General features: G+C 43.0%; 3 protein-coding genes across 7 annotated transcripts; 1 reads left to right on the plus strand and 2 right to left on the minus strand.

Moving 5' to 3' along the window:
* The first annotated feature begins 8,407 nt into the window (after positions 1-8,407).
* On the plus strand, positions 8,408-38,849 carry TXLNB (taxilin beta). Its single transcript, XM_042796185.1, has 9 exons — positions 8,408-8,810; positions 10,776-10,867; positions 14,740-14,910; positions 20,954-21,148; positions 22,826-22,945; positions 28,156-28,230; positions 33,398-33,490; positions 34,569-34,664; positions 35,744-38,849. Exons 1-9 carry the CDS (start codon positions 8,408-8,410, stop codon positions 36,554-36,556), a joined length of 2,058 nt encoding a protein of 685 aa, XP_042652119.1. The 3' UTR covers positions 36,557-38,849.
* A 15,446-nt stretch (positions 38,850-54,295) lies between these two features.
* On the minus strand, positions 54,296-81,193 carry HECA (hdc homolog, cell cycle regulator). 2 transcript variants are annotated; one of them, XM_042795884.1, is made up of 4 exons: positions 80,858-81,193; positions 64,729-65,766; positions 61,430-61,584; positions 54,296-58,718 (listed from the first exon to the last, which is right to left on the minus strand). In XM_042795884.1, the coding sequence occupies exons 1-4, from the start codon at positions 81,093-81,095 to the stop codon at positions 58,554-58,556; spliced, it is 1,596 nt and encodes a 531-aa protein (XP_042651818.1). In that variant the 5' UTR covers positions 81,096-81,193; the 3' UTR covers positions 54,296-58,553. The 2 variants fall into 2 exon arrangements, with proteins under 2 accessions (XP_042651818.1, XP_032839091.1); XM_032983200.2 differs by lacking the exon at positions 80,858-81,193 and adding an exon at positions 69,434-69,593.
* A 24,093-nt stretch (positions 81,194-105,286) lies between these two features.
* On the minus strand, positions 105,287-109,852 carry ABRACL (ABRA C-terminal like). Of its 4 annotated transcripts, XM_042796197.1 has the most exons (4): positions 109,419-109,434; positions 107,540-107,642; positions 106,984-107,050; positions 105,287-105,846 (listed from the first exon to the last, which is right to left on the minus strand). In XM_042796197.1, exons 3-4 carry the CDS (start codon positions 107,042-107,044, stop codon positions 105,662-105,664), a joined length of 246 nt encoding a protein of 81 aa, XP_042652131.1. In that variant the 5' UTR covers positions 107,045-107,050; positions 107,540-107,642; positions 109,419-109,434; the 3' UTR covers positions 105,287-105,661. The 4 variants fall into 4 exon arrangements, with proteins under 4 accessions (XP_042652131.1, XP_032839142.1, XP_032839141.1 ...); XM_032983251.2 differs by lacking the exon at positions 107,540-107,642 and having other exon boundaries at positions 109,419-109,852; XM_032983250.2 differs by lacking the exon at positions 109,419-109,434 and adding an exon at positions 109,125-109,405 and having other exon boundaries at positions 106,984-107,642.
* Between the last annotated feature and the right edge of the window lie 12,421 nt (positions 109,853-122,273).

Below are 122,273 nucleotides of genomic sequence, written 5' to 3' on the forward strand. Positions count from 1 at the left end.
CAGTTGGTTGGTCAGTCATCCTCAGCATGTAAATTGCCTGCATGGCAGCTTCAACACACTCCTCTAGATTTCTCAGTCTGAGTTTCCCTTTCCATTCTTAAGGTGGTTGTTTCAATTCACAGGCCAAAATGCAGCAGATCCCTTTTAATCTTCTGGAGCTACACACACATAGTCGCCACGTACTCAGAAACACTGATTTTATCTCCCCTTTTCCATTCCCTGACTGCATCAGAGACTGTTTTCTTTACTTGCATATTTGGGAACAACTCAGAACATGTAGCTTTGGATTTCTTGTAGCTAATCTTTATAATGATGACCCCAACTAATTTCCTGTTATCAGTATGCTCTGATGTCTCAAGGGTATGACCAAGTTCCCACCACCCAGTGAATTCTTGCGTGTCATTTGAGCTATGATAAGGGTCTGTGTGTATGCTGTCAGGCTGTTGCAAAGATGAGCCAACACATAATAGCTTTAACTCCAGTGCAAGAGAGCAAAGCTGAACGTGTCTGTCTTGGTTTCATCTCAGATTGAGTTCATTTTCCTTCTTAGTAGCTGGAACAGTGCTGTGCTTTGGATTCAGTATAGCATTTGATATGAGAAGATTATTGATAGCACACTGATGTTTTCAGTTGTTGCTGAGATATCAAGGACTCTCCAACTCCCCATGTCCTGCCCCTGCACAGGTGCACAAGAAGCCGGGAGGGATATGGAGAGCACCAGACTCAAATTTGCCAATGAAATATTCCATATCATGTAATGTCATGCTCAGTGTATAAAGGAGGGTCGGCCGGGAAGGAGGGGGCTCTCTTGCTTCCAGGATTGCTTCTTGGTATTTCAGAATCGCTGGCTGGAAACAGGCTGGGCAGCAGTTGGCAGGTGGTGAGCAATTGCACTGTGCATTACCCACTTGTACTTTCTATTATTTTTATTGGTTTAATTTATTTCAATTATTAAACTGGTTTTATCTCAACCTACGAGTCACCCTTCACTCCTCCAATTCTCTCCCCCATCCCCCGGGCTGGGGAGGATGAGCGGGCGACTGTGCTGTGTTTGGCTGCGGGCTGGGTTTAAACTACAACAGTGTCTTGCCATGTGTTTGCCAAGGAGTGAGGATATGCCGGAGTAACTTTCTGCAACTCAGCTGTTGCTTAGCTCCTTGGTAGCTCAGTTGTGCATTTTGATCTCAGAAACCCTGAAGCTAATTTTATTTCAAAAGGAAAATGAACAGGGGACTGGAACAAGAGAATTCTCCAGTCAAAACAGGAGGAGCACAAGGAGCCTGCACAAATACTCTTATCTTCACTGGTATTCTGCTCGCCCATGCTGCCCTGTCACAAACAACCCCAGAGCTTTATCTCCTCTCAAAACACATACAGACAGTCTCCAACCCCCTCCAAAATATTTACAGCAGAAGCCCCTGACCTTGCAAGCTCCCTTTCATTATCCTTAGATCTATGACTTCCTTAGGAACACTACTGAGCCACCACCAATGTCTGAAGAAGATTTGAAGAACTTATTTTTCCTTAAGCCAGGATACCCACGCATCCCCAGATAATATGAGCTGCCTTTTCCTAGTAGATAAATAAGACTAATGTATGTAACCACCCCAAGTATGTTCTTTCAGCCCCACAGACACTGTCTCCACAAATATAACAGGATATTTCGTCCTCTCCAATGAAAGTCTGAGATGCTGATAACATATGGACTATTTTTGAGCCAGTACTTGATACTGAGCTGCCGAGTACTGTTTTCTCTTATATCCCTCATAAATCAGGTGCAAAACATTTCTGGTTCCTCTGCTGCCATTCAACAACTGTTCGGTTTGAACGCTTGCTCCAAATCATTGTAGCATACATGTGGTTTTCCTCCTATTGCTTTTCTGAGCCTTATTATTTTTCACTGGAGCCAAAGTCCCATTTCTCTTCTCGTAGCCCTGGCTGCCAGTTCCAGTACCAGCCTATCACTTCTCACTTGTTTGCATATTTGTGCATTAAACTGACCTATATCTCTCTCTAGGGAGTGGGCAGCAGATGGTCCTTTGGCCATCTGGCATCTCAAGATGCTGCCTGAGTAGCTTGTGGGTCACAGAAGTGGGTGATGATGCTGATTTCTGGCTAAACAGCATGCAGCTGAGCTCCCCAGGGAGTGCTCTGCTTGTTTGTATAAACAACTTTGGGCCAATGTGAGCCAGCACGCTAACATGGAGGAAGTAGGTCAGACAGGTTGCCTTAGCAGCAACAAGAACATTTGTTTGGGAGCTACTGGGATCAGGGGGACAGTTACGCTAGCCATCTCCATCAGCATTGCTGCCCCAGTGGGAGAAGCTGGTTGACTCACTGGGGGGGCACCACGGTGACTGGGGCTTGAGCACTTGTCCCATGAGGAGAGGTTTGAAGGGAGTGGGATGTTCAGCTTGGAGAAGAGACAGCTTTGGGGGCCCCTAACTGCAGCCCCATAGTACCTGTGAGGAGATTATCAAGAAGACAGAGCTCTTCATGTGGCTGTAAGGTGGGAGGAAAAGAGGCAATAGGCACAAGCTGAAACAAAGGAAGTTCAGGCTAGGTATAAGGATAAACTTTTTCATCACAAGAACAGTCAAGCAGGAGAACAGGCTTCCCAGGGAGGTCATGCAGTCTCCATCCTCGGAGGTTTTTAAGACTAATAAAAAGCCCTAAGAGAACTGGTCAAAGTTCACAGCTGAGGTTTCTTTGAGCAAGAGGTTGAACTAAAGACCTCCTGTGGTCCCTTCCACCCAGTGAGCCTATGATTTAGATTCAGTTTGGTTTTTAACAAGTCCTGCCCAAATCCCAGGTTGCAAAGGGCAGTGACAGCTTGCGAGCTCACATTATGGAAAGCCATCCTGGTCTGTCTGGTGCAGACAGAAAAATCAGACCAAGTTTGACCAATCCGTAGCCAATACAGAGAAATTTCACGCAGCACAACATGTCAAGCCATTAAAGGATTAAGACCTAATTTTCAAGGGTAGCAGCTGTGTATGAATCCTTCCTTTATGTTCTCCTTTTGAGGGCCCAAGTCTCTAATCTCTAGTGCTGTCTCTGTCAGAGCAGGGAATAGCCAACATAGTTGGGTTACACTGCCAGCTATCAGGCAGCCTCCCTGCTCGCCTATCAGAGCCGGTCCCCTGCAAAGCGCACATTCAGTCTCCTGCTGTGTCATTCTGTCCTTCCCCCCTCTCTTGGTCTTCCCGTCCCTCTTCCCTTAGTGGCAAGATTACAGTACCAGTGTCCTGTTGCTGACGTGCCCTTCCCTGAGCTTTCTGCGTGACTTTTTTTCCCCTGCTCAGCTCTTCTCTTTTCTCTGGTAAGTCTGATGAACAACTTCCTTGCCTTCACTGTTCGGGGGCATGGTGCAAGGGCTTTAATTTACTGTCAGCCCACGTTTTCTACGAATAGCCTTAAAAACTTGGATACTGTGTGATGTGTGAGGAAAACAGGAGAGTATCTAAGACAGCTGGTGAAAGTAAGAAATGCTTCTCTAAAGAGTGATCAAAAAAATTTAAGCTGACTTTGGTAGAGCTTGCCTTTAAGTGACACTAGGGACCATGACTGGTTTGCTACAATAATATGTAATCAAGACTCAGGTGCCACATGAGACTTCAGAAAGACTCTGAGTCTGGTTCTTTCTATGCATGTATGGAAACCTGCTATGAAGCCGCCAAACTTTTGTTCAGTTCTGTGCTAGAAAATTGTGCATAAATCATAAAGCTATTCAAATGTAACATGTAGTCGATAAAGTTGATTTTATCACCACTCTCAGAAGTAATACATAGGACAGTGTCTAGGCTATAACAAGACACTTGTATTTTTCTGGAGGGTAATTGGAGCTACAGTAGTGTGGGCCATTCCAGAATTTAAGATGTTCTGTTTTGAGGTGTTAGTGTAGTTCAATCTGGTGTTATGTTGAGGTAAAAATTCAGATTTTATCAGCATATGTTGGCTGGTATAAGAGTATGGAACACTTTGTTTCACAGAATTGTGTGTGTGTATGTGAATTTTGAACATAAAGTGCTAAATACCATTACCCATTTTAGAAGTGCTTAAAATAACTCCTGGCTGCAGAGCAGGTGCCATGTGTCCTTCTGTGGGATACATGGGGAGGCAAGAGCTAAATATAGACCAGTTTGTAAACCCTCCAGAAGTTCAAGTTGCAAGAAGGGAAGGAGGAAGCGATTCCCGTGAGAAGGGAAGGGAAGCGCTCTGTTTAAAAAAGATTAAACAAAACTCTGAGACAGTATGCAAGACAGTCTGCCAGAGGAGCTAAGAAGATGACATTCGTTTTGGGCTTTGTTCGTGCCAGGACAGGGCCTCAGCAGCAGCGGCCGCTCGGGCGGTGCGAGAGGCGGGCAGACGCAGCCCAGCACAGGGGGACCGATTCCCCGGCAGCAGAGGGGTGCCCGTGGCAGCTCTGCTAAATCAGGCGCTGGCTCTTGCCAACTGACCTTTTGCTTTGGAGGTGCTGGCTGATTTCAAAGCACAACAGAGGCAAATCTGGCTGTAAATGTGAAATGTTAAGGGATATGGTCGGAGACAAACAAATGCAGCACGTTAGCAGACTGAGCTGAGCAGCACACCTTTCCCGCCTCGGAGTGCAGCTGCAGCTATGCTGTGTGCTCAGTTAGGTTTTGTGCCTTTGGGGCCAACCACAGACTGCTGCTGCCCCAAGGACCAGCCTCATTGTGGGACGGCAGGTATGGCCACGAGCCCTCCTACAGAAAGGCATCACCCTGGGACTGGTGTCTGTCACCTCCCACCTGACACTGGAGGTCACCCGTGCCTCAGGGCGCTCCATTGCTGTCCTGAGTTATCCCAAGTTTTTAGCAGAGGAAGGAGGAGAATGGAGAAGAAGACTCTCCCACAGTGGGCAGGCAGCAGCACCCTCTGGCTCTCAGGAAAGAAGGACAAGGGTGACTACCTGTAGGCAGCCACAAGTGTCTGGGATCAAGCTTCCATCCGAAACACCAGGGCCACGAAAAATACTGATCTCAGGGTTGTGGAACAGGTTCAGGATTTGGGAGCACAGGAGGAAGAGTGAACAAGATGCAACGCTCAGACTCAGCCAGGTAATTGGTCAGTTCTCCCCCTCGCCATAAAACAGGATAAACCCATGTTGGACATTCAGGTGCCTGAAGGCAACAGTAATGGTAGTAGGAGTCACAAAACTTAAGAGGTGGATAGTCTAAAATTGGGCAAGTCTAAAATTCCTTGAGGAACCAAGGAATTCCTCTTCTCAGCTCAGCTACCTAATTTTTAGGCATTACTGTGTCTAAGACAGCATATAACATAAACATTTTGGGTCTTACTGAGATTGGCACCGAAAGTCTTTTATGGCCTGATAAGGAAGAATTCCTAATGTACATCAAGTTTAAACATGCTGGAGCACAAGGAGGACCAGAGCCAACTGCAGTAAAATCTCCCAGCATCAAAGGCTGCAAGTGGGCTGCCCTCAGCAAATGAGAACAGCCCCATCTCTCTAAATATAAACTCCACGACACTGTGGAAGCTGTTACACAAAACAAGGTACAGAAGTCTTAACAGGCTTTGTGCTTGTGCTTGGAAGTAGTTATCAGACTTCTGGTTTAGCCTGAAGAAGAATGGAATAAAACATGAAAATTTTTATTTGTGTGTGTAAATACAGTCCCTGGTATGACCTGGCAGATGGGCACCCTTGGGCTAAAGGCTCATGGCTGGGTATTTCTGTGGTTCCTGCCTGCTCACCATTCCAGGCCAGTGGGCTGATCCTCAGCAGATGTGAACTGCCATGGTTTCAGAGGCTGATTATGACTAATCGCTTTCTAACCAGGAATGTATGTTAGGGAAGATTTCCTGTGAGGCCAACTTTTAAACATCTTGTGTCCTTGATTCGAAACATCCAGTTTCCCTTCATTCACCCATGTTTTTCCCTTATTACTGAGAAACACCATGCATAAATCGCTCGCTGCTGTTGATTTAAAGCCTCCTGTGCTTGCAGGCATACTTTGTGATTCGTGTAGGAGGAAACCGTTAGCTGGACAGTGCTGCTCCATGAGTGATGGGGCTGGGGGCTGGGAGGCAGCCAGGGGAGAGAGTCGGGGTGCAGTGAGAACCACGTTGGCTTGTGCCTTATTACAAAGAGGGGGAGATAGTTGGAAGAGAAATTCATCTTTGGAAATGGAGCATTTAGCGATCCTGGTCTCTTTCTGTGATGAACATATTACAAAATTAGCTAGTTTAAATTGGGGATATACTTTGTGAGACTTTTGTTCTGTCTAGCCAAGAGCTGGTGATCCTATGTTTTCTAGCTGATTGATTGCCAATTGCCAATTAGCTCAAATTAATGAATACAGTTGTAAACACTAATCTGAACATGTCAGGGAGAAACACATATTTTGCGGAGCTTCTAGCTTACCGTTTACAATAATCTTACTGACCTTGAATTAATCAGCAGTTAATTAACTCAGACTGTAGTCTAATGTTCATGCTACCTGGAATTTTTTACTTAAAATGCACATGTAGGGTTTACTCTTTCAATGTAAATTAAACTGAATATGACAACAAATCAGATGGATATAATTTTACAGTCACATTGCAGTGATATAATGACGATGCCACAATCAGGAAGGAAAGAATGGGATGCATCTGCCTGACAGGATCTGTGAGACCACGTCCAGTTACCTTCCCAAGCCATTCCTGCTGGCGAGTTGTGCATGTGGAGGACTTCAGGGGCACGGATTTATAGCTAGCAGTTTTCAAGCACATCCTGAGCCCCACTCAAAGCTTTCAATTATTTGCCTGAAAGATGATAAACCATAATATTTGACTATCTTATCTGTAAGTCCAGTCAAATAGCTAGACAATCACAGCTTGAAAAACATTGCCTTAGCGATGGCCATCACTGCACTTCCAAACATCAGTTTGACTGGGGAGATTTTAATAGCAAACACTGAGTCAGGTATTACAGTAAATTACATCTCTCTTATCATATACTGCCTTTGTCCAAGTTAGTTTATAATTTTGAAAGCTGTAAAAATTTAGACACCATAGAAGATATATGTTACGGCCAACTGAACAGTGAACAAAATGCTTCCTAGTTAGCTCCATGTTTTCAAAGCAAGTTGTCATTTAAAAAATAGGAAAACAACCACCTCAGATGCTGGAACAGAACCAAGAAAGCAATCTTCTTCCTCTTGTCATTCCCTACTGGCACCATCGTAAATCATATCATTAAAGAGAGGAACAAAAATCAGCCTGAAAAAGAGAGAGAAAAGACTCATGACTATAAAGAGTAGAGAGTACTGTAGTCAAGCAGAAGCGGGGGCTAGCTTCAGTGCGAGACCTGGCTGTGCACCCCACACCTCGTGCGGGCAATGCAGCGGTGACAGCAGCTCTGCAAGCACTCTGAGAAGGATGGAGCCTTCTCTACACTGAGTTTTCCAGCCGCACACAGTCAAAGATGCTAGCCCACTCCTTGCAGGAGCTGGGAGCAGGCTCCCGGGCCGCTCTCGCTGACACCCTCATCGCCGGGGCCCAGGTAAGCTGGACCAGCCTCCGGAAGAACACAGGCACGTCTGGAGCTCTGGATTCACCTGGCTGAGTGTAGCTGCTCAAAGACATGAGAAAACAAAAGCTTCCCTTTGCAAATTGGGAACAACTTATGTGAAATTTGCCCCAGAAAACACCACAGACTATCAACCCATGTTACGCCTGGTCCGGTTTACTTCACTAATTTATTCTGTATTTGTACTTTGTCAAACAAGCTGTTAGCAGCACGCAGCAAGTACAAGAGAAGAGCAGTTTAAAGATGTTTATCTTATTCTTTGCCACTACTGTGACAGTCCCAAGCCAGGCCACTCATAGATCAAACACCACACTGGGCTGTCCAAGAGCACAGTGCAATTTTTGGTGCACTAGTTTCATTTAAAATATTCCTTTTTCGTGATTATTGACTTAAAATGTGCCAGTGGGGGAGAAATAGGAAATGAAACTGATTCAGCTCTGAAGTGAAGCTGCCCATATCAGGGACCAGTGTTGCAGGTAAACAGATCAAGAAAAGTAAACATGTGGAAAATAGTATGTTCAGGGATGGAAATGGTGTAAATGATCCAGGTGTCATTTCATGTCTTATTGCTGGCAACAGGAATAAAAGGTTTTGATTTCTAAGTATTAGGGTTGGGCAGGCTTTTCCTCTTGGAAAGTTTATAATTTGCTTTTCTCCCTGCAGGCAAATCACCTTGGTTGTTCATTTAAGTGCGACATATTTATCAAGCCAGAGCCGACTGATGGGCTGCCATCCCAAATTCCACACAAAATCACTCACATGCTGGCCGAGCTTTGGGAACAGTTAGAAGACTAATTTCATGTGCTTATAAATTAACCCTCCGTTTGTTTGCTGCCAGGTACTGCACCAAGCATGGAGAACGACCAGTCTCCCACCTCGCCCGGGCAGGATGTCCAGGGGCAGAGCGGGGACAAACCTGCCCTCAGCTCGCAGCCCCCCGCTCCAGCACCCATGGAGCAGCCGAGCACCCAGCCTGAATCTGCCGTGTGCGACATCTCAGAGGAGCTGAGCAGGCAGCTGGAGGACATTATTAACACCTACGGGTCTGCCGCAAGCCTGATGGAGAAGGAAAGTGCCGCTACGGGAACTGACAGGCCTGAAAAAGTAGAGCCAAGCAGCACGGAGGATGCGGAGTATGAAGATGCAAATGAGGAGAGTGAGAAAGAGAAGGTGGCTCCTGGAGATGCTTCCAGAGTGAAGGAGCCCAGCAGCAGCAAAGAGCAAAAGCTGGAGAAGAAAATCCTGAAAGGACTAGGCAAGTATTTATGTACTTATGCAGTCCTCCTGCGAACAGATGTAAGACCTCCCTGGCCCTTGCTCTTTCCCATGTTAAGCTTCTGCCGTGGATGATAGGGACTTTGAGTTATCACTGAAAATTACAGTATAACTTTTCTCTAATTGATAATTATTTTCAGCAATTACCTGACAGATACATGTAGGCTGTATCAGATATTAGTCCTTCTAAAACCAGAAAAGATTAGGATTATATCACACAATTCTGATGTACTATTGGGCCACCTAAACTAGTTAGTCAAAGCTGTGAGTCTGACAACACACTGCAGAAAGTTTCTTCTTAAATGAAGGAAAACCTGGCCTCTCATTTGTGCCTCAGTAAATTTTTCCTTCCCCTGCTTCCTCAGGTACGACTTCTCACCTGTCATAGTGGTGCTAATGGTGCCACTATGTGGCATGGGAATCTGCAGAACAAATTCACTGTCTTGCCCAGGTTATTTTTCACCTAGCAGACCTCCAAACTTATCAAGCACTATATAAAATAAGCCAATACACGTTTTCTCTCTAAACACAGTGCTTAGAGAGCGGCACCTGGGCCGTGGCAGGGCTCTGTTAGCTGAGCTAGAAAAGTCTTCAGCGAGTTTTTGTAAAGTATGTCCTTTCTGCTGGGCAGCCACTAGAGAGCAATGTAGTTACATCCCAATCTAGCAAACATGTAATTTATTTACCTTCTTACATTTAACTCCAGCCAATCTTCAAGCCTCTCCTTTGTGTGAGAACCCAAACCCAACCACAGACTAAGCCTATAGAAAAACCACTGCAGGACGTTCATACAGACAAAGGACTAAGCATAGGATGGAGCACGGATTTTTTCCCCCAATTCCTTGAATGTTCAGGAGAAAGGAAGTTCCTCAGTTTCTATTGTCTTGGCTTTGGTGCGGTTATTGGTACCTCTCCAAGATCAGTGAACACACTACCAAAGCACAGTTATCCAGCTGCACTTGCAACTGTTTTCACTGCAGGATTTGGGTTTAGCTCTCTACAATTTATTTATACTGGTGCTGTAGAGAGATCTTAGTGTGAAATTGTGGATTTTCTCTATAGACTGCACTAGACTTGAAGCAGAAAAAGTCCAGCCTAAAGCAGAAAGCAGATTTGCTCTCACAGCTTCAGGAAAGAGGAGCATCTGGAAAAGCACGGCCAAGCCCCTGGCACCACAGCCAGTCTTATCTCCAGGGACACCAGGAACATGTTGTATTTGATGTACAAGTGGTGTTCAAGCTCCAGCACGTACTCAGGGCTGAAATGAATACCAAGAGGTATCAGAAGAGCAGCAATACATAAATGCCTACGCCATGATTTAGCTATGCCTGCTGAGATAGTTATTAGATTGTCTCTGGTATCTGTATTCTCTCCATCAATTCAGGGAACTGATTTACACCACTGTCATGTACCCCAGACCACCTGGCAGTACCTGCCTCTCTCTGTTTCCATCCACACCGTAGTCTCTGTACCTAACTTAAGCTTTCTTATGTCTTGTATGGCTTGAGCAGCATGGGAGCTGAGTACATCAGCTTTGATCAGTTTTCGCCTGTAAAGAAGTCTGGTTTCCGAGCCTTTAGGGTCCAGGCCCCTTCCATCCTATTTGAGTCAAATATGCCATATATGTGACCCAGTCAGGTTGAAAAAAACATTACATAAAAATAAGATTATACAGGACAGAAGCATTTCACAGCCAGTGCTTTTGCTAGAAGACAGCACATTACTGAGGTCTGAAATGGAGGAAAATTCAAGCGTATTTGTTCTTATGGGGAGAAATAAAACCCAGGAATTCATAGCAAAAAATATTCCCTTTCTGCCAAAATGCCTCATTTCTCCCTGACTTTTTACAGATTCATTCATCAAACAACCAATTTCATAACAGTACATCAGCTACAAACTACATCTACCATCAAATCTCTGCTTTTTTTTTTTTTTTTTTTTTAAGGGAAGGAAGCCACTCTACTGATGCAAAGCTTGAACAAGCTGAATACTCCAGAGGAGAAGCTGGATCTGTTATTTAAGAAGTATGCTGAGCTGGTTAGTACAGCATTGGTTCTTTTCTGTTCAAAGTGTCTATACATGAAGGTATAAAGAATGTATGCCATGCAGCATGGTCAAACCTCATGTGGTAGTAGTATCTGTCCTGTTAAGTGAATCCCAAAATGAGTGTTAGGGTCAAATAAACAATTATAGGTAAGAAGGAGAAAAAAAGTAAAAAATGAGAAAAGCAAGCTGGACTTTGGGTTAAAAAGTTGATGAGGCAGAATATTTGTACTTAAAGGCAAATCTACCAAACCAACTCACACTGGAGACTAGGGTCTAGACTCCTGCCTCTACCTTCTGCAGGGAGTTTTGCATACCTCTGTATGCAGGTATTGCTTTAAATTACATATTGGTGATTTAATCAAAACGAAAATAATACAGGGCTTAGAATAAAATGTTAGGAAGCAGAAAAACAGGAAGTAGAGAACTGTGGCTAATCATGAGAGAAACCACAACACAGTGAAATGAAGAGTCAAAGCCCCTGCCACCCTTAATGTCACCCCTGTAACAATACCACCTGCCTGAATCTATTCTTTCCACACTTAAGATGGGTTATTTTCAGATCAAGTATCTTCTTCTAAGTAAAGGACTCTTTGGCCATAAGCTGTGGAAGTCTTACAAATGAAAAGGCTGCAGCATTTTACAGTTTGTGGAGTATTGAAAAATGTGCCAAGCAGAACATTGACTTTATAATTGGTTTTATGCACAGATATGTCCATGTCTCATTATAATGTGAAGTTCGGCTTTTCCTTTTTTTCATGTAAAATTCTCCAGTTTCATAAACTGGGCTCAGGCTGTTTATGGTTTAGCTTGTGCTTAAAGGGACTTCATGCTCATGGATTAACTGAAATAGATCTTCTCCCTCTATAACATACTCTCTGCTGCATTCGAACATCATTGGAGCACTGTATAAAACAGGAACCATACTGCCAGTAGCACATGCAGGAGAAAGGTGCTAAAACACAAATTCAGAGCATTCAGTTTTGACATGAAATGTCAGTAAAATAAATAATTTAATAAATACTATGAAAAGCTTGTTGGAGAAAGCCTTACATTGCTCACTCAGCATGGCTGAGGGCTGTAAGCATGATTAATAACTTGTCATCGGTCGGCTGTAGTAGTTGCCACTCCCTCTGCTCCCTCTTGTCCATCCCCATCACACCCTTCAGGTCACTTTTTTGCTTTTGCTGAGTTGCTTTCCAGCCAGATCAGCTCCCTGGTCTGGTGAACGATGTGGTGACACGGGCACTTGTTGCAGCAGGGCTCAGGGGAAGGTGCAGCCAGGTGCCGGGCAGAGCTGGGTGCTGGCAGTGGCTTCGGATGCGTTAGGGAGTGCTGCTGCTGGCGGTGGCTTTAGAGGCTGCATCTACTCGGGGACCCTGTACAGCACCAGCGCTTCCCCACAGCCACCCATCTATGTGCTATTTAACTGTTAGCCATCTATATGCTATGTAACTGTTAGCACTTGCCCTGGCACAGTCCATAGAGACGGGTACACTGGTAAATGGAAGACATCAGGGAAGAGCACAGGCTGGTGTGAAGGAATCCGTGCCTGCAGAGTGGGGAACAAGACAGTGTAGCCGTCTGGGCACAAGCTGTGCCACACTGCTCACTGTCAGAGGACGTTTTATTCATCAATACTGGTGTAGGCAGAGTGGCTGGGGTTAGTAAAGCAGACTGTGCTTTACTTCAGCTTTTACCTACAAAGAGCTGTTGCAGAATTGTTTGCGACCAGTTTATTTTCAGAGGTCCTGATGGTCTTGCAAGTGCAGGGTGCAAGAACGATACATTGATAAATAAATACGAGTGTTGTCATTGTCTGAAGTCGGGTCAAGGTAGAACTTTTTTTTCCTGAATTGGTAGTTTATCTTTCTAGGTCAGCCTTCCAAAATCAGAGTTCCTTCTATTTGTAGCTAATTTTAGCTAATATTTCACTAATTATCCCTAAAATATTGTAATTGACAGTCCTTTTGTCATTCCTATTTACCTGTGAATTCCCTTCTTCAGTGCAAAAGTAACACCATGTCTTAGACATTCCTAAGAACTTTGAAATATAAGTTTCTAGCACAAGCAATTTGTATGGAAAAAAAAAAAAAAAAAAGAGAAAAAAATGCTTGGAAGACTTCTCATATCATGATTAAGACCTATTTTATTCTAAGTCTCCTATCTCAAGCACAGCTTGAGTGAATCATCTAAAATTTGGATAAATCATTATCCGCTCGGCACAGACTGTGCATGCAAAATGTGAAGCAAAAAGAACATTTTTTGTGTTTTTAAAATGGAAGGGGAAGGGGCCAAAATCAAGCTTATAAAGGAAAACACATCTCAGCCTTAATTACAGAAAGGCTATTTTTTGCCTACAATACTGGAAAAATTATTTCAGCTCATGCAGCTTGATTAGGTGCAAAAGCCCCTATTCTGATCTATGGGGGTAAAACCTCTCAATACACGTGCTGGAAGTTGGACATAAACTGCAAATATACTCCAGGCTGGTGATTGCATTGTTTTGTGGTATGCTTAGCTGTGATTTGATTGATAATACACAGAGCCCTGTACTGTAAGCATAAATTACAGAACATCTGCAGAAAGCAGATCCTTAGGCAGAGAAAGTGTAAAATATGATGCCTGTTGACTGCCTTGTTTGAGCTGCACATCATTCCCCTGTATTCACAGACTTTTCCAGTCATATTGGGGTTAATTATTAATACTAGTGGTACTATATTATTTAGATAATGTAATCTTAATAGCAACTGTTGTTATTAAGGTTTGCAATTTGCAGCTCATGTGCTGCTGGTTTTCAACCAGAAAACATCTGGACTTCAGAAACACCTTGCAATGTATGCATGCCTGTAATACAGTGAGGAAGGCTGCTGTGTGTTGGAATGGGAGATAAAATCTTTAAAAGCTTCAGGGGTAAAATACTTCTTTGACATGACTGGTATGGTGTTAATTTGCAGTGCAGGACATTTTTTCAAAACAGCCAATAATAGGCACATGTCAGAAGAAAAGACCACCAGTCTGTGCAGGGACGGCTGCTAGCAATTCTGTTGCTGCCCCTCATCACTGCTCCAAATTCAGCCTCCTCCCTGTCAGCCCCCTAGGGAAGGCAGGAGCCACGCACCCACAGAAGCAGCGGGTTCCCAAGTGAACATCAGGGACTGTCCATGGTTTCTTCCGTAATTACATGGAGCCGAAGAGCCCCAGAGAGGTTTGATTCACTGTAACCCACCCCATTAGCGATGGGACATTCAGAAATACAACTGACAGACACTCCCACGTGCTCCCATGAGCAAGAGGAGGTGCCCATGCATCATTTTGGGGAACTCTTCCCTGAAGAGCATTCTCCTCCATCAACAACAAAGCCCCCACACAGACAGCATCCTTGGTCTCCAGCACCTCTTTTGCTGTTGTTTTTTTCAGCAGTTTCCTGGGTATCTAGGAAGTCACTTCTTTTTCAGAAAGCTGCAAAACAGAATGAGCAACTATTATGTTACCTCATGTTCTGGTGAAATCTCACCGTCTAAAGCACTTCCAGCTGCTCCAGTTCCTAACGCTGAAACAAAAATAAAAACCTCACAGCTGTCCTTCAGAGAAATTCAAACCAAAGAAGGAAGGGCTGCAACGGTGTGACAAGAGTTTAAAAAATTATATTCGCCCACCCACAGTGCAGCACACTTGGGACTGTTGCAGTGAGCAGGCTTGGGACTCTCTCTAGGTCACTCATTCCTCTCCCATTAGCACTGATAAATACAAAATATTTCCTAAGGGTTTAAGAAAGTGGGAAGAATTTCCCCAAACCAAAAGAATTAATTTTCTTTTCTTTCCTGTCCCTCTTTGTTCCATTTGAATCCCTGTTCCCTGCTCAGCTTGAAGAGCATCGTGCGGAGCAGAAAAAGCTCAAGTACCTGCAGAAGAGGCAGGCCCAGATCACCAAGGAGAAGGACCAGCTGCAGAGTGAGCACAGCCGAGCCATCCTCGCCCGCAGCAAGCTCGAGAGCCTGTGCCGGGAGCTCCAGAGGCACAACAAAAACCTCAAGGTGAATCGCGGCCCTAGCAGTGGGGAGGAGGAAGATGCTCATGCCTTGCTATCTTGCTCTAGTACCAAATCAAAGAGATGTTTGCACCTGCAAGTGCAATGTGTAGATACGCTCTTGTCTTGAGGCCCCTTTGCACCAAGACCCCTTTAATCTTCATTTGGAAACACCCAAGCACTTTTGGACATTGAGTCTGCCCACATTAGCTGTAATCCCTCCTTGCGTTATCAGGCAGCTCAGCGCAGAGAAAATGGGAGATGCGAGCGGCCAGGTCCCTGAGACCGTAGGTGGGAATGCATGGGCGTGGACAGAAAAATAGGAACACCAGCTTTGCTCCAGGGGCCTCACAGAAGGCTGGCGGGTGTTTTCATGCAATTTGAGCACTGTGACGTTTTCAAGTGGTCTGTGAGGGTTAGTCAGTCAGGACATTTGCCTCAACAAGAAGGATGGCAACACTGTTTGTGGAAGTTGTTTGGATTACAAGAGTTGGTTCAAAAGGAAATTTTCAGGAGTGTCAAAAAGCTGGGCTCTGTATGCCATGTCTGCTTATTGCTTGGTGCATCACACCATTTAAATGTGAAATTTATAATATGATTATGCTTCTTGAAAAATTTTAGGTTCAAGAATATATTTCTGTTGTGATCTTTTTTTTCCGAGTACATGTTAGTGATGGTGGTATTATTATACAAAAAGCTTCTGCTTTGATCTATTCAAAATCCTTCTTTATGGGGATATAGTTATGTATAGAATTACACATACGAATTGTCAGCATCAAGAATTTCACCTGATATAACCTCTATTAACTGTAACGGATTTTCATTTATTTCTACCAGCTCAGGAGCAGGCCTTCAGGGTCTAGCTTTGACTTTCATTGTACATTGGTAAGGATATAGCTGGGAGGGGAAATGGCCACATATACACTCAAACTATGCACTAGCAGAAGGACAAAAGCAGATTAACAGATAATTAAGAAAACTAGAAGCAAATGTCTGTGTGCTCAGTTATAGTAGTGCAAAACTGGCAGTGCCAATTAAATTTATGCCTGTCATTTGTACCAGTCCTGAGCTATACTTTGATATTGATCCACACTGATTTACCAGACTGTCTTTGGGCAAAATCTTTCAACAGAAATACAAGCCAGTTTTAAAGTGATTTAAGAGTACTGTGTATGGTGCTTTGCATAGACTTAGCTGAGATTTTTAAGACAAACAAATCAGTGGAACAAACCAGTGGAAACAGGGTATAGAGAAAAACTCATTATATTTGGAAAGCATACTTGGAACAAGTTTTGTTGAATTCCTCACCACAGTTTCCCAGCTACCATATGCTTATTAATCTCACTACTAGAGAGTATGATTTTTCCTTTCTCTTTGCATATAAATACTTCATTACACATTTCATCATTACATTTAGGAAAGTCTTATTCCAACATCTTTCCAATTATTGGACTGTTTTACTTTGAGATTAGGTCTCCTAAATAAACCTATCCATTTCAGTCTCAGTTCTAATTTTTATTCTGTACTTAGGCCAAGTGAACCAGAAAAGGTACCTGAGATGGTCTTGTAGTAGGAAACAGTGTTCAGATTTTGGCCACTTTTTCTAAAAATTTGGAGACCTTTTAAGAAGCCCAGAATACTAGCTTTCCTCTGGTTCCTGTGCTTTCAGTGTAAAAAACCCCAAAGTTAAGTAAGACTGTAAGACAAAATAAACTTGGAGAATGAATGAGGATTATATTAATAAGAAAAAGCATTCGATACCTTTATCCATCTTTATCCCTCTAAGAATTTTAACATAGTTCTTGGAATATTTGCTTTTAAGCTTTAGCTCCTGGATATCTGTGAATCTCCAAAATCTCATCTTCTGTTTATTTAAATGAGTACAATTCTCTTTCGCTCTTTCGCTTATGACTGTACTGACAGGGCCCAAAACAGGAGAATCCATCAAATGCTATTTTTAAAATCTCATGCTTAAGTAATTTTTATTTTGGTTTTGGCAGGACAGAGAAGCTGATTCATAATTTTTTAGCACTTGGGATTAGCACTTCTGATTATGTTCCAAATCATGGAGAATAAAAACTGTAGGAGATTGTGTTATTTCAATAGCAAAGGAGAAACCTGGCCTGTCCAGATCACAAACCTCCTCTGACTTGCCATGTGGTACATTATATGCACATCACGTCATGTAAATGTTGTCTTCACTCATCTGGTGTGTGGAATTCCCATTAACTGGAGATCGGTGCAGCCAAGTAGTGATGAATATGCAATGTGGAGCTGTGCTGAAAATCCACAGGGCAGATCAGAGAAGAAAAATTTCTGGTTAGTATTGGATACTGGCCTCAAAATACTGACTTACTTACAGTCCAGCTATTCAGATTATTTCCTTGCAGTTACACTTCACAGAAGAAAACAGATGTTTAATTCTTTCTCCAAGAAAGGCGGAATAAATGTTCGTGAAATAGCAGAATGCATTCCCACTGCAATAGAGAGCAGCTCTGCTAATACCAGCACAACTAATTTCTCTGCATGGTGTTTGAGTTCTGACAATTATCTGACAGTTTGGTGGCTACTTAGCATCTTGTAGTGACATGAACATCTCAGGTACCTTGTCCTTCCTGCTACCAGGCATTAAGCAATGACTTTCATACAAATATCACAAAAGTCAACTGATTCGATTATGGGCTCAGCTCCAAACTGTAGCAGAACGTGTGTCCAGAAATTAAGAGAACGATTCATCGAAAATAAGGAGTCTGTGCTCATGTTGTCTCAGGTGATATGACTTCAGCAGACCAACAGTCTTCCTGAGTTCCCCCAGAGAGGTATGAGGACTGCTCTGCTCCCTCTAACTGAGCAAGCCATGAGCTCTGGACTCCATACAGCCACTTCAGCTGAAACAGCAGTAACACAAACCAGAAGTCAGTCTTCAAGCCTCCAATTTGGGGGAAAGCTTAAGGAACTTTATACTATGGGATCTTGAAATGGAAAGGACTAAGGAACCTATTGGAAAAAAAGTGCATTTTCTCAGGTTACAGCAACAGGTATAGCAAAGGGTTGGGGCTGTAGTCTTGTGATAACAAAACCCGGGTGACAACGATGATTTGAGGTTTGCCAGACTGTGCCTGCCCAGGTGAGGTGGATGAAGGGGACCTGGCCCCACAGCCCCGGAGCAGAGCTGGCAGGGACACAGGGCTCTGCTGGTGGCACTGTGGGCATCCAGCCCCCTCCCTGGCTCCAGTGCAGGTGAAGAATCAGCAGTAAGCTTTTACATCCAGTAAAGGCTCATGTTTAAAGCAGACACCTCAAAAGACCCATCGCTATTCCCATGGTATTATCAGTAGCACTTAGAAGCCTCTGAGATTGAAACTGCATTGAAACTGGTCCTTAGGGACCGGGCACCAGCCCACCACCAGCATCGCAGGCAGCTCCAGGGCACAGAGGGGTTGGTTCCTTGGCGCAGGGAAGAGGCAATGCCTGCAGGTCTCCGCACAGTGCTGTGGCCACACAGTCGCCTTTCTGCTCAGCCGGCTCCTCTCACCCACCCCCAGCCCCAATCTGTACCTGGGGTCTCAAGGATTTAACAAATCCCTGTCGTTTTATGAGGGACTCTGAGGAGCTTTCTGGGACACACCCCAGCTCCCCCCCGCAATCCTCCTTAGATATCTTCTTCTCCAAAGCAGAAGAGGTCAAGAGAAATACCATGCCCTACAACTAAATGCTTCCTGGCTCAGTGTCTTTAATCATGAATCTTTGTGTTGTCTCTGTGCTCTGTGTAATTATTCTAGCTCAGAAGAGAGGATGAGCAGGAAATAAGATCCTCTGAGTAACACATACACGGGTTGGGGTTTTTTTACATTTGAATGATTGCTACTCTCAGGATGTCTCATTTCACCTTGTAACAGAACTGTTCAGTGTGACATAAGCACAACCCACCAATTTTTTGTTTTATATTCAGCTGGATTTATTACTCCAGAGAGCTTTAAATCACAGCAGTGGCATGTTATAACACCATTTGGTCCACTGAAACAATAAAGTATTTTGGAGGAAGGATGTTTTGAAGCCACAGAAATAGGAATCCAGACATGCAAGTTCAATTTCTCACTCTGATTTCTTGAAGTGAAAGCACCTGGTGACTCTTCTACCTGCTCAGGGCTGCACCTATACAATGGACAACTAGGAGGCATGAGCAGTTTTAAAAACAGTGCATTAGAGATAAAATAGAGTTCTGACTTGGCCAAAACTACCTAGGAATTCAAGTTAAATTTATCAATGTTTCAAACAAAAATTAAAAGGGTGACATTGTTTGTAAACATTCCCTTTCAAAAGAAAATTAAATGTTTTGTTTTAAGAATACTATAGCAGTTGATTTAAAACACCTGAGTAGAATTTTTAACTCTACTTTGGAACAGCATTTCTTTTTCGATATTGTACTAAAAGAGTTAAACAAAAAGTAACGACGAAAAGAAGACAGCTCAATTTCTGGTCAAGCAAAATGTTTCAGGCTCACTCAAAATAAATCTCACTATTTAAAATAAATAAATAGATATATAAATAAGAGAGCTTCTCTTTCATCTTGCTGCAGATTTTTCATGTGTCTAATTTCTAACCCAGGTGCTGAACCAAGACACCCCCCCCCCACACACACACACCCCCTGCTGATTTGCCCAGCTCCATCTGAAATTCTTTCTTCTTCCTAAGAGTGAGAGTCCTTCTGGGACACACAGATATGTTCTCGTGTAAACTGCAGAGCACATCAGGGCTTCATGGTGATTTCTGTGCACTACAGTATTATTAGCACTGATGGCTCCAATACTTTCCTCCCATTATCCAAGGCATTGTTATCTCTATTACTCCCTGGTTAGCAAAAGGACAAACGTCCCCTACCTTGAACAGCAGCTGTCCAAGATCAGATTTGTGTTGTGCATGCTAAGTAGAAATTGGGTCATTTGGTATTTGTCTTACTTTAAGAGTAGGGCCTTGAATCAACACCTTTTATGTCACATTTGTGATCTAAATTATACCTCATTAGAGTCAGCTAAGGCTTTATTCAAGTATATTTATAGAAAATATCCATATGCACTGTTATCAGAGATTTTTATGTAAATGACTATGCTAGTTGAAACCTTATTAGAGTATGCTATTTGCGTGCTGTGGAGTGGGTTCTTAATGTGGTTCTGGCATGATTTATAACTAGAGCAGATATGGTCCTAGCTGCTGTATGTTAGGATTACTTTCCTCAGGAGGGCAGACTGCCCTGGAAGCAAACCAGTAGGGAATAAAAAGAGTCCATATATCTGGATTTGAAGCAATGAATCCAGACTCTTTCTGCATTGTCTCTTATATAAACAAATCCAAACCAGAATTTCAATAATTGGTCAAAAAAAAAAAAAATTAAAAATCTATCAGTCTTTCTCCCAGCAAAATTCTGATTCTCTGCTTTGATTCTGTAAGAAACAGCTCAGAATCTTTCCCTGTCCACCACCTAATAAATTAGTGCAAATGTTGGTGTCAGTTAAAAAGTTAGGGAAGGAAAACTGAGGAATTAGGAGGGATTCTACAGGAAGTGGTGGATTTCTGTTAAAAATAAAAATCCCAAAGACCATAAATTTGATATGAGGATTCTTAGTTAAAAGGAGGCATATTAAAGGGTGATTTTTTAATTCGGTCAAAGAGAATTTTGATAAAAGAGCTTTTGTCTACTTCCACCAAGTATCTTCTTCCAAAGCAAAAGCTGTGCTGCAGTATCATGAATCAAGACATGCACGCATGTCCCCTTTTCCAGGCTTGCTTTGATCTGAAACTCTGCTCTATGTCCATCTTTATAAATGCAAATTCTTAGTTCCCTAATTTTTTCAAGGCCACTATGTAATTTGCTCTGTAAATTTAGAATCATGCCTAATGTTGGAGCAGATGAAAGCAAGAAAATCTCCAGAGAGCAATGCAAACATGTATAATCCTTCAAAGGGAAGCCTCATGCTACTCTGAAACAATATCTTTCTGGAACCGCTTATTATGCGTCTTACATGACTGCGTTCTCTCCCATTTAACAACAGGAGGAAACAATTCAGCGGGCACGGGAGGAAGATGAGAAGAGGAAAGAAATAACTAATCATTTCCAGGGCACGCTGAGTGAAATACAGGCTCAGATCGAGCAGCAAAGCGAGAGGAACATGAAGCTCTGCCAGGAGAACACGGAGCTGGCAGAGAAGCTGAAAAGCATCATTGACCAGTACGAGCTGCGGGAAGAGGTGAGAGCAATGCCCTGGCTGCCCGCAGGGACAGGCAGCAAACCCGGCTTCCCCGGGGCAGAGCAGAAAGCACTGCTGGGCTGCCCTCCCCGCCGGCTACCATTCGGGTAGTCTCGTGGAGGTAACGAGGGCAGCCCCCACCACGCCATGCCATCCATGCAGCAAACCCGCCAGGCTCCGCGCGGCAAACTCTGCGGGCAAGGGGTGGTGTGGGCCAGCACCCACGGCAGCCTTGCCGCTGTGGGGAGAGGGGCCGAGGCACCCAAGCAGCAAGGCGTGCCAGCTGCCTGCTAGGCTGCCCCCCGACCCCCTCACAGCTCCCCCAAATCCCCGGGGACCTCCCATAGCACCCCTTTCTTGCTTCCCACCAAGTCCCCACCAGGCACTTCCCATCTTTTTGAACAGCCTGCTCTGCTGGTGATGCCAATTATATTTCTGTTCCCTCCAGACACAGGTTGCTGAAAAGGGCTCTGATGTTAATGCTTTGACCCTTCCCCAGAAGCAGAAAATCAAGAAGACAGAAAAAGGAGTCCCTTTGCATTGCAATAGATTCTTCTTTGCAGGCACAATGCTCGCCATAAGATCTAGCAGATAATAGACAGATGGGAAATTATTCTTTCTGTAAACATTAGAGATGGTCAGAAAGCTTTGACATAAAAAACCCCTCCAGTAAAATCCCGAACTACCATTTCTATTTTATTTTATGACAAACACTAACAAATATCACAGTGGGTCTTTACATTGTTTCTAAATACATTTACTGTGAGCCTCAGTGCAACCAGACAACATTATCATACTGAATAAAACATAAGTAATCTGTCCTTACAATCTGGAATGCCCAATGCAGTACATGCATTTCCAAATCTGTTGCATCATGTATGAAGTCTTATGCTGAATGAAGGAAATGTATGTTCCTGTCTTGTGGTTTCTATGAGAAGAATATTTAAAGCAGAGGGATGCACTCAGAATATTTGCTCCTGCAAATTTGATCTAAATGAAGCAAGAGTGAAGAGGGCTGTCAGCACCATTTACCTCCTGAAGGTCACCGTGGAGCCAGATGTTTTACAGGCCAGAGGAGGCCTCTGGTTCATCTGGTCTGATCTCCTCCACATCCCCATTCATGTGATTTCGCTCAGGCCCTCGAAGCCCACCTTGGGCATCTGCGGCCAGAGCAAAGGGGGTGTACGGGGCTTCTATTTACAGAAAGGACAGCATGAGCCGTGCACATGCTCCCAAGCACCGCAGGTGCAATGTGTCTCCAGACATTTATCCATACAGTGGCTTAGGTCCGTTGGCCACTTAACAGCTCAAAAAAAGTGTGGCCCCTACATATTTATTATTGATAAGCAGTTATGTGATCTTCAGTTATATTGGATTATACCAATGATTTATACCAGACCATAGAGCTGGCAAAGATGATAAGGCTTTTTTTTTTTTTTCCCCTTACAATAAATCAAAATAGACAATATAAACAAGGTTCCCTTCCCATGCAAATTATGGTACAGTTTGTTCTTATCAGTGCTGTAGTTTTTCAGTAATTGCAATAGATTGGGAGTCTTCCTGTTTTGCAATATTTTTGTCTCATGTGTGTTCCAGTAGATAGCTGTACATGTGTGAACATGAAGGTCTGTGTACATAATTAAACCTGCACATTCAGCAGAATTTATTTTCTTACAGCACCTTGATAAAATATTTAAGCATAGAGAACTTCAGCAGAAACTGGTGGATGCCAAGTTGGAGCAGTCTCAGGAAATGATGAAGGAAGCCGAGGAGCGACATCAGAAAGAAAAGGAATACGTACCTATCCTTCTAATCTGTCTGTCTTTTATCTAACTTTAGGCCAAAATGAGCCTGCATGCTATTTCACTAATTTACTGGTTCTTCAGGTCCGAGCTGGGATATGTCAGCAGAGATGCTTTTATTGCTACTGTCAATGCTTGACGTAAAGGAACAGTCTCTGAAAGGCTGCCTTCATTGGCATTTACAGTTTTTGAAGCAAACTGCAGAGCGGTAGGTTAGAGCACAGACTGCTCTAGCTAACTCATCGTCACTACACAGTTGATTCATCATGACATTGGGTCAGGCGATGTCATTAGTTTTCAAACTGCTCTGATATTTGATACTCTACCTCCCCACATGCTAAATGAGCACATTTAAACCACCAGAGAGGAGAGCAAGAACATGGCTGAAGGCTGGTATCCCCCCAGGCTCTGAGGCTCCCCAGGTGACCTCCTGTGGGTCTGGTTTTGCCAGTGGGGGAGCCTGTGACGGAGCCTCCCCTTCTCTTTTGCAGAGGTTCCCCTCCCCACAGTGGTCTGTCAGTGCCTCTTTCAGGCAGAAATGGTCTGGGTTTTTTTTACCAGCCCAGTCTGCCCGTTCCTCCCTACCTGGCAGAGAGGACACCCCTAGGAGGGGGACAGGGAAGAGCAGCTCCAGGCAGGATATCCCCTGCAGGCACAGCTGGGATGGGAGGAGGACACTCCTCCATGGTCTCACACGTTTTGCGACTCAATCAGAACAAAATTAATTTTCTCAGGCTGCCTGGTAGTTCCTTAGCAGTCCTCACACCTGCAAAGGATCAGAGTTCAACACTGACACCTAGTCCTTCTTCTCAGTGGTGGCAGCAGCTGAGACTACTCAGGGGGAGCAATGGGCTCTCATCAGCTGGAAGAAAGCTTTAGTTTTCACCAGTCCTCCAGCTAACTCAGGAGCAGCATGAAAGAGCTCGAAAAGGTATCATAAAATATGGATGAAAATGCAGGGCTCTAAGCCCTGTGGCTAGAGCACAAGGGAAACACAGCAAAGACCCCTTACCAAAAATTGCCCATAAGAGCATTTATTCTCTTTCTCTGCACTGATCTTGTAGCTTGGACACCCACTCCTGCTCAGCTTTACTCCCAGCTAAAGACTGAGGAGGAAGAGGAGCTGGAGCTTCTCCATGTGCACATCTGCATGTCACTGCATGACAATTTGTGGCTCAGCTGAGTTATTCCCTGTCACCATGAGGCCTATGTAAAGCCAAACCCCAAAATTTCATTATGATCATTGATTCCTTACAGATTCAAACCCCAGGAAACATTTCCAATAAATCCCTTACAACAACAAAGCAAATTTGGGCTTCCTTTACTGCTGTCACTGGGAGTTTGTCTACTGTGTACCACATTCCAGATACTGGGAAAAAAAAATAAAAGATATAAAAGACAGGGCATTGGCTCTGTGGAAAACTGACATATACAGCCTTGTATCAATGACCTTTCTTTCTGTGTCTCACACAATGTGAGTTTTGAAACTGCCTGTTGTCTATGACTGGCCCTGTTTCTAACCAAACCTTCATTGTGTATTTTATCCAGAACTGATACACACAGTTTTGGTATTTTCATTTCTTTTAAAGCAGTGAAAAGTCATTACCATCTACATTTGGGGTGGGAGATTTTCTTTGTGGCTTTGCTGTATGTATGACTAGCACCTATGAAATAACAGGTTCAGAAAAAAAGCTACAAAGCCTTTAAGCAGTGGGTGTATAATATGCACCATGTACAAAGAATATTTTTCACACTGTCCAAACTAATGTTTAAAACCCCTGCCTCTGAGGTAGGCTGGTGATGTATGGCTGTATCACCTCAGAGCAAGGTAGATTTAGCTCAAGAACTTAGGTGACTGGCCAAAAGCCATGCAATGAGTCAAGGTATGATTAACATGCTGTGATTCATCACAGGTAGCCCAGCACCCAGGGAGCTGTCCTACACTTGTCTCCCACCTCAGTCCTATTGCTGAGCTCTTAGTCTCACCCACCCAGCTATTGTGCTAGTGTCTGTGGGAGTCGTGTATATATACGTATGTATGAAATCAAGGTGGTTTTGATGGAGTCATCTAATTTAGCTGTATCTCTCTCCAGCTCAGCAATGTGCAAATTCAGAGCCTTACTGCATTTCAGCATCCCATCATTTGAAGGAACAACTTTCAGAACCTTTCCATACCATTTTTTACATCCCTGTGCATGACTTTTGCTGCAGGATTTTGCAAGTGTCTTTAAATGAAACTTTTTGTACTATTTTATCTGTTTGATTACTCCTTGAAGGCTCACTTTGATGTCTTCCTAGGCAGTTCTTCCATGTAGAAATCCTTGCCCCTGTACAGAACTTCTTTACCTCAGACAAGGAGCGATGTCCCCTCCTGCAGCCTCTGTACATTACATCTCAATAGGGAGGTCATCTCATTGCTCGCACAATTCACTTACCCACGCAACTAAGAATGTGATTCCCTGTACAAGGAGCACTGGTTCATATCGTGTGGCCTTCCCAAAGGGTCAGCATTACCTAAGAATGAAATTTTGATGTCATTCTGTCAGCACTATGTGGACTTCTTCCCTATACCATACATTTTTAGCACTTGCAATACAAACTTTGATGTGCAATTAATTGCAGTTTAAAGCCTCTGTGGCTTTCAAGTATATGACTGGAAGGTATTGATCAGATTTCTACATAATTGGAATTTGCAGAGTCTGGCAGCAAAAAGGGAAGCAAAAAGGAATTTTCATCAAGCCAGTCCCTAGATCCATGTCATTAAATGGGAATGTATGTTCTTGAGGACTGGCTTTTTTAGTCCTGAGCATGATGTGACTGTCTGGACCTCCAGCAGCTATCACAGCTCTAATAGTATAGTATAACATCACCACACTTCACTGAGGTGATGGTTTGTAAACACCACATGAAATATTTATTCACTTCTTTATACTTCAGCCTCCTTGTTACCACTTCATAGCCTATTAATAAATGTATTGGTTCTCTTGGTTCGTTTTCTCCCAGCTTGGTGTTTGCAGGTGACCTCAGGCTGCATAAGAGTGCGTGCTAATTTGAGCAAACCTCTCTGTGGCTTGCTTCCATTAAAGAAGAATTTATTAACTCTTGAATTTTTACTGGCTGCAGAAGCTATGTGGGTCAATAGGAGAGAAGAAGGATTTCATTAACAGCCAAAAGAAGCAACTTTTCTTTGCCTTCTCTGTCCACCTCTTGTGCTGTGGCAGAAGACATGGCACAGGAGGTGGGACCTTTTCATTATCCCAGGCACGCTGGGTACGAAGGCAACCCTAGCTGGGATTTAAGAAATATAGATAAAAGCCCAGTTCTTGGAAATAATGTCTGGCCTAGAGACCGGATAGCTCTGAAGGTTTTCAAAGCACTTTTCATTAAATTATTCAAACCAGACACCCTGTAATTCCTAACAAAATAATAAAAAACCCAAACAAGTAGATATCAAAGAAACATGAAACTTAAAAATCCAGATTTCATTCAAACCTTAAAAAAAACTAATTACTTTTGTGTGTGTAAAACATACCCTCTCCCAAGAAAATAAATGCACAAACTGAGGCTCATTTAACCTAGGCTTACTCATACCATTTCTTTTTACTTACTATGACACAACCTATTTGAAATTTTAGCCAACAAGATCTAGACTCAATAATTTGACTTATCTCCATTGAATCAAACATCAAATTAACTTCTCAAAATAAATATTAAGAGGCAGGTATAAAACAAACAGAACGTGGTATTTCTTCATACAATGTATACTTGAGCTGTAAAACATTCTTGTCTAGGAAATTGTAGATGGTAAAAATTCAGTGGGTCCAAATCAAAAAGCCAAATTCTTGGAAGAAATATTTTTCTATAGCTTATATATGTGTATATATATAGAGAGAGGCCACAAGTTTAATTCATATAGTCTTTGTACCACAGGTAGCTAGAAACAGGGAGGGAATTCATCATGTTTTTCAGCCAGCATTTGTAAAGTACATCCTCAGCTCTTTTGCCAGGTGGTATTCAAGTAGTTTATATGTGTTGCTTTCAACAAAATGGTTAGAATAAAAGTTTTTTTCAGGGGGCAAATATATTTTCTGCATGTGGTTTTACTCACCTTTCACTACCAGTATGAGAGTACGATCTACTGACTTACGTAGTACTTTTATTTTCAATATATTTTCAGAGCCCAACTGTGCTATTTTAAACAGTACAATTTAATCCAACAGAAGAAAGTCCTGTGGTAAACTAACTTGTTTATATGTCATTTCTCAAGCTAACATTATCATTCTTTTTCTAAAATACATTTGGCCTAACCAGTAATATGCTTTATAAATATTTCATAGGTGATAGCACATTTCTTTAACACTTCAGTAAATGTTTCCTGCTTCTAGATTAAACCAACTGCTAGAATATTACTACACACTTTAGAAGTGCTGACTCAGAACTGCAGCCTGGAAAAGTCCCTGTACATCTCATTCCTACAATTCACTCAGCCTCGACCAGCCTTCCCACCTGCAGCCTGTGCGTCAGAAGGTCATTTTGCCAAAAACCTTCAAGTAGAGAATTACACCTTCCCAGGAGCAGCCAAGGATGAAACAGCAGTCAGGCTCTTCCTGGGCTGCCTCCTTGATCTAAGTGAGGCATTTATCACCCTGAGCTGGGATTTTCCGCTGATGGTGTGTCAGTGCAAATGGAGCCCAAAGATGACAAGCACCAGTAAATGTATGATGTGTACTATGCATTCACTTTCTGAAAGCTTGCAGATTTTTTGAGGCACATCTAACCGTGACCATACCTGTATGCTAAGTCCTGATCATTAATGCAAAAGGGAGTTTGCCATTCAATGGAGAGCAGGAATTTGGCCAGAGTTGTGCTGAAATGAAAGTGCCATTAAGTATCATACCTGCTCTCTAAAACTCTGGTGAAGATATGGCTAAATAACACACTTTTTAGAGCCCACTGCACTGTACACTTCATTCCAAGTAGGTTTTGAACTCCTATTCAAATATGCCTTTGGAAACCAAATGCCCTGTCCCATGTCTCAGGATAGCACTAAATACTCTGCCTTGCCTAACTCCTCTAACTACATTAATGTGAAAGTTAGATCTCTCCTTATCAATGTAGCAGTGGCAGAAGCATAACTGGAGGATGAAGATTTCCAACTGATAAACTAGGGACCTAACAATTTTCTTTCTGTTGCCCAAAACACAGCTCCTGAACCAAGCTGCAGAATGGAAGCTCCAGGCCAAAATGTTAAAGGAGCAAGAGACTGTCCTGCAGGCACAGGTGAAGTAGGAGAGGTGATTGCATGGTGTGCCTTTGTTTCCCAGTTTTTAACCCATGAGGCACATTCCAGGTAAAGTATCCAGACTACTTCATATGTATTCCTTCTAGCTTCATTCTACATCCCATAAGCAAAGGCAAAGGAAACAGGTTATTTTCAAGACAAATGCAAGGTAATGTCCATACTCCAAATCATACTGTGGCATGTGGGTTGTTTAGTCTGGAGAAGAGAAGGATCTGGTGAGACCTTATTGCAGTCTTTCGATATTTAAAGGGTGCTTCTAATAAAGATGGAGAGAGATTTTTTTACCAGGGCCTGTATTGATAGGACAAGAGGTAATGGTTTTAAATTAAAAGAGGGTAGATTTAGATCAGATATAACAAAGAAATTCTTTGCTATGAGGGTGGTGAGACAATGGAACAGGTTGCCCAGGGAAGTTGTGGATGCCTCATCTCTTGAAGCGTTCAAGGCCAGATTGGATGGAGCTTTGAGGGACTTAATGTAGTGAAAGATGTTCCTGCCCAAGGCAGGGGGTTGGACTAAAAGAACTTTAAAGCTCCCAACCCAAACCATTCTATGGTGCTGTGGTTTATGAGCATTTACAGTACTCAACCACACAACAATGTGTGTGCCTTGGCTTGATTATTCACCATAACTACCCTTCAGGCAGCAAAGCACTGCAGTACATACATATCATGAAACATGATAGTGGAGCTGATGTGCTCACGTGCTTTTTTGGACTGGGGTGTGAAGGCATTTTCATTAACTTTAGTAGGAATGCTGCCTGCTGAGGGCTTATACAAAGGGGCCTCAAGGATTTCAGTGTTTAGTTGGAATTTGAAACATTCAATAAAATAAAATTACTTGACAAAATTACACTAAGAATCAGGCTGGAGTGAAAGGCAGAAAAAAACAAGAAACAGGCAGTATATGCTACACTTTGAGAGCAATGCAATAATTGACCTTGAATACAAGTGAGAACACAAGATGACATGCTGGACTTTCACATCAAAAAGAGGCAGCAAGGGTAGATTTTCCTAGACTTACATAAACAGCCATGTAGATTTATCTTCTTTGACCTGCCTGTAAGAAAGGTCCCTGCCAGCAGAGCTGGGGGTGGGGGGGAGGCAGGGGGTGGTGTCCATCCTTCAGCCCCTCTGCAGCCGCCCATCTCCTCGCCCATCAGGAAGCCACCTCCAAGCCCTTGATCACAGTTAATCATACTGCTATGTTGTTCCAGTGCTGCCCTTGTAGATGGTCTAATTCCTACCTGTTGAGCACTCAAGAAAGGCGAGTGTTAAACTGATAACCTGGAAGCATGCTAAGAGGGGTTTGGTCCTTTACGTGTTTTTTCAAAGGTTAAAATAAGCTGATAGCACACCGAAGAATATAACATAAACTGCTGCTGACACCAGTTTGGCAGGTTCTACAACCAAACCTCAAAGGCCTCCAGCTGAGTCCATCCCAACTGCAAACCTGCTCCCAATTTTCTCAGAGTGTTTTTAATTAAACTTTTATGTTCAGCCAGAAAGTTTTGTATGCAGGCAGACCTCTGTAGCCAGTTTAATGAAACTGACGGTTTTGATAAAACCTAGAATATATTAAGCATACATTTGAAACAGTAAAATTGTTTTTAGAAAAATCCAGTCAAACAAGTCTGCAAAGGCATTGATAATACATGTGCCCCTTGCTGACTTGCGTAGACAAAAGTTAAGTTGCTTAACAGTTATATCAGACTCTAACTGTTGATTGAATTTCTATGTTTCAAACTGATTCACTTGCTGAAATGAAACATGTGGTTAGGTGTTCTGCTGAAGCGTGAGAGCTCTGTCACTTACACAGCAGCCTCCATTTGGAATTATTTGGAATAATAACATCATTATTACTATTACTATTAGTATTATTATTTCTGGTATAGTAGTACTGAAGGGCCTTCCCCATGGACCAGATGCCATCGTGCAAGGCATTGTGCTAGTGCAGAACAGAAAGAGCAGAAAGAGCTCCTTGATGCAAACAGCACAAAACAACAAATGGATATTAAGAGAGGAACAGCTGCATGGAAAAGACATGGGTCAATGAGAGAAGAAGAAGCCATAATACAGCCCTCACTGCCTGCTATAGTGAGTGAGATACCACTACAGTTTAGAGGAGGTGACGAACACCCACTGCTTCCTTGAGCTGCAAGGAATCAGGGACAGCAACTCCATGCCAGCCTGTCTCTGGTCAGCACAGCGTGCCTGAGATGGCCAAATGTGGCCCTCCAAATGGTCACAGGAATCTGGCACCAGCTGAGAGAATACACCCAAACCGCAGTGGTGCTTCCCAGGACGCTGCACCCCGTCCCCAGGTGTGTTGCTTAGGCAGACTTTTTTAGCTTCATGCTTTGAAAGTAAGCGAGAAGATAAAAGTCAGCTGAGGCCTTTATTAGTGTAACCACTGGGCTATGGCAACCAAGAAGAACATAACGGGGCCAAAGGGGCATCCTTGCTGTAGCACCCTCACAGCCTGGTGATGCTGAGGTGCCCCTGCTTCCCAAATCCTTGCACTTACAAGTTCTCACCTGGCAGCAGCGCTGCCTCCACTCTCCCTGCCCACGCTGCCAGGGGTGCTGGGTGGATGGTGAGCAGTAGTGGGGGGTCCTTGTCTCCCTAGGAGTGCATGCTCCTAGTGAGAGACAGCTGTCATAGCCTGTTCCCAGCCACTATGAAAACAGTCATTTATTATTCAAATTTAAATTGCAAAGGGTATTCTTGATGCTATGGTACTGCCTAGGGTCCCAGCTGAGACCAGAGCTTGCCCTGTTCAAACCTGAAAGGTTTTTAATCTAATTAAACAATAGGCAAAGGTTGGAAGGAAAAAGGAGAGACAGAGAATTGAGGTAAGTTTTTTTAAGAAAACAGCTCTGGGTTAGGAGCCCTGGTTTGCTGGCTCCCACCCCTGCTCCCTCAGCTAGCTTTGGGATGCTCAGACACTTCTCCTTAGAGCCATGGCGTCTGTCCCAGATGTCTCACTTGGTATCAGTGTCCCACTTACACTGTGGCACTAGGGCTGCTAAAACAAATCTCTCTGACTTTCTGTTTGTGCATAGGTCACAGCTCTGGCTACAGCCTAGTATAAATACACACATGAAAGCTTCATGTCAGCTAGCTCCAATATTGGCACCATAGAGCTCTGCACAGATTAACCTCCTGCACCCTCACCCAGCTCGGTGGGGAAGGGCTGCAGCCAGTGCCATATTCGCAGCCACCGAGACCCTAACTACCTGGTTTAAACTTAGCTTGGGCATATCCACAATACATTGCAGTTATGGTCATGACAAGAGGCATCATAACAACTAAGCCAGAATGAACATGAAACATCATATAACCATATGTGATTTAAAAATCAGAATTAAACCCACCCCACTATTAGCAACATTTTCTAAATCTTCTGTTCCTTGGTAACTGAAGAGTTGTATCAGGGGAGGGTGTGTGTTGGCTGGCACCACACAAAATAAAAGCTCCCAGCTAATCATTTAGTCAGCTCCCCACCAGTGCGGAGGGGGCAGCTAGCCTCCAGCCAGATGCCTGAATACTGCAGGCTGCTCTTGAACCTCCCACTGATCTGTGTCCACCCCACCTCGGCTACTAGGTGTTACACCAATCACTCTTTTTCTAACGACAGCTGTCAGGCTGGACAGGTGAAATGTCTGATCATGTAAACACTGCTGGGGGTGCTCTGGCACCAGAACAAAGGGGGTGAGTCGAAGCTGGTCTTCTTTTCCAAAGAGCAGATAACTGTGCTTTATCTACATAACATCCTGCATGATTTTGGAGCTTTGAAACTGATTTTCCCACCATGGAAAACAAACAAACAGGCAAACAAACAAACAAACAAAAAAAAACCACAAAAAAAACAAAACAGAAAAAGCAAAAACCAAGAAAATCTTACAAAAAAAACTAACCTCAGATCTTTAGAACATTTTTTTTTCCCAAACCATCCACAGATTTTAGATATAAAAATATGGATTACTGAAAAAATACAGACACAGATGAACTTTCAAGTGGCTATCAGGTGTAAACTGATAGCAAAATATGGAGCCCTAATAGTCTTAAATGTTGGCAGATTGCAACAGACCTTTCTTCTGCTCTGCTTCATGAAGCGAAGTGAAACGGGCAGCAGAGGCTGGCAGGGGACTATTTTCTCTGCCTTTGCTGGCCTGGCCCACAGCTGCAGTCCACACACAGGCTACAAACCAGAGCTGACAAGGTGCCTTCTCAGATCGCCCAAGCCACGGTGCAGAGACGCAGCTTGAAGGAACCCAGCACAGGGTCCCGGCGGTGTGGAGCGAAGGGTGGGCTTTGCTCAGTGGTGGGGCTACCGCACGTGCCAGAGAACGTCGGAGGGGAGCAGTGACGGTCCTCTGCAGCGGTGGAGTCCAGCAAAGCACAAGTGCTGGCTGGTGCAGCTCCTGGCCATGGCCTGAGCCACCGAGTGGGGACTGGAAAGATGGAAGAGGGCAAACTGTGGCTGCAGGGTGATGTGGAGGTGCCTCTCCCCACAGCTCACTGGGACGTTCAGAAGCAGTGTAGCCGGGGTTGCACCCAGCTCCCAGCTCGGCTTATTAGGTAATCAGGAAAGAAGGTAAATAGCTGGGCAGCCAGGCTGTACTGTGCTCCTCCGCTAAAGCCTGCCAGAGCTTATGCCCTCAGGTTAAAGTTGGAGGGCCTGTGAGGAAAGGCAGGGACTGGAAAACTTTGCAGACTTTCATGCTGTCCTCCCGAAGTCTCCAAAGTTACCAAGGGAATTGTTTTCAGAAGTCTCCTCTTCTAAGGAATTCTTTTGCTTCTGGGCACCCTGTGTACAGACACCATAACTGCAACATTCAGGAGAATAGGGCAACCATAATTCCCAGATCTTTTTAAAATGACTGGCCTGTGTCTTTCTATTCTTTCTCAGTTTACCTTTCTGCAACAGAAGAATCATAATAGTTTGCAACCTTAAAAAGATGCAGAGTTTCAGTTCCCTGATGTTTGTGCTTCATGGTCTCCAAACAGAAGCTAATTTTCAAGTCCAAACACAACACTTACTTTATTATCTTCTACCAAAGTAGAAGTTCACTGTCCTGGAGACTCTCAAATTACTGTGTTTTGTTTTTGTTGTTTTTTTTTTTTTCCTCTGTTAATACAGATCACTCTCTACTCTGAAAGGTTTGAAGAATTTCAGAAAACATTGGCCAAAAGCAATGAAGTGTTTGCCACATTCAAACAGGAGATGGAGAAAGTGAGTAGCAGCTCATACCTGAACTCTGTGCCTGAGACTTTCCTTTCAGATTTTAGTATTTCTCACTGCAATAATTTTATGTGGGATGGGACCATTTCTGCACATTTTGAAGAGCAATCTCATCAATATCCACATAAGATATGAGGCACAGTCAGCCACAACTGACAGCAGCTTAGACTTCAGCAGTGCAAGCTGAATATTTCACTCCTTTCAGCTAAAACCAAAATTGCCTGGAAGAATAAACTTTTTACATAAAACCTAATGTGATGGTTGGGCACAGACCCCTCAGAGATACCAGAGAGGGAGTACTGGTCAGCCCACATCTCCAGGAGTGCCCAGAGCCTCCTGGGTGACTGACACTGATACTGAAAGGTTGACACTGGCTACACGTCTTCCCACTGGAGTGAGTAGGCAGAGCTGAAGCCCACCAACACCTTCCCACCATTAAGCCCAAGTGACTGTTTCCTCACAGCTGGTGTACTTACTTCCTGTAATGAATGGGAGTCAAAAAAACAAACACACCCACTTTCATAATAGGCAGTGTTTTGCTGTGCCACCAGGGCCCAAAATCCTGATGCCCCGATCCAGGCAACCTCTAATGATCCTCACAGAGAGTTCAGTCTGAAAAAAAAACAAAAGGAAAGATGTTGCTATTTACCTAGTGGTGTATTTTGGCAGTAGTATAGAGATGACTAATCCAGAGGGAACTTCCTTGGCAGTGCTGGCTCAGGAGATAACTTCTCAGCGATCTAACACTGTGGTCTAGTAAAGAGGCAAACTGAATAATGCCATTTTTTCTTTGCCTTTTGTTTTTGTGATAGTTTGTACCCTGGGAGTTGGCTATACTTTTAACCACATAATCAACTAGTCCCACTTTAGGACTGGAGTTTGAAAGTTATATGGCAGATACTTAAATATAAATCCATCCCTTAGCATAAATTATTACTCAGCACAGCCACTACAGCTGCTGGTAGTAGAGTTATGAGTACAGCCAAAGACCTGAATAAAAGGGCTGCCTTAATTTTATCTGCAGCATGGAATTCCTGTTGTGATTCAGCTTTTTCTCCTGCTTCTATAGATGACAAAGAAAATGAAGAAGTTGGAAAAGGATACTGCTACATGGAAATCCAGGTTTGAGAACTGTAACAGAGCATTACTGGACATGATTGAAGAGGTGAGCAATCTTTTTCTTCTCAGGATGCACCTCTTTCTCCACATAAAGCTTTAACTACGAGATGAGATGACCTGAAGCTGCCAGAAGTCAGTGAAAAATTTGTTCTTGAATCTAAGCATTTTTTTTCAAGCTACCTTGATAATTATATGCCTTTAAAGAAAAAGACAATCAACTGCTGGGGGTTTTAGATTGTGCAGAGACATTCGTTGTGTCCATGAGAAACTGAATTACGTAACTGTGAATTTTAAGTGCTCTAAAAATGTGTGATTGTTAATGTTCTCATACAGAAGTGAATTGGCATTAGTTCACTTCACGCTACTTTCTTTCTGCATAAGAGCATCCACCCAGGGAATTAATGTGCTCTAGCTAATGAACTTCAAATTCATGCTTTTTGTTAACTTCCTGTGTAGGCAAACTCTAAGAGCCAAAAGCAAGTACTGTGTCTCACCAGTTTTAAACACACTGTCATAGGGGCATTGCAGAGGAAATTCATAAGCACATGGGAACTTGTTCAAATAAGATAAGAGGCTGCCTGAAGTTTCACCCCAAAGTTACACTGAACCAGGTCTTTCTGGTTAGCTTTGTAGCTCCGTCCTACTGCTATTTCTATGGGTTTCTGTAACTCCTGTTTCCTCACTGAGTGTAGAAGCAAAACAATGTTCCAATTAAGGCTGCTTTCACAGAATCTAGAAGCAAAATAAACAAAAAATATAATACAGCTTGTTTTCCCCAAAATTCACACCCTGTCCCACCAGAAGTCCAGGTAGGCTTTTGGATGCTTATCTGTATGAACATCCACTATGTTTTTCCACCTCTACAGATCATCAACAGGTATTCCTGCAAATATTTTTGAGTGAAATTAATCTGAATCTGTATGGAGAAGACTAATACACTGCGGTAACAGGGGTGAATTTCCTCTTGAAACTTCAGTACAAAAGACCATAGTTAGTGTAGAGCAGTTGGGCAGAGTCCTGCAAGGGCTGCCTAGATCTCAAATTTTTTCCTAATTGCCAGCTCCACTAATGAGTTATATGCACCCAAACTCAGTCCGCACTTTTGTCTGATGTCTTTGACCACAGAAAGCCATGAGGACCAAGGAATATGAGTGCTTCGTGCTGAAAATCCAGAGGCTAGAGAACCTTTGTCGGGCTCTGCAGGAAGAGAGGAATGAATTGTACAAAAAAATAAAGCAAGCACAGCTCCCTGAAGAGGTGAATGGAAATGGCATCTTAGAAGAAGAAGACGACACTGATACGAGCCCTTCCTCCTCTGAGCAGGTGAGCATTGAGCTGCGCACTGCTGACGAGAGCATGCTGAAGGAGCTGGCTGAAGCTTTCAGGGTGTCCCACAAGGCAGAGGAGTACCTCCCAAGCAACAGCAGCAATCCAGAGACCTGTGATGCTCAAACATGTAATGTCGTCCCGGTGCCAGAGGTCCCCTCCCCTCTTACCTCAGGGTCAGAGGCCAGGAATTGCTATGAGCAGCCCAGCATGAGCACACCAACACCCACCAAACACACACCAGTACCCACTGGGAGCATGCCAGTGCCCACTGAAAATACGACAGCGCCCACCGAGAACATGCCAAAGCCCACCAAAAGCATGCCCACACTCCCAGAAAGGGTGCCAACACCCACAGAAAGTGCGCCAATACTTCTCGAGAGTGTGCCAGTACCCATTGGGAATGTGCCAAAACCCACTGAAAGCATGCCAGAAACCCCCGAAAACGTGCCAACACCCACACAAAACAAGTCCGCTCCCCTTGGATATATGCCAGTACCCACAAAAAGTCCACCAAAAGCCACAGAATGTGTGGATGACCCAGTGGAGCAGTCTGCCCAAGGCCAGTCTGCAGAGCAAACAGGGGACACAGACATGGAAGCAGTGGATTGAAGACACTGATGTGTCCAGGCTTGTCTTCTACAAACCACAGCTCTACTTTGTCCTCTAAATTGATGCCTTTTTTTTTTTTTTTTAAAGAAACAAAAAGTGAGTGCTGAAACAATCTCACATATCTGTAGGCAAATGTAATGCACTTGTCTTTGCTACCACTGTCCAGTAATAATGGGTCTGCAAATTTTGCTGTCCTTCAACTGCTTGAAGAATAATATTTTCTTAATGACAGGAATATACAATGAAATTACAGGATCTTTTTTCCCAGTCATAATGAGTCATCTCATTCAGCAAAATAATTTTAAATTGTTGAAGTTTCATCTTTGAAAAATCATTGCAATTCATATACATATATTTAAAGACTCTTATTGTATCTATTTGTTATGACGTTGCATAAAAGATGGCTTACTTGAACACATAGTGGTTTTAATAACTGAGGTGAAAGGAATATGTAGTTACAAAGTAAAATAGTGAAACCATCAATGTGGTCAGCCATATCCAAGGAGAAGTGCAATAACAAAAGGTGAATTTTTGTACAAGTAAGCTACTGTGGCCTGAATGCCCACAACCTATCAGCCTTACCTTGAATTGGTCTTTTCTGCTTAGTGTTCTAAAAGAGGTTTTGCTTTCAACAGAACTATAGGGGAGAGGAGAAAAACTTTTCTATATTCCTCATAAAATGACTGAAAACAACAGCAACTTCCAAATTGATGGCAATACTCAAAGTAAGGGTCACAACTCTCTTTCTGCATCCAATAGAAACCCGCTATTTTGTCATACTATTTTGGATCATGAGCCCAAGAGAGGGTCTCATGGCTGTTTCCAGCTCACAAATGAGGTCAGAAGTTCAGAATTTGATTGCAGATCCCAGCTTCTAGGCCAGGAGCAGAAAGTAGAGTGGAGCTACACTAGAAGGTACCAGGATGTATTCCAGAAGATACCTCTGAGATCATGCTTCTGGACGGTGACATTTCTCCCTGTCACAGCCACATGAACCTCTTCACCACATTTTCCTCCTGGCGCTGCTGCGTGTGCTGATGCTCACAAGAGAAAGGTGACCACGCTCGCCTGCCACCCCGTTCATTGGAGTGGAGCACAAGTAAACAGCCCAGAAGCAAACAGGTACCAGGAAAGCAGGAATCCCTGTCAAAGACACCTTCAGGGACTGGCTACATTCCCGTCCCCTCTCTTGTCTAAATGGCTCTTCCCATCTGCCTGCCAACACACCATTGCTTAATAATGTAGCCATCTTATCAGAAACTGGTTGATGCTGACACCAAGTACGAAGATGAAGGAGGAAGGGGGCAAGAGACAGTACCCACCCAGACAGCTCTATGGTCTCAAGCAAGGAGAGCAAGAAAGCTTTTTGGAAGAAGGTTAAAAAAATCCTCTTGGCACATTTCTTGTTTCTTATACCCTTCCTCCAAATTCAGTCTAGGCCTTTTGGAGTCTGAGCTGGATAACTTATGAATTTGAAAAGGGCAATTAAACAAGATGTCCAGAGGCTGGAAAGGGAAATGTTACAATCAAATAAATCCATGTTTATAGACAAATCCCAAGAAGCCCTTAAAGACAAAGTGACTCACTCAAGCCAGAGTTGAAATACAGGTGAACCAAGAGAAAAGGTGCCGTCTTTGGCAGACTGGGGAAGACTGTGGTCACAGAGTCCTTTCAGCACACCACCCTCCAAAAGTGGGGTTTGAATCTTTGCTTACTGCCAATATGGTCCACACCCTGGTTAAATATGTCCGTGTATGCACTATGTGGTCCCGACTTTTTGAGAGCTAACCGTTGGAGTATACAGAGTGTGATTAGCAACAGTTTGTTTTGATATGGCCTTACGAGTAGCTATTATGGCTAGAGTATTCAAATATGGATGCTTTATGTTAGATACCAAGACTGACAGGATTTATTTAATGTCTTTAATCACCTGAAAGTAGATCATTCAAGTCTTAGTCACCTTAAGCTCCTTTTATAAGCAATAGAGAAAAGTAGGCATCTTTCAAGGACAAGTCATCTCATGGTAAGATTGGCATCCAAGACAGAAGAAATTACCTTCTGTCTGAAGATGCCATTTCTCTTCACTGATTTTAGAGCCATCTTAAGACAACTAGCTTAAATTTTAAATATCTATTATTAGGTATCTAAATTAGACAAGATAAATCCCATCAAAGGTTCATATTCAAAGCCCTAAGCAAATGGCCATCTCTGAAAACCAAGCAAGTTATGTGCCTGTGAAAATGTTAACCTGTAACAAATACTTATCCTAAGATAAAAAGCTATACTCACCTGATTTACTTTTTTTTTTTTTTAGTTTCCATCGACTTAAGGCTGTAGAAATATAGTTTCCATTACAAATACAAGATTTGTTTGTTCTTAGAGGGACTTTTAAAATTAATGCAATTTCTATACCCATTAATGTTTTTTTTCCTTTCTTGGTCTTGTTTGATTCTGTTGCTATTTTAGTAATTGCCTGCATGAAAGTGACTTATTTTTCTTCAGGTAGGCCCTTAGAATGCCTTTAAGTGTTGAATTTTCTTATACATTCAAATATTCAATTACATAATAATAATGATTGACATGGCCATGCAACTTTAACTTGGTTCCATTTTGCATAATCATTATGGTTGCATCTTTAATTATATAATTGTTGCCTCATACTTTCCAACTTCAGGAAACAGGGAGAGAAGAATCCTACAGATAAAAAATTCCTACATAGTCATGATTGATTCTTACAGCATCATCCGTCATGAATAATTACACAGCCTTCTGGGAAAATCACTCCCACTCTATTCCGCCTTCCTCATTTTTGCCCTTTTAATTCTTGCATCTAAAACTGCACTTACATACTTGCAACCCCTATTGCTCTGTGAGTTTCCATCCACATACCTGTTGCTTCTCTTCTATACCATCTACCAATTGCATTTGATCCCAGCAGTTTTCTCCTTGTTCTCAGTGCATACATACAACACTGAAAGCGCAGGAGAGTGACCCTCCTAGCTTTTAGTTCCAGGATTTGGCTTCACATGTTTGCAGGAGATGGGAGAAAAAATTGTAGGGAAAATTCTGGCTGATCCCAGGCTGATTAGAGCATACAGAATCAAACTGTGGGGATTGTTTATGTATAATCCCATGGCCTGTAGAGCTGTGGGAGCCTGTAGTACCCTCAGTAGAGGTGGAAAATCAATAAAATTTAACCGTGCACCTGTTAGTCATCCATTGCATCAGACCAGCAGTTTAAAGCACCATCATCACAGATTTCTGTGTGTTAGTCTACTTTCTCTCATTCTTCTTCAACATTAATTGCTCACCTCCTCTTGCTGTCTTCTGGTACTGGTACCCAATACAAAACTGCCTCTGCATGATAGCAGCATCCTTGTGAAAAGCCTTCAGGATTGCAGTCTGCACGTCAGCTATGCTGCACTTCCTTCAGATACACAGAAACCCACCACACTTCTGTGATCATTTGGAGGCAGTAAGTAGCAGTGAGACATGCGTCTTCCCTGCTGTTCATCCTTATCATCACTCTCCTACTGATACTGCCAGTCTCATCAGTCCTGGTGCGTGCTGTGGTGTGTGGTTGCCTCCTTCAGTCTTGCTTTTATTTCACACAGTTATTCCCATAACACCAGGCACAGATTTGGGGGTGAGGAAAGGTGGTGATGGTAGCTATATCCTCCTTACTAAAACCATTTGTTGCTGCACTGGTTCTGAACCAGCAACAGCCTTTATTTTCAAAGGTTGAAAAGAAAGAACAAAAATATCTTCCCTTTCTGCACATTTGACCTTTATCACCTCAAAAACTTAACAGCTCCCCTGCTGAACATGCAAAACACGACATTTTGCAATAACCCAGAATTTATCCAAATGTGAGGGGATTTTCATGATGACAGCTAAAATCACATCCATGATGCTAACATGACCCTCTCACCTAATTTCCAGTCCCTGTGGCAGACCACAATAATGATAAATCTTGTTGCTGAGAGATTAGTAAGAAACAGTTGATCTGTTTCAGCTTAACTTTTCCCACAAAACTGAACAGAAGTAGATGCAGGCATGGAATATACAATCCAGATGAGAGAGCTGCAGCAATAGTGCAAGTGACCCAGAACAGGGACATATGGTAAAATACAGTGAAACTTTCATTCTAGGCTTCACTAGTAATGGCATCTTTAAATTCACTTTGTCAATCAGATTGCAATCAACCATGTATGCAGTCATCTCTGGATTCACACCACCCCTCTCCCTTTGCAGTGATCATCATTGCGCTCATCGGTATTTAATTTAGATTTTTCTTTTTACTTTATTAGGAAATGGCAGCAGGACTCGTTCCTCTCCTGGGCCCACACACTATCCCTGCATTGCCGTTCATACTACATTCACCCATGACCTTTGCTGAGCCAAGGGCAAGCATAAGGAATGAAGATAACCCTGCAAGTCAGCCTGCCCATCAATGCAGGATGAGTGAGTCAGGGCGACAGGGAAGGGCAGATATGGAACAAGGCTGTTTGCTGTGCTGACAAGCTCCCCTTACCCTGAATTTTTTGCATTAACATGGTTCACTACCGTGCAATGCTGTTTTTCCTACTTATCACACTCCTTTCAAAGATACAGGAGGAGACTATGGCTGTGGCTGTGGCAGGACAGTGCTGGGCTAACGCTCAAACCCCAAGGAAACCCATAAATGTCGACACCCACAGTCCCCACTGGCTCCAAGCTCCACATGGCTGACAGCTCGGGTCGCCCTGCAGCCCTGGCTGCTCATCACACTTGACCCAACACACTGAGTCAAATGGTAGTTGCTCTTGGGCCACAGATGGCTGAACAAAACATGAGCCAGCTCCCCCTCCACAGGCACGGTGAGGAGTGGCAGAGGTTCTTACATTTCAGTGCTGATCTTGGGAAAGAAATGGCAAAGATTAATGCCAGGGTGTATGCCAATTGCAAGTAATTTTCTGCATCAGCAAAGTAGCTTCCACAATCCTTACATTTGGAGATGGTCTGAAAGAAAGGGCATATGAAAAGCCAAAAGAGGTAACGGTTCAGAAATAAACCCAGAACAGTGTATTTGACAATATCTACATCATGTGTGTATGGACAAGGGTCTAAAGGGAATGCTCTTTGCTCTTTGCCCCTACTCGAGGAGCCACATAATGTAAGCATGTCCAGACAGAGCAACTGAAGCCATGCATCCAGGCCAGGGTAGTCCTGGATTTACCCTGAGGATGCAATGAAGGCACGCACTTATACTCATTCATGTTGCCTAATGAGGCATGTGCTCTGTGTCCCATAAGGAGGGTACAACCACATCATCGTTCCTCCCTGTCACAGCTGCTTGCGGCCCTGACTGCAAGACTGGGGAAAGCTTTACACTTCCCTGTATTTGGATCATGGCTTTTTTTTTTTTTTTTTTTCTTTCCCTGCATCTCTGATTTGAGGTTACTTTCTCTGTTTATCCCATTGAAAACATTTTTCTGCTCAAAAGAAAAAAAGGGAGAGGCTTAAATACAAGTCTGTCTCTGACAAAGTCAGTAGGCTTCAGCTTTGAGGTACAGATTAAATACTTGTAATCCAGCCTGAGAGAAAGGCAGCCTTAGCAAAACACTCTACATGCAGCACAAAAAAAGGATTCTAAAGTTGGGCTAAGATGTTGCACCTTGTGGGCATGCACCAAGAAGAGCCAAAGAAGAAATTAAGAAAATATATCATGTTCACTGATCAAGAAAATAAGTTCTGTATTAGTATAATATTCCATTTGTCTGGGGTGAAAAAAAAATGAAAGAATAAAAAAGGGGGGAAAAAAGGATGCTTAGATAGCCCTCTTATTTGCATGAATCACTGTATACACTGATTATCAAAACACGCTACAGAGAGTGCCTTTGGAGTATCTCAAAATGCTTTTCAAGCTTTAAATGTTAAGGAGTGACTTATGACTTCATTTTGGGCTGAGGGCCACCTGCTCTGGGTTATAACACAACAGCAATACGCTTCAGAAACACGGAGAGTTGGGCCAGAGGCCTTCACTGGGTATAAACCTTCAGAGCAGAATCCAACCACTAACTGCCTGGTAATAGAAAGAAAACTTTTCAGTGACCAGTTTATTCCCTAATTGCTTAATTTTTTTGTACCTTGCCCTGATAATTCTGGCACTGCCATCAGCAGAAAATAAAGGTCCAGGCCTTTGCAGGTATAAATCAGAATAGCTCCTTTGGAGCCAGCTGAGCTGCACACATTGACACCTGATGAGAATACCATCCAAGGCGCTGAATTACTGGGTGATTAGCAAGTTCGTATGTAGTGAGACTTTTACCCAGCCGATACTTCAGGGGCCCTGAGAAAGACAGGATGGATTTACTCAATTAGAATTTGGCCAACACACTGCATTTAATGAAGCTACTTTTAGGAAAAGTGCCAAAAAAGCTATCTTTATTGACCACAAGTGGCCACAGCCTCCGCTTTGCAGCTCATCCAAACACCAAGCGCTGCAGCGCTCCAGCTCACATCCTCTCCTCAGAAAGGATAAAAGGCAAAGCACCATTTCTTCAACCACTTCACCCACTTCCTGCACCTCTTTGCTCTTTCTCACACTTCTCCCACCCAATGACAGATCTAAACCTATTCCGCTTGCTGCAGCTTGCTGGATAGTCCTTGTTAAAAATAGAACAAAACATGGTTAGATTCAGGTTCCATTTCACACGAGATCTAGGTCAGGGCTGACAATACCTTCTGAGCTGCTGCAACAGCTCTCTGTCTCCGTGGCGGGGGAGGTCCTGCTCCTCTCACCAGCTTACGGCTCTGCAGACCCTCCTCTGCGCCGTCTCCAGCATTTGTCAGGCTCTCTGATGAACTGATCTAACTCACTAACCCAAAAGAAAAGTAATCCAACTAAGGAAAAAATATTATTATTTTCCAGCATGAAAATATGGTGATGCATAAAGTGGGAATAGTCCTTCTGGCAGCAGCAAGCTACTAGGTCAGCTCAGGTGTACTGAAATCCTGCTCACTTACTACTTAATTGCAGCACTACCTAAAATGTGATCCTCCTATTGCCACAGCTGGAGACAGAATGCAGGACCAGATGGATGACTGTTGCAAGCAGCAGGGTATTTGCTATTTCTTAAAGACTAGCTACCACTGAAGGGTTCCTCCTTCCCCCACTTCTTCTGGGTATCACCACCTCCTCTCCTGTTTGGGTGCTGGTACACCTCTGACCCAGCTGTGAGCTGGTTTGGGGCTTAACCTGGCAGAAAACAAATCTTACAAAAGAAAAAAAAAAATTTTTGCTGGTGTAGCTCCCAAAGCTGGCTTACTATGGGGTTGGGGTGCTAGTGCTTCACTCAGTGTGGAAGCTGAGGGGAGCTGAGGGCTTTTGAGCATCCATGTGCTCCCACACATCAGTAACACTCAGGCCATGAAGAGCTCCTTTGGCAGATCACTTCTATTTTACATCACTTCCAGTTTGCAAAGCTGGGCAGTTTTCTAGGCCAAAAAAGCTACCTCAAATGGCAGGCTGCAGCAGCATCTACCTTTACAGCCCAGGGGGAAAAGGTGTGTTATATGACACCATGGACCCCTTAAAGAAAGGGTTATAGTCTAGGCACAAGGGGACTGGATCCCTGAGGTCCCGTCACCACGTACCGGCTCACTGAGGTGTGCTGTGGAAACAGGGACAGGGACCTTACCAAAATTATTACAAGGCTGGGAGAGCTGGCTTGTGCAACTCAGGCACACGGACCATGCCAGACCTCACCCGCACAGGGAACCTTTCAAGATGCCTCCTAGCTTGATGTTTTATGATTTTCCAGGTGTCAGCAACACTGAAGCTGGGGACTGTGATGTTCAGTCCCCTTTTCAATCCATCCCTTTGGAGGGTATTATTAAAAACAACAACAAAAAAGTAATAGCTTTTTTAAAATCAGCATTTGCTGAGATTCGCCGGTTTTCTAGAATTTCTGTTTTCTCAGTTCAGGTGGTCCTGGTGCCCTACAGCTATCAGCAGAAAGCTTCAGCCTACAAACTGCCAGCTAGTTCAGTTTCTGAGAAACAAAGTCACAAGGCGAACAGCTCCAGTGTCACAGCAATCGTACACAGAAAACACCTTAAGCAAGTCCCAAGGGGAGAGTCAAGTTGTGCTAGTCATCATGTTACTCAGCTATCTCTTCCCGGTTGTTTCCACCAGTTTCCACAGAATTAAAAATAAAATGCCAGCTCAAACAGTAACATGCCTTACAACTCCTTCCCCCATCCCCCAGTCAAGGCATCGCTCCCACCCATGTGCTGCACCCACTGCCCTCGCCAGCGTGCCGCTGCACTGCTGCACTTGAACTGGGTCGCTCAAACAATTCAGGTTAAAAATAGCCCACCACCACCACCAGGAAGAGCTAATTTTAACTCAGATCATTGCAATGATCCAGCTGGGGGGGTTTGTGACAGTATCTCATGAAACTATGACCTCAATTCTGGTCACAGTAACTGCTAATTGAACTTCACCCATCCTTTGCTCATAAAGGAATCCACGCATTTGGATGTTAAATCTGGAGCATAATGCTGTTCTCAGAGTTAATGGTAGCCTTTCCATTGACCATTTTAGCAGATGTCTCCTGGACTGAAAACAGAATTTGGAAAGTTGCATTTTAAATCTCAGTTTGACCCTCTATACAAAAGACAGGGAAGATACAATACCCAACACACTACAATAATGACCAGCTCCAGTGTTTCAAACTCTGTGTTACATCTTCTGCTCACAAAGAAAATGAAAGCTCTTGCACTTCCATATGGACACCCTGGCTTCTCACACACTGGTCATGTGCCAGCAGCAAGGTGATTGCTCAAACTTCAAGGATCATTTTTCTGCTCCTAGTCATTCTGGTAGATCCTAATTGACAAATTCCCTCAGCAACAGGAAAGTACTGAGTTTATTTCTTTCTTTGCTTACTGTATTAGAAAATGTTGTGAAATCAATGTCTACAGACCACATCATCCCAGAACACAAAAGATTTATCCTTCTGATACACCAGAGGCTGAATGTAATGTAAAGGAAATGAGGCATTTGTTTCAAAGAAAGGAAAAAAATCCAGTATCATCTATGTAATTTTTAATAGAAGCAGCCTTTTTTTGTGGGTTGGTAATGCAGTGTTACCTCCTGAAATTCAGTGTCACATCTGAATTACATCAACTGGCAACATTTTTGGTGCTTCTAGACCATTGTTAGACTGCCAGACCATTGTGCAAAGCCACACTTTTGACTGGTGCTATTCTGTATGGCTAGAAAGTCTCTTCAGAAAAGTCTTGACAACAGAAATAGCAGCTTGACATAGGTTCAGGAAGAGGTGGACATGCCAACAGGAGAGATGGCTTACTCAGCAGCAGTTCTCTGCACCTGCCTTGGTCAACCCATTCCTCTATCATTTTCTACATCATTAAATACACCCACAATACTTTAAAATACAGATTAAAAAGATTGCAATTTACAAACATGGTACACAACAGCATGATATGTTCAGCTGGATCCCCTGAAATGAGATTGAACTTCTCATTCTATGAAAGATCACATTTACCTTGTGTGTGCAGAACATTAGCTGCCATTAACCTACCCAGGGTTTCCACATCTTCAGTTTATTACGTTTGCTACTATATATTTCTATGTCTCTATTATACACATACCAATAAAGATTCTTGATGGAACAGAGCATCATCTGCAGTTACTGGTGAATTACCATATACCATACTAACATCTTAATTACATATTAATGTAACATTATCATATAATATATCATGTTCTATTATAGCTACGAAGCACAGAAACCTGCAGAGCTGTAGTAAGGCATTTTAATGGTGTAAGATTTGTAACACCACAGCTGCAGGGACACACCATAACATCGCTGCTTCACTTGGTGCCCTTCTCCCCCAGTGAGGAACAGGGATCCTTTCTGCACCCTGGTGAATCCCATTGGCACTGGTAGGTAGCAGAAGGAGACATACAGTGCAGACACCAGGTTGTGCACCTGAAAGCCCTGTAACTGTTGCATTATAATCCCTGCTCTTGGTACCCTCTGTCTCAGACGAATGATTGTTCTGCCTCATCTTGCTGCATGTAAAATTCAGGTAGTGAGTGTGATTGTGAGTTATTCTGAGTGCAAGCAACGCTTAATTCTCAGTAAGATTAATTGTTTTCATCTAATTTAAAATGCCATTAAAAATTATAATCATATAATATTTTATGTTGGTAGGGACCTCTAGAGGTCACCTCCCCTTCCTAAGGGAATCAGAACCAATTAAGTTACATCAAGTTGCTCAGGTCCTGTCAGTTTCAAATATTTCCAAGGATAGAGATTGCACATCTCTGGGTACTTGTTCCCATGTTTGAATACCTTCACAGTGAATTTTTTTTCCTTCTATCTAATCTTCCTTGGTGCAGCCCATGCCCTTGGCCTCTCACCTTGCCACTGTGCACCACTGTCTTCTCCATAGCCCTCCAACATTAGTTGAAGACAACAGTTCATTCCACCAAAGCCTTCTCCAGGCTGAACAAACCCATCTCTTCTTCTGTTGAGATGACATGGGACATCATAATTTCATGACAAGAGAGCCCATGTACATGCTTAATTGCAGCAGTGATTTCCCTGCCTGCTCTAACTGCTGCTATCCAAGCAAAGCAGCCACCACTCCCCATTCACCCCCCAGTCTTCCCAGTACCTCACCGTGAACTCCACCACACCTTAACCCCTCACCAGTTTTGCCAGCATACCAGCTCATGTGATTATTTCCTAATCCAGCCTGGTGCAAACACATCAGGCAACTTTAGATTTAGTTAGGAAAACGATCAAGCAAATCAGATCGTTTTGACCTGGCCTTGTCTGGGGGATGACTGTGTAGGCAGCTGTGCCAGCTCAGTAGAGGAGCAACCATTGGCACGCAGGTGGGTTCATCCAGGTCCACCGGGAATTCAAAATCTGCCTCCCCCTCACCCCCAGCTGCAGCTCCAATGGGACGTGTGACACAGCACCAGGTAGGTGGGCCCTACCTCCATAAACTCAGATTGCTACGCTTGATAAAGTTCTTCTCTTCAGGCTTTGACAAATCTTTCAGAGTACTCAGCAAAGTAGTAATCGTTAACAATAACATTTGCACAGGTGTATGAACTTTCCACATGTACTGTTCCTTCTTGCCAGGCAAAATGTTACAAGGATTAATAAGAAGAAAAATGCAGCACCACGAGAACTTGGTTAAAGCACACCCATGTGTTTTACATTCAACCAGAAAAAATGAAACAAGCAAAAGTCTTTTCTAATCCTTAAAGGTTAAGAAGCTTAAGTCAGTTTTGTAAAGACATTTTGTCTTGTCATACCAGGCTACCACTGAAAAGACACGCTAGAATAGAATTAGTATTAGAATAGAATAGAATAGAATAGAATAGAATAGAATAGAATAGAATAGAATAGAATAGAATAGAATAGAATAGAATAGAATGACTCTTTCAGTTTGAAGGGACCTACAGTGATTATCTAGTCTAACTGTCTGGCCACTTCAGAGCTGACCAAACATGAAAGCATGTTACTAAGGGCATTGTCCAAATACCCCTTAAACACTGACAGGTTTGGGGCATCAACCACCTCTTTAGGAAGCCTGTTCCAGTGTTTGACCACCCTCTTGGTAAAGAAACTTCCTAATGTTCAGCCTAAAGTTCCCCTGATGGATGCATCTTTGAACCATTCCCACACATCCTGTTGTTGGATCCCAGGGAGAAGAGATCCGCACCTCCCTCCCCAACTCCCCTCCTCAGGGAGCTGCAGAGAGCAATGAGGTCGCCTCTCAGCCTCCATCGCTCCAAACTAAATAAGCCCCAAGTCCTCAGCCGCTCCTCCCAGGACATGCCTTCCAGCTCCTTCACCAGATCTGCTGCACTCCTCTGGAAGCATTCAAGGACCTTCACATCCTTCTTAAATTGTGGGCCCCAGAACTGCACACAGGCCGCACCAACACTGAATACAGCAGGATAATCACCTTTTTTCACCAGCTGGTTGTGCTGTGTGAGATGCACCCCAGGATGCAGTTTGCCCTCTGGGCTGCCAAGGCACACTGCTGGCTCCTGCTGAGCCTGCTGCCAACCAGCACCCCCAGATCCCTCTCTGCAGGGCTGCTCTCCAGCCACTCCTCTCCCAGTTTATACTTGTGCTTGGTGTTACTCCATCCTAGGTGCAGGATCCAACACTTGGACTTGTTGAATTTCATCCCATCAATCTTTGCCCAGTGCTCCAACATATCTAGATCCCTCTGCAAGGCCTCTTGTCCCTCAAGAGAGTCAACAGCACCTCCCAGCTTGGTATGATCAACAAACTTGCTAAAGGTGCATTCAACTCCTGCATTCAGATCATTGATAAATATATTGAACAGAAACATACCCTACAGGGAATTTCCTAGCAGTACTTCAACCAGCAAAGCCTGAACAATGAATGTGTGACAACCATTTTGAAGTCTGTTGGATATGTGTTTTTGTTTTGAAAACTTCTGCTGAAACCACTCAGCTGAGAGTCACAGTCACAGCTGATGCTTAACTACTTAACTGCTAAGGCTTGTGAGGTGTCTGCTACTTGGTCCCAAAAGCCAAGGACAAGGTTAAGACACTGTGATGAAGTTCACATGGTTTGCACCCTCGCACTGTTGACTCCAGGACTCAAAAACCTGTCTGAAATACCTTCCACTGTGCCGGTGCAGTGTGCACCTATGGCAGTCAGAGGGAGCAACGGTACTATGGAGGAAAGTCAGGCTTATTTTGAGGTCCTCACTAGCACACCACAGGTTTTCAAAAGTGCCATACAGACGTTTCCGGGTCTTGTTCATGCCTGGCCATTTTCAAATTGGTGTAGTCAAACTAGTGAAAGTTCTTGCATGCACCTTTATCATGCCCTGTTATACGTCCAAACAGAGGAAAATGAGAGTTCACAGTTACACTGTACTTTTTCTGAAGATTATACACACCCACATTAAAATTTAGCCCACTCTCTCTGGTTTGTCTCACAAAACAACGTTTCCACCCATCAGAAGCTAAGCACAGGGGAGAGAGAGGATTCAATAATAATCTGGTGTGGAAAGAGAGGATTCAATAACAATCTGGTGTGAAAAGTCCAGCTACTTTAGGTGTAGGTGTGTGTTTGCACAGTGGTGGCAGCTGAATGGCAAAGGGACAACAGGGCAGCTGTGCTCTCAGCCCAGAGGCAGAACGGGGCTGGGCTCTCCAGCGCTCCTCTCCTGCCAGCACATTTTCATCAGAGGAGGTCAGGCATGGAGCATGCCAAAATCCATACAAATAAAAAACCTCCAGTGCAGCCGCCGCAACACTGCCATCCCCGCAGAGGAGAGTGCCAGCACGCAGACACGATCCTCAGCAAAAGCTGAGTGCAACCCATGGACTTCCCTCGTAAGGTGTTCCTGCATCGGGCTGTGCCCTGTGCTGTGGGTCCTACTGGCTCTAGTGATGGTAATGACAAGAAAGAGAGACCAAAGGAAGCCCTTTGTACTCGACAACAGTTCCTCCCAAGTCAGATTTTATATTGCAAGTAAACTAAACTAGTCATCAAACACATTGAAGCTCTCCCTGCCTTCAACCAAATGCTAATTTTACCTTTCCCCCCCAGTCTCTTGTGTCAGGACATTCCTCTTTCCAACCGTGCCCCGCTGTATGCTCTCCAGAGGGGAACCAAAATGTCAATTCTCCCATCTCCTCTTTCAGGCCTTCAGACAAATGTCCTCACCTTACTGTACAAGACAGATTTCTGGTTCTTTTCTTTCTGTGAAAGGGGTTTAGAGGGTAATCCTCATTAAGAAGAATATTGCAATTCTTATTAAGAATTCCTTGTTAATGAGAGATCTGCCAAACACATGACTAGACTTATACAGTGCTTGTTCTCAGCAATACCTGTACACTGAGTATCTGATGTCTGGCAATTATCTGAAGCACTAGTACAAATCCTCTTCTGGCATAAACAGGCACACCACCATTTCCACAGACTTGAGGAGACAGGGGACAGTTACATTGCCAAAATCCTGGCTTGACTTCCCAGCTGATGTAAGCTACTCCTTTCTCATTTGTTCCAGCCACAGACAGGCAGCTCCTGAAATCTACTTCTATTAGGATCTTCCCAAAGAGCAGAAAGGTGGCTGAGCGATCCCGCTCCATCTGCTGCATAGCTGCTCCACCTCCACGGGCACGATGCCTCACACTAAGCAGTCACAGCGCGGCAGTAACAGCATGCCCCTGCCGATCTTCTCCCGGCACACGAGTAATGAAGGACCCTCACAAGGTATCTGTGTGGCGCTGGGAACTTGAGCAAGTTAGCAATGCTTTATGCTCCCCTGGGCAACAGGTATCATGCCATTGACATGCAGCAGCAGGGGCAGTTAAGCAGCATTCCTTTTTTCCTTCCTTTTCCATGCCAACCTTTAAGATAAACAGTCCTCAGAAGCAGGTCACAGGCACGTTACAGATGAAGGAGGCAGAACACAGAGGCAAAGTAATTCAGCTCAGTTGGCCATGCTGGCCCTCTCTAGAGCTGGATTCAGACTCTCTCTGCTGCATCTTCTACCTGCAAGCACTGAGGTGTGGAGGTGGGTCTGGAAGGAGCCAGATCCATGGCCCCCCAGCTGTGAGCATCCCTTCAGACCCAGCACGGGTGGGAAGGAAGAGGCAGAACAGGGACTCCTCCAGCCAGAGCCACATGAAGTTAAATTCAACAAGGTAGAAGCGCTGCCAATTTTTAAGTGAGGACTCCTTACCAAAACATTGGGAAAAACTGCCAAAAAACTTTTGAGAGGAAACACCCCTTACTCTGCACTTGACTTGTACTCCAACCAACCTGGCTGCCGTGCTGCCTTCAGCAGTGAATTACAGCCCACGGGGTATCTTGCTACCGACCATTCAGTTCCCATGTCCCCGCCGGCCGTACGCCAAGGTCTGCAGCCGGCTCCCTTTCTGCTGTCAGCCCGGCCAGCCCATCTAGCGCTGACTGCACCGAAGGGAAAGGCTGCCCGATGGCGAGGAAAGACTCCCACGCAGTTCAATATATTCTTTGGCAGAAAATTGAGATTAAAATACAAGCTAAACTCAATTACTATTTGTGTAACTGGAGTATCCTGGTTACAGAGCTTGTAACCATAGCAATCGTTTAAACAAAGCTTTAAAGAAAATATTCCCTCTTTATTAAAATGTTGATCCTTGATTCTGATTCAGTTTCTTGATCTTCTTGTCCCTCATCTCAGAGGTGCTGCTGCCTCCAGGTCTTATAGAAGAGATGGGAAAGGAGGAGCTCAGCTCAGAGCCACTGAGTGTCCTTAGCTAGTATTTGTGTCTTGTGCCAACAGAAAGATGCTTCTTAATATATGAATACAAAAGGACCAGTTTGTCATGTGGGGATTGGGAGGTTTGTGAACACTATACAAGTAATCGGCTAGCAGGGACATTTCTTAGAACAAGTCCCAGGTAATTAAACTGAGCCTACTATTAGTCACATTCCAAACACAAGGTATTACTTAGGTTGGAGCCAAACTAATTTAAAAGCTCAGTCACTGAAATAAAAAGAAAAGAAGAAGGAAAAAAAAAAGGTGTAAGTATTTGGCAATTGGTGATTTATATTGTTTAAATCTCCTTGATTTTATGGCTGGATTACCTTCTATCTTCAAAGACTCCATTCCCCAGTTACGACTCTTGTATTAGTAAGAGTCATGCAGGCATCACATAAAGGCAACATTGATTTGTTATTCTGTAATCCTATCTGGATAACCAGGGAGATTTTTATTTTGAAAAGATCCTGCTGGAGCTTTTTATTTTTTTCAACTGCTTGTTAAATGAGTATGTAGCCAGGAAAATGGGACACAGAAGCAGTAAGATGGATGTGATCTGCACACGTGTTTTTCTCACAAGAAAACAAATGCAGTACATGTTTAACAAAAGGGAGTAACTTTGGAATTACATTATATAATGAAGCCAGATGTAAACTCTTGAATATACAACACTCCAGGCAGGTACATTACAAAAAGGAAACCTTTCTCATCATGGGAGGAAGGAGCAAGTTTCTTCTTGGAACATGGCTCGAGAGATACTCCTGGATGCCACCACAGCTCGTTCAGCCCTGCAAGCTTTGCTCACGTGAGTATCGCATCAGGTCGTCTGTGGGTTAAAGAATTATACCAGCCACTGTAGTTTCACTGCACATCCCACTGATGGTGGTTGGACATCACTGAATGAAAAGCAAATATGCAGGAAACCCAGTGACTAATACACATATTTAAGGCCAAAAAATACTAATGTACCAAGTCAATGACAAAGCACAGCAGCTGCAGCCTTAACAAGAAAGCAGGCTTTGTTTTATATGGCCAGGTTTTACTCGCATCAGAATGAACAGAAGTTGTTTCACAGAATACTGTCAGAAGAGAAATCAAATACGAATATAGCTGTGTGAAACCTGGACATGTATTTTTAGGTGCACACACCCACACACATATGCAGCCTGAATAGTTCATTCCCTTCTGCTGATACAATCACGGATGCCTCCAGCAGGAGCATGAGCCTAGGCATGCTCCTAACCAAATTTGCCTGTGCCACCCCTATTCTAACTATATAATATAATATCATGTAACAGCTTGAAAAGCTTTTTTTCAGTGACTTTTTCTTTCCTCCACATTCTCACAATGCTATTCAGTTTCTTTTAGCAACACAGTAATTACTGCAGCAGATCAAACCTGAAGTTCTGCAGTTTAGCACTCAGTACTAATTTAGTTTTCTCATTTAATTTTCCCACATAGGCTGAAGGCTTGAATCATGACCTAAGATCCCTTCCTCAAAATATCAATATGGAACGACTGCATTCACTTGCAATTACTTGATGGTAGCTTATTTACATTTCCACCTCATAAACAGATCTTCTTTAAGCCAGCCACAGTATCTGCTTACAAAATCAAATCTGAACAGCTATTGCTGGCTCTTTAGAGTGTTTCCAATCTCCAAATCACACCCAGTCTCTCTTGAGCCATGGCCCTCCTTCCCCCACAGCAGTATTTGCTTTACCTTTTGTTAAGTTGTGATTGCCTTGATCATTTACATCCTTCCTAAACTTGTCTGTGGTGATATGAAAAGACTGAAAAATCATGCTGTAAGCATATGGAGAAAGGTTTGCTAAAGTGCATGATCAGATGATTATCTGGACTGCTGAAAACCTTACGCAGGAAGCAAGGATTTGAGGTTCCCTCCCTTGCAACAGCGTTTCAGAGATAAAGTGTCCAGTCGTAACATGGGAAACCCTCTTGCCTAGTGCTACTGTATTGCACTCTCCCCTACAGAAGCCCTTTTGGTATTTCTCAGGCACCAGAAGGCGTATTTCCATTAGCAGACTCAACCAGAAGTGAAGGATTCAGCACTCTGTCCTCTGTTCATCCCCGCTGGCAAGGGCCAGCGCAGCACAGTTCCCAAAACGGCTCCTGCTGGACACGCTACACTATGGGAGGGGCATTTCCAACGTCAACAAAATGAACAGGACTTCTGTTTTGTAAGGGGACACGTCATGCTCCCCCTCCCCCTTTTAGTACAGCAAATCTTCAAAATGACTACATCAAAGCTTCATTTTAATTGGCACTGAAAGCCTGTTTTCACTGTGCCCTTTAATACTTAAGGCGACTAGAGTGAGTCTCTCTATAAAAAGCAAGTGTAAAAAACTAGTCAGGAGAAGGGGGAAAGAAGAACCCACACTGTTAGCTGACTGGTATTTATTACTTTTTAATACAGAGAAGTCACAACAAAATATTCTCTAACAACACACGCAAATGATACCATAACCAATTATTTTAATTTCATCAACATTCATTTGCTATGTACATATTCTTCCACCTGCAAAAGTGCAATCCAAGAATGCCTCAACAAGAAAACTTTATGGACAAGTTTATTTTTGAGGGGTTTTCTCACCAGTGGCCTTACAACAACATGTTTGTCCTTGGTTACCTGGTACAGCAAAATGAAGAAGGTGGGGGGGGGGGGGGCACAGGGAGAGGGAAAAAAAAAGAATTGGGTTAAATGCCTCCCTTGTAGGAATATTCCCTATTTCCCCAACTACATTCATTATGAATACACAGCTCACTACTGGAGATGTTAATGCAAATAGACTATAGGATAGTCTATGTGCTGGCTATAGAACACTGTAGTTTTAATGACTCTGCAGCATCAGACAGAACAAGAATTTCCAGCTGTTCACCTTGGTAGATGTCAAACTACACACCAGCATGTAAGAGATGTCCATTGCGTTAGTTATAGTTATCAAAATTTACTTTTAAACATCCTACTGATGGATGAATTCATTTTTACACATCCAAAATATGAAGTCTATCTAAATGCGAGCTCCTATGGAAAATTGCGCTAACTACTGGAAAGAAAAGCATCTGCACATGCAACTCCTATTACTGTCACAAGGAGTATCGTGCACTTAAGAATTAGAATGAACCTCCAAATCCAGAGGACTGTATTCTTGTTTACAAAATATATTCCAGGCACAAATTAATCTGACCACAGGCCAGCTTAAAAAGAACACACAGCATCAGAAAAATGAAAGGTAACTAAGAATAAACTTTAACCAAACAAGCAGAGCAAGCAGCTCCCTAGCTAGGGAAATAATTTCCCTTTTGACGCATTTAAAAGCTCATGACTACTTCCAGTGCTCATCAAGACAGAAAGCAAACCAACTGCAGTCTAGTTTAACCTCTGAAGTAGCCATTATGTCCCAAAGAAGTTACTTCTGCTTTTCTACTTTTGCAAAGCCCAGCTGAAACTCTTGGGGCCAAAGTGTGGGCCTGACTGCTCAACTGGAATCTGATGCATGGTTACAGAAAATACACATTCTGCAGTAATCCAAGACCAGTTTTCAGTACCAGCAAGAAGCAGGGAAAGCATTCTTTACAAATTAGGGACAATTTACTTTGGAGTGAAAGATCAGAGGAATCTTTCTGTAGCTCAGCTGGTTTCCATTGAGGATCATTTTTACAGTGCTACAAGTGCTGCTAGCCTCCAGTTGAGAGATGTGTTTTGCAAGAAAATAGGCATTTCCTTAAACAGTAGGTAAGACTCACTTAACAGCAGAATTAAAAGGAAAAGCTGACTGAGAACTAAATTGTTTTCTTAGATAGATTTGTACATAACTCCTTGTCATCATTAAGACCCTACATATGCTTTCCCCTTCCCATTTTCTTTATCTGCTGCATTCTTGGGTTTGACTTGCATATACTGTACCAACCTTTCATACACTTGCGTTTTTAAAGCTGGCCAAATTCCCTTTTTCCATGTCTACTCATTCTTGATTGTCACACGTACATGTCTGGAGAGGCATCTAAGTACTTAAAAACCAGAATTATAAATTAAGCTACTTTAAGGAAAGCAAATGAACAAGTATTTAGAAAGACTCCAGATCCCACTTCTCCCCTACCATGTGCGTTGTACAGTGACACTTCCCCTCACCGAGTGCATGAAAAAGTGGGTGCACAGTGCCATGTAGCCTATGTGGGAATTAACATCCTGGACTCACATCTTGAGGGACTGGCACTCAAGACCAAACACTACAATAACAGATGTATCCTTTAATTTTTCTCATTACAGGAGCTTTGTCTTTGCTGTGTGATTTCAGGCCACCGGGGTCTGGTTCTCACAGAACTGCCAGGCAACACAACTCCAACCTTGTTAGCCACCCTAACTCCATCGGGTTGCTCAAATGCATCATCAAAGCTGAATGGCACCACCATCCCCAAGGAGTTAATTCAAATTATAATTTGATTGTTCTCCACAAAGGAAGTCTACGCTGCATAGCTGATCAGGTTTTATCTGCTAGACACCTCCTTCCAGCCCAGGTATGCCTAGTCCAGCTCCTGCTCCTATGGGCAATGTTTACACTGTTGGTCCCACTGCAACTGGGCTTGGTATAACTTGGTTTGTGGTAGCCACACCAGGACAGTCCTAAAAGTCTCTCAAAGTCCTTCTCATAATTCTTCCTAAAAAGAAAACAGGTTTTCCCAGAACTATCACAAACAGGGAACAACTGCACAAAACCCCAAGGATGTGCCCCACACCCAAAACCAAGCCCAGAAGTGAAGACAGGAGAAGAGCACCAGTGCTGATGGCTACTACAGCCTGCTAACATCGCTGTTCAGACCAGCAGTGGATCACCAATGTAACTGTACGAGATAGACAGTTCAGATGTAAAAACCATTAATGTGAGCTTGCTGGCTTCTACGGACATTACCACTGGAGTTTGCAGCATGTCATCCGTGCCAACAAAGCCCTCTGTGCAGCTTGAGTATTACTTGAAGAGTGGCTAATGCTAAAAGGAGCTAATTCTGCAGTGAAGAGAGCCAGGAAACAAAACTGTGAACTTGGCATTTTTATGCACAAAGAAATATGGATATTCAGTTCAAGTTTTATGTGCACATTAATTTCTTAACTTAGCAGAAAGTGTAATTCTCAGTCCAGTGTATGAAACAGTTTTTTGGCTTCTGACTTTTTTATTTTCTTTCCCAGGGTGGCAGAGTATCAGGACCATTTTCAAGACCATGATTTCAACAGATACACTCTTTAAAAAGATTCTAATTTGGAGAAAAAAAAAACTTCAGAAGAAACCTCGGGAATGGAAACAAAACCCACACCTCTTGAATGGACAAACACTCCATAAATACAGTATGGAGAAAAGCAAAAAAACAAAACAAAACAAAACCCACCTCCCCTAAATCTCAATTGGCTTGAGAAACCAAGCAAAAGATCCATGACCTATTTTAAAAATTTTATTTAAGGAAGGGAGAAATGGGAACAAAGAAACAACAACTGCAGAGTCTACAGGGCCAAGCCCTCTGATACAAATTCACTGCCTAATGCATAGTCTATTATGTACAGCACAGAGGCATGTAGAAAGTAAATATGCTAAGTTTGCTTTCTTAAAGAGTCTCCAAGTTTTTAGATCCTGGACTTAACACAATTTTGAAAGACAAAGGTGCAGCAGTTAATTGTTTTAAAAAGCGATGCCACGTTTCGTACTCAGTATCTCTCAGCTCTTACAGGTCTGATGGCCCAGATCCCACCCCACGGTCCTCCTGCCACAGCAGTCACACCAGTCCACAGCACCCAGCAAAGCCTCAGCCCCAGCAGACACATACAGACACAACCCCCTTCGGCTCAGACTGTTCCTTCCCTAAAACATCTGTGAAGAAACACCTTTATTTAAAGCATTTTAAGATTTTCAGCTTGTTTTGGTATGAACAGATGACCCGGGTGGGCACATGGCAGCCCCGATGGAAGCAGCACTATTGCCGTACGGTCCGTCAGTGAGGGCAACGCACATCAAACACTCACGGCAGGAAGACGCTATGCCAAAAAAAAAAAATTTGTTTCAAGATTGCATTTTCTGGCATACATTTACATTCACTTGTCACGATACCTTAGTTTACTCCATCTCAGGAAATCTGAAAGAAAGCCTGCTGAGGCGACTGGCAGCGCGGGGCAACCTCCTGCGCCCGTGGGAACCGATGTGAAAGGCTGAATTAATTCAACAGCAGCAGGACAGTTTCTTTCCAAGGATTTCCCATTTCCACCAAACTGGAGGGACAATAACCCTACACAATTACCCACTTTCCAACTGGACGTATTTCTCCATCCTGTATGTCTGCCCATACCCTTCCTATAAACTGTATTACAATTATACAAAAAAATAAAACCAAATCATTTTTAGCTGAACTTTACCCCACACTCGGGATATATTCAAAGGCCATTAAATTGGCTTGCCTCCAACCTTCACAGAGATCTTGTCAGGAGGATTCTGGTTTTAACAACATGTATATATACATATTAATATGTACACAGACAAAGAAGCTGCTCTTTCAGTTAGAAAAGAAATTAAATTTCATCACAGAATGAATCCTATAAAAAGATATGTAATAAAGTTGAAATACCCATAAAATAGCTATTACTAAAGCAAAGCTTTCGTCAATAAGCCTCCAAAACTTTAAATGAAGAAAATGGCTTCACGAAGTGGTAGTCTAGATTTCCACAGTGAGGGCACTGCTGGACGTTGCTGTATTCAGAGAAATACTGCATGCCAATCCGTACATCTATTACTGGCTTCCCACAGTGCTTACAGTTCAGTCGTGCCTGTAAAAAACAAAGAAAGAAAGAAACAAACCCTTTTGAAATAACCAAACTCTCCTCTGTTCCTTACCTCTGAAGAAGAGAGCATCACATGCATACCCCCTGCCCTGCCCTCCCTGGCAGGGGAAGGGGTAAGTCAGAAAACTGGCACTAATGGGATCTGCTGGTAAGGACATTCCTCACCCGGACGGGTAACTTGCAGGCTTACACAATGTTTTTCATATGAAACACCACCACCAAATTCTGGAGAGTAGGTGACCTCCCACTCCGACTGACAGGAGGTACAGAATTTAAAAGTTTATATATGCAAATGATTGGTCTGTGCTGCTTAATCTCTGAACCAATTCCTCAATCTCCAGCACAAGAAGTGATGTCTCAATAAATCATTGATGAAGCCCCAAAGCAAAGAGAGAAATCTTACATTTATGGCACGCAATTCAACCATTTAGGTTGACATTTGAACATGGTCTGCCTGTGAAATATATCAGCATTTTAATCTTTTAGCTTAACAAATGTATAACTCTACTTTATCAGCATAGCATGGCATGGTATTTTATCACTTTAAGTATCTATTTAAACATTTATAATATGTATCAGTTTATACAAACTAAACATCTCTTCAAGCACACAATCCATTCTGCAAAATCCAACTGAGAAAGGACCAATATTAACTGGGTGGATATGAGAAATAATTAAAGGTCAAGGGTGAGGACAGACAGAGCTATGTATGTTCGGCAGTAACAAAAAAAAAAGTAAGTCTTCAGAAGAGATCTAGCTCAGAAACGCAGCCATTTTCCTGATGTAAAGAAAGCAACAAGCGGTGTGAAAGCTCAGTAGGCCGTTTGAAATACTCTAGAGAAGCAGAAGGGATTTGAGATCGTAAAGGAGTTTAAGAGCAAAGGTAGCAAATGAGCTGTGAGGGCCTGAGCTGTATCACAGCTTAACCTTGCAGCCCAATACGCTAATGAAAGCTTCAGCTCTTCACTGAAAAGAACAAAAAATTATTTTTTATGGCAATCTTGATTTAAGGAATTTTCCTGGGATGAGGAAAGGAAGAAATTATTAAAGTACTATTACTGCTGAGACAAGACTCAAAAAGAAACAAACCATCAGGTCCACAGTCATCTGCTCTGCTTGAAAAGCAGAAATTATAGGAACAGTCTAGGAGGACATGGATTTGTATGATTTTCTTCACCAAAGTGTAGTTTCCCCCCTTGCTACTGTCCAGCACATCAGCTACCTGCTAGTAACCTGACAGTGGCTGCAGTTCATTATCCTACATGTACATTCGTGATGTATAATTAAATATTTTGAAATAAGGTATGAAATTACTCAAAATAGAAATTAGCAAGGCAATTCAGAGTTAAATTACATACCATATTTAAATGTCATTCCTCTGTATGCACAGAATCAACTGTAACAATCATGGTGAAACAATAATGCGTATTATCTGGCAATCACAGTCACTGCAGCTAATGATTTCATAGTCAGTTCTATTACTTTGCATGTACTGTCACACTGTCCATTAATCATATAATTAAGGCTCTTGTATAGTAAGACCTTAATTCTTGTCTTGTACATTCAACAGAAGCAATTCAGATTTAAATTTCCTGGCTTTTACAGAGCTAGCAAGTCAGCATCAGTGTTCATCTATAAAAGTCCCTATTTAAAAATAAAAGTTACAATCTCAAGAGGCACTAGATTTGGAGGTAATATCTCTGTCTTTAGTTGTAATTGTTATCAATATAATTTTATCCAGTAGCAGCAACTCCCTTGTTTTGGTAAATATGTTAAATTTAAAATAAAATGGCATTACACATATTGACAAAACTATATTTTATATTGCTCTTAAGCATGCACAATTCCATGAAGTGATCGTACTTTGAATGAATACATCTCTGCCAACGTTCCTGTTCTCAACCAGCGACAAAACCTGCATGTCCAAAGGCAACATAGATGCCTTGAGTATGCCGAGCAGACCACAAAGCCATTCACAGACAAATGCTTTTTCCTTGGCTGTCTACCCTTACCTACACAACAGAAGTACTCTGCCCATCACATGGACAATTCTCTTTGACGCTGACGACCCTGCTGCCTCAAGCACATGTCTACTCTGGAGTAACCCCAGGCCTTGGATCTTATTCACCCAAGGTATAGATGAGGTGAGCAATCAATGAAAACGAAGTTGCTTCAGGCTGTGGTGGAGTACCATCACCAGAGTCAGCCACAGCAAAGATTAAGGAGAGCTGGGTAATCTCCAAGCACAAAGGCTCTTTAGACGTTTCTGTTCCCTTGGCTTTTTGCTACCATTATCTTATGATAAAATGCTATTCAAGCAACTAAAAGAAACTTGAATACATGAAACATCTGCTAAAAATGTGCAATTGTTATTAAAATACTACTGGAATTACATATGATGCCAAAGATACTTGCTAGGGATCATCCTAAGCATCAGACTGAATTGTGGATGCATTTAATGGGGCTTTATTTTAAAACTTAAGTAATAACCGCTGATCATTGCACTGTTTTTTGTCTAGCTATCAGCTTTTGTGCCTCATAAGTTAAGACAAAGGGACAGGGACGCAGCTTTCTTGCATTGCATTCATAGGCTAGAAGATGAACAAAGGGAAGGAAGAAGAGAAACACAAACCTTGGCTTTACTTACAATCTGTTAGAATTTCATCTTACAAGTCTTACTTACGTACGGTACTAACCTGACAACAGGGAGATGCTGCCAGAATATCGTAGGTATACATAGTTCCCAGCTGATGCCAGCTTCCATCCCATCGGGACTTGCACTTAATGCAGATAATTTTGTGAACCCCTTCTAAGCAGTCTACACAAACAGCATAGAGGTGCATAAGCCTTCCTGTGGACAGGAAAGACACTTCTTAAGGAGACTAGAACACAAGATTAAAACACACATTTTCTGCAATGTATTATCTGCTCTTTAGTGATCCAAATCACACCTTTTTTTTTTTTTTTTAAAAAAAAAAAAAAAAAAGGGTGAATGATATAATTAAAAAAAATGTTTCTCTAAGGGAAATACATAGGGCTTGACTGAAACTATTTTCCATGGATGCAAATCTCAGGAATGAGTCATCACCCTGCCTACCCTCCCTTCCTCTATTTGCTGGTATACCTTAGCAAAGTATTTCATAAAAGGAGTTGCTTAAGCTCCAGGAACAGATGCCAGGTTAAGCTATGTGATCAGCTGCAATGTTTCCAAAACCAGGACTGTACCCTAGCTTCATCCCCACCTGACAGAAGTAGAGAAGTGTTGAAGCTTATTAGCAAGCTGGGTACAGATTCATTTAACAACTTGCCAAAATCTTCCAGCAAAGAGGGAACTAAGGACCTAATATTCCTCATGGAAAAAAGCAACAGTCAGAAGACCAATTTTCTTTCAGGTACTTTTTCCTGACCATTCATTTACAGTAAGTATATTTAAAAACATTTTATATTACACATACACAGACTTTAACATGCGATTCAGAACTAGGAATCTATTGAGCTCTATCATGACCTTAGGCTCTGTACACACAATGACTTTCAAAAACTGAGTTATATTGACTTCCATAAAAATCAAGCAGTTCAGATGAAAATTAAATATTTTCTTTAAATAAAGGTGACTAAACTCATCAATGCAAAATTCAAGATGCACATTTCATACAAAACAAAAAGCCCTATGCAAATTACAAAGATCTGGCATCTAGATTAAGCCTGATTTGTAGTGATCTGTAGTTTAATAGTTGGCTATTAAAAATTGGCTGACAGTACTGCCTCTGTAATATACCGTATTTTACACTGCTATACAAGACAAGTTAAGAAATAATGCAGTTACAGATCAGCTACAAAACAGGGCTGCATATAATATGTGTTTATTTTGGACTGCATTTTGTGTTCTTTAGCATCAAAGTACTAACACATCTCAACTTGTAATTCAAACACATACATCTTGTACTCATTCTAGATAAAAGGTAATAGAATATTAACCATTTATGATTAGCCCATACCAGATACTTTGAAACTAATGGTTTGGTTTTTAACTTGTTTTGGTTTTTAAGCCAACTATTTCAGAAAAATGAGAAGACAAACCAGATTCTTCTTAAAATACATAAACAAAATAAACTTGCTACTATGTGCTGATAAAAATTGAGTTATTCTACATTGGAGTGTTCAGCTGGAGAGAATGTGATGTGGTGAGACTGAAGTACAAATATAATACACTCTGTTCCTAAAGTGAACACTCAAGATTGAAGGCCTTCAAATAATCCCATGCACAGAAGGTTTGTGTTGTGCAGGAAAAGAAAATAATTCTCCTCATCTGAAGTTCTGCACTGCTCCTGCGCACTACAATACTGTATGGCTCCACTGCTTAATTTTCAAGATCCTTGTTTTGTAGGAAATGAGGCATCTGATAACTTAAACATGCCTGAAATAAAAGAAGTGATTTTCTTTACTGAAGGGAAAGTAACACCCTGGAACAGCAGCACCTTGCAAGCTTAATTTCATTTCAAAGTGTACTTCTGATAATGAACCATTTTACTCAGGACAAAGAGGTAGAAATTTTAACAATTAATTATTCACGGTATCTTTTCTGAGCAATTTTTCAGACATATCATCCAATGAGTAAGGAGCACTTCATTAAAAAAAAAAAATTTGTAGAGTTTCATTCTTAGTGGCAAATGCTAACAAGCGATGAGTTTCACTATTACTAAGCGAGCTGTTAGTACTAATAAAATCACAAGCACATCGTGCATGCCTCCCCACCAAAGCAAATAAGCATTATCTCACATACATACATTCTGTTTATCCTGGAGTTTTTTTAGCTTGTGCATTTGCCTACCACTTTTTCGCCTTAAAGGACATTAGGCAATACAGAAACAATAATGTTAGTATGAATACCATTTAGTGACATAGTGGACAGTGATTTAAGGAAAGAAAAAAAAAATAAAAATACAAAGTTTGCTGAGCAAAGGAATGTTACATAACACATATTATGACCATGCATGGGATATAACAAATTTTATTGAAAGGAGAGAAACTTAAATGTTAAAATACCTTTCATTAATGCCTTCCCAACATGCTTTTCAACATATAATTCTATGTTTTTCAACAACAAACTACAAATATTTTCTCTGACTTATTTTAGCCATGCTGGATGCCAGCAGGCTGCAGGACAGGCATGTTTTGCCGTGTACCACCCTGATCACTTAGTTTGGGGCACAGCTTTCAGGAAGAGCTGAAGCTCACCCTAGCCCACATCCATTTGTTTCTCCAGGAGGAGAGAAGTAATACATGCCTTGGTCTCAACTCGGCTCAGAGCTGGGATGTGACCAGGATGCACTCCAAACAGGCAGGAGATTGGAAATAAGTCTAAAACCCTCACTACACCATTGCTGCTTCAACCCACCATATTAAAAGCTTACTTTTGCTATGTCCAAGCTCTCCAGGCCAGTGTTAACATAGGCCAGACCATAGTCCTTTCCATATTAAAAAAAAAAAAAAAAAAAAAAAAGGTAGTTTGCTATAAAACAAAACTGATATTCTCTAGCCTGAACACAGATGAGAGGCCTCATCTCACCAGTGGTACAAACGTAACTTTCACCCATGCTGCAGCAGAGCATGCTTAAATTTAAAAGGTTGTTTAAAATGTTGATGTTTATCTTGGGAGTAAAGCTCACAACAGATAAATCAGCATTCACACACTGCACGACAGATTGGCTGGAAAACCTTCCCATGGTCTACCTAGAAACCAGATGAGAAATTTCTTAATTGTAACCCCAAACGCAAGGCATGGATCTTTCTACACAGCATTTGCTTTTCGTAATTCCTTCTAGATATTTCAATCTGATCCACGTGATTAATTTGGACACGACTTCCAAGCCTTGCAGAACTGCTTAAAAATGCAGAATCAGAAAAATCAGAAAATCTGTAATGGGGGGGACAGGGCACAAAAAGGAGTTCCATCATTCGATGAAACCTGGCATGACCGACAGACAACCTGTACCTTGAAGGTGACAGGGAACATCATATTCAATCTCATCATGTCTCGATGGGCTAAGGAACAGGGTCCCGTCCACCAGCGGAAACTGTTCAAACACTGGCAGTGCCCTGTGGCATAGTGCACAGTTTACAACGTTCCTGTGGCTGGCACTAAGAGCAGCAAGGATGAACTTCCGAAGGTCCTCCCCTTGGCCCACCTGGGCATCATCTTCCATCCGCACGTGGAAAGTATTCAATTTATGCCTGGGGATGTGAGTAAGCAGCTCAGACAGATCAAGCCTTCTCAAAAACTGCACAGGGGCATCGAAATGTCCTGATCTGTGTGCTTGTAAGCCAGCTGCCCCATAATCAAAATGTGCATTCCTGAACATGCCCCCACCGGCCATGTTCTTCTTATGGGGCTCCAGGTGAATGGCGTTCTTCAAAAACTCTCCTAGGTATCGCGAGGAACGAGGGCCACTGAAATGTGTGGGGGCAAGAATAGAGTAGCCGGTGGGCGGGGACTGTCCGGGAGAGACACAAGGCGAACGCACGGCGTAGCTGCCGCCCATGACGCCCTTCTCCTGGGAGTTCTGCCTGTCCATCGAGTGCCTTCGCTGGAGGTCATTGCTCAAGCCTTTCTGCGGCTTGTTGGCCGGCCTGCCCTTTTTGGCCTCCTCTGACTCAGCCATCGACCTTCCCGTACTCTTCTCCAACACTGATTTTTTCTTCTTATCATCCTGCATTCGCTTCACCTGGTACCAGTCAGTGTCCTTCTTTAAATGACCCTGCCCACACCGACAGGAGCAAAAGCGAAAAGCCAGGTCATATCCCTTCTTTGTCCACATGTTCTGGCGACACTGCTTTTCGTTCCAGCTCCTGGCTCTGCCAATGCAATTGAACTGGACGAGAATGCTGCTTTCCCACTCATAGAAGCACTGAAGGTGCATCCAAGTGCTGTACGGACAATGCTCGTTGTTGCATATAACCTTCTGGTAGTCATCCTTCTCCAGGTCCACTGGCCTTCCAAAGCTACAGATCAGGGGAGTAGCACAAGGGGCTTCTGTGGAAGATAAAGCAGATACATTAATAACTTAATGGACCACTTACTGCAATACTTCTTTAAGCACCGTGCCAAATACGCACGCAAGCTCTTACTCATGTTCCGTATTATCGAAGGGCCCACAACCACTAGCTTTGAGTCAGGGCAAAAAGCAGTCTTTGCCAAAAAAACTTAAGTATGTGAAAGAAGATACGGAAATGAGGGAATAAAGAAACAAAATGACAATACAGTTTGTTTAATATTCAAAGCCAAAGCACCTCAGAAGAATTAGCCCTCCTCAAGGGTTTGCAGATACCACTGCAAGGCTTTAAGAAATAAGGAGAAAGCTTTGTGGATATTTCTGGAGGGTTGCTTTGAAGCCTGAGAGGCAACAGGGGGAGAAGACACAGAGATGTTTGTTTGAAAAACAAGTAGGCAATACAGCCTGGCTTTGCAATCACAGGGAGAGGCAGGAATTGATCTTTTCTTTGGAACTGAGCAAGAGACAACAGCTAGGGAGAGAAGGAGGAAGCAGAGGACTTTGAAAAGCAAGACAAGCAGCTTATGTTCCTAGTACAGAAAGGAGGGCCTTCATTACATTGCTCAGGCAAATAAATATTATACCACCATCACTGATCTCCTGGATAGCTAAATTTCACAAACCAAACAGTTCTGCAGCACAGACAGGTTAAAAGAACCAAATGTCACGTGATTTTTTATCAGCAAAGCAGCAGCCTTTGCTATATTCTTAGGCAAAGAACAGTTTATTTCAATTCTCTCCTTGCAGCAACATGAGCTTCTACACAAAGATGCTTTACAAAAAATGTTCGATAATTATGGACCAATGATGTTTTCCCCTCCCTCACCAAAGTGCCACAGACTACATATGACTTCCATTTCTGGCTGCTCAGTTGCAGCTGGGAGGCACAGAAAGGACAGGAAATTTTCAGTTGGAATTTCTATCGGATCTTAAGAGTTTCTAATTATGAAGTTTTTAGATGCTTACTCAAGTATTACAAATATTTCTCCTCTGTATTTCTGACTTCCTACTTCCTCCACTTCACCAAAAAACACTGCTCCAACAGGGCTGGCAGGCTGCCTTTTAAACTCTGCATTGCTGCATTCAAATACAAACAGGCTTCTTCAGGGTCTTCCATGGTGAAGCGCTGTCTCACCCCATGCGAAACAGAGCAAATGGCTCCCTGCAGTTCCCCAGTCTCAGCCAGAGCTCCAGGACTCGCAAAAGAGGTACACCGAGCCTCCTGGAGGGAGGCTGCTGGGATCCAGGCTTTTTTCCTTAGGACTTCAAATTTCTATCTGCTAAAAATAGGAAAAAAACTACCACTTGACTGCATCACTTTTAATCCCATTCTTGTCAGTGCTAGCACAAACACCACAATTTTTGTGCAGTGGGATGATAGATTTTACACTGCTACATTTACTTTTACTCAAGCTCTCAGTAATAGACACACTACTCGTTGTCACGTGTCCTACAGCAGCAATACACAAATGAGATGCTTTACAACAACAGATCTTGGCCATGCTAGTGGCTTTGCCCCTTCCCAACAAGTTTTTGTTAAAAGGCTATAAACAAACAAACAAAACCTTCAATGATACCTTCAGTAAATTCAAGATTACTGTAGCTCTTAAGACTTATTTACCCAGAAGAGTTGGGTACAAAGAGCCCAAGAAAATTTTCCCCAGCTGCTGCCTGGAAGATGCCACATCACCTCATTTCTCTGCCTCCATTTCTAATGACAGAAGCGGCACAGTTGCAAGGAGAATTTTCTGCAATACCTTTCCTTCAGGGACTGGCCTATAAACTGCAAGCGAAACACATTCCCAAAAACATTCTCTTAAAGCAAAAAAAGCCTATGTAATTTCAAGATATGAACTTAAAAACAAATTACCAAATTAGAGAGTACAGAGGTGAGAGAGGCATTCCCTAGAGACTATTTGAAAGTTCTTCTATACATGTGACACCTATATTCTTACTAGTTGTCTCAGGTCTCTGAAAAGCCCACTAAGAACATGAAGGTTTTGAGACATCTTTGAGGAGCATGAATTTTATTGGTTACCAATGACTAATTTTTCTCCAGATTTTTTACTGTGTTTTATTGAGTATAACATCACTGGCCAAGAGCAAAAGCGAACGATAACTTATCTGCTCTGAAGCAAAATCTGTTTACCAGTTCAGAGAGTTCTCCCACCCATTCTCCCAAACTTCCATTCAAGTCATGCTATGTCACACCAAACATGTCTGCAAAGTTTTCCTTCATTGTCAGTCATTCTTCCATCATATTTAAGGTCTGAAAGTATAGTTTGCAATTATAGCATCCTTATGCAATTTTTCTCAGAGAAGACAGTTAAACTGAAACCATTAAAGGCAAATGATCAGAAGTCAGATGTGCAGCAAGATACCGGAGGTACCAATATGAACAGTTCTCACTTACGCATTTCCTGTATTCATCTATTTTGGTACATATTCCTTTCCACCACTGCCAGGAGGCAAGAAGAAAGAACATGCCAAAAATCCACTTATGCTTCCCCTGTGTTTCGAAGTGTAAATGTTCCAACAGTCACAGGTATAATTATAGCTGACAGCTGAGAAAGCTACTATACAGACAAGTCTAGAGATCTCCACTTTAGAATAAAGACTTTATACTTGTTCATCCATACTGGCATAGTTAACTGACTGAAAAAGAAAGGTGTTTCCTTGACTAGCCTTTGAACATGCTTTGGCTTTTGGATGCAAAAACATATGATCTCTAGCCCCTTGAGAAATTTACAGCCTCTTCATTACGTGGACAAAAAAATGAAATTAACAAAATAAGTGGCTGAAATACAGAAAAAAAACACCACAGCCCATGTATTCCACAGAATGTGTCCACAATTATTTGATTATGATCATATACTGGGTGTCTAGAGGCTATTGTAAAGGTGACTTTCAACAGATTTTTTTTTCTTCTTTTCCCTGGTTGGTTAATGGAAGGACTGTGGAATGGGATCTTCTCCAGCTTCTCCTTGAGAATTTACAGAGGCCAGATTACCTGAGGAACTTCCCATACAGCATAACTATGAGCAAGAAAAGCTTCAAGTTTTGGACAGCAATATCTTTTGCAATATTTCAGTTAACTAGATGACTACAAATTTTTCAGACGTTCCCTCATCTGATCTTCTATCTACTCAGTGTGAATCAGCTGGTCACACAATCACCAGCACAAAAGCAGGTCTAAAGCAGCTGGAAGAAAGCAACGGAGTGAAGAAGAGCCCTTCTTCACACAAAAGACTCTACTGAAATGTTAAATGGTGGCACTGAGCTCACTCTGGAAAACATCATTGCTAAAAGGAGAAGCTGGTCCCTAGTCTCCTCTTCTGGGGACTCACCTGGCATTTCACTACTGTCATGGTAGTAGCACAGAAAATACTCTAGAAAACCAACCGGTCTCTCTGCATGTTGCCATGCTCTGTGGCACAATTAATGTTATGCTAGTCAAAGCATCTGCTTTCACTGATACAGGTTTGTTATACGAATTCTGCTGATTTGGAGAAGGCCTTGATAAAATAGCTGCAGTATTTCCACAACAGAAACTGAAGAGCCCAGCATGGCTGAAGAAAGTTGTCTCAGTAGAAGTGTCTACCACTTCTGTAGTGTGCCCATATTTAAGAAAGCAGAAAACTCCACTACCTGAAAAGCATATAGAAACCTCAAGCCAACATTTGGTTCTGCCTGGTATTTCAAATTCCAGCAGGTCTATCTGTACAAAACAGACTGTGCAGTACTGAACATCCCTTGCAGACTTCTCTTCATTCATGTCTCCAGCCAAACATAATCATGCCACATGTTCCTACATAAAGAATAAATAAGAAACAGAAAACAAAGCAAATTTTTGTGCAACTTTCATAGTTCAAAGCAACAGATATGCCTTAGAAGCAAAAGATCACTTAGTATGGGGACCACATTAGTAAACGTGAAGAGCTCTTCCCGTCAATTCACATCCTTGAAAGTGTTCTGGGTTATTTAATCATCATTTTACAAACGAGACAAAGCACTTATTACAAAACTTTAAAAATTCTTGTTGTTAAGCCCTTCTATTTCCCATTAATTAGAAATGCATTTTGAGATTATTCTTCAAAAAGTCAGAGCTAGAATCATCGTCTTAATGTTTTATGATAAGAGTACAACGATTACTGTCAAGAGAGACAATAAAGGGGAATAAACAGAAATTCACATGGCCGAACTGCCCATCCACACCCGCAGTCCTAAACTGGTTTGGCACCTACATATAATTTGCTACCAAGTAGTTAATAGCTCAACAGACTTCTGGTTTCCAAAGTTGTGAAATCCAATTTCAGAAAAAATTAAAGATTACCAGGTATCAGGGCAGCATCCATCCTCCCAGCAGACCCTTTTGAAAGAATGCCTACATGACCATAAAAGTACCTCTATTCTCCCTCTTAGTCTGTGAAAACCATCTTGAAACTAAGAGAACAAAACAAGACAGCACGCAGTTTTGTGTAGCAGAATGGCTTTGACATTTAGACACAAGTGCACAGCTGTAACGGATAGGCTGCCAAGTTGCAACTACAATTGCACACCGCTTCTTTCAAGAAGTTATGTTTCCACATAAAAGAAAAAAGTTTTCTCATATTCCACTGTAGTGATTTTGATCAGTAATTCTGAAAATAGTTGCAAGGGGCAGCACATAAATGTCCTCTAAAACAGAAGTAACATGCAATATTCCAAACAAATGTACATTTGAGCAAGGACAGTTCATTCTTTAAACAAGGTTATAGTTTATGTTTGACAGAACTACCAGAAAATTAACTTTTCTTTCAAAATCAAGAACATGACAGAAGACTGCAATGAAGCTGGTTTGGGTGTCTGGCTTTTCCTCAGTTTTTCCTTTCAGGTTGATAAACATCAATAAAAGCCAGGAATGGAAACAGACAGTTGAGATAAGTCTCCTTTAACAAAATACCCACATTAACTGGTTTCTACCTTTTAATAAAAAAGAAAGAGGGCATATGAAGAACACCCTTCCCGTTTTATGACCCAAATAAAAGCAGCAGAACAACGGCTGCCTGAGGAACTTCCCTCTGGTGAAGTAAATGGAGGAGAATGTTGTTTACTTCTGTTTACACACCCATCATAAAACCAGAGATGCACCCAGCAAGCCAAATGCAATGACTCCACAGCTTCAGTTTCATGACTGCTCTCATTTGTTCCAAGTCTTCAGTGCAGACGCCTCAAGCAAAATTTGCTCTTCCCCCACCACAATCCCACATTATCCATTGTGTTAAGCACCAGAGTTTTTCAGTCAGTGGACAGAAACAGATAATTATTTCCTGTAGTCACCAGCGTAGGCTTCAGCTCACCGCACAGACTTGCAATCGCTGGTAAAGCTCAAGGGAAGTGTTAAACATGTGAGGCTGGGGGCAGAGGAGAGAGAAGCACTGCGGCTGTTGGAAGATGCAGCCCTACTGTCATCTTAAAACAACTGTCAGGTGACAGTAGGTTGTTATGGATCTGGAAAAATAAATTATCAAAAAAAAAAAAAAGGTACGGTCTTAGCACTGGATCAGCTGCAAGACACTTACTATGGCTTGCTTTGGGTCTACTGTTACTCTAGCATCTCATCATCTATGCCAAGGACACTTTACTTGGCAGCACACTACCTAGGCCAGAAGGATACCTGTGGGACACATACTTTGCAAATCAAGCACTTTAACCTCTATCACCACTTTCCCATGAACAGTGCTCTCTTCCCTGCACAGCTAGCCTGCCTGAACTCTGCCAGCCTGAACCAGAGCTGAGTCATTTCTGTGGAAGGCTACTCCCTACCAACCATCTGCATGAATCTTCTGAATTTCTTCTGCCATCAGCATAGCTTTATTTTAATTGAAGTCATACAATATTATTGTGCTAATACTATACTGCAGCTGTAGAAAATAAACCACCACCACAACAACAAAACAGACTGAACAGAAAACTTGTATTAATTGTCCAATGTGTTTGCTTTGGTGAACCCTGGAATACAATCTAATATTCAAAAGATTACCAAAGCATGACAAAATGGTATTGCCGTGGGCATAACTGGTTAAACAGTACAAATAATATGGCAATACAAAAATTATCGGCCATCTTCCTAAGAGCCTGAATGCAGCAGGAAGAATGCAATGGGAAAAAATGTTTCACAAGTGGATCCAAAAGGCAGGTTTGGATCTTCAGTGAAGCAACAACAAGTAACCACCGACAAATGGTAAGAGAAGTCTTTCAGAATGGCTCAGCTCATGGCTTATATTGGTAACACTCATTGATGATGACTGACGTCTCTCAAACTTCTTAAGCAATCTTTACAGACTGATCAAAATGAAAGTTTCCAGTCATTCTCCAGGGAGTACGGGAAAAAACAAAACAGCAGTAGCCGGTAAGCTGCCTAAAACATAGGCTGCTTTCTGCGCCACGAGACTCCCTCTTATGTTCTTGGAAAGAGAAGCCAACACCAGAAGTCCGTCTTCACTGAGCAACAGACAGAGCTCAGTCTGGCATGACACCCAGCACAGACCCCACTGAATCACCGTCTGAGAGCCATTGACTCTAGACAACCCCTCATCGCAATGGGGAGTCTGGCTGATAGCTTTCCACATGTAAACACCTCCATATTGACACTTACATGCCAATCTGGAGCTCAGTCCTACCCTCAAGGACCAAGTAGCTCCAGTCAATATTTACGCTCAGAAGGGACTTAAAGAGAACAAAGCCATAAGGAGCCTGGCTCTCCTTGACACACTTACCACATGTGCAAGATCACTAGTCACTAGTTCTACCAGGTGAGTAGTCACGTGAAGTGATCACCTTCCCCTAGAAAAGATTTCAGGTAATTTGGAACTGCTAAACCTTAGTTCATCTGGGAATTCAGATGACGGGACTCCTGGAGGACTCTGTAGGTGCTAGAACCATCTTCATGCACTTCACTTACGCTGACTTCACGCTTGGCCTCCAAGGGAGTCTCTTTACAAAAAAAAAGCCCAAAACTGAGAAAGGCCTACTACACAGCACTGGGAAGATGTTACGGTAATCATGAAGGCTTAACTCATACCTGACACATTAACACCTTCTAACTTATAGCAGAGTCAGAGCTAGTGCCTGTTTATGAAATCAGCAATTAGCACATGATATAAAGTCAGTTATCTGTGGCTCTTATTCAACCACCCACACCCAGCTCAGCCATCACCTCACCAAAGTAAGTCAGAAAATCAAGAGCAAAACTGTACGAACTAAGGAGAACAGGCACTTACACGTGCACAATAGTTTTGCGGTTTGCTTACACGGCCATCTGTGCTCCAATATGGACCAACTGCCCACGCTGATGAAACCCATCATGAGAATTCACACGGTCTTGTAGAAGTCACCATAATCCATACAGTTATCATCCAGCCAACTTCTTTCCTTTTAATACCTGTCGGCCAAACACAACGAGCCTCTACCTGTATCAGCACCATGACAACTAATGCCAATGCACTCTTGATACTCCCATGTGAATTCTGAGTTGGCTTAACCAGGTCAGGCGACAATTGGTCCTCCGTGACACAAGCAATCCTGCCCAGGCCAGGAAGACTCCTCACACGCCTTAGCAAAGGGTGGATTTTTCTGGTGACCTCTATCATGGTGAGTACAGATATTAGTGACTATCTCAAAACCTGTGGGCATTAACATGTTCTGAACATTGGCTGTCACTTTGCCTGCACATGAATCATCCTCATAGAAAAGCATTTCCACCATTACATTCACTCGCGGTAGCCTTCTGATAGTTTTTAATACCTTGAAATGTTACAGAAAACTAGCCCTAGTACCTCAGGAAACAGACATCCTAATAACTAAAGCAGACTCTCATGCACCTGTCCTAGCAAGTTTTCAGTGGCAAATTCCAACTCAGGCTGGGAATAAAGAGGTAACTCTGGCAAGCAGGAGATGCCCTAATACCAAGCACAGATGTAAACACCACAGGCTGGACTTGCCCAGATTCAGAGCCAGCTAGCCACCCAGTCCAAAAGCAAAGGAGGAAAGATAAAAAGGAGAAAAGGCTGAATCAAGTGTTATCAGCACCTCTTTTAGTTTCAAGTCTGGGGATGTTTGTGCCGTTGGTCTATCCGTCCCAAGTTTCAATGACAGACAGTATTTTGATTTCCCATGCTAGAGTTGAAAGAACCTGGTAGAAACCCAGTGGGAAATGGGAGATGCAGTCACCCCAGCTGCAGCACCCCGCACCTCTGCAAAACAGCAGCTCCCGAGTGTGGAGCTGCTGGATCCGATAGCCCTCTCCCTCGCGGTGCTGTGCTGGCTCCCAGCCCTGCCCGTGTGCCATCTTTGGCATCTGTGCAGTACACAGGAACCCTGACTGCACGCATTTCCCAAAATGGGTATGGGAGGCTCAGAAACGGACACGGGGAGTGTCAGGCACACTGCATAGCCAGGCTCTGCTTGAAGTTACCTCCCCTCCCAGCAGGCATTCAAGACAGGAACAGCAGCAATATCCCTCTCAAGCCCAGGAAGGAGCACTGATAGACTCTACTATTGCAGGAGAGACAGAGAGAAAGAGATAAAGGTTAAAGGGAATGCTCTCAAGACAAATGTCACTAAAGTCTACTGGGAAATGCCAGCACTCCACTCAAAATCCTGCAAGCTTTTAAAAAGGAATTACCCACTCCAGTGACTAGATTACTGCTTCAAGGGGCCTCTTTGAAATTATTTGAATTTCTATCAAAACTGTTTAAAGAAAGCCCATGTCCTACTAAAGCCGTTGTAATTTTGACACCTTGGAGATTAGCTGGAGTACTCTACCCTGAGCTGGATAAAAGGTTTACCTTTATATTTTTCCCTCATACATGCTGCAGGAAGAAAAGCAGAGAAGGATGGACATCTATCAGTTATCACAGCACTTAATATCAAAGGATGTCTCAATATGCAATCCTCTAAGTGAGGTGAGGAAAACTTACAGTGTCTCCAAGGACTAGAAGTCATTTTGTCATTATTTGTTAGATCACTGGGAGGAAGACACAGGATGAGTACAGAGAAAGTAAAGCAATCCGGTCAAAAACTATTTCCTCAAACGAAGCCTAACAAACATCGAGCCTAACCCTTACTCATGCAAGTGCTACACTTGAGCAAATAACTAATCACATGAACACAGAATGCTGTCAGGGCACTGATAACCATTCTGATAGCAAATAACTGTTAAAAAAAATTAAATGGGTGTGTACTTGCTTGCATGAAAGGACAGTATTTATTTTATTCAGTAGTACTATAGATATGATTCCATTTGAAAAGATATGCAGAACATGAATTGCATTTTCTATAAAAGCATGTAATTGCATAGTTTCAAAAATCCTAAAACTAACATGAAAGTCCTTTCAAACCCAATTTGCATTGATAGAGACAGTGAAATTTGCATTCTGTTGATTTCTGCAGTTAGAAAAACTCAATAGAATTATGAAGCAAAATGGTTTTCCGTTAGAAAATTAATAGGTATTAAATTTTGTAGTCACTGCAACAGAATAAAAACTTAATTTTCCAGGTGGTCTCACTGATATCAATGGGACTCCCTCAAGCTAAGCAATAAGGTGCCAACACCAAACATCGCTAGAGTGCCAACTGGAACTGGATGTTATATGCAGCAGGGAATGTTTGACAGCAAATATTAATCCATGCTTAAATACTAGAGCAATTCATGCTCTAAAAATGCATTTTTAAATTAAATATTGCACTGACAAATTTTCTGGCCCTCTTTAACTATCCCACCTCCAGGATACAATTTTTTTTTTTTTTTTTGTAACTCTTAATTTCTGGCCAGTCACAGCTTTCAATACTTTAGTCACTGTTGCGCTGACTGATTTTCTTCTTCATACATTTGTCCTACATTAGCATTTTTATTTGAAAGTAAATCAGTCTTACAAATTTGTGAAACCCAGGTGAAGAGCGTGCAAAAGCACAGCTGGCCATTTCAAACCCAGGTAACTACAGACAAGTTCAGAGCCTGGCCAGTGCAGTGGGCACTGCTCGCGTGACCCCTCGGCTGCCGTGGCGGGAACTCCACCTCTGGGAAGCCGTGAGACCTCCAGCAGCCACCACCTCCACCAGCTCCCCCACAGCCTTTTTTCCCCCTGAATGACACTCATGCCCAAGGATCCTGTACAAATCTGACCTCTGGCAACTCCACCTGACAACCCACCAACCTGCCAGCTCTGCAACTTTTGCAATTTAAGGGTGTTGTGGTTTAACCCCAGCTGGCAAGTAAGCCCCACGCAGCTGCTCACTCACTCCCACCCCTGTGGTGGGATGGGGAAGAGAATTGGAAGAGTAAAAGTGAGAAAACTCGTGAGTTGAGATAAAGACAGTTTAATAGGGAAAGCAAAAGCCACACACACAAGCAAAGAAAAGCAAGGAATTATCTCCCCGCTCCCCATGGGCAGGTGGGTGCTCAGCCATCCCCAGGACAGCCGGGCTCCATCACACATAACGGTGACTTGGGAAGACAAATGCCATCACTCCGAGTGTCCCCCCCCTTCCTTCTTCTTCTTCCCCCCAGCTTTATACGCTGAGCATGACATCGTATGCTATGGAATATCCCTGTGGTCAAGTTGGGGTCAGCTGTCCCGGTTGTGTCCCCTCCCAGCACCTCATGCACTCCCAGACTCCTTGCTGGGGGGGGAAGAAGCAGAAAAGGCCTTTATTCTGTGCAAGCACTGCCCAGCAGTAAGTAAAGCATGTCCATTATCAATGCTGTCTTCAGCACAAATCCAAAACATAGCCCCACACCAGCTACTGTGAAGAAAATTAACTCTACCCCAGCCAAAACCATCACAAAGGGCTCACCTACGCTGAAGGGTAAAAAGTATAGTCCTAAAACAGGTGGCAAATACACTGTAAGACTGTGATTTAGAGACAGCTATGCCATATTTTTTTATCGTTTAATTTAGCTGGTTATAACAAACCACGTGTTGAAGGGGGAAAGCACAGACACGGAGAGCAAGCTTCTCCTTTTCTCTCATCTTCTCATAGCACTGGAGAGACTACAGTGACATGGACAAGGGGATGAAGCAGCAAGATGCTAATATGTTGACCATCAAGAGGAGGAAGAGGACTTGTGTCTACTGGACAACAAGACCAAGAATGGAAACAAGACAAAGAAAATGGATGGAAGAAAGAATTTTACTGTCAGAAAAAACTGTATGTGAAGACCACAGTGAGAAGTTCATAGGATAAAAGGATAAAATGTCTGGAGATGACAGTGTAAAAGTGCCCAGGCTCAGTGAGGCAGAAACAGAGAAGGAATTTTTCACTCCAAGTCCTCAGATCTTAAGTAAAACCTGTGGATTTTGCTCTTCTGCTGCTCAGGGCAAAGTATGAACAACATGTCTTTCCCCCTCACACTCCTTTATGTCTGCAGATGAAGGTAACCAACTATTGCCATTGGGAATGCTGGTAATCCACCAGGCTGGAGTCAGTGGGGTAGGTGCACAATCCCACAGAGCTGCTGGTATAATCTGACATGATGACAGCTCAGGTTTTGCAGTTTGGTTAAGAAAAGTAACCCAGAAAATTAGCTACAAAACTAAAAATTTATTAGGAATACCATTCAACCACTCTGAAGACCGAGTATCTAAGAAATTAGTCTTTCTGTGACACTGCATTTCCATTTTCCTGTGCACTGCAATACTGTTAAATTAGTCCATCCCTCCTAACCATGACGTGTGCCTCATTCAATGCAGAAAATAGATGCACTTTGATCAAGAAAGATTAATTTATCATATACAGAATTACTGCTTGGTCTGACAGAAGAGATTGGAAAGGAAAGCACAGCTACCGAACGTGAATCCTCCTTGTGGGCATCCTCCCAAGACCTGATGAAAAGTTACAGTGCAAGATGGAGAAAAGCCATCACATCTGGTCAGTGGTTATGCTCTCCACCTTCCCAATTCCCACGTGGGAGTCTAGAACCCTTCAACCACAGTTTGAGCTCTGAACATGCAAAAAATTAAACCACCACCACAAAAAAGCCTAAACAGATGCCCTCTTGGGGCAGGGGAAAAGTCCATCTACATTTCTCAATCATCATGTCAAAAATTGACTGACACTTTGAGGGGAAAATAGTGCAGGGATTGAAACTAAATTTGTCAAAATGAAAAAGGGAACATCATCTTTCCACTGTAAAGGGGTGCTATAACAACAGTTCCATATTACGTGGCACCGCTAGTCAGAGCTGCATGGAGAAGCCCAGAGGAAATTAAAAATTCTGTTTCATTATGGCACGTGGATGGAGGGCAGAAACAATACATGGACCACATAATGAACTGTGAAGACATCAAGAAAAACATCCGAAGCGCTGTCCTTTTCCTGAGTGAAGCAGGGTCCTGACGGGATTGCGTAATTAGACTGTCATACTGACATCATGAAGCAAAGCCAAGGTTTGCACAGACAATCTTAATTTTGCAGCTGTTAAATCTACTGCTTTCATCTCTGCATACTTCTGTCTTGTCACACTAATGAAAGAAAACAGGTTATGTTACTATCATCATCTACTGCTTTTCCAGGGTAAAGATAGAGTAGGAGAGCGGTAATACCAGACACATGCAAATTACTCTAGAACAACACACAGTGACGATGCAGGAGAGAAGAGCGAGCCCAGGGACGAGGGACCACAGGACTGGTGAGCCTGGGCAGCACAAGTCACGGCACGCAGGTGCACGGTCCCAAAGCAGCACAGCGAAGAGCTTCCCTGAACCCAGCACGCTTAATCCTCAACCCAGATAGTGTCCCATGAATAATCGAGAGTTGACTGTGCAGAGCAGAACCCTATTAACCTCACAACTCACTGCAGCAGGCTGCGTCCTCCATAAACTGCTTACTGATCAAGTAACGGTAAGTGCACAGCCTCTTACAAATGCCTCGAGTCTAGTAATGGGATACTTGCCTCCAAGGCCCTGGCTACAATACACAGCTTCGTTTCAGATTCATCGGTTTTGAAGACTTCGGGGAAACTATTATTATCATCTAATCTTTTCCTTGCACATGAGAGCCGAATTCCCACCTCTGTAGCACGACAGGAGCTGTTTCTCCTCTCACCTCCTGAACCAAAACTGTTGAAAGCTTCAGACTTATCAGTGAGAACGCAATTTATGAAACTTCCAGCTCAGGATTATCTGATGGGCAGTAGTCAATGTAAAATAGCAACCACCGAAAGTTAGCAACCACATCTACTCCCCCAGCCTTTATGATTATCTGAAATGAAAGATATGACTAGATGCAGATATGATCCTGTCAAGGCAAAGATCAAGTGTGCTGACCAGGCACTTACAGCAAGCACCGAAGCCAGTGTTGTACCTCTGTTATGAGGGGGAGGAAAAAAAAAAAGAGGGGGGTATGACTTGAAAAAAGGGTCGAGGATGTTTCTGACCACTGAAGTCATATGGAAGCAGGGAGAGAATAAAGGAGCATCTCAGGTCAGCTCTCGGAAAGGCAGCCTCAACTTCTGAGGAAGGTGGCCAGCACAGGGGAAGGATACGTGAGGCACCTGGGGCACACAGCTTCACCGCTGAAGACGGCTGGCAAGCTGTACCGCTACCAGCATTCACTGGCATCACCTTCAGTGGCATCCACACAAGGAACAACACTTCCTTATCACCACGCAAAACAGGCACACCAGACCCACACCGCTGCTTTCACTTCTGCTTCAGTGAAAAAATTTGGAAGCACTGTTTCTCCCCACCTCAAAAACTAAAAGCCAACAGTGTCCTGTATGAGACACCACCTGCAAAGTGGATGTCCCATATATTACATCACCTGACTGAAGCAATGATAAAAATGCTCTAGAAATTCTCTGACTCCTGCTAATCTTTCTTTTTCCCCCCCTTGTTCACTCACTCTGAACAAATAGTCAAAAAAAAAAACCAACAAAAACCCCCCAACCAAACTCATAAAACAACACAAACCCAAAAAGGAAATTCTAAGCATTCTCCATGATTCTCTGGAGTAAGCAATACTCTTATAAAAGCAGTCTGGCAAAGACCTTGTGAGCTAAAGTGATTTGCAATTAATTGCTAATATTTCTAAGGAAAAGTTTCCATTAAATAATACACAGGAATCAGACATCTTGAAAACCAAATTAAGATTCCTGGAACTACCTTTGGCTAACAGCAGCCAGGCAAAACTACCGCCACAAAGTATAAAACCAGTTGCAGCTACCCTCCCACTTTTGCCAAAGCATCAAGAGTAAAAAGCTGAAGTCCAATTTTGGAGGGGAAACAAGTCAAGAGAAGGGACTCTGCACTGCAGTTTGTACATCTAGCAGCAGACCTAAAATGTGGGGTTTCTTTGGCTTAGCAAAAAGTGTAGTAAAATCCCAGCCTCCCTTTAGTTTTAGCCTGAAATGTCATTTTGCAGCAAGACTATCTCCAAACACGGACACCAAGTTTCTGCAAAAAAACACCTCACCAACACTGCTCCGAACCAAAAACCAACCCACCAGCCAAAGGCAACATAAAATGGTTGATGAAAAGTGAGTATATTACCCTGACGAACCCAACTGCTGTAAAGCGAGAAATAAAACGGACCGAAAAGTAAGGACTCCATTTTTAATTGCGCCGAAATAAAAGTCGGGGTTTTTCAGCGAAGCACCGAACAAGCCGAGACGCGGCCGGAGCCGGCGGGCGCTGCGCCTCCCGCCGCCGCCGGGGATGAGCTCTGCCCCCCCGCCGCCCCCAGCCCCGCCAGGCGGGCGCTGCGGGGCAGGCAGCCCCCCCCCCCCCCCGCCGGCGGGTCACCAGGCGGGGACACCCCGGCGAGAAGCCCCCTCCACGCATTTTGGGGAGATCCCGGCAGCAGCGGCCGCCGCCGCGCAGGGCCCCGGGCGGCGCCCACGCCCACTCCCCCCCCCCGCCCCGCTTCCCCCGGCCCCGCCGCCGGCCCCGGGCACACGCCCGCACATCCCCGCTCGCCGGGCGCTCCCCCGCCCCGCCGGGCCCCCCCCGCGCCGCCCACACGCCCGCCCCGCCGCCGCCTGCGCCACGGCGGGCCGCGGGGGAGGCCGCGGGGCCCGGCCCCGCCGCTCACCGCTCTTGACGTCTCCGGGCGCCGCGCCGCCCGCGGCCGCCGCGCCGCCCGCTCCGCCGCCCGCCCCGCCGCCGCCGCCGCCGCCCGCCGCTCCGGCTCCGCCGCCCGAAGCGGCTCCGCCGCCGCCCGCCGCCGCCGCGGCGGCTCCGCCGCCCGCCGCCGCCCCGTTCTCCTGCTCGTCGCCGCTGCTGTTGGCGCGCTTGTTCTTCTTGCCCTTGCCGCCCTTCTGGTTCGGCATCGCGGGCCCGGCCGCCGCCGCGGCGGGGCGGGCGGCGGCAGGTGCGGAAGGCGCCGCCGCCGCTACCTCCGGCTCATGGCGAGGCCGCGGCGGCCGCGCTGCGCTGCGCCGCGCCCGCGGTGGGCGGCGGGGCCCGGGGGGGCCGGGACGGGGAGGGCGAAAGGCGTGTCCCGCTCGGCCGGCCGCCGCCGCCCCGCTTCCTCCCGGAGCAGGCGCGGGCGGCAGCGGGAAAGCGGAGCGCGGCGGGGGGGGGGGGGGGGGGGCTGGGGCTGAGCCAGGCGCGGGGAGCGGGAGGGGCCTATCGGGAGAGGGAAAGCCCCGCTCCCGCCGGCACGGGGAGGGGAGCGGCCGCCGGTGGCACGGTGGCGGGAGGCCGGCGGCGCCTCCCGGGAGGAGGCAAGGGAGCGCCCCGCCGCCGGGAGCTGGGGCGGGAACCGGAGCCGGAGCCGGAGCCGGCCCCCCCCTCCCCGCCGCAGCCGGGGCGGGGCGGGCGGCCCAGCAGGGAAGCTGCCGCCGTGGGCCGTTCCGCGCCGCGGGGGTAGGGCGGTGCGGCTGGGGGGGGGGTGGGGGGGGCGGTGGCAGCGCAGGGCCCAGCGGTAACCTCGGGGGGGGGGGGGCGGGAGGAGGAGGAGGGGTGTCTCCGTGCGCCCTTCTCGCCGGAGTCCCGACCCGAGCGGTCGGGGCTGGGCTCCCGCCTCAGCATCCCGAGCGGTGTGAATGTCCGAACAGCGGGCAACAGCTGGAAAGTGTCACCTGAAGGTGCAGGAATAAAAGGAGGGGGGGGAGTGAGGGGGAGTAGGAAATAAAAATAATGCAGTCTCGTGCTGGAGGGTGTGGGTTAAGGAGGAAAAAGCTTTACAACATTACAGCCTCGACTTGAGATTTTTCGTCTTGCGGAGTTACTGGTGGGGGGTAGCTCCGTGGGTGAGGGGTAGCGGGGGGGGTGAAGTTTTAGGCTCCGGGTTAGATGAAGCCTGTCAATCCGCCGCGCACGCCGGGAGCCGAGCTGGAACCGCCGCGCCCCGAGGGGGGGACGTCGTGGAGGGGCAGCAGCCTCGACTTCTGCAGGAGTCCGGGCTCGGCGGGGGGCTCTGCGGGAAATTGGTAACGAGTATTCAGGGGGTTCCCGCGGCCGGCGAGGCGGGATGCTGCCAGTCGGCTGCAGCACAGCAGCACTCGCCGCATGCCTTCACCTGGCCGACGAGCAGCGGGTCCCCGCTCCTGCGTGTCACCTGCCGGTGTCTCATGTTGGTGCCTACCAGTTTATCCAACTTGAGAATAAAAATTACAACTTGTCGTAAGAACGGCGCGCCAGCTCCCAGGCTGAGCAGTTGTTCTGAGCCTGGCAAGCTTTTCCTTGAAAGTAAATTAACTTTTTTTTTTTTTTTTTTTCCTTCTGACCCAGATCTTGCAGATTAGGTTTCCATGATTTCCTTACAGAAGAAGTACACAAAGCGTGCAAGAATGCGCCTTCATAGAGCAGTTACGGTCAGTGGTCTGTGACGGATCCAGGCTGGGAGGGCTAGAGGTTGCATGAACTCTGTGGGTTCTAGAGGTCAAGTCAAAGTGGAGAAGTGAAAACCTGTAATAAGTGAGGTCTGTCAAATGGGAAGGTACCACATCTTGTAAGTTACAGTTTATCTACAGTGACTGGCCAAACTGTTTGCCTGGAACAGTTCCCAGATTTCTTCCTATTAGAAACCGGACATACATCCTGAATCGTCTTGTACCAATAGCCTGGGCCTCAGTCTTCTGAGAAAATTAGCAGCTGTATTTTCAAATACTCTTGAAGCAGCTAACACAGTAAGTTTTGAGTCACATGGCCTAGTTTCTTTGCCTGCAGACATCAACATTTTAGAGAGCTTTTAAAGCACTTTCTTGTGTTGGTGAAAACCTTCTGAAAGGATGTGCTTTTAAGTATATTAGCACCCCCGTAGCTAAATGTCCTGCCTACCTTAGTTCACAGCTTTGAAGTCTCTAAATTGCATTTCTGTCTAGAAACCAGAGGAACAAGGAAAGTGTGGCCAATTTCTGGGGCCACAAGTTTGGGCAAATCCTGATCCTGGCCATCTCAGTTGCAGAATTCCCATTTATTGTGGCAAAAGCATATTTCACCCATAGTTCTTTAGGTTTCCAAGACCAGAAAAAAATGTATCCCTTCTACTGCCACACTCACAGGCTCATAAATGTGCTTGCTTGCAGTTACAGGGGGTCAGACTTCCAAGGAAATCTCTTCAAGTCTTCCTATAAAAAGCCCATGGATGCCTGGTTCTCGTGCCTGGAGTGGGTGTGGAGTGTTGGACTAAATGGTCCAGTTTGAGCCAAGAAAGCAGGTCCTCACTATGCATCAGAGGAGCTGGAGGAGTAACCGCTTTAATGCCATGGCTGGGTACAAGAATGTAATGTCCCGAACATCAGTTTTGCAAAATTGAAGTCTTGGTCAGCCTTTACGCTCTCTGAGGGTTGTGCCATATTTAGGTGGGACCTTCTCAGGGTGAAATCATAGAAATACATGCAGAGATCAAGTAATTAATGGCAGTTTCAGTAGTCATGGAGATCTGCCGTAATGTTCTGGGGGTGAAGAATGTCTTCCACAGGTGTGACAACTACCTGCTGGCTCACACAGGGGAGGTGTCTGCCTCTCGGGCTTTTTCCTGTTCAGATCTACTTAATGAAGTAGTGACAAGCCCTCTATGGGTACAAAGCACCATTGTTAAATGTGTATTGTGAGGCTTGTGAGTAGTACCAGGAGGACAGAAGAGGGGTCTTGGCTAATCAGCAAGGTGAAATTTCCTCTCTAAAGTGGTATGATGTCTGTAAGCTGACTTGATAAAGACAAACTGGGCATCATTAAGGGTGTGTCTGTGGTCAGCACCACAAAAACCCTTATGGCACCAGAAAAGACACAGATAGTGGCCTTTGTCTAGGGGGTTCAGGGATTCCCACCTCTCTGAGCCAGCCATCATCCAGGTTTGTGGCCTAGGACAAGTTTTTGTCAGAGCAGTGACTGTAGGAGCAGGTGTGTTGGGCAGGAGAAGGCTCAGAGTACATACTATATTATCGGACAGGGAAACCCATCTCAACTCTCTTGATGCTACCATGTATGGTGCCTAATTTCCCTTGCCTGGTCTGGTAGGGGAACTAGACTGCCACAGTCCCCTGGCACAGGTGCTTTCCTGCTTAGACCCATGGTTGTCTGGGGGGTCATGAGGATCCCTCCACATGAGGGTGAGGGGTCTCCACCAGCCTCCCCCACAAAGGCTCTCCCATTCTCCATCCCACGGAAGCGAGGTGGCTCTGCTTGGGTCTGCAAGGTCCTTACTGCACATCATCAGCCAGGACTTGTCCTGGAGATGCATCTTTCTGGCAAGTGCAATTATTCCACTCCAACCGGTACTGCAACTTCTCTGTCCACAGTCCAATCCTTTGTAGAAGCCTTGTTTTTCATAACCCAAAAATAAGCCTCTCTCTTTCTTTCTAGGTATCGTGCACAGAGTTATTGTGACTATTTCACTCTGTAATTGGTTATTTTAAAACACAGGTAAGTAGTTACATTACTCACACAAATTTTGAAAAACTTAACCAGATTTCTATTCACACCTGGATCTTTTCCATTGACCATACTTTCTCTGGAGCTCCTTTATCAGAATATATATGATCTCCTCCTTTAATACATAAACAAGGAGGGTTTTAGTAAAACAAGCCACTTTTCTCAACCTTTTATTTTTTTGATAATTTTCTTCTTTCCCTATACAAAGGGTTTGTACTGGTGCCAGTAAGCTGACCTTAGCTTACTTGATCTGCCAATGTTCACAAGTTGGTCAATCTCACTAAGTTTTGGTTTGGAACATAAAAAACACCTCATTTGTATTCTTCAAAAGAGATGCACATGGAAAGGATCAAGAGACTGTGAAAATGTATTAAGACTGTTTTCTACAGAGAAGAAAAATTCCCATAAGCACTATATTTTTGTTTTATGGGTACTGGTCAGTATTTCATTCTTGGTGTAATCTCCTTTGACATTAAAAAATGAGCTGAAAGCATCAATAACAGAAATAAATGGCTGCACCTAATCAGTATGATGGTATAGGAGCAAACAAGACTTTCTCAATGGATACAGACTAGACACTTGAAGTCAGGGTCATATGCTGAAAAGAGACTCGTTTGACAAGAAATGGGAGTAGACAAAATAGTGCCATTTTTCTTAAATTGCTGACAGAGAGAGAGCACATGCCATATTCCATTCTATGGCCGTCAGAAAACATGAGAGAGCGCTAATGGGAAGAGGTTTTGAATCATTTTGGGATCATCCCATCTGAAATGCTTAAGAAAAATATCCTCTATTTTAAACTTTCTATTTAGGTACTTTTGTAGAAGCATAGGGTTAAAAACAATTAGATTAAAACAATGAAAACTTGAACTCAGACCTCTGCAGTTCTCCTGCACAACTTTAAAATGTTCATTCAAATCCAATTTCAAGCTGATCAAATAGAACTACCCATAATAAAGAAATAAACATCTTTTGTGAGAGACAAACAGACTACTTTGGTTGGTTCATTTTATTGCTAGTTATTACTGTCACTTCTCCAGATAACAGGTTGCTGCTCACTCAGCTACTTACAATGACTAAACTTGCCTCTGGGCTCCAGTCAGTTATCCTTCAAAGATCCTCTCTCAGAAGAGATGTGAGTCCCTCATCCTCTCCTTCTGTGGTCCCCATCTGTGGTTTCCACTGGTGCCACAGTGGCCTTTCGCCTCCCATCCCCTGTTATTAAAGCCCCCAGCTGAGTGCCCAGGAACATCTGCACTGCAGCTCCCATCTTCTCAATGGCTTTGGCTGAAACTCAGAAAGCAAGAGATGAAGCAACTTTGGTTCTTCAGCCCACTCTTTCTAAGTAGTTTTAGTCCTACAAGTCACTTATAATTTTTCCTAAGTAGTGTTATATGAATCCTTCCCATTTTTAAGACAGTAAAATCTGGGTTTCCCAAAGCGTCTTTCTCTGTCCTTAATATGAAGTAATGGCAAGCAGGCTGTTCTTGTCACAGCTGGTCAGTGAAGTTTACCAGGGAAAGGTGGTTTAATGGGCAAATGTGAGTGCCTCACCTCAGAAATTATTTGTGGCAACTGGCTGAATGCAGACTCAAGTATTTTTCAAGTCCTGGAAGCTTCGGTTCCTGAGCAGCCCATTCGAAGCTTTTGCAACTACTGAGGGAAAATTGGTGGCATTTGTTACCTTCATTGCTGCTATTCAAAAGTGATGAAGTTAAAGGAAATTATATCAATTTCATATAGTTATTGCTGAGATGACAAGCAGTGCACAGATTTTCCAAGGGAATATCATCCATCTGCGAAAAGTATCTGTTTTGTGGGAAGTTGCAAAACACAAAATTATCCACAACCTGGAAATTTTTCCAGTTCTCCATGAGTGTTTACTGCAAAGAAGTTGTTAGCATTTCTTCCAGGCATTTCCTAACAAAATAAGGAAACACAACATGTAATCTGTGAGCTGTTACTCATTCTTTGAATAATGGATGCTATTTTTTGCAAAGGCCCCAAGCAACACACGGGCAAGTTTTCTCGGCGCCTGTAGGAAGGTGGTATAGCAACAGTTGTTGAAGGAGAAGGGATGGAGAAGTGTTCATATCACTTTTGTAGTGTTTACTTTTGAAAACCTGGACTGAGTTTCCAAACATCCAGTGAGGAATCATTTTCAGTCCCTGGGATCCGTCTCCCGTGTTGAGGGGAGCAACAGGCAGGGGATCGGCCTCCCGCTATCACTAACGAAGTGTAAACGCCGGGGTCTAGGGATTTATAATGAGATCTCAGGGGATGGGGTCTGTTATTACTAATTGCTATTACTCATTTGAATGGGAAGATTGGTTTAGACATCCGTGATAAGGAAACTGCAAAGCCTTGCAGAGCTGTACACAGAATTAAGGAAAGTGGTGTTGTGTGCAATCCCCTGTGCTCAAGTGAGTTTGAGCACTAATGATCAAAAATGAAGGCCCTGGCTCCAGCAAAGCATGAACATGATATTCAGCTTGTCCTGAAACCTGTTCCCACTGCCCCAGACCTTATTTCCCAGTACTGGGACCAGAGCAGCTGCAGCTGTAGCACAGGCACGGGGTTTCTCCAGCCTCCTGAGTGCAGCCAGTGCAGCAGGCTAACCTGCCCCTTCCCAGTCACAAAGTAAAGCTCTGCATGGTGATAACGGCCAGTTATTCCACACCCCATGTCTGAAGACACCACTGATATTTGTAATAATTGTGTATGCTCTCCACTGTAGCAGCAGGGCAGGCTGAGTTCAGCGTTTGCTGTTCTCCCACCATCCTTGCTCTTACAAACAGATGGGCCTCATGTACAAGTCATGTCTTAGCTGCATTTAGCTAACAAAAGCAACAATCAAAATCACCGCTGCGTCCACAAAGAATAATGAGGATTAGAGTCTCATCCAGTGTGCCGGGAGACTCATTTGCATTCCCTGATCTGGCTATTCCCCATTTTTCCACTTTATGAAAGGACCCCCCCCATACGTCTTTCTGTCCCTAAAACAAGAGAGATAAAAAGCTTTCATTGGTGGGTGGGGGTAAGACGATGTTCAACACATCTCCTTTATACATAATTCTTACACATCATATACTTCTGGCACAATTATGATTTAATTTATGCCTCTCCAGAAAAATACACCAGTCAGCTCCGTGGTTGCCCTGTTTATCATCTCCGGCTGCAGGAGCTGGTACCAGCCAGGTGCAAGGACAATAGCTGGCTATTCATTTCTCTGCACCAGCTGTTCCCCTCAGCATGCACCGAGTCTGGGTCCTGTTACGGCTCCTGCTGCTGTGAGTTTAATATTAAGAGCTATTCCAGACTGATCATTCTGAGGGAGTGTGTAACTATAGCAAGGGGTAAGTATATTTTAGAGAAAGGCATATTCCAGGCGTTCGATCTGTTATAGAATAGCTTATAGGTCTGTGTGAGCTTTTGTTTTTTTTTTTTCCCCAGACTTACAGGAGATGTGGACAGGTATGATTAGATAACACTGGGTAGTCAATTGCTACCCTGCTATCGGCATCCACCGAATTTTGTGCTCTGGCATATGGGTCAAATATGCCTGATAAAAATGAGCAGATGCCAAAGAAAAGCCCGCAGTACATCTCAGCCTTACAAAGACCCCGGAGCCAGTGGAGCCCCTTTCTTGGATTTGCTTGTGACCACAGGAGTCAGTCTGCACCAGGCAGCTTAGAGGTCCTAGGACAGCGCTGCTTCTGGATTTTGGTTACATGGACCCTCAAAGGGGAGAAGATGAGGACAAGATGAGGAGAGGAGAAGATGCTGCTGCTAAGGAGTTCATAATGGTACAGGAAACAGAAAACTTGCTTGCTAAATGTCACAAGGCCTTTGAATCTCAGATTGAGGATCCAGGCCCTAGTCATTTGCTTTCAGGAGCATTTAATTTGTAGCTGTATGAAAACAATGCAAAAACCCGAGAAATTAAACTTGGAAAATCTCTTCCAAGCCTCAATGATGTCATTCACAGATCTCTTTCAACTAGTTGTTTTTACATTAATTGTTCAACTAATTGTTTTACTTCCAAATCTTCTTCAGCAATATTAAATGGAGACAAACCTGACCTCTTAGAGCTATGGCAGTTACATTAAAGTTGCATCAATGAAGATTTTCCTTCCCCTCTTTCTTCTCCCAGCTCAGTCTATTATATTGTCAGTCAAAATTCCCCACTGAAGAATGTACTTCTGCCTCTGAGATTTCTGCTCACTTCCCTCCAGCTAGGAGGAGGAATTTGCCAGCACTTTGACCTTTCTCTCTCTACTAATCTAACTTGAGTCTGTAGATGTCAAAGGTAGCTTAGTTATTTCTTATTTTTCCAGTTTTATCTACTGATAGTCTCTCATTCTTTGTATAGACTCAGGTGTCTGCAGAACAGTACATTCTGTTCTTCTACAGGCCAACAAAACAAGACAAATGGGATGCTGTAAATACAGTAATAAAACCCCTGAATAAATGAAACTTTGAGAGAGGTAACTCAGAAATAGCTTCAATTCCAATAGACCCTGTATTAGTGACTCGAAATCATGTACATAGCCAATTAAACTGGTAGTTCATGCTGAGATACAGAGATGGTGACTGCTGGCTATTTTTTGTGAATATTGACTTTCCTTCCAGGAGATCTGCCTTCTCTTCCCAGCCATTCCACATATTTACAGTGTGATATTGAGCAAATCATCCTCTCTTTAGTTTAAAATTTCCCATTCATTAGCACAAGGACCATGATATGTCTGTCTTTTGTAAAATGCCTTGAAATCCATGGATGAAGTCAAGCCTTACACTGAAAAATTACTAGCATTATGCATTTACAGAGCAGCTTCTAAGAACCTCAGAATGTTATCCTGAAATGATATAAAAATGCATGCATTAATTCAGAAGTATTCTAGTTAGATAAACCTATCTGAAAAGGCCATATTCCTAGCTCATGGACAATTAGCCTTTTTTTTTTTTTTTTTTTTAAATTCAGTTTTGGCCTAAATCACACCAAACTCAGAAATTACTAATATTTCCTGCAAATGGGAAGTTCCAAGGGGAAAAAAAAATAATCAGAAATACCAAGGAAGGATGGCTTCCAAAAGAAATTACATTCCTGAGTGAATCCTGCATTATAGACAATAGGTGCTTCAGATGGGGGATAAGGAGGAAAAGAAAATTAGTCTTTCAGAATGCCTGAAGAGAACCAGACACAACTTGTGTATTTAAATTACTGTTCCTCTTCTTTTTGTGTTTTAACCCTAACGGCCAAAAGTCAAAGTTCTGTAGACATTTTCTGTTAGAAAGAGAAATTAATGATAAGAGAGGCAAGAGTCTTTGACACAGGTCCACTTGTTTACAAATAATGTACAAAATCACGCTCCCTTGAACACGGTAGAAACCAGCAAACTGGAGACAGTTTCTCAGAAGGGGGCACGGTGTGGCCAGCCACCAGCGCTTGGCTCAGCAAGATCCCAGGAGATTTTCCCAGCACCATCTTCCCTGTGCTTATTCACTCTGTAACTTATGCTTGGCTTTACCTCCTCCCTCTCAAGTACGCTGGTCCTCCCGGGCTGCTTGCACAGAGGCACCATCCAGGCACCTTGAGGTCTCTCTCAAAGCCCACACTGCTGGGCACAGCACTGAATTAAGAGTCCACCTCAGATATTTTCAGAGAAAAGTTGAAAAAAAGCTCAGGGAAATCTGGAATCTCAAAAAGGAGAAGATAAGAGAACCCTCAATGTACTTTCTTCACCACAGAAAAATATCATTAATGTGAGGGCATTTGTTACTCTGGGCCTGTCTGCTGCTTTGAGCATCTGAGATTGGTGATTTTCAGAAGCCGAGTCCATTAGGTAACAACTCAGTACACTTCTGCCACAAGAAATAGGCGGGATGATGTGCACAGGAGGGGGATGGGTAAAAGGGATAAATAACACAAAGGTGGTACAAAGATGCCAACAGCACAGCCGTCACCTCCAGACTCAACCTCCTCACCTGTTACAGGCTGAAAGGTCTCTGCTGTAAGAAGTCTTGTTTTCAGCTCCAAAAGGAAAAGTGGATAGTATATCACAAACTCTCACACTAGGAAACGTGGATGAATTCAGTGTAAATGATAATAATGAAATTGTAGTATATATATGTAATTTTCAGCAGCAAAAAATTTGCTACCAGTCAGGAAGGAGGAACTAGATAAAAATTGAGAGGTCTCTTTCATTATTTAATTTGCCATCATTCCTTGATTTCTCCAGTGAGGCTGTGGGCTCTAGGGTAGATCATTAAGGCTCCTTCCCTCTTTTCTGTAGTATAGAACTCTGCACTACAGAGAAGAGAAGCTGGCATTGGAACCTGTAGGGATGCCATGAGCTCTAACAATTCTAGCGAATCCATAGAGGGTTTTTGGAGGCTAGCCCCAGGCACATGATCAAACAAGCAGAGAGAGTGAAGGTGATGTTCAGTCTTTGGAAATACAGAGAATAGCTGAAGTCTCTTGGAAGAGTTGAGCTTTTTTTTTTTCCTAAGTTTCCTCATCTCTAATGAGCATGAGTACTTCTGTCAGGTATTGAGTTTAGATTTAGATTGCAGTGTTGTTCACTACTCTGTTACAAAAGTCAAATAGATTTAGCGTCCAAACCTGTAAATCCTTTGCAGTGAAACAGGAAAAAAAATGATGTTACAGAATGAAGACCAGTTAATGGGAGTGTACACATGAATGGCCTGTAGGGTTTTCTCATTAACTGCTGTGTTGATTTATATTGTTGTCATCACAACCTTTTTCTATTATGTTTCATTATGTTCAAAGAATATTGTTACAATTAGATTGAAATTTGCTTTCATAGGAGGCATTGCCCTCACTGAAGGACAAGCATGATATGCCTGGGCAACGTGTAATACAATTTGCCACCTACACCTGCCAGCTCACGTCCACTGGATCTTCATCACGATGCACAGGGCCAACCTAGAATATGAGCGAAGGTTAACAAGGTGGTTTCAAAACACCCACGTCTGTACTAAATATTCACGTAAAAGACAAAAAACCACCACTGTGTGGGACTGAGGAAGGAAAAATCCAGGCACCTCCCTCCCTGGTTCAGGAAGGGTTGAAAGCAGCTGCTTCTGCTGGGGTCCATGCTGCCAAGTATGTATGTAATCTTACATATATAGAGAGCAGCCCGAAGACAGCCTGCCCAGGGGGTATGTGTGTACGCACTGCAGCTAATGGCACTCCGTATATCTGGCTGTAAAAACAAAGACCAATTAATCATCATTTCACCTTGCAGAGTAAGTAAATACTGCTACCCTCATCTTATGTACAGGAAAAATGAGTCGTCAAGCTGTCACAGAAAGAGTTGGAGCCAGTGCCAGGACCAGGAAACAGGTACCCAAACACTCCAGTTTGTTTTCATGCTGCTTCTCTCGGGCGACAAAAACTGATTTACCCCAGAGTCAGACTCAAGCTGGCTCCTCTGGAACACGGGAAGGCAGCAGCCAACCTGTCCTGATGTTCCATGGACATTATGGGCAGCAGGACTCTGGAGTTTGCCAGGAGCACATTGAACTTTCTAACTTTTTACTTCTTGTAACTTGTTCGTTCTTTGTTGAGAGGAATTGTGTTCTCAAGGAGCCCCATGCAGTAGTTCTAGGTGCTTCTGGTTGCTGCTATAGTAGCAAAATAGCAAGCGCAAAAAACAGCAGTGACAAACTTTGAAGACCAGCTAATGGTTCATTTCCATTTAATTTTCAACATTTCATAAGTGTGCACACAAACACAGGTGCAGATTAAAAGCTTCTCATTAAAAAGTAAAATCTATGTCTGGACTTTCCTTAAAATCGGAGGCATCATGGTAGATGCTTCACAGGTCCCATAGCTGACTCTGCCCTTTTCAAAGGCAGAACAATACAAACTTCTTGCTCTTGTTGTCATAACTCAGTTCATCCTATAGACTCACAGCTTGTAGGCCCATGAGACTGCCTGTCTTGAAATAAGCACGCAGGTATTGTTCAGCCTGCAGCCCTTTCCTCTCACAACAGAAGAAAGAAAGAAAATATAATAAATAAATAAACCCTAACATAAAACTTAGCAGAGAAAACAAGATGCCTGGCCAAACATAGCTCTCTGGGGGAGCTGACAGTTGATTTACCCTACTAACACAGCAGTAATTCTCTGTGCTACAACAGAACTATGTGGTTGAGCTCGTTCCCTCCCGGGGCTGGTGTTGAAATCCCCTAGCCACATGCTCAGAAGGGATCCTTTTATCAAAAAAGCTTTACTCTTTGCACCACAAGTATTGTACATCGCTGATACTGCCCTTCCATTATATCCTTGAATGGGATTGACTGTAGTGATGTGGCAGTGATGTGCTGACTGCAGAATTCAGCCCCAGTTTGATGGGACAAGGCAAACACACAGATTTTGGCATTACATCCAGAAGGGATAATATCAAGGAGTAGGTCCCTGTGGACATTACTAGCTCAGAGGCAAAACTCTGCCGATTCAAATTCAAGAGACTAGTCTCAAGAAGGACATTGTATTAGGATGCTGGGAGGAAAGGAAAGAAGGGTTCAGAGGCTGAAGTCACTGGCCCAGCAGCTGCAATTAGAGCTTACCATAGTTTTGAGGTTACATATACCAGCAAGGACTCCAGCTGTATGGGGAAACAAAAGTGTTGTGGACTACAAGGCGTACGAGGAAGAGACAAGGATTTGAACGTGTCTGGAGAAGTCCATCTCCAGACAGACCCAGCATGAGAGAAGGTGGTGGTCATGTGCACAAGGGTAGAGGGGACAGACTTTGTGCTTGCAGCTGGTTAGGGAAGGCAATAAGTACTGCCCTTTTCTTTCCAGAAAGTAAAATGATAGCCTGTTCTGTGTTAAAAAAAAAAAAAAAAACCATGAGAATTTCCACACTGCACCGTTCTTACTCCACCTGTGCAAATACCTGTGTATCCATTGGCAACAAATCTGGAAGGTCCATCTGCTTCCAACCAACACATCAACACCCGCTGATCCAACCTCACGTGCTTTTACTCTATGACCCCTTCATAGAAAGGGAGGAGGAGGGAGAAATCCAGCGGATTTACTCTAATCCCTGAATGCAGCTTTGGATCTGCTTTGTATGGTATCAGAGCCACCCCCTCATCTATATAAACAATACCCTGTGCTGAACAGGCAATTCTGTACAGTCTGTGGAGAAGAAAACGGAGAGAAGAAAGGGTAGTGAGAAACAGAGACAGTACATAGTTTAGGGAATCATAATATAATAGTGGTAGAGTTTGCATTTTATGCCAAAAAAATCCCACCAGTTTTCTTGGCTTTTTTACTAGAACTTGCTGAAGTGAAGCGGCAGAGAGTAATTTTACAGACTCTGATATGTTTAGCTGAATGATAGAGCAAAAAGCTTAGGAAATACCTTTCACATTTGAATTTACAAAATAATACATCTCGCGGTTTGTATCAGCCTGCCTTTTTACATATCTAGGATTTAAATGTAAATCTTTGCCAAACATAAGGAGCTTTTAAGGGTGTTGATCACATAGTCTTTTTTACAGTGTGAGAAGTGATTTGAAATCATTGGGGAGCATTCATACCTTGCAGAGAGAGTTCCAGGTTAGAAGACTGCAGTTTGCAGCACTGTTAAGACATATAAATCACTTCAGCTACAGTGGAATGTGATGATTTTAAACCATCAGGTTTGGAAATGGAAAAAAGGTGTGATCTTGAAAGATTCAAACTGCTTTGAATATGCTGAGCCCAATCCTACATCTCTGATTGAGACATATTCAACAAACATCAAAGTACAAGCATCAAGATCAAATACTTTCTGCTGGAACACTTCCAGTAAAATTTACCCTTTCTAGCTCTGCATATACTTAGGAACATTGGGCCTAATTGTACAGCAGTTTGCACTTGGCATAATCACCTGCTGTTGTGCAAACTGAGCACAAACAACTTTTCTGATCTAGTAATAATTGTACATCATTTTGCCATCTTTGTGAGGTGCAAAGCCACGGTGAACAAGTGCTTTGTTCTGCAAGGAGAAAGAAGTTGGAACAGCAATTTTCTGGCTTCCATGAGATTGCCAGGCTATAATAAGCAGAAAAAAAAGGTGGAAAGATGAAGGACATCTACAAAATTGTGGAAGTTACATAAAATAGAAGTAGAGAAATAATGGAAGTGCAGCAGCTTTATCCCTATGAATAACATCAGCTGGAGAGTAGGAAAATATTATCATCTTCACCATCTTGTCCTCTAAACTTGAGGACTGGAGGGAAAACACAGCTTGCATCCAGTTTACATATTATTTATACTGGACCTGCACTGCCTGAGACCTAGTACTGTGCTAGTAGGAAATGTTAAGAAAGGAAAGCTCTAAAAAGGATTTAGGAGCAAACAGCTGTCAATTGGTGATGCTCAGTAAAATGTAATTAGTGACACTGGATCAGACAGGATGTGTTTAAACATTACACTTGCTGCTAAAAGCCATTGTGTATCCACAGAGAAAAGAATAAAATGCATTTTTAAGTTTATCAAGTTTATAAGCATACCAAAATCATTCTTCTGAAGAAGAAGTTTCCCTGCCTTTTGCCGTGACTGAGAGAGCACACTGGGCTTGTATGTGCAGGTTGTGAGGAGTTACATATTTAGCTTGATAAATATTTGCTATTGCAAAAGATATCTGACCTTTTTCAGAGGAGCTCAGTTGCTACCTCTGCCTCATAGCAAGCCTTTGCAAGTCTGGAGGGGAGTGGTGATGAGGGCTCTGCCTACCTTTCATGGAGCTCCATTCAAGCTTGTACAACAAACAGTGTTTTTCAGGTTGCTGCAATCTTTCTGCCACCTGCATTTGCACCACCGAGATCCTGCCAAAGTAACTGAGCACGAGCCCTTTTAAAGCAGGAGGACGGAGTGTGCTACCAGGAATAAATCATACATGAATCCAGAGCGAGACACTGCTTATCCATCTTCTTCATGGAGGACTTGTATGTATAAATGCTTACTGATACAGAGATAATGCTTATCAATATGTATATATGTTCATACATACAGCAGTTACATAACATGCTCTAAACTGAGGTTAAACACTCTAGAATTATAAATGACACATTCCATGCAGCCTTAATTTGGTTCCTTGTGTATGTGCAATGGAAGATAACTCTTAATTAAATGTTGTTCATTTTTTTACAGGGATTTTGTCATATGGTGAGAACAGCGATAAGAAAAAGAAGCAAGATTGGGAATTAATGAGGCTTCTTGCTTCATTTCCTCCACCTTGCAGGAAATGAAACTTCTGCAAAGAGCAAAGGCAGGAGACTGCAGAAGAGAGCGTCTTTTGGACTAAAGCAAGTAAATATTACAAAATAAGACTCAGTCATGTCCCTGCTGCTGCTACAGACTTCCTCCCTGACAGTAACCACAGTTCCTTCAGGCTGCTTCACGGACAGTGAATCGACGCTTTAGATACGACAGGGCGGAAAAGAAGTGTGCAGGTCAGTATAACATGGGCCAACATTAGAGTGCCTGGCAGCTTTGAAAATTGGAAAAGATCGAGTCTTTGTAAGAACAAGAAGGCACAGGAGCAGGACATGACACCTAGTAGGATTAGGTACCTATTAATATCCTAACTCTATGTGAGATGATACAGTTCTTTCATAATACAAAATTTGCATTTGGCAAAATTCCCCTTGGGACAGTTTTTAAGCTCCACCCCAACACGTGAAACACCCAAGTTTTCTGAAAGACCAGTCACTCTACTTGAAAACAACAACAGAATGCACTTCCCCAATTTTTTCTTCCTTCTACCACCAGTAGGTTAAATGACTTAATTTCAGAGATGAGCCAAGGAGTAGCTTAGCAGCTTGTTAGAAGGAATAAACTAAAGATTTGAAAGCATCTGTGTAGTGATCCTGACCAGGAGACCGCTGTGCAGCAAGGAATCAGTCATGCACATCACAGTGAACCTGAGCAGCCTCTGGCCTGTGCCGTGCCGTGCCGTGCCATGCCACACATCCAGCGTGGCTTTCTGCCTGCGGTGTGCTTCACGGATCCCCTGGCCCCGGAGAAAAATCGGCCACCTTGATATAACAGAGGAGCCTGTGGGCAGCTCCCACTTGGTACCAGCAATTATACCACCCGCCTGATCTTGCCCTTATCTAAAAGTGCAGTGAGAAGTCCTCATGCAAACGTCCTTTAGGAATAGAGTTGTTTTCTTGTAAGGAAATTAATAGCTCGAAGGACCAAAAAGGAGGAACCACTCCTTGGAGGGATCTGCCATGGGAAAATCTATCTGGGGCCTGTCCGATGCTGCACAAACGTGGGGTGCCCACCATCTGAAGGGGCATACTATCTATGATCCTTTCTTTAGTCTGTCTTAATAAAAATGGCTATTTTATTAATCTATTTGTTGTAGTTACTGAAATCCAGAAAGACCCCTGCACCATCTTTATCTTACCTCACCACCATCCCTGGTGCAAAACACTGTCTTATATGGATTTTTAAAATACATTTAGCTGTATTTGTGGGAAACAAACTCTGGCAAGAAAAAATTACTTGTAAAGCTACTAAATGGAATTTTAGATGATATATCATTTGCATTACATCAGAAAAGTAGATGTTCCGGTCAGGACTAGGTTAACAGTGCATAACACGCACGGACAGATTCAAAGAAACGATACTTACTCTGGAGAACCTCCAACAAAAAGCCCTGGTGCTACCTGAAAAGACACAGGGATGGGCTCTGCGATCAGACTCCTCTACAAAGAGCTTTTTCTAGGATTTATGGGCTAAGACTTCTCAAAGGGTTGTTTTGTCTACCCATTATGCAAAGATGGAGATATTTTGCAATGTAACAGGTAGGGTTGTGCTGCTTGGGCTTTAGGGGATGGAAGAGAGCAAGAAGGGATGTAATTCTGTTCAATTTAAATGTTTTCACTACAGATACAAACTAAAACAGAAAGATAGGGAATGATAAAATGGACTGCTGTTGTTACAGAGACACAAACTCACACTTTACTTTCTCCAACGAGGGCAGAGATAGTTACCCTTTGGGATAGTCACACAGAGATCCACATCTCAGCGCGATGGGAGCTGGAGGCAGCATGCCCACCCGCCCGTGCCGAGAGCAGAGGAGCTAGGCAGCTGTTTCCCAGGTACAGACAGCAGCATCCCCGGAGTGGAGCCCCATCTCACAACCATCGGCAGGATGGGGCTGAGCACCCAGTGGGATCTCAGGCTCACTCAGGAGTTTCAGCCTGGGCTTCTCCCCCTGGATTGCTGCCTTCCTGCAGCCGGGGGACCAGGTCACCCAGAAGCCTTCCCACCTGTACTACCCCAGTGAACCTTTAAACCTGAAACACAACTCATGTCAAGTATATTTTTTTTTAAACAGTAATGTTAACGGGTTAAAATGGTAATATAAACCTCTCTCATGAGACAAACGTATCTAGAATATGATTGTATGTCCAAGATGTGGCCTTGGTACCATCTGGTCAATGGTATGGTATCCCTAACTGCTGTGGTCATGAAGCCCCAAGACCATGACATTATGCCTGAACGGCTCACAAACCACTCATGCTGGGGATGGGAACGTGCATAAATAGTGAATACTGTGATGAGACCTGTGATATTCACACTGATTGTCCCCTTGCTTCTATACTCACAGCCACATACATGGCTTGATCTCATGTGCACTGCCCCATTGACTCCTAAACATTTGCAGAAATAAAGGTCCTATGACATGCAGAAACATTCTCATAAATTTGATGAAAAAAAAATTATTTCTCTTGTGGCCTCGCCTTAACCATTGAACACCCTCAGATTTTAGATTTAATAAAAACCCCTTCACAGCCAGAATAAAAAGGAAGGCAAAGAAAAAGCACCTCAAGAATTCTTTACAAAAGAACTTTCCAAAATTTCATCTTTACATCAGCCTCTCGATATTTTTGCAGCCTGACTCATAAAATGCTGAGTGTGTGGGGGAGATGTAGAGTGGGAGTGAAGGGATGGCACTGCCATTTTAAAAATTATTATAAATAGATAAAATGCCAACTGTCTGCATTTTACCCTCAAGATAGTATTAACTGGCCAAGATTATTGCCATCATCTATAACTAATAATGCAAAGATGATTAGGTTTATTTCTTAAATTTAGAGGAAAGCATCATAAGACTGGACAGAAACACATGCAGCTTGCAAGGTACAGCTCAAGTCAGGATTTTTCTAGACAGTTTCAGTGATGTTTCTTTTTTTTTGTTTAAAATGGAGATTATCAACATAGCAATTTAAAATATGTGCTTGCATGATCACTAGCAGTCTGGATTGCAACAAACCAAAAATGTGCAGTACCGTTTACTTTGCACTGTTTATACCATTTACTTCCTCTTGCTTCTGAAGTGAATTGGTTTCGTTTTCCTTTCTGCAGAAGTCCGGGGCGCGTTTCACCCCTGGCTGTCACCCACCGCCACATCCTGCCTACGCTCGGGCTGCAGACTGCGGAGGGGAAGGTTGGACTTTTACATCCAAATGCAAAGCCTGCTGTCTTTGGCTGTTTTTAAAATGTAAGGGAAGCCTGCTGGGTAGAGATCTAAAGTTAGTGATGACAGTGGGACTGTTGTATTGCCATTTTTTTAACGCTTCATTTTCTGGGCTTCATATTGTTATACTTTTAAGATGAGATGTGTTCAGTAATGTCAACAAAGCTGTCAAGACCCTTACTAGGGCGCACATCTGTGAATGGGGTCCCAGGTGTGATTGGGAGCTCTTTTTCTCACTGTGCAAGGTATTTGAAAGGGGACCAAGCTGACGTGTGCTACAAAGTTATGGCTCCCTTCCAACCTCAGATATTCTATGATTCTATAAACTGCCCAATGTGTTTATAGAGGAGAAAACAATCCTGAGAAGTCTCACTACATCAGTTCCCCGCTATTGGGCCAGCTGGCTGGCCTTGCTTGAGTGTCACACGATACGAATGTAAGCGCACAAAGCAGCATTGTTTTCCACAACACAGGTTAGGGAATCCCATTCTTGGCTCTGAGCAAACCGCTCAACCTCAGTGTTGCTAACACAGTGGCACAGACCAACTTCCCAAGGAGCCCGAGGCACAGTTTTTTACAGTGATTTCTCTTCACCCGTTGACATATTTTGGCGCATCACGTGCCATGCAGGGGGTAAGCAGGCACGCAGGGCCTAGCAGCAGCCTGCGCCCACCCGCTGCAGGTGCTCCCACCCCCTTCAAGACAAAACCATTTGCCAAGGTAACGAAAGGTCTCTTGGTGGACTCTGGAGAAGAAAATTACAGACATTTCTGTACAGGGCTGAGGACTACCCAGTGTCCGTGCTTCCTAACACAGATCCTGGGGGAGTGTAGGCATGAGTGTGTGCTGATCCCCTCTGGACACAGGTCTGAGACAGGCATTTTGGTGTTCAGCACAGACGACGTGGCATTGCCTCTGGGTATATGGAGGCTCGCATGATTTTAGGTTCCCAGCAAAGTTTTCCAGTCAAACCTTGGATGCCTGTGGACTTGGAGCTACCGGAGCACCTTGCAGATGTCACATACTTGAATTTGAATACTCCAATGCCACTGAAGGTACCTATAGTGCACTTATTTCCATGTTTGGATCTTGACTTCTGTGTCAGCTGCTACACAGTGCTGAACTCGCTGAATGGTGGTGAGCGCCTTCAACTGCTGTTGCCTTTATGTCTTTTTTTTTTTTTCCTCAGAAAACTGAAAGCAGAGTTCTGAGTAAATCATACTGTGCTCCAAAATACAACAGTATAAAGGAAGCTTTTTAGAACATTAGCTGCAGAGACAGACCAAGGCCTCTTGACTAATAACGACCTGGCAATAATATGTCTTTTATCACCAAAGCTTCACAAAAGACCTAATTCTGCAAGATACAAACTCTCAGTTATTCTAATGTGATCTTCTGTGGCATTTAGAAGACTTAGCAAAGACCAGAAACTGCAGAATACTATACTCCCATCCAAACATAACTGTCATTTATTGAGTGTTAACCCATTGGGAAAAAATAGTCAGGTTTTGAATACATGTTGTAACAGAACGTATGCATAATATGCATATACAAATACATGGTACACACTATCGTCTTCTCTGGAGGACAGCTTTAAGCATGGCAAAGTGGCCGTAAGACTCTTAGTGTCACTTAACTTACAGTGTTTATGCAGGAATAAGCTCCAAAAAAGGGGCAAGGTCATGGATAATGCTGCTGTATCCGTGAAAATGCTGTACTGGAAAATGCTCAGGTCTGACTGTAAGCATTTCTCTGAAAGGAATTTTGATCTGGATCTGATCTGACAAGACTCTGGAGGGTGTCTGTAGATGGCACTACTCTCTCCCCAGGTACCAGCCTGGTATTTAACCTCCCGAGTCACTCAGGTGCTCTGGTGGAGATAAGCATAATTTGTGATGACATCTAGGCTACACCACAAGATAATGCCTCTTCTGGTGTTCTAATTCAAAATACTTGCCAGAAGACTAGCTTCAGCTGCTTAAATATGTTTCTACAGCATATCTGTGGCTAAAGCTGTACTCAGAGTGGCAGAACTAAACTGATCTGCCACCCTCAGGAAAACGTTATTAGAACAATTTCACATTAAGCTGTTTATGTAACTAGATCTTAAATACATCAGTTTTCTAGAAACACTGTCAAGCACTTATCCTTAACTAACCCATTCTGCTGCTTTTTTTTTTTTAGAAAAGGAGTGCCTGGGAATATTGACCATACAGATTCCTTTAAATCATTGCACCAGAGCAATTCTCCAACCTGCTATTGATTTTCTTTGAGAATGCCATTTCAGATCAAGATGGTGAAGATCGCTTGCCTTGAAAATCAAATGAAAATTAAAAAAAAAAAAATCAAGGAGATTTAAGTTGGCATGAGTTCTGAACCTCAGAGAAAAGGCAGACCATTGGTTTTTAGTGTCACCTGTAACATTAACAGTCTTGAATTGGATCCTATCTGCAGGTATTAGAGAGCACTAAGCAGTTCTCTTTTGTCCTTGTCCCTTTCTCTGGTACATAATAAATGCATGAAAGGGGACAGTTTCGGTATTTTTCATAAGCTTAATGGACAGTTTTCAAAGTAAAAAGTTGACTGGTCTGTAGGGAAGCAGAAAAAAACAAAAACAAAAAACAAAACCAAACCAGAGTATTTCGGCATATATCATCAACTTTTGCTTTTAAAAACAAAGTATGTCATACTAACTTTTGTCCTGAAAAGTATTCAGGCTTAAATATGTCACCAGGTCAACAAATTCATATTCTTCAACCTAGCCAGATCACCTGTCCCAAGTAGATGTCAGAGCACTGCAACATATTTTTTGGTCTAGGGGTTCATCTTCCTTCAAATCTCTTTGTTCTACCCTTCATGTCTGGCTTTAGAATGAATCAATTTCTTACAAACAATAAAAAAAAAAATCCATTATAGATCAAATGTCCCATATTTGCTTGAAAAGGACATGAACAAGAACATTAATTTTGCAAAATTATTGACTTTGCCAGCTTCCAAAAGAAATACATGTTGGGCTTTTTTGCCTTTTTTAAGTCCTTGAAACCATGTTTCCTATCATACAATTATCAGGCAGAGGATTTTCAGGCAATACCAAACATGAATTATGCTGCAGGGTGTAGACCAACAGTTTAGAAATGTTCTCTTATACTAGGTGGAGGTGATACAAAGATATCGTTAATGGTTAGTGTTTTGATATGGAGCCCTAAGGCCAGTCCTGTAGCATTCATTAGTTCATGCTGTGTCATCTTATCAAAGGCTCTGCAACTGCTTAAACATGCTTAATAGTCACTTTGTGCTGCTGGAGTAGAAGAGAATCTCAGGCTATTTCTGAAACATCCAAATATTTTTAAATAAAACTGCTAAGTACCAGTGGCAGTACAATGTTTTCAGCATATAAGAACTTTCTGCTCCTTTTACTCTTGTTCTTTCCTTCAAGCGTTTTTTTGTGGCAAAGAAAGTAAGTAAAGATAACCAGATTTACACAGATATGAATGGCAAAAGTGACATTGCTGTCACTGAGAGAAATTCCTTGAAGTGAAAAGAACACCTCCAGCAAATCTTTGGAAGGGAGATGAGAAACGAGCAAAACACAACATGCGTTTTCAAAATTCATTCCAGCATGAGAGGGGCATGTAAAAGATAGTATCACATAAATTTCAACTCTTTCTTTGCTGAACTTCCCAGCAAAAACCCAGGTTCACAAGGGAAACAGCTGCAAAGTTTAAGATGTTACCAACCCTTGACAGAGGTTATGCAAACCTGCACCTCAGCACCTTTACAGCTTAGTCAAAACTGCTTTGAAAAGCATGTTTATCTCCAGTCACTGGATTTTGCATGGAAACAGCTGAGGTGAGGTGAGTGCATACACCCCACTCCACCAGCCACTCTAACAGTCCCTGTAGAAGACATACAGTGGTAATATCTGAAATTGTACCAGCTAGATTTCTGGAGCTCATATAACCTCTCTTCGAAGTTCCACCGTGCTTTTGGACCTTACATAGATAGAGACCGAATTAACTAAGCTACTCTTTCACTAATTTCCCAGCATTATCACAGGCAGGTAACAGCCCTACTCTTTTATGCTGTTGTCAAAGATCTCTGTATCTTCCTACTTCCCAGCAGTCAGGAGAATGACTTGCTATTTTGGAATCACTGGTGCTCCTGGCTGATCTACAAACTTTCTTCAGACCCATGGCTGGCCAGGTCATGAACCTATCACAGGGGACTGCTGATTGTCCTGCTGTTTACAAAAAACAGGTAATGCCTTCCCCATAGTTAACTTTTCTGTTATTGTGTCAAGTGCTCCAGGAACTGCGTTGTGCCCAGGCCATCTGCTGTGGTAATTATTTCCTTAACAGAGGTGTGGTCCTGTGCATGTGAAGCAATGTTAGTATTTGATTTTCTCTGAAAAAAAAAAATTTAGAAACGAAGTCAACAGTGCTCATATATAACCTGAAGTGAAGCTTACACAATTCTGGGGACAGCAGATACATGGAGTGTTGCACTGAGGGCAAGTTCTTGGATATACATCCTTGTTCATGTTGTTTCTCCTCTGCTTTCAGAAACAGGGGGAAAACCAATCTTGACGCCCCTAGGGCAGTACACAGTCACATCCTCCTCTGGTTCTTACAGATGTGTTTTAGTGACAAGCTTCTCTGTCTCTTTCTTGATGGTGTTCCCAGAAGCCCTGAATACATTTATTAACATTGTTAAGAGAATAAACAAAATGAGACACACGCAATGGTCTCTTCATTATCCCATCTTAGTTTCAACTCAGCCTTGAGCCTTAAATTTACTGGGTTTTCTTGTAGGCTTTTTTTTTTTAAAAAAAAAAAAAAAACCTAAATGTTCAAGACTGAAGCCCCTTCAGTGCTTAAAGAGCTGTCATGAACACACAGAGAACTGTTCCCTGGCTGGGGCAGGCTGGTGCCCTCCGGTACCAAAACTGGCATCTCAGACAATCACAAAAAAGCACTCGGTATCCGTCAGCATACTCAGGCTATCCTGTGAACCCAGACAATGACTCAGGCTGTCACCAAAATAGAGGCAGCGGAAAAAACAACTGTGGTTATCTGGTAACGCAGAGCTGTCTGATCTCACCCCTAACGCAGGCAGCCCGGGTCTCAGTCCCCCTTCTTTCCACCTGCGGAGCGCAGGGGTGCTTGCACTTGTCAGCTCGGGTCTGGAAGCAGAAGAGCTGCGTTGGAGTGGCAGGGCACTGGAACCAGTAAGCAGTGCTGAGCTCCTGCTCTGCTTGTCTGCTCCAGCTGGCTTGGACCCAGACAGCTCAAGTTTCTCTGTGTATCACTTCCCTGCTCTCCAGATTCTGAGGCCAGCACAGGCAGAGGCAGCCCAGATCTGTTTGCACACAGGATTTAAGTTGTTTTCCTGTTGCGCAAAGCAGAGCAAAGAAAGATGAAAGGGGCAGCAGCTGGAATTACACAGCTTTGTGGGGATTCCATAACCAGGCGTGCATTTCCTGTATCTGGAAATAAGGAGACACTTTTCAAGCATTCTGCACTTGTAAAAGGCTGCTAAGTAAAGGGAAATTCACCCATCCTGCAACTTTAAGAGCTGCAGCTGTAGAGTAGAAGAACAGAGCAGTAAGCAGTTTACCTACCCACTGCTGCTTTCCTCACGCAGGAACTCTTTCTCCCTACAAGAGGGAGCATTTTTACCTGCTAAGAATTAGCAGTAAGCTAGAAAACAATAAAAAGGGCTTTTCCCTCCCCTCCCACTTTCTACCTGGAGTGATTTAGAGAAAGTGTGATTTCTGTGAGGAAAATAATCAAAACCTGAAGCTGCTATACCAACTTCTAGTTAACACTGCATGAAAGCATTCAGGGAGCTCCTCACTCACTTCCTTCAAAAGTCGTGGGGACAAAAAAATGAAAGCATATTACACTGCCAGAGATGAAAGAGGTACATCTATCATTCGTGGCTTTTTGTGCACAATCTGGTCACTCCGAAGGACGGTCATTTTTCAATTGAATCATGCTGCAAAACCATCTCTATATCACTGTCACGCTTTCTGTACAGTTGCTTAACTATGTTCCTTACAAGAATTCAGTTTGCTTTCATTTCAGATTACAAATAACAAAAGAAACAACAGCAATAAGAATTACATAAATTTAAGTATGTGCTTTTATTTTATACTGTCATGGCACATTTTGATTTGTAAACATTAAGTTCCCAGTCCCCTTCTTCATATGTTGAAAATAACCACCAGACATTTAAGAGCGTTACCTGAGATTTTTTTTTTTTAAAAAAAAAAAAAAAAAAAAAAAGAGAGAGAGATCTGGCATCTTTTATCTTGTTCACATACAGTACCATTTTCAGATGAATTACAAAAGGGAATGTTTTCCAAAATAGTACAGTTTCCTTTTGACTATAAAGATATAGAAAATACATCAAAACACCTTAGAATGATCAGCCTTATTGAGAGGATGTTTCAAGTCACTGTCTCAAACAATTCCATTAATGCATAGCTGAAACACTTCATCAGTCCTGTAGCAGCACGATATCAATGTTGTCATGAACACCTTGTAAAAGTAGTTCCCCTTGGTAAGTGACAATCTTCCGCCGTTTTGCAGCCTTAAGAGTTCCCACTAGGGCTTCAAAGAGGTTGGCACACTTTTCATCAGCAAAGAGCACGCCAAATTTCACACTCACTTGTCCATCAGCATCTAAATCAAAGATATAACATGAAAACACATGCAGATTTTCTTTCATTTAGGAGATTACTGGGGAAACAAAGTGACACACAGTCAGAACGCTGAAAGTAAATCCCATGGTGTTTCCTAATTTATTGGGAAACTTATTATGAATGCTGATGATAAACAGTAGGCAGATCTCCAGCCTGGCATGACTTTCCATTTTTTTCCAGAGACTCATATCAAGACCACGTATCTGCTATGTTTATTTTTACTGATGACTTCCTGAAACCTATGACCAGCACAGGCTATTGAATCTCTTCAAAGCATAAGGAGGAAATGTAATTAAATAATCAAAATGTTGAAATTTTTTTTTCAATTTTTTTTTTCCACTTATTAATATTTATGGTTCACATTGAAAAAGCTGTGATGTGAATGAATTTCTCATACAAAGCAAGAATTTTAAAATATTTGTTAAGATTAGTTAGGTTATTCCTAAAAGGCAGATGTAGTCATACAAAATGCAAGACATTCATATCCATTTAGGTTATGAAAACCAAATGGAACTGAACAAAATTGCACGAGAAATGAAACATACGAGCAGGTAGCACATCCACAAATTGCATAAATATTCATAAAGAAACAGAAGTTTTAACAATGAAAAGTAGCCTTACGAAAAAAGGCTACCTTCTAAGCAAGTTTAAGGAAGGCTGGGACTACACTCATAACTCTTGAATTACTTTAGGCATACAGATCAATTCTTTCCAAATATGATGAACAGAACTGACGTGTATGAATTCTCAAGTTCACAAGTTACCAAGGAAGAAGGTGGAAGGTATAACTTCCTTCTTTGATGGTCGTAGTGAGTACTGAAAGTCTAAAGAAAAGGGTAATTTTGCAGTTGATTTTAGTGGGAGCAGGATTTCAGGCCTACATCCTCTGTGCTGCAGAGGATTAAACGTTTAACTTTGTAACAGAACTACTTTAAAGGATGGGATGCAGGGAGTACCATACAGTCCAATACGAAGCATATATGCAAGTTTTCAGGTTACTTGAGCCTGCTTAATTAAATTTGCCAAGTTCATACATTGATATACCATGAGTACATCTATATGACATGTATGTATAACATGACTACATCTGTACAGTCAGAGATACTACAGTACTTACTTTTGGTTCCCAACCGCCGAATCTCCTCAACTAAGAGGCTAATTTCATGTTCCACATTCATTGTGGTCTAAAAAGTAAAATAAATTTTGACAAAGTTAATAGGAGACCTGTAAATCCTCTGTGCCACCCTGGCCCGTTCTCAGTTCATCAAGAATGTCACAGCACTTTGTAAATCCCAGTAGCCTGGAGACACATGGCTACGGGATAATCTGAGATTTCAGTCTTGAACGGATAAAGAGCCTCCACACCTCCACAGCTGAGGGGAAGTGAACAGAAACTACAACCTGGGTACATTCTAAACAGAAGAAGCTAATCTCAAAATACGAAAAACGTGGGAAGGTGAGGGTGGGGGCAGTGTTTGTTTTAAAGAATAAACTTAAACTGCCACAGAAATCAGAGCATCCTGGTAACGTCACAGGTCTTCAGAGGCTTTGCAACTTTCTATCAATGCCCTCAATAAAAATGGAGCATCTTCCTTTAAATTCATCTCTGGCATATGGGATATATGATAGATTTGGGTTTTTTTTTTTAAACCACACCACAGCTTTCCACTTACCTTGGCAAATTGCAGACACTCAGCTGGTTACCGCAGGTCTATGCACGCCGTGCCTGACGGGACAGCAGCCTACTGCACGCCCACTACCGAGAGCAAAACCCACCTAGAGACAAACTGTGCAAGTGTCCCAGTGTGGCCAACATTTATTTCCATTCATAGCCATCCCAAGGAACCACTGTACCACCAAAACTACCCTGCGCACCTCTTTGCTGTGGAACAGGGCAATTCTCACCAATGTGCAGCAATGCCTTGCAACCGTTTAGACATATGCAACTTGGTAGACGGCAACACTACAGTCACAGAAAACATTATTTGGCTACAAAACATCCACTGTTAGTAACTGCAGGCACCTGAAAGGTGTTTTGGGATCCACGCTACCCAAAGCGGCATCAACACAGTGACACCTTTAGAGGTGGAACTCCTTAAGCAAAAACTGGCGCCAAGGTAAGTGCAAGAAACTGGGCCCCACGGACAAAGCAAAGTCTCCAATGCAGCTTCCCCAGGTGCTAACAATGCAGTCTGGACCAGAAGCTACAGAGAGAGCTTCTGGAGCCGAGCGCTGTCCAAAAGGGGCTCCTTGAGCACTGAAACCCTCCCTGTTGATCAAAAAAAAGTCACGATTTCTGCACAGATCTGATAAGTAAGTGGGGTTAAAAAAACCTGTCATCTGGATGTATCATAAACTCTTCCTAAGAGAAAACCTTCCCCTTCTTTTTTTTATTGAGTTAAAATAGGTAAGAGTGACATAGTTCCACCTCCTGACCTCTCTTGATTCACCCAAGAGGCAAAAAAAAGAACTTTGTAACAGAGTCCAATTTTCAGATCCCAAATTCACAAGCAAAAAAGCTTGCTATCAGCATGGGTTCCAGGCAAAGCCCCATCCAAACCATAGTTTCACCCCTCACACAAGGCGAGAAAAATCGCTCAAGGGGATATTAACCGGATAACCTGGAGCGTTGGGGCAGGATGCACTGTCCTGGCCTCCCCGCAGCGAAGCTGCCTCAGAAGGGCACGGTGGCATGGGTTTAAGGGCCTTTGGTGAATTCTACAAACTTTTAGATTTTGTTTAGCAGAGCGCTAAGTGTATTGTCACAAGCCACCGAGGAAGATATGACCCATCTACCAAAATGCTTACACTATCATTACTAATTTGTCAAACTGACAATTTTAATATTGGTCATTACAATGGCATAATTAGCTTCTCTAACTTTCAAATTCTTTTAAACCTTAAAGGTTTTTTTTACTTTAAATTCACGTTAACTTATAATTCTTTTCCCTCATACACTGACAATTTAAATAGCAAGTTAGAAATGTTTTTTAAAATCCACACCATTACGCAACACTTGCAATCAAAGAACTGCATAAGGAAGAAGGGATTCTAGGTATTTTCAGGTAATTTATATTGTCATATACTCAACACACCAACTATCGAAAGTGCACACCAACTACTACACTCTAGTATTTCTGATGCCAACACATTGCTGGCAGCCGGCATGATGTTTCAACACGCAGTAGGGAAACGAAACTTTTATTTGCCGGAAATTCACCCAACATTATTTAGCACAAACACAACCCCGTAACCCACCGCACCGGCCGCTCCCGTTGCGGAGACTGCAGATACCGGAGAAGATGGCTCCCGCCTTTGGAGGCAGAGCGCGGTCCCCTTCCCACCGAGGCACCCCCGGCAGCTCACACACAGCCCCCTCCCCCGCTCCGCCGGGGCACGGCCGGGCCGGGGCTCCCGCCGCAGGGCGCACCGGCAAACGGGCCCCACCCGGGCGAGGAGCAGCGACCCGCCGCTGCCAGGGGCCGCCCGGGCAGCGCCTCTCCCTCTCCCCGGAGCAGCACCCCCGGCCCGCTCCCCGCTCCCGCCACTCACCCGCCGCCGCCGCCGCTGCCTGGAGCCGCCTGTGGCAGCGCGGGGGCAGGGCGAGGGGCGGGCGGTGGTTACGCGGCCTCTGCCGGGGCTTCGCCTCACCCCGCCCCGCCTCGCCCCGCCCGCCCCGGCCCGGCCCGCCCCGGGAGTTGGTCTCCCGCCATTTTGGGCCGTGGCGGCGCTGCCGGGCCGGGGCCCCGCTCTCCGGGGCGGCGGCGTCCCGCGGGCAGCCCGCCTCTGGCGCCAGGCCCGGCGCTGCCGCGGCCGCCGGCGAGGGCCCGGCCCTGCGTTCCCGGTGGAAGGCGCGTGTCGCTCTTCCCGCCGTGAGCAGCCTCGCTCCTTTCCGCGCCAGCGACTCCCAACTTCGTGCCGTCTGCGGATTTGGCCAGCACACCTCGTTCTTTGCGCGACAAGCTCTGTGTGGTAAAATGCCCTCCAAGGCCAGCCCTTCGGTAACTCCCTCTCTTCCTGGAGGTCTGCCCTCAACACAATACGCTCATTTGCTTCGGTCGCTTTCTCTCACCGTACCACGATTCTCCATCTCTGCTGGTTTCCCCGGGGTGACGCTATGCCACATTCCTATGCCCCTCCACATTCGTTTCCTCCTAGAAAGACAGCTGTCTCTCCGGAGAAAGTGAATGAGCTAGGCTAGTATCGTATAACTTCGATAAAGTCATGCTGTGGTTTACATCATCTTTCATTCAGTGCCACATCTTCACGTTCTACACTGTGGAGAGAAGGCAATTTCTTTTCTTCTGTCTTTTATCTTGGTATTAGCCACTGCTGTTGTCTCTCTTGCTTCCTCCTCACCTCACTGAAACGTTTACATCTTCTCTCAAGGATGCAGGCACTAAACCCGACAGCTGCGTTAACTCCTACAAAGCAACGAGGCTGCCACCAACCCGCCAGTTGGAGGCAAGGCTCACACCAAGCGTCTCCAGAAAATTCTCACTGGCGCAGCTTAAAGCATTGCCATTCCCGGCTGTCTCTCCCACCTCCTTATCAGGCGTGACTGCCCCTAAAGCAGAGTTGGTATGAGAAGCTATTTCCAGCCCTTGCAATTCACATTTTCATCCATTAGCTTCTGAAGGTGAGGCTGAGATACTTTATCAGACTGTGAGATGTGTCAGGTCTGGTCCCCTACTACATTCTCCCATCCCTGGTGTAAGGATGAATAAATAGCTAATGGCACCTTAAACCATTACAGCAAGCTCTGCTAGGGCTCATTTGGTAGAACCTGTAGCTAGATAAATTGATTTGCACAGTGGAAATGATGCCAAGAAGATCTTATTTTTATCACTCCAGGGACAGATAACTGGAGTCCAAGCCCTTTGCTCTTCTGAGGGATTTTTTTTGGTGTTGGTGTTATTATTAAAAGATTAACTTTTCTTTAGAATAATCACTGTTTATCTGTAACAGAATCTTTGGTTAGTCAAAAAACCCCTATACTGCTTTCTCCTCAAGGAGCTATATATTCAGCAGGCAATAACATGTCAAAACATTTTCCCAAACAGATTAGCTGTATTTAACATCCGTAAAGGATGCTCTTTTCAAAAACAAACTCTGATAGTTAGAAAAACAAGTTAAGATTGAAAGGGCTAGATTCCTAAATTGATAATGACATTAATGAAATTTAAATCTGTCTGAATTGGATCAAAAGACATTGGAGAATTCTCAGAAAAATGTAGTATCTAAAGAGCACTGTTGCTCTGTGCATACGATGGCATATGTGCTTATATTAAGGCATACTGCTTTTCCTAAGATCTTCATTTTGTTGGCCAACATGATGCTGAATACTACAGTAAAAAGGATAGACTTTTATGGAAAATCTGAGATAAACATTTTAAGAGAGAATGTAACTAGTATGTTAACAAATTTGGCAAATATTTCAGTTATTTAGCAGTATAGAATAAAAGTGCTTATTTTCTGTTTTTATTGTTAAGAACATGCTTTCAGTTATATCACACACATATTCCAGATTTCTTAATCATTGGAACACCATTGCCTTTGCACAAATAATGTAGGCCTTTGCTCTGCATAATGTGATTGTTATTACTGATAGTTTATGTTTGATCGAATATGTTTGGAACTTTTCAAACCAAAGGGATGATGATGATGATGAAATCACGTGTTAGAAATTCTTTTCTAAGTCTGTTTTGATTCATAGCCCCTAACTTATAAGAAGCAGATCAACTATACATCTGAGAAAGATGAACAAAAATCTGTAATTCCTTATTTTCTTATAACCCTTTTTTTTCAAGGAAGTACAATTTTTTTTTTTTTTTTTAATTCTGCTATTTGAAAAGAAAGTGTCGTGTACCCAAGTACTGGTCCCCAGGAACACAGTAGGAGATTATCAAAACACAGTATGCTTTCATCACTATCTCTTTCATGGCCCTTCCTTGTCATGTAATGTTAAAATCATTCTAGGTAAGTCAGTACTCAAAACCATCTGTTACCATGACAATTAAGGGAACAGTGATGCTGCCAAAGTATGAAAATGAGCTGGGCAGCATCAGGCCTAAGTGACTGATTATGTCCTTACAGGGGCAGCAGCGCAGAGCAAGAAACATGAAAATTATGGAGATGGTGATTTTTGGTCATTCTGCTTCCACAAAATGAGACTTAAAAAAAAAAAAAACAAAACAAAAAAACAAAACCAAAATAGTCCTTTACAAGCACACAAGACAGACATGGAAATATTGCTCATACGTATTTCATATCACTGATTAGGTTCATCATTGGGCTAATAATTCATATTCCACTTTCTGCATTTACCCACAGTGCTCCCCAAAAGCCATGAGATTCTGCCTTAAAACTGACTATTCTAATTTGACCTTCCTTGGCATCTCACTGTACTGAAACTGTCCCCCCACATGTACAGTTTTACATCAAGGCAGCCAGAGGAATTATGCAACACAAGATTTAAAAAGCATAGCTTGAGAACACCATAGTAGATGTACCGGATCTGATCAAACAATCAACTTAACCTGACATTTTGCCTCCCCAGTGACCAAGAGCAGGCATCCAGAAAACAGTATAATCAATGAAAACTATTGGTTGATCCCCTGGTTTCTCTCCTGGCACTTATTGGAGCAAGTAATTATTCCATCTTCTCCTTTCTCCATCATGTTCATGCCCATAGCTCTCCCATCGCTCATTTTACTTTCAAGCTGAAAATCCCTACTTGTATTTAATCTCATGTAAGATGAACGCCTTTCCATGTTGCTGATCCTTCTTGATGTTCTTTATAATTTTTCAAATAATTCCACATCCTTTTGGGGGGTTGAATTAATAGAACTGTCATCATTATTCAGCATGTGGATATAGTATATACAACAACATAATGATTTTTTCCATTTTGTTCTTACTCCTAATAATTCCCAATATTTTACTTGCCTTATTGAAAAGTGCTGAGCACTATCTACACTGGTTTCAAAAACTATTTCCAAAGTGGTAGTAAATAATTGTTCTGTTACAGATAATTAGGATTATTTCCCCCTCCCCGTATATTACTCTGCATTTTTCAGTACCATCAGCTGGTTTACTTTGTGACTTGAAATAGGATCATACAAACTTTGTCACTTCTCTTCCCTTGTCATCAATGACAGCTTTGAACAACACAGGCCCAGAGATGGTACTAAGCGCGCACTAGTAACCTCTCTCCTTCATGAAGGTTGACCATCAGCTCTACCTTTTTGTCTCCTCCTACCTTTCAGCTGTATATTGATTCTGAGTGGAGCCTGTCTTCTTGCCCCATGAGAAGTTAGTTTTGTAGAACTATTTAGTGTTTACAGGAAACATCTTGTAAACATATCAGTTGTAAGAGGTTTCTCCAGAGACAGGTGTGTAGCAGCATGGGCCAAGCCTGAAAAATGTAGGAGAAAGTTACAAGGTCATTTTCTAGGTAATGGACTTTTTTTTCCTGTTTTCCAGCACATATTAACTGAATATTCCCACTTCACTAGTACTTCTTGATAACCCATGCTGTTCTTGTTTTGTACGACAGTGTTCTCTTGAATTTTTGTTGCATTATATGTGCTTGCAAATAGGCAGACAAGTGCACTACACCTGCATACACAGTGAGATCCTCTCCAGCTAAAAGCCATTAGACCTGCCACCATGATTTGCAGATTTCACTGCTAGAAGAGATTATTTTACCTGTCTTCTCACATAGTCTGGGCCTTACTTTGTTTTTTCAACAGATTTTTGTTTGACTTGTTGATTTAGTAGAGTCATGAGTTCCTGCTACATGTGCCTGTGTCCCATCCTTTTGCTTTAACACCAGCAACTTATACTGGTGCAAAGTGCCAGAGATTCTCCCTGCTGTCTCCAAAGCTGGACAGAAACTACAGTGTGGTGATTCAACCAGGAGTGTGCGTATGTGTGTCTTAGCCCAGCCCCGTCACGTATCCCTGCTGCTGGCCTGCCATGAGTCACTTCTCAACATGGGTGTGCCATATTATGCAACCCACGGTAGAGTTATGACTCAACGTGAAGTCGTAAAGCCACGTAAGCCCAGGATAAAACAGGTCTTTAAAATATATGTCTTTGCCCAATGTAAAGATTTCAAGTGGTAGAGGATCTACTACCTTCCTTATTCCTGTTGGCTTTGTAGCACCACAGAAAAAGTAAGGTATTTTTCCTAGAACAAGACAGTGTCCTTGGCTGCAATGGGAAATTAAAAATCACAGCAAGTCAACGCTGTTAGAGGAATCTGAGGGGAGTAAGCAATATTCAGACAGTATGGTTGTTAGAGATAATCAGAAGAACAACTATATTGTTTGAGACAAGCCAATCAACCGGGGAAATAGCACTCTTTTCTCTTATGAACTTCATATCCAAAGCATCTCCATCATTTTTGGTCCAATCATTAGTCTTACTTGGCTGCTCTCTCTGCCTTAAGTCAGCAGTCGTCTCAAGGGAGTAAATTATTTTACCAAAATGAAAAGCAGAGTGATGCTGTGGAAAACTTTCCAAGAATTTTTCTGTGAAGCCATGTTTTAAAATATTAGTTGTATGGGCTCTTAGCATTACTTTTCCTATCATGACCAAAAAAGCCCAAACCAAAACCAAACCAGAACAACGAAAAACCCCCACTTCCTCCTTTTTCTCTGCCAGTGTGTTGAAAAAGTAACCTAGCAAAACATAAGCTTTTCTTTTAATGTAAAAGCAAACATGACAAACCAGCCTCAGAACAAGAGAGAGTACAAATACACACAGAGTGGCTGCTGACAGTCTTGGCACTTGAACGAGCGCTTCCACTGAGGTACATGGAGTGATTCACTGATGCTGTTACTCACCCGTGTCTGTCCAGGAGAGGGGATTTGCTTCAGAAATGGCCTTAGGGCATCACACCCTTCTTGTTAGCCACGAGGTGCCTCGAACAATGCAATGCTGCTTCCTCCTAAATTAAGCATGTAAATCTTTACTACAGTTGAATAGAAAAGAGAAGCAGTACTTAAAATCTTGATGTAAATCACTGAAATTACTTGCTCTATGACTAACCTAAGAGTAAACCTCTGTATGGAGTGACAGAAAGGTGCTGTATCAGTACATGCTAAAAGGCCGGGCCCATAGTGTTAGTCATAGAGCACACGCTGTGAAAAGAACTATGGGACAACCCTAACCATGTGTCTGAGAACAGTAACTTGAAAACTGTAAGACTGAACTCAAAACCTCCCTAAATATGCACAAAGTCAGAATTAGTAGGGGGTTTATTCTGAGCTTGCCTGATGCTTTTCTGCACGAGAGGATGTGAAGTAAAGAGGATGTGCAGTAATGTCTTGAGGAAGCACAGTATAAAAAAGTGTTTGGAGACAGTTTATAAAGAGAAAAAGAAATATATAAGTCACTGATTGTATTTAATGTGTTTTATGGTGTTCTTCGCTATAACAGCTGAATATTTGAGAGAGAGGAACGTGAAGACTAATTACTTTCTCACGTTCCTGATATCAAAAAATCTCTTGTACCAAGGAAACAGCAGAACATCTGATCTCCAGACAGCATAGTAACAGCTGAATCATCCAGTCCCTCTGTCCTCTTATTTGGTATGCATCATGAAAAAAAAAATCATCTCCCCTTCTCGCTTTCCCTCTACATGTATACATACATATCCTGACATTCTGGGGACTTTTCCAGAAAACCAAAAGTACTGGCTTTGCATAAAGATGTCTAATAATGGTAGCAGAGATGACAGATACATTAATATAGAATTAATATTCGCATCCACATCAAATACAGCTCTAGGTGTAATATCTTTATTTATTAATTTCATATAAATTTCCTTCCTAAAGCTCAGGCATTTATAATGACTCACGACAGAAGTACCTAAAATCTTTTCCTGCAGGAAATCTTATTGAAATGGAACTCTGGATTGACATTTGTCAGAATGTATTTACTTAACATATGAAATCTTGTCATGGCAGAAGTCATTACATTCAATTTTTTTTTTAGTGAAATGTCAAGACCTCCTGCTGGTCATGCAAGCATGGTTCACAGAAGTTTATAGTTGGCTAAAAAACATAAGAAATCTTCCTTTATCACTGGATTAATGACAGTTAATAATAATTTAATGAAAAAAAATCTTGTTTATAAGCACTTTTAGGGATAAACCTAAAATTTTGCTAGTCTACATTCCAGGTTCTTAGCTCAAAAACTGTGCTGTGGGTGCACATTGGATCATTTGAATCTGATAATCTTCATATTTACACTGAATGTATGCTGTATTTTTAAGTCAGGTACACGAGCACTTTATTGGTTCCTGCATATGGGGAAGTATATTTTTAGGGTAAAATTTATATATAAACCACCTTTTAAGAATTCTTTTCTGGTTTCAAGATGCAATGCCAGCTCTGAAACCCAAATGAGGTTCAAATTACTAACTGATCAAACTTTATTAATTTCACTGCACTGCAGCCACAAGTCTTTTGATCCTAAATAATTTGATTTCATGCTGTTTGAAACTGCAACACAGAACAATGACCAGACTCCCAACGCAGCTTCCCATAGAGCACTGCTAATGGTCTCACCTATTGACCTAATAGCCTAGGAGGAATTTCTGTCACAGTGTAGAAGGTCAAACTGTATGCTGATTTCAAATCGCAGACAAATAAGTACCAGGAAAGTACTATGAGAACATAATATTAATTTATGCTTTTAAACACATCATATGCTTTGATTACAAATGATGTGCCAGTTTTCTCATTCATCTAACAACTAAGTTTTATGAATTTTAATGAATATTTCATTTGCAAAGTTAATTGTCATTGTGAATCCTGAACTTCTGGGATAAGTCTTGCCCTTTTTTCTTTTTCCTTCAGGAAATTTTGTTCAAGTATCTCTAATGTGTTGGAGAAGCTTAGATTTAAAAACATAGTTAAGATAATGAAGTATAAGCATCTTCTTGTTTGGTTCATAGTTATCCTATGTAATTGTGTTACATGTATATAAATAATATTTGCTTTTCAAGGCATGTGGTGTCATATTTTGAAACAAATATTACTTGTTCTCTGTCACACAAATAGCACAAATGAATCTTGCTGCCTTTATGTTTACTGAAGGAAGCACAAACAAGTGTTTTCTTTGTGAACTGTAACAGAAACTTCTCAATGCACTTCCTTTGAATCCAAGTCTTCCTTACGTAAGTTTAGACCAGCTTCAACTTCCTTCCACTATTAGGAACCAGCATATTACTCCATTTTAAAAAGTTCATCTCCATTTTTAATTTAATGGAAGCTTATAAAAAAATTTTAGGTGACATGAAAGTATGCTTCTGATGGTCTGCAAATTTGGCAGAAACAAGGCGGGGGGGGCGCTGATGATTCCAGAATTTATCTATGTATTTCTGCTCTAAAACCCATAAATAACTATAATTACAGTTCTAACAGGAGACAGAAATGGGAGGCATAGTTTTATTTTTTCTTTAGACAACCAATTGCATCATAGACTAAGCAAAGTAAGTCAGTATAGGATGAGGAACTTCCCAGCTACATAGACAAGGTATTCCTGTCCATCAGAGGGAAAAGGTACATGTGGGCACAGGTACAGTATTTGGGATAAGGTATAGAGGAGATACTAGCTGTCTTTCTTAGGAGCATGTTCAGGAGAGGTGGGGTCTTAAAATGGAAATAAAAACCAGAACAGACACTTCTCAGTTTTCTTACAGAGTCACATAGCTGGAGCCATAAGAGGGCAGTTGACAGAAGTTATCTGGGTGGAGGAAAACTGGAGAAAGAGTCTCTAAAACAGAGGCAACTGATCTTTAGGTCAATCAATGGACCAGTTCAGCCTAGTACCAGGGACACATGCAAAGCCAGAGACTACAGCCAGCCAACTTTCCCTCTTTCCTCCTATTGAATTATTTCACTTGCCAGTGCAAAGGAGAAATGAGATCTGATGGGAAAATGCAGTGAGAGCCTAACCTCTTGTTGTTTCTTAAAAGGGTGTGTTGTGACATTCCATGCTCTGGTTGTCTAGAAGGCTTCCCTTGGCTTCAGCTGGCATTTTCTCAGAAGAAAGGCTGACCACGAGGCACACTGTTTAAAATGGCTGGTGTTGCACTACAGTGTACATCAGCCATGGGAAACTCTTTATCTGCAGATGCTAACCAAGTAGGACTGCTGTGAACTGCATAGAGAACAATTAACAATCTCCCTGAAAAGTGAGCAGACATTGAATAAAGTGCATTGGCTAAGATTTTGGGTAGGAGTTGAAAGACCCTTAACTTTCAGTCGGGCTTTTAAATTGTACCTGTGCATACCCCTTACATCAGTATTCATCTCACCAGTCTTCAGTGACCTGAAAGTAGGGTGTCTATTTTAAGTTAGTTACTTGGCTAACTCTCTGCATGTATACATTGTTATGTCTCTGTAGTAGAGAAGAGAGATAAATACTTTCCAAAAAGCACCACTACAGAGAGAGCTCTAGTATGTAGATCAGAGATCACTACTAACTTTTAGATAGCTAAAGACACATGGAACAAATAATAGTTCTTTGGTCAGAGCTGTAGGCTAAGGGACATATAAAGTAAAGTACCAAGGCTGTATTGTTCACACCATTCTATTAATAAACCAAAGATTTTCTAATCAAACACACAAATTATTCTCAATATTAACAGTTTCTCACAATAGCAAATAGTCATCAATAAAGACTTGGTACGTCAGTTAATTGATTACTACAGATCAGAGTGTTTCCATCACAGAGTCAACAGAAGGTAGAAGGACTAGTATCTCATACCAGAATAAATGCAGGTGTTTTTTCGTTCACTTACTTTCTAAGGAATTAATTACTGGGAAACAGAGTTTGTATGTGTTCCCAAGCTAAAAACTGGCTGCACAGGCTATTTTTCTCGCAGGTCAGATGTGAGGAAACAGAGCCATTTCACTTCCTTCAAAATCTCTATATAAAGAGAAGAGGAAAATGAGACCAGACCTATTGTTCTTACAGTTTCCTGCCTCCTTTTTCACCATGCCTCATTCAAAAATGCAAGGATCTTCCACTTGGAGTGCATCATCTTTATTTACTCTAGCTGGATATCTAATAATATATAAATGGCTCATGTAGTACACAGGCAGTATCAGAAAAACCTTTACTGATAAAGGTTGTACGTCAAGGGTAGCTCCTGCCTCTGTTTTTCTTTCATATAAAATATAGTAGCTCTTCATTCAAGTTGTTCTTTCTCTTCCAAGATAATAAAATCAAACTATACAAATAAATAAACTGTCCACAAAATCTCAATAGACTGCTTTTGGGTTTCTTTTTCTCATCTGTTTTTTCCAAGTCTTCAGTCATTTGAATGGCTGGAGTATGATGATCAAATTTAAACAAGAGAAAGGTTTGAGTTATGAAGTACATTTGGCGCACTCTTGGCTACCTGAGTCCCAGGCTTCTTGCCAGGGCTTCAACAATTCTCGTTGGAATGAACTGGGAAGTGGTACAAGAAGCCTCTGCCCTCACTCAGTGACCAGCTGCAACTCGAGATCTGGGGAAGCAAGCATGAGCCCACTGTACACTCCCAGCAAGCCCCACTTTGCTGTCTGGTGCTATTTCTTCCATCTGTACAAGATCCTCCGCAAAGGAATTGAAGGGATCGTGCCCGAGGCTTGTCCTCTCTGTCTCTCAGCCATTTGTAAGCCACCTATAAAAACCAGCAACTACCCAGGCATCTCCCAGAGCTGGCCATGAAGATACCTACTAGCACATCTCTCTCTGGGTCAGGAGAGGAAGAGGAGGATGAGATAGCCTGCTACTTTGGCCAAGCTAGGAGATCTAGGATTCTGCCTTAGCCAAGAAATAGCAGTGCTTGCATTCCTGCAGAGTCAACATTGCCTTTTATCGCAACCATTATTTGATCTATTGGGAGTACAGAAGAGATACCAATTCGGGACACAACCTTTCACTCAGAGGGATAGCTATACATTCTAATCCCTTCCTAGAGAAATTATTTTCTCTTTAAGAGAGCCAAACTGCTCTTAGCCTGAAAAAAAAACAGGTGCACGGGAAGAGTAATGATGCAAAGAGCTGCTTTCCTTCACCTTTTATTTCAACCTCCAGTAAAAGAGAGATACACGCTTCATGTGCTCAGAGTATTCTCTCTTCTTTGTCAGACACAAGTCCCTGGCAAAGGACTTTGGTGGGAAGCACACACAAGTTAACAGTTACATGAAAAAATGCATGGAGACCAAAAGATGGGATTGTCTCTCTGTATTTATGCACATATATTCATTCCATCCTGCCAGTTTCTAATATGCTTGTTTTATGATTAATTAAAAGAACTGTAAGATCTGAACCTTTTTCTAGAGGGAACAGGGAGAAATAAAGTACTTGGCAATGGTTCCACTTAAATTCAGAGCACTGTAGCACTATGTACGCTTAGCCTCAGTTCTACCCAATATAGTCCCTCTAAAATGACTGGAACGGAACATGATGTTTCAAAAATAAATGTAATTTCTTTGGAACATCTGAATGTGTGTTAATTAAGTATATTTCCACTCTGCACAAATAATAGGTTTAGTTCAAATAACATTTATTGATTTTACATTACAGAACTGTCATTAGCATTTGCTAACTGAGTGAAGTTTAGCAGGAAGTTATGATGGTAAGAGCTTTGCTTCAGGAATTATTTACACACTAACAGGAAAACTACATCTATCTTCTTTGACATCCTGAGTCTCTCAATGCAAAGAGAAGAAGTTTCAGTTCTATGTATCTTATATATCAGATATATACAACAAGGTATATATCATATGTATCTTGTATATATCTTATTGCCAAACTCAAAAAATGGGGTTTCTGTGAATAGGAATGGTAGTGCAATGAAAATGCTACCATTTTTCAAAATCAATTTCTGCTTCCAAGTGCACTCATGTAAATGCAAGGCTAGACTCTTCAACGTGATGGAATCATTCTAGCTTTAATAACCCTGTGGGTAAGTTGGGGACATGGAGGTGAGGTGAATGACCTGAAGGTGAGTGGGGATTTGGCTGTGGGGCTCAGGGCCAGCTGCGAGCCGGCTGCCGGAGGGGCAGCCACAGCCAGGATCGACCTCGTCCCCTGGGAGCTGCCTTCACCCCAGGCTCTGCCACGGGGCCTGCCCGCAGCAGCGGCCCCACCGCATCGCAGCCCGGCCTGTCCCTGCCCGCCGGCCGCTGCTCCAGTCCCTGCCCGGTGCCCTGCCCGGCGCGGCGGGACGGGACTTCTGTCAGCGAAGATGGCCACTGCCTGTCTTGCCATCACCCCCTCCTCCCGGCTTCCTTCGCTAATCCCTGACAATACACGTGGAAAAAGAGATGCAATTGGAAATAGATCTTCACAATAAGTCAAGATGGTTGGAAGAAAAAAAGTAAAAACAAAAACAAAACCAAAAAGATAAGACAGGAGACAGAAGAAAATAGCATAAAAATTATAGTGTGAAGAAATGAGTCTGTAAAATATATTAAAACAAAGCTATATATGGAGAGAGCTTTCATTATTAGACTCCTTCCCACAGCCACCCAGATGGAGCATACAGCATTCTTAATATCCTTTCTATACCTGACTCAAAAATCAGAGAAATGTCATAACAGTGTTGTTTTTAACAAAAGCAGCAGATCTGAAAGCACACTGGGGTGTTTTTGATCTAGAGGACTTTAAGAAAAAGAAATAAACTAGATTATTACTATCTTAAACAAATATAAGACACAGAGGGAGTTTTACATTTTATTTATCTTAACATATCAAGAGCAGCCCACATCACCATGGAGAAGAAGGAAGGGATTAAAATCCTTAGGAAACTGATCTTAATGGAAAACAGCTAAAAGAACAGGCTGAGTCAAATTCTGACCAAGAGGCAGGATCACACTGTGAAACAACAAATGGGTGAATCCAGAATAGAGAAGGTACCAAAGCAGAAGGAAAAGGCAAGTTGGAATACAAACCCAAGACTACCAATATTGTGGAGGAATATATTGCTAATGTGAGGAAGGAATATGTAGAAAGAAAGGTTAAAGGGTGGGATTAGAATCCTTGAGTAACTGATTATAACTGAAAACTGTAAAGGAAAAAATAGTAAGATGGAAACTAAGTGAAATGGAAAAGGAAAGATGCATTTATACATACAGCTAAAAGCAGAGAGAAGGAAATGGAAGGAGGGGTGAGTATGTGCGTAATATGGGAAAGAGAGGTATGAAATTTTGCTTTCAGGACTTCTTGCCACCTTGCAACCAATTTCTGACAAATTCAGTTTCCTGAAGTAGTCATTAACAACCCTCCCAGATGGAGACCATTATTCAGTGGAATAATGATCCATTAGGAAGGGATAACATCCTCTTCCATCAGCAAGTTACGGTGCACTTCCACATTCAGGGAGCATGAGGAAAG

The sequence above is a fragment of the Tyto alba genome, unplaced genomic scaffold, assembly GCF_018691265.1.
Source record: "Tyto alba isolate M040663 unplaced genomic scaffold, T.alba_DEE_v4.0 Super-Scaffold_22, whole genome shotgun sequence".
NCBI classification, from domain to species: domain Eukaryota; kingdom Metazoa; phylum Chordata; class Aves; order Strigiformes; family Tytonidae; genus Tyto; species Tyto alba.

What these genes read in the sequence shown, in the direction of transcription:
- TXLNB (XM_042796185.1), top strand. Translation starts at nt 8,408, where the DNA reads ATGGAGAACGACCAGTCTCCCACCTCGCCCGGGCAGGATGTCCAGGGG. An exon ending in AGACTGTCCTGCAGGCACAG is followed by an intron (nt 28,231 to 33,397) that starts GTGAAGTAGGAG and finishes CTGTTAATACAG; the next exon opens with ATCACTCTCTACTCTGAAAG. An exon ending in TACTGGACATGATTGAAGAG is followed by an intron (nt 34,665 to 35,743) that starts GTGAGCAATCTT and finishes CTTTGACCACAG; the next exon opens with AAAGCCATGAGGACCAAGGA.
- HECA (XM_042795884.1), bottom strand. Translation starts at nt 81,095, where the DNA reads ATGCCGAACCAGAAGGGCGGCAAGGGCAAGAAGAACAAGCGCGCCAAC. An exon ending in GCCCGGAGACGTCAAGAGCG is followed by an intron (nt 65,767 to 80,857) that starts GTGAGCGGCGGG and finishes TATCTTCCACAG; the next exon opens with AAGCCCCTTGTGCTACTCCC. An exon ending in TGTTCCCTGTCACCTTCAAG is followed by an intron (nt 61,585 to 64,728) that starts GTACAGGTTGTC and finishes TCCTGTCCACAG; the next exon opens with GAAGGCTTATGCACCTCTAT.
- ABRACL (XM_032983251.2), bottom strand. Translation starts at nt 107,044, where the DNA reads ATGAATGTGGAACATGAAATTAGCCTCTTAGTTGAGGAGATTCGGCGG. An exon ending in TCGGCGGTTGGGAACCAAAA is followed by an intron (nt 105,847 to 106,983) that starts GTAAGTACTGTA and finishes TCTTTGATTTAG; the next exon opens with ATGCTGATGGACAAGTGAGT.